The 144179-nt window shown below is 39.3% G+C and overlaps 3 protein-coding genes across 3 annotated transcripts; 1 reads left to right on the top strand and 2 right to left on the bottom strand.

Moving 5' to 3' along the window:
* Positions 1–60847: 60847 nt before the first annotated feature.
* On the bottom strand, positions 60848–63061 carry LOC126252682 (nuclear transcription factor Y subunit gamma-like). The gene is made up of 2 exons (XM_049953586.1): positions 62209–63061; positions 60848–61368 (listed from the first exon to the last, which is right to left on the bottom strand). The coding sequence occupies exons 1-2, from the start codon at positions 63059–63061 to the stop codon at positions 60848–60850; spliced, it is 1374 nt and encodes a 457-aa protein (XP_049809543.1).
* Positions 63062–67217: 4156 nt separating this feature from the next.
* LOC126252681 (zinc finger protein 235-like) lies at positions 67218–117684 on the top strand. The gene is made up of 4 exons (XM_049953585.1): positions 67218–67259; positions 101427–101502; positions 111268–111544; positions 117407–117684. The coding sequence occupies exons 2-4, from the start codon at positions 101448–101450 to the stop codon at positions 117663–117665; spliced, it is 591 nt and encodes a 196-aa protein (XP_049809542.1). The 5' UTR covers positions 67218–67259; positions 101427–101447; the 3' UTR covers positions 117666–117684.
* Positions 117685–139410: 21726 nt separating this feature from the next.
* Positions 139411–139860, bottom strand: LOC126252680 (uncharacterized). The gene has a single exon (XM_049953584.1). It carries the CDS (start codon positions 139858–139860, stop codon positions 139411–139413), a length of 450 nt encoding a protein of 149 aa, XP_049809541.1.
* Positions 139861–144179: the final 4319 nt, after the last annotated feature.

Raw genomic sequence — 144179 nt, 5'->3', positions numbered from 1 at the left:
CTCCCTTTTTTAAATTGTTGTATGTGTTTATTGGTATTACTTGGAATTTTGTCATTTGAAGGTAAGTGCTCGTCAGCTATTTTGTGCCCTAGTAATTTTATAATTAATTAGACAGTCATTGAAAGATAGAAAAAGTCTGCTGCCCACTGCATATATCAGAGCAGACACACATCAAACAAACACTGATAAGTAACAATATTATGAAAAGGAAAGTTGCTACCCACCATATAGCAGAGATGCTGAGTCGCAGCCACATTTGCCTGAGACTGCAGTCATGTGTGTGTGAGATGTGTTTGCGCACGCGTGCATGTGTTTGTGTGTGTGTGTGTGTGTGTGTGTGTGTGTGTCTGTCTGTCTGTCTGTCGTCTATTTTTGATGAAGGCCTTATTGGACGAAAGCTTTATTTGTGACAGTCTTTTTGTTTTGCCTATCTGCATCTCAGCATCTTTGCTGTATGGTGAATAGCAACTTTCCTTTTCATAATATTGTTACATTTCATCATGGATTTTCCATTGTTTGAAGAAATGATAAGTAGACTACATTTTGGAGTGTGAGTTTCCTTCATGTGCCAGAAGAAGGGAAATGATTGAAGGAAATGAGATGAATGGAGAGAGACGAAGTCATACTGTTAATACTCACTATCCCCTCACAGAATACGTACTTCTACAATGCCTAAGACTTTGGTACAGGTTCACAAGCTGTGTGATTAAAACCTGGAATTTCACAATTTGTCTTACAGTCTGCTATTGATTCCTGGTACCAATCTGTCTTCATCCTAGTCTATTCTCTCCTATTTCTGTATGCAACCTTCAAGGCATTATTCATTCTCTTTCATTTCTGCCACCATATTCACCATCACAAATATTTACTTACAAAACATGTCCATAAAATAAGGTCTCCAATTTTTTCATGTAGAAAACGTGTTTATTGGTAATGATTGTTACATTGATGGAAAGTGTGGACATTCAGCTATTTTTTAGTGCAATCACTGTTGCAATCAATGCACATATGCATAGTCTGTGGCTTTTTTCTCATACCCTTCTGATAGAACTCTACCACCACATTGTACAGGTAGTATTCAACCTCATTCTTCAACTCGTCTTCAGTCTGGAAAAACATTCCACCCAGATGTGACTTCAACTTGGAAAACAGATGAAAATCACTAGGTGCCAAGTCTGGGCTGTAGGAGGAGGGGTAAGGATGTCCCATCCCAAACTGGGCCAGGAGATTGGGTGTTGTATGGGCAGTATGGGGACAGGTACTGTCATGATGAAAACACACTCCCTTCCACAGCATTCTCCTCTTCCAATTTTGAATCATAAAATGCAGTTGTTTTAATGTTTTGCATTAGTTAGCAGCATTTACTATTGTGTCACTAGACATAAACTTGCACAACAATACAGCTTTTCTGTCCCAGAACAAATGGGCAATCACTTAGCCTCCAGACATTTGTTTGAACTTTCACAGCTTTGGCGAATTTGAATGCTGCCACTGATGAGGCTTTTCCTTAGTTACAGGTGTCATGTAGTGTACCAGGTTTTGTCACCAGTTATAACTGAATACAGAAATTTCTCATCCTGTTTTGCATAGCACTCCAGGAATCCAAAGGCTGCTTCATCTCATTGTTGTTTATGGTGTTCGTGTAGCATTCTGGGGATCCACCTCACACACACTTTGCAATAATGCAAATGTTCTGTGAAAATCTTGTCATTCCTACTCTTACTGACTTCAGGGATCCATTCACACAGCTTGAAAACTGTCACACAGCTATCCTCAAGCATTTGTGTCTCACTTTTTCAATTGTTTTGGCCAAAACTCAATGCCGACCAGAACGGTGTCCATCATGGAGATCTTTATGCCCATCCTTGAACTCTCTGATCCACTTTCACACATTTTTGACATCCATTCATTGTGGCCCATAGACTTCATGTAACTGATGATGAATGCCAATTGGGATAGTGCCCTCGGCACTCTAAAAACAGACCACTGTACACAGTTCACACCTAGTGGCAGAAGTGAGGGGAGCTCCATTGTGAAGAGCTGCCAAATCAAGACTGAGCATCACACCAGGCTTGGGTTGGTGGGGATTTGAAAGGGGGAGCCAAGCTACATGCCAGTGTTGCCGGATCTAATGTAAAAGCATTCATTGTGGCTCCAGCACCTTGATGACCTCATTTCAAGGCAAGCCTCATATTTTTCATTTACAAATTACCTATACATTTTACAGGCGTGCTCATACTCTTTGATTTCTTTTCTTATTTCTCTCTCACCATTTAAATCTTTTTACCTTTTTCTGTGTTGTGATTAATCTTTATGTTATTGATGCCTTATTTAGAGTTTGTATTTCCATTGTGTCTGACTTCTTGACAAATCTTCTACTTTGACATACACAGTCTAAACTTGACATTTCTTTGTTTATTCCCCTCTATATCTGTCCTGCTGTTAACTTTGTGGCTTCCAATTAATATAAGTTTTCTTACTTATTTAATTTTTGTTGAAGCGGACATGTGTCATTGACACAGAGTCATGGAATAGTTAGTTCATTTGTTAGTTTCATGTTCCATGGATCATTTGTACAATTAATAATAATGATGTGGAATGAGTCATTTTCCAGTCATAGTACAGATCTGTATGTAAATATGGCTACATGCTGACCATTTACAAGACTGATTAGTTGCTTTAAAAATATAAAAGTGAGTTAGTAATTTCTACCCATCAACTTTTACACATTATAAAAAATATGAATTCTTCTGTGGAATAGAAAGATTTATCAAGGAGAAACTTTTGCAGTTTGTTTTCAAATTTATTTGCTTATGGCTTGTTTAAATTCATCAGTTGCTTTTATAAGAGTAGTCATCGTGCTGCAATTTTTCTCGAAACCAGACTGTTATTCATCTAAAATTATTTGATGTTAAGTAATTCTAAGCTGATCCTGAACTATGTATTCTAAAACCTTAGACAAAGCTGGTAGGATGCAAATGTGCCTGAGTCAAAGGTTCTTTGGATGATTGCTTTTTGGGCAATGGTTTTAAGAGTCAAGAAAAATACTATGTGTCAGAAGTAAGCTCAAACATATTCAAGTACTCAAATATTACACCTTGAGCAGATAGGCCAGGTGCAGAGATCTGATCAATGTGAATTACTCTATTGGGAGACTTGGTTGCAAATACATTGATAGAGGTATGAGTGTCTGCTGTATGATGATTTGGCTCAAGTACGAGCAAAGAAAGATTTGAGTAGGGAAGTATACACATAAATTTTGACCAAGAAGGACTGTTGTTAAGAAAATTTATGTTCATATCTTCTGCTATAATTATGTGCTCATACAAATATTCAAGATCTGAGAGTGTGGATTCAAAGCTAGATAGCTGTCTGACAGCTATGTGCCAGCTGTCCTTGTATAACACAGAAAAGTCACCTTCTGTTGAGAGTTATGCTAGGTTAGTATTTAAGCAACACGAGAGGTGTTGAGTTTCCACTTTGGCTCACATAGTTTCATTTCATGCTATTCAATTCTGCGTGTTTGTAACTGCCTTCTTCCCAACTGTGGTCTCAATAATTATTTTGCGATCCAGAATCCACACATTCTACAGGCTGAAATGGAATATTGCATTATTTAAAATCTTTAGCTGTTCCCTTGCAAGATCTTCTCTTATTGTAAATCCTGACTTTGCTAGTTTTTTCTTATAGCTACAGATTTCCACACTTTTTTAGTAAGAGTTAAACTTCACAGTTACTGGATGAGGTTTCATACCAACTGATAGTCTTTGTCCTGCCCAGTGGTTCCTGTCAGTGTCAGCCTTACTATAACGCTTACTTTTCACATGCAGGTTGTCTGTGTCTTCTGCCTCATCTTCTGCTATGCCAAACAGCTGCAGTCTGTTTCATACTGTCCTAACTCATCCATTACAACAGACAGTTTTTCTTCCAAATCTAGTGTATTTCTCTTGTACTCAGACACAAACTTTTTGAAAGCAGTAATTTCAGCAGTATTGATTTCAACAGTTTCACAAATTTTGGTTAAGACTGCTGCAGTTACTGCATCTGATATAGTGCCAGCAAACAGATTCAGCTTATCTTTATTGTGAAGTTCAGCACTAGCCTCCAAGCAGACCAGTTCTTCATTACTTGGAAATTGCACATCACCTACCACCATAAGGCAGGCTGCCACACCCACTACTTCCCCATTGCTGGAGCGGTGTTGTTCTGTTTCCTGTTTACCATTTTTCAGTGTGGGTATGGAGCACAGAAAATATAGCACTATTGTGATCAACACTGCTGTTTATGAGAGTCCCACTTGTTCTGAACAACAACACTCACAAGAACACCTTCAATTCTGCCTAAAATTTGTGTCATACCTAACACATGAACACTTCAGGTGCCATCTTGAATATACAACATCTTGTCTGGTATATGGTGGAGGGTATTTTGTGTATCACTGCCATTTCCTCCTTTTCCTGTTCCAGATGGAATGGTTCACAGAAAGAATGACTGCTGGTGAGCCTCCATGTAAGCTTGAATCTCTAATTTTTACCTTCACAACCTTTCCACAAGTTATACATTGGGTGGAAAAAAATATAGAAACACCACGGGAAATTCAGATACTAGTGAATCCCGTAGGTCGCACTGCTCTATTTGACCTTGAATGGCACTTGTACATTGTTCCCAGTAATGGCATGTGTCAGTTGTAATCATAACAGTGTTCTGCGTAGTTGTGAGTGCATTATGCTGGAGCTCTGTGCACTGAAGCATGGGCAAATCACTGAGTGAGGTGGCACAGTGGTTAGCACGCTGGACTCACATTCGAGAGGATGACAGTTCAAACCCATGTCCGGAAATCCTGATTTAGGTTTTCCGTGATTCCCTAAATCACTTCAGGCAAATACTGGGATAGTTCCTTTGAAAGGGCATGGCCGATTTCCTTCCCCAGCCTTCCCTAATCTTATGTATATTAGGTGTTTTAAGGCATTCAGCCTGACTGAGTTGCCTCCAAACACGTCTCCGACAATTGTCTGGTTGACGGCATATGCGACACTCATTGGTGAACAGAACATGATGCCAATCCTGAGCAGTCCATTCGGCATGTTGTTGGGCCCATCTGTACTGTGCTGCATGGTGTTGTGGTTGCAAAGATGGACCTCGTCATGGACATTGGGAGTGAAGTTGTGCTTCATGCAGCCTATTGCGCACAGTTTGAGTCATAACATGACGTCCTGTGGCTGCACAAAAAGCATTATTCAACATGGTGGCATTGTTGTCAGGGTTCCTCCAAGCCATAATCCATAGTTAGCGGTCATCCATTGCAGTAGCAACCCTTGGGCGGCCTGAGCGTGGTATGTCATCGATAGTTCCTGTCTCTCTATATCTCCTCTATGTCCGAACAACATCGCTTTGGTTAACTCCGAGACACCTGGACATTTCCCTTGTTGAGAGCGCTTCCTGGCACAAAGTAACAATGCAGATGCAATCAATGTGCAGTATTGACTGTCAAGACATGGGTGAACTACAGAAAACATAAGCCATGTAACTCCTTCCTGGTGGAATGACGGGAACTGATGGGCTGTTGGACCCCCTCCATCTAATAGGTGCTGCTCATGCATGGTTTTTTACATCTTTGGGTGGGTTTAGTGATGTCTCTGAACAGTCAAAGGGACAGTGTGTGTGATGCAATATCCATAGTCAACTTCTATCTTCAGGAGTTCTGGGAACTCAGGTGAAGCAAAACTTTTTTTGATGTGTCTATTGAAAATGCATAGTCACATATTTTCAGGAGGCATGGAGAAATTCTTGTGTTCTTTTTAGTCTGATTTAAAAATGTGACATATTAAAAATTAATTTTTATTTAAATAATTGTTGAGTCTGCTGTAGCAATTATGTACATCATTGTCCCTTTTGAACTGTAGCGGATTATTTACAACAAAGCTCACGAGGGAGTAAATATGCTGTTTCCAATTTAAAATCTGTTTTTTTCTCACAACACATAATTGTATATGTATAGGCAATATCAACAATGTACGATATGCAGTTTTATTTTGTGTGCACTATTTATTTTATATGAAATTTACTGCTATACTTATTTCTAGGACAGGCTTGTTGCTTACATTATTATTCACGTTAAATCCAAATTATACAGGCATTTATGAATAACCCACCACATAAGTTACTTTTTAAATGACTCACATGTCAACATCTGTAGATCATTTGGCAGAAAATTATGAAAAATAGCTCCTTTGACTTATGGGCTTTCTACTGTTAATCTTCTGTTAACCATATGAAAGTATGTTTATGCCTTATATCATAATTGTTAACTGGCATGTTCCTATTTGTGACCTTAGTGTCTTCTTTCACTAGCGTAATAGTTTCTAGCATATTATAATATAACCTGTGAGAACATTAAAAATAGTAAAGCTGTGAAGAGGGAAAAGGGGGGGGGGGGGGCGGGCGGCCCCTGCTGGCTCTCTGGTGTGGGCTGTGGGCTCACTTGCCCTGCAATACTACTCCATAAGACAATAAAGGGTAGATTAATCCAAAATACACAGCCCTCAGTGTTCCAGGATTAAGGTATCATGTAAATGAGTGTGCAGAGTTGTGCTTGCTGGCCACTGGAGCCACATAGTCTGGTCGAACAGCTACCATGCCTCTCTATTAAAGACACACTATGCACCCTTTTGGCCAGTGTCGTTCAAACAGTGAAGAAAACATCATGAGTGTAACAGTCAAGCGTGTGAACACAAAAAAGGCAAGACCAAATTATTCCATTCCACAACAAGAATTTATTTACAATACATATGTGCATACAGAGTCCACTCATATTGTCCACAAATTGTTTGAACAGAAGTTTTCAAGTGTTAAAATTCCGAGTTGTGATGTAATAAACAAATTAGTGAATAAATTTTGTGAAACAGGAAGTGTTAATGACAAGAAGCATAAATGATGACAGACAGTGCTCAGAGAAGCTCATGTCGATGACATTGCATAATGCCTTGAAAATTTCCTTACAAATTTCGTGCACACCTGTACAAAAAGCTTATAAGTTACTTGAGCTAAGGCTCTATAAAGTAACAGTTGTGAAACAACTTAAACCTGGTGATCCTTCACACAGGGTTAGGTTTTGCGAATGAGTTTTGAAACAAGTGCGTGATGGTGAAATGGATCTGTACCTCATTCTATTTTCAGATGAGGCTTGGTTCCATTTACACTGGTATGTTAATTACCAAATCTGTCAACAATGGAGTGCCAAAAGACACATTCTGCTTCATGAGGAACCCCTTCATGATCAGAAAATAGGAGTGTGATGTGCAGTTAGTGGTGATGGAATAATAGTCCCTATGCTTTTAATGAAACTGTTGACAGTGAAAGAACTGTTTTTTAATGAAGTGAGTGAAAGAGAATGAAGCTCTACATTTTTCAGCAGGGTTTGACAATGGCTCATATAGCCAATGTTGCTTTGCAGGCAATTCATTATGTGTTCCATGACAATAATATCCAACTCACCCAAAGTCCTGAATCAACCCCATGCAATTTCTGTTTGTGGGGAGTGCTAAAGGATAAAGTGTACATAGCAAATCAGCATGCATTACAAGAACCCAAGCATAATATCTGTGAACCAATTAATTCAATTTGTCAAAGAGGATTACATTGTGTATTGTCTAATTTCTTGAACAGATATCAGAAATGCATGGTAAACAATGACAGGCAACTCCAGTATCTCCTTGCATGACATGGATGAGTACAAATTTTTGTTCACACATATTTTAAATTTGGTACTGCAGTGACAAAGCATCTGATTCACTGGACAACAGAGCACATGTTGGGCACCTTCTACTGTGCCGTGCGTCAGGTCATCAGATAAATGAGACACCCTGTATACACCCAAGTATTACATTCTGAACAGCTTTTCGACAAAATCTTATCATTCACAATATTTTGTCTGGTTGTACCACTCAATTTGAAGTGGATAATGGTTGTGTTTTCTGGATTGTTTCTTTCAAAATGAGATCTTGCCTCTTATAAGTTCTGAATCTCTTCAATAAAGCTGAACTCACTGTATGCACAACAGACGACATATGTGTCATCAGCATACACAGTGACCAGATGCTTATTATCTAGGGAATCTGGCAAGTCATTTACATAACATATGAACAGGAATAGAGCTAAAATGGAGCCCTGAGGAACATCAAAATGTACATATTTCATTTTTTTTTAAATTCTTGATTGTCTACTCTCCAATATATCTCCATTCTCAACTATAATTTCTGTACACTGTACTCTACCTTTCACATATGTTTCTAGCAATTGCATGAAAGGAAGGAAGTAATGAAGATTAGAATTTAATGTCCCATTGATAGCGAACTCATTAGAGATCGAGTACAAACTCAGATTACTGAAGGATGGGGAAGGAAATTTCCTATGCCCCTTCAAAGGAGTCAGCCTGGCACTTCCATGGGGACAATTTAGGGAAATCACAGAAAACCTAAATCTGGATGGCCAGACAGGGATTTGAACCATCATCCTTCCAAATGTGAATCAAGTATGTTAACCACTGTGCTACCTTGCTCGGTAGGTTTTGGCACTCCAGTCTGACCTGCTGGAGATGGCAGTCATGTGTGAGTGAGGTATTCTTGCGTGTATGAATGTGTGTTTGTTTTCATTTTTGAAGAAAGCTTTGCTCAAAACCTCATTGTGTAATGGTCTTTTTGTTGTGCCTGTCTACAAGTAAACCTGTCATCTTTGTAGTGAGTAAAAATCGATGCTTTTCCTAATATTGGTTATTTTCCAACCTGGAGCTCACATTGTTTACACTATGCTGTTTCCTGATAGTATCCTCTTGTGCTCATACATTTTCCTTGATTTGATTCTGGTACTTCAGTTTAGCACTAGTGTGTGATCTAAATGATCTGAGACACGACCATTTATGATGTGTGCTGAGATGATGTGGTCATAATTTGTTATAACATGATCTATTGAACTACTATCTGTGTTAACTATTCTAGTGGGTCTTACTCCAAGTAGATGTTTAGCCCCAGAAGATATCTACATCTGCATCTGTACTCTGCAGACCACTGTGAGGTGCACGGCACAGGATTGATTCCGTTGTACCAGTTATTAGGGTTTCTTCCTGTTGCATTCACATATGAAGCATGGGAAGAATAATTGTTTGAATGGCCCTGTGTGCGCAGAAATTATTCCAATTATTTATGAGCCATAGGTGAGCAATACATGGGGGGTTGTAGTATATTCTTAGAGAAATCATTTAAGGCTGGTTTTTAAAACTTTCTTAATAGACTTTCTTGCAATAGTTTATATCCATCTTAAAGAGTCTTCCAGATCAGTTCCTTAGTATCTCTGTGACACTCTCCTTCTTGTTAAACAGACCTGTGATCATATCTCTGTATACGCTCAATATCCCCAGTTAGTCCTATCTGGTACGGGTTCCACAAACTTGAGCAATATTCTAGAACCAGTCACATGAGTGATATGCAAGCAATGTTCTTTGTATATAATAGGGAAACATTCCACATGGGAAAAATATATTTAAAGACAAAGATGATGTGACTTACCTTACGAAAGCGCTGGCAGGTCGATAGAAACACAAACAAACACATTCATACACACAAAATTCTAGCTTTTGCAACCAATGGTTGCTTCGTCAGGAAAGAGGGAAGGAGAGGGAAAGACGAAAGGATGTGGGTTTTAAGGGAGAGGGTAAGGAGTCATTCCAATCCCGGGAGTGGAAAGACTTACCTTAGGGGGAAAAAAGGACAGGTATACACTCGCACACACACACATATCCATCCGCACATACACAGACACAAGCAGACATTTGTTTCAGCTCAGAATATGTTCTATGATTCTACAACAAATCAATGTCAAGGACATTGGACGGTGATTTTGTGGATCACTCCTACCACCCTTCTTGTGAGCGGATGTGACCTGCATCTTTTTCCAAGAACTTTGCATGGTTTTTTGTTTGAGGGATCTACAAAAGATTATTGTTAGAAGGTGGTCTAACTCAGTCACAAATTCAGTATAGAATCTGACAGGGATTCCATTGTGCCCTGCAGCTTTGTTCAATTTTAACAATTTCAGCCGTTTCTCAACACCACTGACATGAATACTTACTTCATCAGTTTTGTCAGTGGTATGAGTATTAACTTGGGGCAATTCTCCTGTGTTTTCTTTTGTAAAGGAACATTTGAAAACAGAGTTCAGCATTTCAGCTTAATCTTTGCTTCCCTTGGTTTCACTTCTTGTCTCATTCACTAGGGACTGGAACTAACTTTGGTGCCACTAGCAGCCTATACATATGACCAGAATTTCTTTAGGTTCTGTGATAGTTCACTTGACAATATTCTGCCATGGTAGTCATTGAAGGCACCATGCATTTCTCTCTTGATAGCCAAATGCAATCTATTCAGCATCTCTCTATCTATAGCCCTAAACTTTGTTTTACACCTATCATGCAGTAATCTCTGTTTCTTTAGAAGTTTATTTACAGTGACTGTACACCATGAACTGTTCTACTGGGTATATATCTATACAGCACATAGTCAACCATTCTTTTAAACTTGAGCCAGGGACCCTCTAAATGCTCTTACCCTGTGTTGAATATTTCAAGTTATTCACAGGTATATGACACTGCTGATATTTATAAGTATCACTCCTGAAAGAAAGGATATTGCAGAGACATGGCTTAGCCACAGCCTGGGGGATGACTCCAGAATGAGATTTTCACTCTGCAGTGTAGTGTGTGCTAATATGAAACTTCCTGGCAAATTAAAACTGTGTGCCGGACCAAGACTCAAACTCGGGACCTTTGCCTTTCACGGGCAAGTGCTCTACCAACTGAGCTACCCAAGAACAACTCACACCCCGTCCTCACAACTTTACTTCTGTCAATACCTCATCTCCTACCTTCCAAACTTTACAGAAGCTCTGCTGCAAACCTTGCAGAACTAGCACTCCTGAAAGAAAGGATATTGTGGAGACATGGCTTTGCCACAGCCTGGGGGATGACTACAGAATGAGATTTTCACTCTGCAGCGGAGTGGGCACTGATATGAAACTTCCTGGCAGTTTAAAACTGTGTGCCAGACTGAGACTCAAACTTGGGACCTTTGCCTTTTGCGGGCAAGTGCTCTACCAACTGAGCTACCCAAGCACGACTCACGCCCTGTCCTCACAGCTTTACTTCTGTCAGTATCTCGTCTCCTACCTTCCAAACTTTACAGATGCTCTCCTGCGAACCTTGGAGAAGTAGCACTCCTAAAAGAAAGGATATTGCGGAGACATGGCTTAGCCACAGACTGGGGGATGATTCCAGAATGAGATTTTCACTCTGCAGTGTAGAGTGCGCTAATATGAAACTTCCTGGCAGATTAAAACTCTGTGCCGGACCGAGACTCGAACTTGGAAACTTTACCTTTCACGGGCAAGTGCTCTACCAACTGAGCTAGCCAAGCATGACTCACGTCCCATCCTCACAGCTTTACTTCTGTCAGTTACTCATCTCCTACCTTCCAAACTTTACAGAAGCTCTCCTGTGAGGATGGGGTGTGATTGGTGCTTGGGTAGCTCAGTTGGTAGAGCACTTGCCTGTGAAAGGCAAAGGTCCCGAGTTTGAGTCTCGGTCCGGCACACGGTTTTAATCTGCCAGGAAGTTTCATATCAGCGCACACTCCGCTGCAGAGTGAAAATCTCATTCTGGAAACTGTTATCAATTTCAGGTTTGACCCAGTTTTCTGATACCTAGTATTATGAGAGCTTCACTGCTTTTCATTAGCACATCAAACTGTGGTACTTTGTTGTAAATGTTTTGGCAGTTTACTATTAGGATTTTAATGCTCTTGCCAGTGGAGGCACTTCTTTCAATCTTGCACTCATACTTCTGAGTTTCCTACAGCTATTATTATCTGGTTTGAATGAAGAGTCACCTAATCTAAAAAATCCCTGTGGGCTCCTCACATGCAGTCAGCTACCTGAGTAGCAGCCTGTCACGTTTTGGGATCCCTACAGTTCTCAACCCTATAGCACAAGTCCAGGAAGCCCCAGCATAGCTTGTCACAGAACTTTTGAAGTCTCTGGTTCAGTCCTTCCAGTTGACTCAGAAGCAAAGGGCCACAATCAGTTCTGGGGACAATGCTGCAAATTGAGAGCTTCTTTGAAACTCCATGCATAAGCCTAGTCTTCTTAACCTTCTCTGCCAGTCTCTGGAATGGTCCAAGAATGACCTCAGAGCCGAGACGACAGGCATCATTTGTTTCAACATGCGCCACAATCTGTGGTTGGTTGCTCCCTGTTCCATCAGTTGCTGCTGGAATAGCCTCTTCAACATGGTGAATGAGGCCCTGAGGCATACAAACTGAGTACATCTGTTGTCCTTTCTCATTCCTTGCTGCCATTTTATTAAGGGGTACCATCATTCTCCACACTTGTGAACTGCTGATGATGAATAGTCTCCTATCCTTTGGTGTTTGCCTCCTCCTGTCACCAGACAAAGCAAGTTTCCCCAGAACAGGTGAAGTGAGTCTCAATGGCTCACTTTCAGTTTCAGTGAAAGACAGCACCTCAGACTTGTTGGTTAGGGGGATAGGTATAACACACTGAGTCCTCTCTAGTCCTCTCTGTACAAGATGTCTAGATCTACCATTGACATGCCACTTGCAGTCGAGTGGATGAGTAATGACATATACTGTACTTTTGCAGAGGAAACAGGATCCAGTGGGGCAGATAGTACTTGAGGTTTCTGTGGTACAGGTGTCAGGGGTACATGAGTCTCAAGATAGGATACAGTATGTAAAACCTTAAGTTAAGATGAACATTCGAGATCTCAACTGTTCATTTTAACTTAAATATAGCATCAAGTCCCTGCTCCCCGTAGGCTATGTTGTCAAAATTTATGAACATGTAAAATGTTTGCTTTGCAAACAGACACATGAAGTGTTTATATTCAGATTTCCAAGTATCATGAGATTTTACACTTCTATGCCCTGACATTAATTTACTTAAAACTTCATCAAGCGATTTCAAATAAGTATCAAAATCTCCTGAGAGAGATCTACATATACCTACAATAAAGAAAGGAATGGTCTCAAATACAAATTTCAGAATTGCAATTTTGAACTCTTTGTCAGTGTAAAGCTTCTTCACCCACAGCACTTTTTCTGCGGTGGTCATAAGCTTATTTTTCTCGAGCAAATGGCAGCATAGTTAAATGGCAACATTGTCAAATTTATTATGTTCTCTACAGTAACACATTGAAAGGTTATAGACTTTGAAATAATGAATGTTATCTACTCATTTCTAGTATTCTTAACAACTACTAATGTGGAGCTAATCTTGTGATAATTAATTCAAAAGCATGTATTTTGTTTCCTAAGCATTGTACATTATAATGCAAAACTTACGGATTACTTTTGTGTGAATTAAAGTCTGTGCAAGGCATATAAAAATCACATACTGGTGTTATCTAGTTGGCACTGGTGGGGAGAATGCTTCTTCTTTTTTTTTAAAAAAAAAAAAAAAAAAAAAAAAAAAAAGAATGTAAATGTATTGCTTCACTGATATTGCATGATTTATTCTTATTATTACTAAGTACATCTTTCTTCATTCTGTGCTTTACATATGACTTTATCCATTAACCCTTTCAAGACGGATTTTTTAAATTTTATATAGAAACTTCTTCTTTTGACCACATAGTGTTTTATTAGTCTTGATAATATTAGGAATACATTTTTATCAATTCTGAACTCACTTCCTGCAATTAGTCCCTGGGACACTGGTGTCCCACTAGGCTTACTGAGTGGGACAAACGTTGTCCCACCAGTACCCAATAGGAGTTACTAAAATTATATAGAAAACAAGATGTATACAATCAGTTTTTTATTACACTAGTTAGTAACAATTTGTAGAACACATTTACTATCAAAGAATTACACATGTCTGATTTATTATAATCACATATGATATGTTCCAAAGCACTTTTTGCATTATGGATGCTGGCACATTTTGCAGGTAGTTTTTGTTCTTGTTTCCTTGTTGTTGCTGGAACACAAAACACACCATCTTCTTGCAGGTCCTTCTTCAGGGAGGTGTAGCCCTACATTCTGCATACCTCTTGCTCTCTTAGAAGGATGCCCAGTTGAGTATTTCCGCTGTACCTTGGCAGTCTTTTGTCCCTTGGCAATCATCTGCTCTGCTAGGTTGACTAGAAAATGTTTTAGTGGCACTGTCTTGTGTTGAATTTCCTTTTGTAAAATCCAGGCATTTACAACAGTAGTTAGCAACAGTTTGTAGAACACTTTCTTCCACCATTTATCAGATTTTCTATCTAAATCATACAGTGTACTCATCTGATCAGCCAAGTCCACGCCACCCCTATACTCGTTATAAGTTTTCAGTGCTACTAGACATTCTACAACCAATTTAGATCCATCTTTTGCTTTTCTGTTCACTGTACATGCATCATTAGAATGACAGTTACTGACCAACATTATGTCTATGGTGTCCTGCCATTTACACCACAATGTACCAGACAAATTGCAAAGGAACTGACATTCCCCCCGAGCAAGTTTCTTGTAGACTTTTGCACATTTTTCCTGTTAGCCATACATGTACCAACAGCTGCAAATGGCAAGGTATCCATCAAACGAATTGATGTAAAAAATCTATCAAATGACAACATTACATTAGTGTCTCTAATTGTTTTTGAGAGCTGCAGAACTACATGCTCACCCAATGTGCCATCCAAATTATTTGCATCCTTTCCACAATATATGTTGAAGTCATATGTGTAGCCTGTTACAGAATCACTCCTCATCCATATCTTTATCCCATGCTTCACTGGCTCCATAGGAAGGTATTGTTTCAAGGCTGACCTTGCTTTGAACTTTACCATAGACCTGTCAATGCTTTGTGCTGTACTTTCCGACTTCGCTTTCTGAAAAGTGTTTCTCAGACAAGCGACTATTGACTCTAGGTAGTAAAGCATACCAGCTGTGTCTGGTTTCTCAGGGAAATTGAAGTACAGTTTAGAAAGTAACACTTTGCACCTATCTCTGGAAATTGCTCTTTTTATAGCAACATTTCCCATTGAAGTATTGTGTGACCAATACTCCGAAAATGAGGACACATTACAAGCATAACACCAAGAACCAACCTAATTTCTCCAGGGTCTGTGCTCTGAATTGTGGTTTTCTTTATCATTTGTAGTCTCTGATTCGTACTCTGAGAGATAAATATAAAAAGACTGGGAGGAAATATTTTCTCATAGACGTCTAGTTCTGAAGCACTCCTATCCAATTTTGCTAATACAGCTGGAATTACCGTGTTTGGCATAGCCTTTCGAGGTCTGAACATTGCATCTACCGTTGATGACAACACTACATTGTTAGTTGAACCTCCGACGTATGAAACCTCATTGTTGTCTTGGTCACTCATGTTAGAAGCACTGCTATTATGTGATTTAGAACTGCAAGAGAAGTCAGGATCATCAACACAGTCATCATTGTCGTCATCAAGCCACTGCAAGACACGTTTATCCATATCAGAAGCCATCCTTGATTCAGTCCTGCATCAGTGTTTCTGAAATAATAAAGAATATAAAACTATTAGAGCGTGTTTCCTTTATATTGAGAACTGGTGGGACAATGATGTCCCAAGAAAAAGAACTACTGGGACATATACAACACAAGTTGCAAAAACACTATTTCTGTTCTTTTTTTTTTTCATACAATAAACTTTCACAATCATGTGAATTATAAATCAATACAACATAAAAGGATGTAGATAATAATTATATATGACACTCACATTTTCTTAGCTCTATTTCAATTATTTTCTTCAAGAAATGATGCAAATATCACTGCAAACATGTGATTTATTCACAACTATGCCGCCATGACAGTTTCACAAGTGCTGCCAACAGTCCAGACACAAGGAGGGAAGTTTAAAAGACTGTAATGTGCAAATTCATTGTTAAATTGGGATGCCTTTATCCCAAAAGTCTACTTGGAACTTCTTGTGGGACATATATGTCCCGTTAGTTTCGAAAGGGTTAATTGGCTATACCATTAGTTCCATAAAACTTAGGTTATTCTAGGAGATTATTGTGATTCACACCATCAGATGCCTTGGGTAGGTCACAGAAAATATCTATAGTTGCTATTTTGTTAATTAATGCTTGTAAAATTTAGTGAGTGAATGTGTAAAGTGCATTCTCAGCTGAGAAACTCTTATGTCATAATAATAAAAAAAACTTATTAAAATAAAATGTAGCATAATAAGAAATCATGGGATTATGTAATGCCAGAATGAAAATGACACTGTATACAATAATAATTATTGTAATTTCAACAGGCCTACAATAAGAAGAATTAAAATACTGGAAGGAATACAGCTAAGGTGTTGAGTAGTCAGTATGCACTTAAACAAAACTGAAACATTTTCTACACTTGTGGAGGACATCCTTCTTCAGAGCTAAATGATAAAGAACAAAATACACACTCATGTGCATTCAGCTACATTTTGCGGTGGCCCGGTGTAATGTTAAGCGTTCTCGTGGACTTACTTGTTGAAGAATGCTGGTTCTGCTTTCTTGCAGCGCCGATGTCTTCTTCTAGCAGCGGACACTTCTCCGAAGATTTCACTGCTAGGAAGGGGAAATTTTCACTCTCTCACTCTCTCTCTTCTTATGTAAAAAATACGCTACTCTTGGAATATCATTCAATGCACCCGAACATATTTATTTACACTTTGTACACAAAAACAACTAAACTTTATGACGTAAGCCCACACATTACCGGGCACCCAAGATCAGTTAATTACACATTTTTGAACACAATTAATACATAAGCTTTTATTGTGGCTGACTATCCACGTCCAGTCCACGTACTCTCAACAGCAGTTCAACGTCTACTAAACAGTCAGTCACTATCTCGAGTCACTCCATTTGTTTTTCAACAATACAAAGCTACATTACCCTTTGCAGCCGGCCACGGTGCTTCCAGGCCATAGTTTATTATTCTTGGCAGGTCACGCCAGCGCCGACGAATTATCTCCCTTCAAGTTTCACCTGCACAAACAATAAATGGGTGCAGTATCCCATGCTCATCCTTACACCCTGCTTTAAAATAACATGTGTTTGAAATGGCTGGAACATAAGTGTCTCCAGACTTTCGTAAAATTCTGGGGGCACTACAATTTTCCCAGCTGACTACATTGACCCAACACAGATGAGCTGCAATTGAAACTGCAGGGGGAAATTATTTAGGTATATCATGTATTCTCTTCTACACATCTAACAGTGACATGACTGGTTTTAGTTACATATTCCATTGTTTAAATTTAAAAAATAAATTGGAAGATAATATCATTGTGTGGGGATCAGAGGAACGTAACTCAATTTTAGCTACTTTACAGGAGGTTAAAAAAAAAACGATATTTTAAGAAGTAAATTTCGTTTTTCAGTGACTAATACAAACTTTATTGAAAAATTTCTACACTACACATAAATACACTTAAAAATCTGTCAGATGATAATATATTTATAAAAATTGTTCTTACTGGACTACCACTATTAATTTTTAATATGGTGCTAAGGAGATACGTCTTTATGATCCTAAGTGAATAAATCTACATAGAGGTTTTACACTTTGGAGATACGCGTTTGGTTTGCCAAAATATAACTTACAAAAGTAATTTACTGATTAAAAACAGATAGGGTACAGTAAAAGTAAAAACATATGAGTGGAATTTGTACCTACATCACCAATGAATGTTCACTTCCTAGCTAACTTCATCACAACCTTTGCCACCACAGTATGAATCTCCAGCTATTTCTTCTTGAAGACTCTTGTAAAATGTGTGGTACTGTTCCCTGATAATGCCACTGCGGCATAGATCCAGGAGGTCTTTTACCTTCTCTTCCTGAAGTTTCAGTGCTCCATGGTATTTCAGTTCCAACTGGAAGATTGTATCGGAATTTCAGGATTTTCTGGAAACTGGCAAACTTCTGAATTGTTGATTATGGAAATGCTTGAAAAAGATGTGCTTAACATCACTTCTGCGATATTGAAGTTGCGTCACTTTAAGCCATTGTACTTGATTTCCTTCACTGTCAGTTTTAGCATTCTTAAACTTTTCCTTCTGCATAGCACCAAACTCCAAAAAGTCCTTCAGGTCCATTTCAATAACTTCATACAGTCTTTGTTTGGTAGCAGTTTGAACAACAGTATACCACCCCGAAGGGTCATAAATATTAACATTATTTGCAGCCCTCTCTATACGGGCATGGACTGAATCACACTCCATTAAAGAGTGGCCAGGCTCAAAGAAGCGCTGCTGTATCACCGGGATGTTCAATGTTTGGACAGCATGAAGGAACATGGTACTCATGTTGACATTTTGATTCTGTCCACCACCCACAAGTGTCGGAGAACAAAACAACTGGACGGCCATCTGCAATCTTCTGGAGTTCTTCAAATACACATGATGCTATTTCAATTGAGCCGCGTTTAGCCACATCTTCATGTCACATGTAATTTCTAGCTTTCCCGGTAACAGTGTTGTATACTGTGAGGTTGTATACCGCCAGTCTTCTTTTGTAAAAAATGGCTTTAGCTGCTATGTGTGAACAGTATCTCACAGCTTCTAGGTCAAACTCCAGTAAATGACATTCTCCTGCTTTGGCCTGCTCCGTCAATTCATTTTTCAGTATCCTAGCAGCCTCCTTTCTCTTTAGGTGTTCTGAATGCTGGTCTTTCTCTGTCTCTTGATTTTCTCAGAGAGATTTTGAAAGCGATAGCAGATGTCACATACATCTTTTCTTGGTATATGAAAGCCTAAGTTAAACTCTGTATTGAATATTTCTCTGTAAAGCCAATATTTTTCAGCAGTAACTTGTTCCTCTTCACAATGTTTCTTATATAGTTCGTGTGTTATTTGTATATTCACACAGTGCTCTGTCGGCAGTAATGCGATGGAATGGTAGTAAATGATTTTATATGGTTCCTTATTCTCTCCCTTGCCTCATTGGATCTCCTTATACCTGGATGATGATGACCCCTCTTGTCAGCAGACAGAATCATGTTGCTGCTGCCCCTTTCCTTCTGTATATATTGCACAAATGTTTCTGATATATTAAAAATGCTAAGGAAAAACCCTAGACACACTTGAACTTCACTACCATTTTTCAGGAGAATGTACTTCTTTGTGACATTTCTTTGAGACTGCGCACCTGCAGAACGTGACCTTGCTTTAGGTACCACCTTAATAAGTGGAGCTAAATACTGTTGCTGCTTTTCTAAATCTTTCATCATCCAGAATCCTTGGTGTTGTGTCGATTCCCTAAGGTCTCGACACAATGAGTGGCTAGGTGCACGCGAAACTAACGCAGACGGGCGTAAATTCTGAAACAGGAGACTGGATGAAAACTATAAAGAAAAGAAGAGAGATTTTAATATACTTAACTTTAATGTAGTCTTGTTCTTGTTGAAATACATCTCTTGCATAGTAGTAAGCAATTAGCAATGATACACATGGCGCCTTGCTAGGTAGTAGCGATGGACTAGCTGAAGGCTATTTAATCTGTCTCTCGGCAATTGAGAGTAAGACTTGATACGTCTTGTCGCAAGCTATGTCGTCCGTACAACTGGGGCGAGGTCAAGTCCGTGTCTTGTGACCTGCCATGTGGTGGCGCTAGGATTGCGAGTACACAGTGGCGACACGCGGGTCCGACATGTACTACAGGACCGCGGCCGATTTAAGTTACTACCTAGCAAGTGTGGTGTCTAGCGGTGACACCACACTTGGAACATCTGTCTCGGACATTTGGAACAATCCTTGTACTTAAATGTTCTGTCTGGTACTTCTTTATTAGCACTTGATTTGTACGCCTTTCCTGACTGCCTATTCATTTTTATTATGTTCTTTTCCACTTGTCAGTGTTCTTACTTCTTTTTCTTGTTTTATTTTCCTTACCAACTTGATTTCCTCTAGCAGATTGCCCATGTTCTTGATCATTAGACTCAATGGTCACTGGATTAACTTCTTCCTGTTGCATGTTCATTAACATCGCAAAACCTTTGTCCATACAAATTGAAGAATCAGGACTGAATAGCTGATTTGTCAGTGAACGTGGATTTCCATATTGTATCTCCTTTGTGACATTGCCTGGAAAGGAGAAAATTATGTTACTGACGTTAGTGCCTTATCTAGCATAATATACCACATTAATCAACTATGAATCTTACAGTCCCATTGTATTTTAAAAATTATGGCGTGTGATAATTACGACAAAATGTACCACTTCACACAAAGATAATAAATGTGGCCCTAGCTCTATTGAAATGCACATGTGTTATTATTTTAGTAACATTGCAGTTAGGGGAAGAAATAAATCAGAATGTAATTCAGGACCACTAAAAAAATGCCATACACACAACCATATTCAAACGATAGTCCCAGTATATCTATTTTGTTTGTCAAATAATTTGTGACTAAGAAATTAGTATTTGAAATGTTAAACAAGACCCACAGATTATCATTTTGCTTACCAAGGTTTTCTAAAGATAATTGCAGTGTCTGTTGAACTGCAGCTCTCCTTTCCTTTGGCCTCGGAGATGGTGATGGTGATGATGATAATGAAGAATCCATGCTGTTTTCGGGTATGTAATCATCTGATGAACCCGAACTAAGCACTTTGAAATCATTACAATCTTCTTCAGTTAACTCTTGCAGTCGTTTCACTTCGGAACAGTTTTGTATTGGAGACGAGGTTTCACCATTCTTTTCTTCTGCTTCTGTAATTTCTACAATGCGGTATACATACAATGAACGGGAATCAGGTCACTCAAACTAATGATCTGTATCTCACGGGATGATTATCTCATACCTAAAATTAATAGTAATTCATCTTACCTTCATCGGATGTAGAATTACTTTCACTGCAGTAATTTTGCATCACTAGCTCAACCATTCTCCTTCCTCGTGAAGTAATTTTTTATCTAACAGAGAGTGCACACTCACAACAACCTCTTCACAGTGAATGCCACACGAAACTAAACAAAATTTGACGTGACAATGACAGCAACGTGACTGTGTTGATAATGCTTACAAAGGGCACTCATTGTTTAGCGTTTCTCCACTTACTGATTCTTGCAAGGGAAATACAATGGCTTGAAACCTCGAACGTAAAGTGTTTCGAGAACTGATGAACAGACAGGTGATTCAGCAGGGAGGCATGATGCGAGTTTTCTACTTGGAGTCGCAAGCTTCGTTATTATCTGCTAGACAACACATAATACTCTTTCACCACACAGGAAAATAGTGCACAAATGCAGAAAAATTGTATTATACAAAACAAGCAGATAATGGTATCTGCTGAATAAAAACATGTTTCCAAAGTGTGGTTTGTCTCTAAAGGAGATCGCATATAGGATGCCAGTGCAAACTAGTCTTGAGTACTGCTTAAGTGTTTGGGATCCATATGAGATCAGAGTAAAGGAAGACACTGAAGCAATTCAGAGGCAACATAAGTTGTGCATAAAGACCATGAAGATAATATAACGAGAAATTAGGGCTCATACAGAGGCATAAAGACAGTCGTTTTTCCCTTGATCTATTTGTGAGTGGAGCAAGAAAGAAGATGACTGGTAATGGTACAGGGTATCCTCCACCACATGCCATAAGGTGGATAGTGGAGTATCAGTGTAGATGTAGACCTGCACAGTAATCATGTAGATGTGGGTGAAACCATGTCAGATGTAGTGATCATGGTCAAGATCCTCAGAAGCCTTCCAATGAAGTTCTGTGCCCTAGTCAAAGCCTGGGAAAGTGTGCCCAGTATTCAACAAACAGTTGTGGAACTCCAAGAGTGGCTCACCTCTGAAGAATGACATGGAGGAGTTGGATCTGAAGCCCTAGAAAATGGTCTTGGTTGGATATCAGGGAGAATCTTGCAATTACAGACTTCTAAATTCAGAAAAGAAGAAAAGTGTTGAATCTCAGGAAGTGAATTTCAGTGAAGGAATTCTGATCACCAAGTGGTCTGAGGCACCTTGCCACGGTTCACGTGGCTGTTCCCGTCATAGGTTCAAGTCCTTCCCCGGTCATGGGTGTGTATGTTGTCCTTAGCATAAGTTAGTTTAAGTTAGATTAAGTAGTATGTAAGCCTAGGGACTGATGACCTCAGCATTTTGGTCCCATAGGAACTTACTACAAAGTTTCAAAATTCTGACCATTCATAAACCAATTTTGGAGCAGGATTGTGTCCATTCACATCATTTGTTCCCTATTTCAGACTCCAGGACTGAAGAATCTGAACATGAAGGTGGAGAACATGATATCAAGCCACCAGCTGAAGATGAGAGAAAAGTGCAACGAGAGGGGAATCGAGATCCAAAACAACCACTCGAATTGGCAGCAGTTGTACAGATTATATGACAGAAGCCAGATTTGACCCCTAGCCAGATATGATATGAATTATGTATTGAACTGAACACTTTTTCAAGCGCAATCTCGAGTCCAGACAAATAAAAATGGAAATGAGCAACTGAAGAGGAAATCGAAGTGCCTCAAACAGGTGAAACTGTGGTCTTCATGCCAAAAGTGACCCAAAGGACAACAGATTTAAAGTGTATTTTCAAAATCCAAGCATCAAAAACCAAAATGGCCCTTGATATAAAGCTTGCCTTTTGGCTTGATGCTTTAATCAACATTCTGGACTCAACTTAATGAAACTTCCCTGCCAATAGTGAGATATGACTCACTACACACTTTGCTCATGACATTAGGTGGAAAAGGTTTTGAAATTTTGCAATTTGATGTAAAAACTGCATTTTTATATGGAACACTAAATGAGAAAATTTATATGTTAATGCCACAAGGTGTGATGCTGGATGAGAGTGAATATGTATACAGGCTTAAAAAGCCAATGTAGAGTTCAAAGCAGGATTCCTATTGTTGGACTCAAACATTTTGTAAATCCTCGAAGTTCTATTTTAAAGAGAGTGATGCAGCTAAATATATTTTCATTGGAACAGCTGGAAGATGCAGGTAAATGTATTTTCATTGCGAAAGCTGGAAATGATCTGGTTTCTTGGCTTTGTTAGTAGACAGTGGATTGTTGATTGGAGAAAGAACTCCTCAAGATCATTGTAGAAGAAATGGTCAAAACGTTTGTAATGACTGTTTCCAAAGTGAAAGTCTGGAATTGAGAGAAATAGACAAGAAAAAACATTGTTTGTGCACCAAACAGTGTATGCAAAATGAACCCTGAAACATTTTGACTTAGAAAATTAATATCCTGTACCTGTTGCGGCAGATCCAAGTGTTAAATTGTGACAGAGACATTGTCATGCCATTGTACAAATTTTGAAGTATATGCAAGACAAGGAAGGCCTCAGTATATTGTAGAGAAAGAGCAAAGACAGGATGATTCTGTATGGGTATAGTAACTTGGGTTATGTAGGAGATATAGAAACAAGGCAGTCAACTTCTGGTTTTTGTTTCTTCTGTTACCAAGTAGACCAATAATGTAGTCCTCCTAGTGTCGAAGGATGGTGACCTTGAGCACCACAGAAGCAGAATTTGTGATAGCCAGCATGGCATTAAAAGACATAATATGGTTGTGAAAACAATAAGTGATATTGGAAAGCAATGTAATCAAGCAGCAAAACTGTATATGAATAATCAGAGTGCAATAAGGCTCACAAAATATCCCAAAATTTATAAAAAAAAATCAGAATACATGGCTGTCCAATATCATTTCATACAAGAGAAGTACGACAAGGGAGTAATCATTATCATGTATGCCCGAAGTGGAAATCAGTATGCTGACATTTTCACCAAACTGTTGAGCGATGATAGGTTTGTGATGCTGTGCACAACCTTCAATGCTCTTAGAAATCAATTTTAAGATGCTCAGACAGTGGGAGTGTTAAAATGGAAATGTTACTTTCACTTTTAAAATCTCCCCATCTAAGTGACTGATGGCACCAAAGTTGAATTTATTTTGATGTTTTGTTTATTCATTGTGTGTCCACTGTTCAGTACACTTTGCTTTGTATTATGATGTAATAAATGTTGTTCCTTTGTACTCCTGTGTCTGAATTTGAAATCCACAAACCTTAATAGATCTGCTTGGACACATATTTGACAGAATCTTGTGAGAAGCATCTGATGATATGTAAGTCCATTTAACCTAATTTGATGAAATATAAACTCCACTTCAATTGTTAGGCAAGCCAGTCAATGGCAGCGACCTTTATACATGATTTTTATAAATTTTGCCCAAGAGTTCAATTATATTTATATTACGTGGCACAATTTATCTATTGGAGAGAAAACATGGAATACAGTACAAAAATTATGTTTAAATTATGAGTTGAGAATAACAGGCTGTGATTATGAAAATGTTGCTACAGCAATTATCTCAGAAATGGTGATTAACAAACAGCAACAAAGGTGCAATCAAACTACCTTTGAAGCAGATATATCAGAAATGTCTCATTATAAAAGGAACAAAGAGAGAAAATGCTTTTCGTGTGTTTTGCCACATGAAAAGCATTTACTTGCTTTGTTCCTCTTATAATGAGACATTTCTGATATATCTGCTTCAAAGGTAGTTTGATTACAACTTTGTTGCTGTTTGTTAATCACCAGGTCATTTATCAAAACAATGTAATACAGGTTTTGTTTGTTTTACATTTAAGGAAAAAAGCAATCGATGAAAGGAAGGATGGGCTTTGTTGTCAAATTGTGTAACACTGGTGGAAAGTTCAAGAAATTGTAGCTACACAGATAATTCATAAATTGAGCAGCAAGTTTTAGTTGTGAGAAGCAACATGTTTTCTGTACATATAAATAAACTGGACTATGACAAGTGGTACACTGCGAGTGGTGTGACACATCATGTAACATGTCATTGTGATTGGTACACGATGTATGAGCCATTTGAAACTCCAAGAAAGATGGAGAGTTCCAAAAATGTTGTAGAAATAGGAGTATTTGCTATATGTCTAATTGGTTGTACCACTATTTAATGGAAAGAAATGGATGGAGTTATATTTTTAATATGTTTATATTGTGAATTCTGTTTTATTCATCTCATGATGTACATTTGCAATCTATTTGGTTTGCGTACAGGAGACACATCAAAAATTTATAATACAGTTACAATGATTTTTACATTAATAAATTATAGCACTACAATAAATAATAACACTATAAGGACATTTCTTGGAATATTTAACACATTGTATCCAACTCAAATTTCCAGTTTGTCCTGCATGAATTCGCCCACTGAGTAATAAAACTTCAGTGTCAGTACCTCATATAGCTTTTTATTAAGTGGACTTAAATTCATCTGTATCAACTTGTTCCCTTTTAATTTATTACAAATTTTCATTTCCATGTATTGAGGTCCTTGGGCATGCAGTCAGAGATGTTGGGTGGGAAGCATATAATTTTCTTTGTTTATAGTATCATGTGAATGGACAAAATGTTTTCCCTCAAATAATTTATGTCTGGTGCACAAAAATATAATAATCTCGTATGTGTATAAGAATGGCAGAGTTAATGTTTCAAGTTTTCTAAATAATGGTCGACATTGTTCTTTGTGATTTGCAGTGCACATATTTCAAACGATTTTTTTCTGTATTTTTAGTATCCGCACTATGTTTGTCGAGTTACTCCAAAACACAGTACTGTACCTAAGAATGGATTCGAAGTAGCTTGTATATGCTATTTTTCATGTGTCCATGTCAGTTGCAGTTGATAATATTTGCATTGAAAATGCAAAGCTGCTCAGTTTGTTTTCCACATATTCAATGTGTGCCTGCCAGCTCAAAATTTTGTCTACATTTAAACCTAAGAATTTGACTGAGTCAACTTCTTCCATATCTGGGTTGTTGTGTCAAATCTTAACTGCTCACATTTTGATGTTTGGTTTTGAACTGCATCACATGAGTCTTAGATATGTTTAGATTCAACCCATTTAACTGAAAGCAAGTTTCTAAGGTACTGAGGGTACTGATCACAGATTTGGAATTTTTTCCAAATCCTGATCTTCAATTAAGACGGAAGTATCATCTGCAAACAGAACTGATGGGAGCTGATATTTAATGGTAAGTCATTAACTTAGAAGAGAAATAGGTCTGGGCCTAATATGGAGCCTTGTGGAACACCCTGAGATTATTTTTTTTTTTTTTCCAGTCAGAAAATTAATATGCACCATTTGAAGAGGTGCTAACTCTTTGCTTTCTGTTGGATAAGTAGGATTTAAGCCATTGTAGGGCACTGCCACTAATGCCATACTTTTCAAGTTTGTAATCAAGCAATGCATGGTTTACAGAATCAAACGCCTTTGTGTGGTCACAGAAAATTCCTGGCACCTTATTTCTCTTGTCTAATGATGTACTTATTTTCTCATTGAATCTGTTTACTGCATCTATGGTTTTCCCCCTGCTGAAAACCAAATTAATTGTTTAGAATAACAGAGTATTTTGCAATGAAGTTTATGATTTGTGCAACAGCAAGTTTTTCAGATATTTTTTATATGACTGGTTGAATTGATATAAGATGATAATTTCCCATTATCTCTCTTGATCTCTTCTTGAAAAGTCGTTTGACTTCAGCATATTTCAGTACCTCTGGAAAACAGCCCTCTTCAAAACATTGATTTACTATTTGTCCGGATGGGTGCTATAAATTCTTTTCTTAAGAAATCTGCACAAAAAGAATTAGATCAAATAATTTAAAATGATGGTAAGTCATGTTTTTTTTTTCTTTCAAAAACAATATTGCAGTTTCTGTTGAGCATCCAGTGGTGAAAATGTTCTTATCATTTGACTGTTTTGGTTTTGGGTCAACTCTGACATGTCTAAAATGATTAGACAAATCTCAGTAAAAAACATTTGGAGTTTGCCTGGGTGCAATGCAGCCCATCAACTAATGCTCTTTTAGCTGAGGCAAGTGAGCACCCCCTACATCTGTGGCAAGAATATCTGAATGGGAAATTTTTACTGAAACCATCACAGTTCACACAAGACCAGACATTACAAGAACTTGCAATAGAAGTCTTCCTCCACTTTTTGCTGCCTACTTGGATACATTCCCATTTTTCAAATGAAGCATGTCTGCACAAGATTATTGTGCCATGAAGCAGGTTACTGTGTCAGTGTATTGGAACCACAAATTATCTTTGACCTGAACTCTGGCTGTGGTTATTCAAATAATTGTGTTTTGACAGAGTACCTTGTCAAATGTAACAGTGTGTGGCGTTGATTGGTTATATCAAACATAGACAACATTAATCATTGAGACTCAGGTCGCTCATCCAAGCTGCCATGTTAATTCAGTCTGTTCTTACACCTTGTACTGTGTGCACGTGTATGATAATTGTCAGAGGGAAACATTACACGTGGGAAAAATATATCTAAAAACAAAGATGATGTGACTTACCAAACGAAAGTGCTGGCAGGTCGATAGACACACAAACAAACACAAACATACACAGAATTGAAGCTTTCGCAACAAACTGTTGCCTCATCAGGAAAGAGGGAAGGAGAGGGAAAGACGAAAGGATGTGGGTTTTAAGGGAGAGGGTAAGGAGTCATCCCAATCCCGGGAGCGGAAAGACTTACCTTAGGGGGAAAAAAGGACGGGTATACAATCGCACACACACACATATCCATCCACACATATACAGACACAAGCAGACATATTTCCTTTCGTCTTTCCCTCTCCTTCCCTCTTTCCTGATGAGGCAACAGTTTGTTGCGAAAGCTTGAATTTTGTGTGTATGTTTGTGTGTCTATTGACCTGCCAGCGCTTTCATTTGGTAAGTCACATCATTAAAAAACAAAGATGATGTGACTTACCAAATGAAAGTGCTGACAGGTCGACAGACACATAAACAAACACAAACATACACACAAAATTCAAGCTTTCGCAACAAACTGTTGCCTCATCAGGAAAGAGGCAAGGAGAGGGAAAGATGAAAGGATGTGGGTTTTAAGGGAGAGGGTAAGGGGTCATTCCCATCCCGGGAGCGGAAAGACTTACCTTAGGGGGAAAAAAGGACGGATATACACTCGCACACACACACACATATCCATCCACACATATACAGACACAAGCAGACATATTTAAAGACAAAGAGTTTGGGCACAGATGTCAGTCGAGGCAGAAGTGCAGAGGCGAAGATGTTGTTGAATGACAGGTGAGGTATGAGTGGCGGCAACTTGAAATTAGCGGAGATTGAGGCCTGGTGGATAACGGGAAGAGAGGATATATTGAAGAGCAAGTTCCCATCTCTGGAGTTCGGATAGCTTGGTGTTAGTGGGAAGTATCCAGATAACCCGGACGGTGTAACACTGTGCCAAGATGTGCTGGCCGTGCACCAAGGCATGTTTAGCCACAGGGTGATCCTCATTACCAACAAACACTGTCTGCCTGTGTCCATTCATGCGAATGGACAGTTTGTTGCTGGCCATTCCCACATAGAATGCATCACAGTGTAGGCAGGTCAGTTGGTAGATCATGTGGGTGCTTTCACACGTGGCTCTGCCTTTGATCGTGTACACCTTCCGGGTTACAGGACTGGAGTAGGTGGTGGTGGCAAGGTGCATGAGACAGGTTTTACACCGGGGGCGGTTACAAGGGTAGGAGCCAGAGGGTAGGGAAGGTGGTTTGGGGATTTCATAGGGATGAACTAAGAGGTTACGAAGGTTAGGTGGACGGTGGAAAGACACTCTTGGTGGAGTGGGGAGGATTTCATGAAGGATGGGTCTCATTTCAGGGCAGGATTTGAGGATGTCGTATCCCTGCTGGAGAGCCACATTCAGAGTCTGGTCCAGTCCCGGAAAGTATCCTGTCACAAGTGGGGCACTTTTGTGGTTCTTCTGTGGGGGATTCTGGGTTCGAGGGGATGAGGAAGTGGCTCTGGTTATTTGCTTCTGTACCAGGTCGGGAGGGTAGTTGCGAGATGCGAAAGCTGTTGTCAGGTTGTTGGCGTAATGGTTCAGGGATTCCGGACTGGAGCAGATTCGTTTGCCACGAAGACCTAGGCTGTAGGGAAGGGACCGTTTGATGTGGAATGGGTGGCAGCTGTCATAATCGAGGTACTGTTGCTTGTTGGTGGGTTTGATGTGGACGGACATGTGAAGCTGGCCATTGGACAGGTGGAGGTCAACGTCAAGGAAAGTGGCATGGGATTTGGAGTAGGACCAGGTGAATCTGATGGAACCAAAGGAGTTGAGGTTGGAGAGGAAATTCTGAAGTTCTTCTTCACTGTGAGTCCAGATCATGAAGATGTCATCAATAAATCTGTACCAAACTATGGGTTGGCAGGCCTGGGTAACCAAGAAGGCTTCCTCTAAGCGACCCATGAATAGGTTGGCATACGAGTACGAGAGGGCCATCCTGGTACCCACGGCTGTTCCCTTTAATTGTTGGTATGTCTGGCCTTCAAAAGTGAAGAAGTTGTGGGTCAGGATGAAGCTGGCTAAGGTGATGAGATATATATATATATATGCAGATATTAGTGGGCACAGTTTATTCCATATACCACTATTTGTATCCTGTTCCCATACTGGTGACCCCAAAGTTTCTACATCTTCCACGACTTCCGCGTCAGGTATTGTAAATTAACAGGTTATGTGCACGCCACCATGGCTACCTCACCCAATGCTTTGTTCGAAGATTTGGAAGCCCAACTGTGACCACTGGGCCCCATCAATCCTTTGCCAATGGCCGGCTCTCCATTACTCCATAGTGAATCATGATCTCCAACCACTTTGACCTCAAACTTTGTTTTTCTACAACAGTCGAGTGCTACACCATTAACTCAAACAATGGACTCGTGTTTCATGTCGCCAGACTATGCTCACCAACATGTGATGTTTGAAGTGGATAATATTCAGAACTGTGTACCTACCAATCAATCATATAATGTTCAAAGTGATCTACATTCACACACATACTTTGACTCTCAACGGGCCGCAACAACAGTTACTGTCATGCCGTATGCAATACCGTCATTTATGCAAAATGCTCCCGGCCACTATCAGTCATGACCTGTTCCAGTTTTGCCTCATTTGCAGACTAATGATGGACATTTACATGTGAAAAATTCTCCTTGCTCACCCCCCAGACCTGTTGCTCAACTTTTCGACCACGTGGGTTCGAGTACATCTTTCGGCATTTCGCCTTCCAGGGACGTCTTACCACACTGCAGTGATCTTCTGCAAGTTCCACCAGTAATTTATAGTCTGACCCCATGGAGCATGTTTTCAACTTGCGCGGAGAACTCACACTTTTGTCACATGAGTTACCATACCCCCCCCCTCCTCTTCCCCCCCCTCCCCCACACTTGCAGGGGGCCCTGGTTCCAACCGCTCAGCCACTTGCCTCTCCCACAGCTCTACGTGTGTCGGCTGCACTGGCCTTCCGCGTTACTTCCGAGGTGGGCAAATTCAAATCTGTACCTGTAACCTACGGTCCAGTTTATGGGAACCCTACACATATCACGCAACTGCTTGTTCCTACGGTACCAAACATGCCAGCCGCATTGTGTTTTCGCAACACATCAAGGACAATGCAACCTGCCATTGCTGCAGACATTCTTGCCGGTAACACACCCATGCCTACTGTGCCGGACTGCTATATGGCCTCTCCTGCCACGGACCAGCTGGTTTTCCAAGGGACACCGAAGCTGCCTTCATCTGCCGAAGCTGCCACCTTTATAGGAAGACAACCGTGTAGCATGGTTTGCGCTTGTCAAGCATCTTTTCAAGTTGCATCACGTGTCTGACGACAACTCTAAATTCCTGTGTTTCATCATGCACTTCCATGATGACTCAGACTTAATTTGCAATCTACTCCTCTCGCCACCACGTCCTCCAAAGTATGAGTTCACAAAGAAAACAATCATGGAATGACTCACCTGCTCGCCACAAGAATTAATTATCAGAATCTTGTACGAGGAACACCTGGGGCACTAAATTCCATCACAACTCTGGTGCCGCCTTCAGTTACTTGTGAGTAAGCATACCATGCCCGACGTCACTCTGTAGGATGTGTGGTCTGCCAAATTGCCTACCGACCTACAGATCCACCTGCTACTGCACTCCTTCGAGTCAATCAGATCTCATCTCTGCATCACAGACGAACTGTGTTCATTGATACGACAACACCAACCAGCTCACCACTCACCGCTAGTTGGCACAACTGCTCCTGCTTACCAGCCGTCTGTTGGCAGAGGCAGGGCTCGCTCTGCCTCCACGCCTTCTACATCACCTGGCAGTATTTGCTCGCTCTCTCCACCATACAAACACACCAGGATCGCCCACACACCATATGTGCTGCTATACATGCTGGAACATATCAATGAGGACAAGCCTCCTCCGCTGCCACAGTCACCACCACCACCGTATCCAGCTCATCTGTTCTGCTGGTACCACAAGATTTTTAGGAATAGTGCCAAGAAGTGCTGATTACCTTGCCAGCACCAAAATGCCGACCACAGGACCTAAAAGATGCCGAGTCCTGCGAGGAATCTCACAGGCATCCTCATACATTGCACTCCGTCCACTCGTCCGCCTGGCCAAGCGGTCGTTTGTACGTGACTGACATTTCATCATGGCTCGTTTTCCTACTTGACACTGGTGCTGAAGTGTCTATCATACCTCCATCAATGGCTCCCCCTGTCTTTTCACCAATGAAGTCACTTCTACGAGCTGTCAATGCATCAACGTTACAAACCTCAGGCTATGTCAAAGTTACGGTGCACATATCTCCTTCTCTGTGTTTTCCGTGGACTTTCTACATTGACGGCATCAATGAACCAATTCTCAGTATAGATTTTTTGTCCCTTTACAAACTCTCTCTGAATGTAGTTCAGGGCTCAGTGCTACACCATCCCACTAGCACTCAGATACTGTGCTCGCGCACTTATGTTCCACGTTCTGTTTCTCTCATGACATGTGAGTCGGCACCCAAGTGCTCTGCCCTCGTGGGCGATATTGTGACCAGCTTCACTAACCTACTGTCAGAATACAAATCGGCGGCTCAACTCTGCCATGAAAATGACGAGATGAAACAACGAATAGCACACATTTACCTCACACAAGTACCTCGCTGCTGAAACTGCAGTCCACAGTCCCACCACCTAATCTTGTTTCTCCAGCAGACACCTGCTCAGATACTCATCAGGTTAGTCCAAAAACATTAATTGCACGTGATAATTCACATCAAGTATACTCCGCGTCCTCGACGCACTTGCCATGTTCACTGCCTTATGTGTCAGACAGTGCTTCTAATAACAGTCGCGCACGTGATACGTCCATGCCCACGTTAAGGGCAGCGACCCCACGTGTTGATAAACATTCCCCCTCTCTCACGCACCAGCCTCATGACTCGGCAGCCATCACTGTTCCACGCATGATGCCAATGCCACTCTTAACTGTGCCAGGTACCAAGTGCAAGTTTGACAGCAGACAGTCGCCGCGCATTCCGACCCGCTCCTTGCTGCATGTGCAGCTGTCCTCTCCAAAAAGTGCACACTGCGCTTACATACTAGACATGTGACTTTCATGCTGCCTTTTCCCACTCGCACTAACTCCCACACCTCGTTGTGCCCTACCTGTCCAAGAACTTTACGTCAGGACATTTATCAGTCTCGTGTACAATTCTCAGTTTCTTCCATCATTGACAGAATGACACATAAGATAGTTACCACTGCCGGCCCTCCTATTAGGCACAAGGTTAGACGCCTCAACTCTACTAAGTTGCGTGCAGCCTGGCAGCAAATTAATGAACTTTTGGAGGCAGGTATCCTTCAACCGTCAGACAGCAACTGGTCTTCACTGATCCACCTCATCCTCAAACATAATAGTTCTTTCTGAATGTGAAGTGACTACTGACGTTTAAATGCTTGTCCTGTCATAGACAATTACCTCATGCACAACATAAATGATTTCACTCATATGTTATTGGGTGCTACAATCTTCAGTGTTATTGACTGTAAACATGCCTACCATCGGATTCCCGTAGCGCCAGATTACATCCCTACAACTGCTATTATCAACCACTTCTTTTGGTCCAATACAATTCATGCCATTCAGCCTAAAAAACATGGCGCAAATGTGGCAATGTTTCATTGACTCCATCTTATGACAGTTCGAGTTTTGCTTCGCATATCTGGATGACAAACTCATTTTCAGCAAGTCAGTTGAGGAACATGAAAATCATTTATCCATGGTCCTCCAGACCTTGAAATCCGACATCAAGGTCAACAAAGAAAAATTCCAGTTGCATCAGCCTTCCGTCACTTTCTTGGGTTATACTGTCTCCACCAATGGAATATAGCCTCCCAAACCTCGTGTGCACACCATCATTTCACTGCCACCCCCAGCTACTTACAAAGATCTCCAATGTTTCCTGGGCACAATAAATTACTACCTTCATCACTTGCCTTCTGCCGCCGCCGTGCAGGCCCCACTGACAGACTCACTGTTGGGTAAACAGACTTCAGGACTCAAACCTGTTCGCTGAACTGCACCTATGCTGGAGGTTTTCAATGCAATCAAGACTTCTTTAGCTCATGCTGTGACACTCACCCAAAAAAACTATCAACAGCTCAGAAGAAATACTCCGCTTTCGATAGAGAACTCCTGGGGGGCTACGAGGCCATCAAACACTTCTGCCCCGACATGGAGGGTTGCTTGTTCTTCATCCTCACAGCTCATAAACCACTCACAGACACTGTTTCAGTCACTTTGGTCTAGTCTCACAATTCACTACTGACATTTGCTCCATCAAAGGCACGGACAACATCGCCGCAGATTTTTTTTTTTTTTTCATGGATCAATACTATTTCATGCATCATTGACTTATCCAACCTGGCCGACCTACAAGCCTCCAATGAGGAATCTCAAGCTCTCCTCATGGACCCTCAAACATCCCTTGTGTTTACTAAAGCTAAATATCCTGGCCTAGTGGACAAGGTGTGGTGCGACTCTTCTACTGGTACCTTAGGCCTGTTACTCCCATCCCCCCTGTGCCGGCAGGCCTTCGATGCTCTGCATAACCTTGCTCACCCTGGTGGCATCTGCACCACTAATGGCTCGTCATCAAGTGTTTCATTTGGAAAAATACAAAAGGGAACTGTCAGACCTGGGCATGCAGCTGTGTCCCCTGCCAACGCAACAAAATCGGCCGCCACACCACCCCACCACTGGGAAATTTCAACATCCCTCCAGGACGATTTCGTCATGTACATATCGATCTTATCGGTCCTCTTCCACCGTCAGAACACCACTGATACATTCTATCCACAACTGGCCACACGTCCCACTGGGTAGAGGCAGTACCCTTACCGAACATCACTGCTGAGACCGTGGCCAAGGGTTTTATCTCCTCACGGATTGCTAGGTTCGGTTGCCCGACCACCTTCACCACCGACCAGGGTCAGCAGTTTGAGTCTACTCTGTTCACCTTTTTATGTAACGTCTGTGACATAAAGAAAATTCACACCACAGCCTATCACCCACAAAGCAACGGGTTAGTGGAACAGTGGCACCGCACTCTGAAAACGGTGCTCAGGTACCACAACTCAGGTACCACGTCCTAACAGGGGAACTCATTCAGCCTCAAGTACCTGAAGTCTTCCCTCCCCCCCCCCTCCCCCTCCCCAGATTTCATAAGTCGCGTGCCCTCCCATATAATGCTGAGAGATGATTCGGTCTGATAACCTCTGCAACCACGTTATCTCAGCCCCTTTAAAGTCCTCCAGCGGGGTGATACTACTTTTGACATCATCATCAAAGAGAGTCCGCAAACTGTTTCGTTACACCGACTCGAACCAGCATTTGTGGACCCCGACATCCCTCTGTTGGCTCAGTCTCCCTCCCGCCGTGTAGTCTGACAATATTTTTCCTCAGGCCACCATGCCTTTTTGTTCACTTGACACCTTCCCCGTCATCTTTCGCGGGTTTCTCAGACATGTCATCCTCCACCCCGTGTGCGGGTTTCCCTGCCAGCTCATCAACTATGGAGACACCCTCTCCCATAGTCATCCTGCTCTGCAACATACCCCCACACCACATGGACAACATTTCAGTTGTCACTCTCAACTACCAAGTTCTCATTCTACTCACAGACACCGTGGCCCCGCCACCCAACGTCCAGTTAAATGTCAGTGTGGTGCATAGCCTCACCCTCCCTTGTGAGTGCGACCCGATGACAATTCGCGCCTTCATCTCACCAGACAAATCAATTAGTATCCAGGCTTGCCACACCTACACCCCGCCATCAACCGTTCTATCCGCCGCCACATCGGCCGTCCTCGCTGGCTCAACGACTTCGAGGCAGACCTGCCTCCCATCGCTCCGCCTCTGCACCCTGCCCTGGTCGGGGTGGAGATCCCGGTCGTACATCTAGCAGCTCGTACAACCACCAACAGCATCGATGCCCACATGGTCTTCCCTCAAGACTCACATGCGGTACTCTGTACTGGGCTGGAGGAGGGGGGCTGTGTGGCATCGATAGGTCATATTGACCGTAGACGACATTAATATTTGGAACTCAGGTCACTCATCTGAGCCACCATGTTAATTCAGTCTGTTCTTGTACCTTGTACTGTGTGCACATGTATGATAATTGTCGAAATATCTGTATGTGCAGTTATTAGTGGGGGCAGATTATTCCATATACCGCTTTTCGGATCCTGTTCCCATGAGTATAAAGTTTGTCTACACCAATGCTATAAGCTGCCCCTCCTTTTGCTTAAAGAAATGTTTGAGTTGTTTGTCTGTCAGAATTTCTAGGCATTAGACTTATCAATTATGCCAATGTAGGAGGCAAGCTTACACCCAAGGTACATGTGCCAGTTTATAAAAGTTCCTAACCGAACACCTACTGACATGTGTTCTACGATGGCAGCTTCCATTACTTCTGTCATAAATTCACAACAGAATAATAAAATATGATGAATAGGTTGGAATAAAGTTAAAACTATTTAAATGAACACTTATTTTATATTTCTTTAGGCCAAGCAATATGTTCCTGCTTGGCCTGATCACATGTATTCCACAGTCACATTGCTACTCACTTACCAAAATTCCAAATGAGTTTGCCATTGCTGTTCAGTACTTTACAACTGACTATTAATTATGTATGTTTACATCAGTTACAAAATTAAATCAATTCTTCAAATTATGTAATTTTATTCATGATCTCACATAGCTTACACACCTGTGACTGGCTTTTTATGGTGCTTTAGGTTGAACTGATTAAAAATATCATGCTGAAACCACACCCTGCATGTAGAATGGGGAATCCCACATCATCAGTGCTAATACACAGATCTAAGATGAGTTAGGACAGATTTGATCTGTATGGTAGAGGGTCAATATCTGTACCCTTATATTATGCTACCAATTGTTTTCAAACTCTGTGAGAAATGTGGATTCTAGTAGGAAATAAAAGAGAAATCCTGAAAATCTTTCAAAAATAGACAAAATAGTTCCAAAAAATCTAATGAAAGTGCCCCAGAATGGTACTCTCCTCATTTACATTAATAGTAATCTGAAGGCATCAATATTTTGAAGTAAACTCATCCCATTCATCCATCAATAGTAATCGGAATTTTTACAAAAACTATTTTTTCATGACATAAATTGTTCAAGAAAAATGATGAAATCTCAAAAATTTACCATCTTATTTCATTGTAGTCCGTTTACACAATTCTTGAAACGTCAAATCACAGATGAAAGAAAATCATGCATTACCACATTACCAAATATTCAAGAAACTGGACTCCAATGAAATCAATGAACTTTACAAAATGTCCACATTAGTTATATATTATAATAAGAGAAGAGTGTTTTTGGATTCTGATCTAAGACATGAGTCTGTTCCTTCAAAGGCAGCCTTATTTAGTGTAACAGTTTGGAAATTGAGTAAACACATGTGACAAATATTGACAATACAAATATTAGAAAATTCAGTCTGCTGAAAACAAGTAGCAAAATACACAAAATGATTTCATGCATTCTATGAGAATGTCTTTACACTGAGAAGACTACATGCACAAGGAGGAACCAGTGTGCAGCTAATGGGGCTGCACACACACAAACACATAACCACTGTGATGTGCTCTCCAGCTCACCCACATGGTTGTGTTGTGTTACATAATTGCAACAACTAGGTGAACCACTGGTAGCTGATCCATGCCTCATGATGTAACAAAATGTTTTAAAGGAAACCTCAGTTTGCTAGTATGTAAGTTCCCCAATCATGCAGTAATCATCAGTGGAGACTTAATCATCCAATAATCAATTAGGATAATTACAATTTTGTTACTATTGGTTGTGAGAAGACATCCTGTGAAACATTACTAAATGCCTTCTCTGATAACTACTGAGAATAGATAGTTCAGAATCCCAATCATAATGGAAATATATTGGGTCTAATAGAAACAAATAGACCTGACCTAATGTCGCCATCAAAACTGGTATCAGTGACCATGATGCAGTTGTGGTAATAAGTATTACCCAAGTACAAAGTAGAAAGATTTATATGTTCTGTAAACTAGATAGAAAAGCAGTAATGTCATATATCAGTGAGGAACTTGAAACTTTTTGCATAGGACAAGGGCATGTAGAGGAAATGTGATTCAAGTTTAAAGAAGTAATTGACCATTCACTGGATGGTTATACCCAGTACAACAGTTCATGATGGAAGGGACCCTCCATGGTATACAGTCACTGTAAGAAAACTTCTCAAGAAACAGAGACAACTTCATGATAAATGTGAAATAAAGGACTGATCTACAGATAGAGAGCTGCAGAATGAAACGTGTTTAGCTGTCAAGAGGACAATGCATGAAGCCTTCAATTACTACTGCAGCAGAATATTATCAAATGATCTTTCACAAAACCTGAAGAAATTCTGGTTGTATGTAAAGGTTGTTAGTGGCACCAAAATTAGTGTCTAGTCATTCACGGATGAGACAGGAACTGAAATTGTGGGTAGCAGAGAAAAAGCAGAAATGCTTAACTCAATTTGAAATGTTTCTTTACAATGGAAAACCCAGGAGAATTGCCCCAATTTGATCATTATAACACTGAAAATATGAGTGAAATAAGTGTTAGTGTCCATGGTGTTGAGAAACGGCAGAAATCTTTAAACTTCAACAAAGTTACAACGCTCAGTGGAATCCCTATCAGGTTCTACACTAACTTTTCAGCTGAGTTAGCTCCTCCTTAAACTACTGTCTACTGTAGATGCTCCAGACAAAAAATGATGCCCAGTAGTTGGAAGAAATCAATGCTCACATATATCTACAAGAAGGGAAGTAGAAGTGATCCACAAAACTACTGTCCAGTATCATTGACAACAATTTCTTGTTGAATCTTGAACAGAATGGCCTCCTCCATGTCAACCAGCATGGATTCCAATAACATTAATCATGTGAAACCCAACTCATACTGTCTCATATGACATTCTGAAAGCTTCGGATCAAGGCAGTCTGGTAGATGCACTATTTTTGCAAGGTATTTTACTCAGTATCACACCTATGTCTGTTATCAAAAGTATGGTCGTATGGGGTATCCAGTGGAATTTGTGACTAGATTAAGGATTTTCTTGTAATGTGGGTGCAGCAGATCATCTTGGATGGAGAGTCATTGACAGATATAGAAGTAACTTTAGTTATGCCCCAGGGAAGTGTGTTGGACACTTGCTGTTCATGTCATATATTAATGACCTTGCAGATGATATTAATAGTAACCACTGACTTTCCGCACATGGTGGAGTTATCGATAATAAGTACTGTCGGAGAGAAGCTGCATAAATATTCACACTGATCTTACTAAGATTTTAACGTAGTGCAAAGAATGGCAACTTGCTTTAAAGGTAAAATTATGCACTTCGCAAAATGAAAAAAAATGTGGTGCCTTTTTTATGTAATATCAATGAGTCACAGCTGGAATCAGCCAACTCATACAAATACCTGGGTGTCACACTTTTTAAGGATATAAAATGGAATGATCATACAGGCTCAGTCACGAGTAAACCAGGTGGTAAACTTTGGTTTTTTGTTAGAACGCTAGGAAAATGCATTCAGTCTACAAAGGACAATACTTACAAATCAGTTCTACAACCCAGCCTAAAACATTGATCAAGGGGGTGGGAACTGTACCAAATAGAACTAACAGAGGATATTGAATGCATACAGAGAAAGGCAGCACAAATGGTCACAGGTATGTTTGATCCTCGGAAAAGCACCTCAAGATATGTTGAAAAAACTGAATTGACAGACTCTTGAAGATAAACGTAAACCATCTTAAGAAAGCCTAATTATAACATTTCAATAACTGGCTTTAAATGAAAGCTGAAAGGATATGCTACAACTTCATACATATCATTCCCATAGGGATCATGAGGACACAGTTACATTTATTACAGCACACATGGAGCCATTTAAACAGTTATTCTTCTCACACTCCAAACATGAATGGAATGGGAAAACCTGTAACTGGTACAATGGGGTGTACCCTCTGCTTTGCACTTTACAGTGGTTTGCGGACTACAGTTGTAGATGTAGATGTAGACAGAACTTTCATTTCCTTGAACAGTAATTAAAACTCTGCTTTTATTATGAGTCACTGGACTAATAATAAATTCACTGAAAATGTAATCTTAGTGATGCAGAAAACTAGTATGAGAAATGAAGATATTTCTAAAATTGTACTTGAAAAATTGATGCTGATGTTATGGTGTTATTATATGTATAATTGTGATAACATTTAATGAGCCAATAATGAGAATCTTGAATTCATTCCTTTGTGATCTGACAAACAAGAAAATATTATTTGTGAACAACATGTGTGGTTTATGCAAAATGACATTGCAATATGTTTTCTCTCTGTATTAACGTCCATATATAATGACAATAAGTACACATAATGAAAGATATTTGTTTTTTTTTTCAGATTTCAGTAAGAGGTTCATACCAAAGGAGACACTAATGAATATGAAACTTGAGGATAATGTCTACATATGCCAAAAATGTGGCAAGCAATACAACTGGCCCCAAAGCTTGCGAAAACATGAGCAATTCGAATGTGGCAAAGACCCACAGTGCTTCTGCAGACTGTGCCCATATCGATGCAAGCAGAAAGCGAATTTGAAAAGACACGTCATTTTAGTTCATCGAACTGTGATACCTGACTAGATTTAGGAGCAGCACAGACTGCTGTGCAAAATGTTTAACATGAGTTGTGTATAGTTTTGACATACAGCCGAGAAATTATTGCAAAATAAGTTATTATTGTGCAAAAATAGTTTTCAAATAAACAGTATGAGTTATTTCCTGTTAGAGAGTCATCTGCATATTTTTTGGATAAAAGTTTCTTGTAAAAACCATAGCTGAGCATTATCTGAAAGCCACCAGAGTAATATCCCATAACACTACCATGTCTTTTCAAATCATGGCAACTGATGACAACTAGCAAAGCTGTGTTGAGCGACAGGTTTGTCTTGCAGAAATTTGGGTACATTGTGTTCTGATACCTTACTTTCCAAGCAACTGAAATTCTAGGAGCTGTATTTCTATCTCATCATCTTGTGCTGTGCAAACAATGATAGTGTAAATGTTTAGCACAATACAATGTATATGAAAGTAATATAAATAATTAAAATCACACATCAGTTCCTCTTTTTTATTATTCTTTCATAAAAGTGGTAACACAAATATAACAGTGGTACTAGTAGTAGTAGTAGTAGTAGTAGTAGTACTGGTAGTAAGTGGTAACAGTAGTATCAGTTGTTTTATTCATCTGTAGACCATGTTTACAAGAATATTGGACATGTCTCGGTGTTATTTATTTATTTATTATTTTATTTATTTATTTGTCTGTGGATCATTTCTTATAAAGATACTGGACACTTCATTTTTACATAAATCTTGCATATACATAGCTAGTTACAAAAAGGTAGTACACATACATATATTTTGTAGAATATTCAGAAAAAATGTCATTAAAGTACATTACAAAAAATGTTTACATACACACTATTTAATTTTTTATTTCAAGATATTCTTTTACACTGTAGGGGCAGATATTGATCAGATGTCTTTTTAATTTTCTTTTAAAAAGAGACATACCTTCTACCATCTTTATACATTGTGGTAAACTGTTGTACAGTATGCACCCAGCATTCACAGGTTCTTTGACTGTTAATTTTAGCCTGCTTCCTTCTATATGATAGTCATTTTTTATTCTTGTATTATGTTCGTGATATTCACCGTTTAGCAATGCAGTGCAGCTAGTTTTTAAGTAGATAATTGTTTCATATATAAAAACAAACATGATGTGACTTACCATACAAAAGCGCTGGCAGGTCGATAGACACACAAACAAACACAATCATACACACAAAATTGTAGCTTTCGCAACCAACGGTTGCTTCGTCAGGAAAGAGGGAAGGAGAGGGAAAGACGAAAGGATGTGGGTTTTAAGGGAGAGGGTAAGGAGTCATTCCAATCCCGGGAGCGGAAAGACTTACCTTAGGGGGAAAAAAGGACAGGTATACACTCGCACACACACACACATATCCATCCACACAGATATATATATAACAGAAGGAAACATTCCACGTGGGAAAAATATATCTAAAAACAAAGATGATGTGACTTACCAAACGAAGGCGCTGGCAGGTCGATAGACACACAAACAAACACAAACATACACACAAAATTCTAGCTTTCACAACCAACGGTTGCTTCCTCAGGAAAGAGGGAAGGAGAGGGAAAGACGAAAGGATGTGGGTTTTAAGGGAGAGGGTAAGGAGTCATTCCAATGCCGGGAGCGGAAAGACTTACCTTAGGGGGAAAAAGGACGCGTATACACTCGCACACACACACATATCCATCCACACATATACAGACACAAGCAGACGTATTTTGTCTTTGAATATGCAAGCACACTCTATTCCTTGACAGTGTAATGACCATATTGTTGTGAGCAAATGAATTATGTATTGAACTAAAGACACTTACATTTGACTTTTGGGTGTTGGTCTTGCTAGAAGCAAGAACTGGTTTTATAGTGGTTATTAAACCAAACACATTATAATTGTATCTGTTAGTTTGTAGTGTTCCAATATGGAGTAGACTCATAAGAGTTGTATGCTAGTGTGAACTTTGTGAAGTTGTTTTATTGTGGAGATGAAAATATAACAGAGTTGAATGAAAGTATCCTGAGAGTACAGAATCATTTCAAGAGTAGAAAAGAAGTCTATTTTGAAACTCCCTTAACCAGCTAGTGTCTTCAGAGAAGAAGAGTTTGTGAAGATCGACGCAGCCGTCTGACCCGAGAAGAAGACTGGCTGCACACAATATGTGAGTCAACTGTGAGAGACGTGTGAGTCTTGCATCCCAGTACCACACTGTCTCTCTTGTCATCTGAAGACCGTTGGAATCTGTGTTACCATTCACTGTCCGCTCAGTATCATTTTTTTGACAATTCAAGATAAACTACATTTCTATCAACATCAGCAAGTTGTTTAGGTACTGCTGCTCTTTAAACAATGTTAGGTACTGGTACTGCTGCCAGCTGAATGGTGCCCATAGTATTGTTATCAGTCACATTGCCCTTTCTGATGTTGATTCCACAGTTGCATTTTGAATTTTTGATGACCTGCATATCACTAGCCTTCACAATTGACCTTAGTGAAGTTATATCAGTTAGACAGTATTCTTTAGAATCTTCACAGTATAAAACAAAAATAAGATCTTTGGATCTGTCTTATAACATTTGTTCAGTTCTCTTTTGGTACATGTACGTATGTTCAACATCCAAAGATTTGTAAGTAATTCAGATTTTTTCAGTCACTGCTCCATGATTCTTCATTAGTATAATTTTGAACAGCTTTTGCCAGTGATCAATTTTTCAGGAAAATTGCTGTGTTAATGGCTTCAGCCCAAAACTGTTAGCTTAGTCCTTCTGATGTGATCATCCAATTATAAGTTTAACTTTCAAGTTTTTTAAGCAGTTAAAAACTGTTATTTTTCACTGATGTGATCGCAACAAGCCAATGTATATAACAGAGAGTTAATATGTCAATGAAAATAATCAATTTTTGGAAATGTAATATGATTGGATAGATAAAAGAAGTCCACTCACCAAGTGGTGGCAGGAGAAAACACATATAGAGCTTAAATAAATGTGCAAGCTTCCAGTGCCAGCGCCTCCCTCTTGTGGCAGAAGGGTTAAAGGGGAAATGAGAGGGATGAAGGAAAAAGACTGATGAGGTTTCCTCCTCATCCTGTCTGGAAAGTCTCCCAGAGTTCTTGGGCAACATTTCCAAACTCTTCCCATATCCTAAATCTTGCCAGTCCTTTTCCTCCACATCTCTTCCTTCCCCTTCAACCCTTCTGCCAGAAGAAGGTCCCAATGGCTCTGAAAGCTTGCACATTTCTTTAACCTTTGTATGTGTTTTCTCCTGCCACCAGTAGGTGAGTAGATTTTTTTATCTATTCAAAGTGTTAAGAGCATTGGATGGAAATGTATAATTCAAATTGATATTTTAATGAAATTTCCTTTTCATCATGTGTTAAACTGCGTGGATACAATCTTCATTAATAATAACTTAATTCCATATTCCATTTAACTTTTCATTTATTCGTCCAAATAAATGCAATATCTTGATAACAAACTCAAATTACACACTTTGTAGTTGATATGGTCCTACTTAAGTCTGGATTTATTGGTAAGTAGGAGTGGGATGGGAAGGCTAGGCCAAGTTCCAGGGGATAGAGCAGTACAGGCTCCGACAGAGATAGTGAGTGGCGTTCCTCAGAATAGGCAACTCTCTCAACCCAAATACGTGCCCAAGGAACAGGGTACAGGATCACGGTTGGGTGCAGAACATCGGAAACCAATATCATCCCTGGAATAATCATAAATACAGACGTTTCTTGGCTTCCCAAACCTTAAGTCAGAAGAATGTATATAAAATGATATACCAAAATTATGGTCACTACGCAATCAAACCACAACAAGCCCAGAACATCACAGCTAATGGCCATAAGCTACTAGGTAAACCTGCTGCGGGTAAGACTATTAAAAACCCAGAATTATTTTACCTTTCAAATATTAACAGACATAGATAAAGGACTGTGAGTAAGTAAAACTATGTAATCAACCAAGTTACAAGCCCAGAGTACAACTGCTAGTGGCTGTAAAACATTTGGTGATAACATTATTTTCAACTGTACTCTGATTGAGCACTCAATGGCACTCTGTCGAAAGGCTCTTCTTGTGGCTTGCCATTAAACAAATTTTGATTCAATGGTGCACGTTAATAACAACAGGAAATATCAATGGTGCTCTGTGTAAAGGTAGTAATCTTGCCAAGTTATTAATAATCACAGAGCAACAACGTATTTGGTTATAGCAGTAATTTCAACTGTACGCTCATTGAATACTCAATGGTGTTCTGTCGAAAGGCTCTTTTTGTTGCTTGCCATTAAACAAATAGTCATTCAAAGTGCACGTTAACAACAACAGGAATATCAATGGCACTCTGTCAAAAGGTAGTAATCTTGCCAACAGTATTTAATAATCATAGAGCAATGACATGTTTGGTTATAACAGTAATTTCAACTGTACACTCATTGAACACTCAACGTTGCTCTGTTGAAAGGCTCCTCTTGTTGCTTGCCTTTAAACAAATTGTCATTCAAAGTGCATGTTAACAGCAACAGGAAAATTCGGGGAACACTACAAGTAATGACACAAATCCGCAAGCTGCAAACTTGCAGATCAAGTTGACAATCTACCATTTAACGGTGAACACACACAGGCAGATTTAAACTGTCAAACAGTAAGTGTCGCTTTGCCAGGAGGCAATCTCGCTGGTGCAGCCTTATGGGCAGCAAAATAAATAGCAAACAATCAGCACATACTAGCAACCAAGAGTCTAGTCTGTGTGAGTCAGCTTCGAATACCAATGGCCACAGTTTCACAGACCAACAGCCACAGTTTAAACCACCAGGTCCTCCTTAAGGGTGGGTGCAATGCATAAAGAAAGAGGAATTTTACCACAAGAAACCAGGAACTCAATAATACAAATGGCAGAACATCATGCCTCCAACCACATTGCCTCACCACCCTTCTGGATGAGTCCCAACACAAACCATGATGAGGCGTGTCTTCTCACATAAAAAACAGCTCACCATACCATACAATCACACTTGCGAAATGTGGCCATCCACTGGGCCACCTACCAAAAACTGCCCATAAGCTAGTACGTCCTCTCTCTCTGAAAGCCACCATCAATCGCAGGCTAAGCATTGTGACCCCCTCTGGCGATGCACCAGAGGAAGGAGAGCACGGCTCAACCTCCTCCTCCAAAGATGAAGTCCTGGTGGGGCTGGGGGTCAGGGAATATCAAAGGATGGCAGCATGACAGCTTAGGCTTTAATTTGACCAACATACACCTGAATGAACCTTTTGTTAGCAAGGTCTTTAACCAGAAAGTTGACTGGACCCAGTCGCTACTAGGTGCTTCCCTGGTCACATGGGCATTAAAGTTACATACAAAAACTGGATCCCCTACCTTTATTCGAACTGGGACCCTACCATGGTTATAATGCTGAGGTTGCTGGAGGTGTGCTCGCTTAATATTGTGTCTAGCGTTCTCCCAATTGTGCTTAATACCTCTCCTCTCAAGGCACTATCTACAAACAAATCCAGGGCATGGCAATGGGCACCTGCATAGCACTCTCCTACACCAACCTACTCAAAGGCCCTCTAGAGGAATCCTTCTTAAACACCCAGAATCCGAAACCCCTCACCTGGTTCACATTCACTGATGACATCTTCATGATCTGGATTGAGGCTGAGGACACACTATCCACATTCCTCCACAACCTAAACACCTTCTCCCCCATTCGCTTCACATGCTCTTACTCAACCCAACAAACCACCTTCCTCGATGTTGATCTCCACCTCAAAGATGGCTACATCAGTACCTCTGTCCATATCAAATCTACCAACCACCAGCAATACCTCCACTTCAACAGCTGCCACCTGATTAGAAACATCGACTATCTCATCAAGGGCTGGGCTACCTATAAAACCAGCCATATAATCTACAAGCTAAGCTGCAACCACTCTGCTGCATTCTATGTGGGCATGACAACTAACAAGATGTCTGTTTGCGTGAATGGCCACTGACAAACCTTGGCCACCCTGCTGCTGAGCATGCCACTCAACACGATGTCCTTCATTTCAATGACTTCTTCATAGTCTGTGCCATCTGGAGCCTTTGCACCGAGACCTGCATTTCTGAATTGCACAGGTGGGAACTCTCCATGCATTATGTCCTACATTCCCCCAACTCTCCTGGTCTCAACCTTCATTAGTCATTGACCATATCTATCTGGCCACTTCCCTGTTCCCATTCCAGCACTACACAGCCTTCTGTTCGACTAATGCACCCTCATTCTTTCTACTTCTCTCCCTTTCTGCTACCCCCCTCCCTCCCCCCGTCATGCACTGTCTAACCTCCTGACTGCACATAACTGCCCTATCCTATTGCCACCTCGTCCCTCTATGCTCCCACAAGCAGCACTTTACCTTCCGCCCCCCCTCCCCCCCCCCCACCTTGCTACCCTTCCTCCCTACCTGCCTCAGCTTCCTCCTTACCTCCACCACCCGCCTGCCTGTCCCGTCATGTGCTGCTGCTTGCAGTCTGGCTACAGTGGCTAGAGTCTGTGGTCCTACGTGTGTCAGTTGTGTTTTTGTGTGTGTCTCTCTCTCTCTCTCTCTCTCTCTGTGTGTGTGTGTGTGTGTGTGTGTGTGTGTGTGTGTGTGTGTGTGTGTTTCTGGCTTCTGCCAAGGCTTTGTTGGCAAAAAGCTCACTTCCCAACAGACTTTTTGTTGTGCCTGTCTGCGACTCGGCATCTCCACTGTGTAATAAAATGTGGCAAAAATGATTTTGTGGGTGAAGTTTGGGATGTGTATCATTGTTTAACACAAGAGAAACGATGTTCAATATACCGTATCTTATTACGCATATTTTCCACCAAAAAAATAATACATATCTTGTGTAATCTGGGGTGCCGCTTCTTGATGCATCCTTAGGTTCATGTTACTGCATCACCACATGGGATTTATGCAATTGATTCAATAAGTTTCAGTGCTTCATGTCCATCATATATTTTATTTCACAGACTAGATGTTTGGTAGCAAACTTACAAAGTCTGACTACATACTGTTGGTACAAAATTCAGTCCAAGACTGACTTATGGTGGCATACAAATTGCCTCTATTTATATGATTTTAAAGAATTACTGTCATTGTTACATACTGAATTTTCCATATTAACAATTAAAATTTTTACATACATGTTCCCAAATTTCATAGAAAATTATGTGAATAACAGTGAATAATTTCATACAAAGACAGGAAAGAATCTGTTTCTCTTAAGACTATAAATTACATGTTTTGTTATTGCAACAATATTGTTCATTAATTTGCGTATATTGTTTTACTAACTTAAAATCAAAATCATCCTATCATTTTCAGGTGAACAGAACGATTACTTTTATTGAATGATAGGCCTAGATTCAATTAATTAAATTTTGGAGGAGTAAAATTTTACACTTCTATATGGTCATAATTACAGTTCTATTAACTAACACCAATTAGAATATGAGCATGTTTGATTCTGACTGAAAAATCATTGTGTCATATTTCTGTTAGGAGAACAAACAATTTCTGCCTTAAAAAACATAAAAATAGCTGTCTCTCGATGACTTGAAATATTGTAACTTTAATCGTTAATTACTCCATAATTAAAATAGCAATTTTATTCCTACCATGTGCCTGAAGTTTGCATTGTATGTAAATTATGTTGGTACATTAGTTTTTAATCCAATATGTTTCCTTCATTTTATATACTGATGAGGCCCAACGTAAACCATGTCAAAGCAACAGTTTAAAGTAGCATATATTACTTAGTTGCTGCACGAAGAATCTTCAGGTATCACAATAGTTAAATCCAGATAACCAGAAACATGTCTCCTTCATTCTATATACTTTTCAGACACAATGTAGGCAATGTCAAAGCAACAGTTAAAATTGGTGTAAATTGCTAATTATACATATATGCTCTCTTCGGGAGAGGGAGATGATTTATTTATTCCATGTGATCTGATGGTACGCAGTGTGTTGCAGTAGTCGGAAAATATCAGTTAACATTGTTAACATACAGTATCCTTATGTATTATATTGCTCAATGTTTTCAGTTTAACACAAATAGCAAGATTACTGTTCTAAGTATTCATTTATAGAGTAAAAACAGTGACACAACAAATATGACTTCACAGCTTTGCTAAATTTTATGTTGGCTTTGATGGACTTAGTACTAGTGGGAAGATAGTTGAACAGTTGGAGGCCCACGTGGAAAGCTCCCTTTTTACATAGTTGAGTGTTTGTACGTAAAAGATGAAGATTTTGAGTTTTTCCTGGTGTTGTGTTTATGTATTTCATTATTTTTTACGACTATGGAGTCAGTTGGCACTGTGTGGTTTCTGAAAAATTTTAGAGTCTCGAGAATGTATAGGCAAGGCAGTGTAAGGATTTCCAACTTTCTGAAGATGGGTTTGCAGTAGTCTCTGGGTTTGCTCCCAGTAATAATCCCCATTGCTCTCTTCTGGATTTTGAATGTGCTCAGGGCAGTTGGAGAATTTTCCCAGAATATCACAAGATATTTTAGGTGGGCTTGTATGTAAACATAGTATGTGCTGGTTAATGTTTTCAGGCTAGCACATGATTTCAGTACTCTCAATGAATAATAGCCAGTACTAATTCTGGCATTTACCTTTCCTGTATGTGTATTCCATTTCAGGTTATCTTGAACCCACAGACCCAGGAATTTGAAAGCAGTGTCAGTATCTATTGGCTGGTTATTTACAGTGACAAGTGGCTGAGAGGAATTTGCATTTTGTGTTGTGTGAAAGTTCATGAAGCTGTATTTTTGGTGTTGATAGTTAATCTGTTGATTTTAGCCCAGTTGCTGAGTTGTTCAGTGGCCAAGCTCACAACTTTTTGCACAGCCTCTGTATTCTCCCCTTTGAGGAGTACAGTTGTGTCATCAGCAAATATTATTGTTTTGTGTGCATCTATATTCAGGCTCAAGTCATTAATACACGGGAGGAAAATTAGGGGTCCCAATACTGAGCCCTGTGGTACATCTTGCTTTAGTTTTATTACTTGATAGGATTTCGGTTATTGAGTTGGTTTGTCTATTAGTGTATTTCATGCTGACTCTCTGCATCTGATTGGTTAGGAATGCAGCAATCCAATTGTTTGCAATTCCTCTGATACCATAGTGTTCTATTTTTTCCAGCAATATTTTGTGATCAACAGTGTCAAAAGCCTTTGACAGATCCAGAAATATGCCTGTTATCAGTTGTTTTCTATCTAACAGATCTAATAGCATATTTATGCAATCATATACTGCAGTTTCAGTAGATTTGTTGCTTCTGAACCCATTTTGAGCTAAACTTAGTAAATCTTTTTTTTTTTTTTTCTTCCAATGAAGTCCATCAGCTTTTGTAAATTAATTTTTTCAAAACCTTTAGAAAAGCAGGATGAGATTGCGATAGGCTTGTAGTTATTCATATCTTTATTATCACCTTTTTTTGAAGACAGGAATTACCTTAGAACGTTTCAGAGCTTCAGGGAAATTACCTGCCTGGAAAGAACAGTCACAGAGGTGAGTTAATGGTTCAGCAATTGTGTGTGCACAATTTTTGATTACAGCTACTAGAATACAATCAATTCCAGCTGAATATGAATTTTTTAACTCTCTGAGGGCTTTTGCAACATCATTTTCAGTGACTTTGGTAATGAAAATGGACTCTGCACAAGTGTGATATTTTTGGTTTGCTGGTTGCTAGTTTGTGTTAGGATTATATTTGGCCAATTTTTCTGCTATGCTCATAAAGAAATTGTTGAAATAATTCCCCACAACTTTGGAATTAGATATAGATTCATTGTAGAGTTTGATTTCTATGTTTGTGTGTGTAGCTTTCGTTTCCACTCTTTCCCTTTTTATGATATTCCACATTGCTTTTACTTTATTGCTGGATTTGTCAATGTACTCATCATTTTGCATCCTTTTTGCTTGTCTTATCACTCTTCTTAGGATACATGTGTAGATTTTATAGTATTCTGTTAGCTGGGGGGAGTCACTACTTTGTTTACATAACATGTGGAGTATTCTTTTATGTTTGCAAGAGATTTTTATACCTGGTGTAATCCAAGTCTTGTTTTCTTATTATTATCATTTATTCTTACTGGTTTTTGCAGAAAAGCCTCTTCAAAGTGTTGGATCATTTTGTCAAGAAATGTGTTGAATTTCATGTTGACATCATTGGCTGTGTACATCTCTGTCCACTTTTCTTTACTAAGGAGGGCATTTAGCTTGTTCAAGTTATCTTGAGTGAAAAACCTTTATAAAGTTTTGGGTGGGACTGGGTTTGAGGTATCTTTGCTAACATCGACCTTTAGAATGACAGCTTGGTGGTCGCTGAATCCTGCATTGTATACTTCTAGGGTTTAGTTTATTTCTTTTTGCAAAAATTTGATCTAGAGCTGTCTTGGATGTGGGTGTTATTCTAGTGGGCTCGTTTACAAGGCCATGCAGATTATATGTTATTGCAATGTTAATCAATGTCTCCCTGTTTCTGTTGTGGGTGAGAAAGTCTATATTAAAGTCACCACATATAATCACATCCTGTTTCCACTGACTTATTTTGGATAGAAACAACTCCATTTATAACAGAAAATCATTAATACTACTGGAGGGGGGACGGTAAATTGTAGCTACAATTAGATTTAGATCTGTAAGCTTTATGACTGCACATTCAAAGATCTTGTCTGTTCCTATTTCCTTTAGGGTAGGAAGTGGGCTATATTCAATGTGTTGTTTTATGAAGATGGCAACCCCACCATGTCCATCATTTGATCTGGAGTAGTGTTCACACAATTTGAAATTTGGTAGTGAGATTAACTTAACTACATCAGTGCAGAGCCAGTGCTCTGCTAGGCATACTATTGAGATATCACTGAGTTCACTGGTCAGCAAAATGCTTAAGTCATAGGTTTTGTTGCTCAAGGATTGGATATTGTGATAATAGATTTTCAGGTCTGAGCGGGGTTTACTCAGGGGGCTCGAAGTCATATCTACTGTGTCACTGACCTTTAGTTTAAATTGTGCTGTATTCCAGGTATGTTGACTTCCAAGCAGTTGTGCTGGTTCTGTTGGTCATCCTTGGCAGCCGACTCATCTTCCAGGTGGTCCTGAAAAGTATCCACATGCACTTCACACTGCTGAGGCATCACATTGTCGTTTTGGAGGGCTGTCTCAATAACGTTTACTATCACTTTATTGATCCTTTCAAGTTCCTGACCTTTTTGAGGGGTCAGGGGTTTTGTGTTTTGTCTCTGTGACTTCATGACCCATTTGTCTAGGCTAGTTTTCACAGTATTGTCATTATTACTCATTTTATTTCCCATGCTGTTTGTCTTGATCCAATTGCTTATAAGCATCTGTTTATGGTTTCTGACTTTTGGTTTCTTATTGTCCCCCATAGTTGTCAGGAAGGCCAGTCTATTGCAGATAATCTCCTTGTCACATTTGTTTATGTGGAAACCATGTGTTGTGAAGTGGTTTCTGGCTAGTGTCTCTATTTCAAAGTTCACAGCAGTTCTTTTTTTGTATACATGTTTTGCTGAATTCAGCACTTGTATCAGGTAGAGATTTGCAGTATTAATTTTACTATTTGAATTATGAACATCATATCTCCTGGGTATAGGATGATAATGATATTCATTTTGTGACTTAGAGTGAGTGTTGGTTCCAATGGTTCTACCACATGTTTCGTCATTAGATCAAGAGGTTTGTCTATGTTGTTAGAACCCCCCATTACAATCAAAGTATAACGTGTACTGAAGCTTCTTGTCAAATTTTCTGCATTTTTTATCACCTCTTTTAGTGGGGCACCAGGTTTTACTACGCTTTTTACCTGGTATGAGGGCCCTAGTTTATCTTGCAGTATTTGAGCATGGTCTCTTCTATGGCTGTCACTTAATATTAGTACTTTCATTTTTTCCAAGATTTTCTTGCTATGTAACATTCTGGAAACACGATTGGAATAGGACACAGGATCCCAAAAGGGGTTGTGGTACTACAGCTGTGTGGTGAGGGGCAACTATCCATTTAATAATATTGAAAAGGAAAGACTGCTGGTCACCATGTGGCAGAGATGTTGGGTCACTGATGGGCACAAGGGCCAACAGTCCCTGGTCTGGCAGCTGGAGACAGTGGTTATGTATGTGTGAGCTGTGTTTGCATGAATGTGTATGTGTATGATGTCTATTTTGGCTAAAGGTCTTCTGGCCAAAAGCCTAATTTCCAACAGTCTTTTTGTTGTGTCTATCTGCCACTCAGCACCTCTGCTATATGGTGAGTAGCAACTATCTTTTTCACAATATTGTTAGTTTAAACATAGTCACATTAACAAAAAATTCATTCTCAAAACCAAACAACTTAACTACTACTATGTTCTGAACTCTCAGTGCTAACATCACTTGGTCTCATACTTTAACTTCAGAGTCTCATCGTTCCTATTGGTATTTCCCCTTGGTTTTTATTTCCCCAATTGGGGTGTGAGGAACAGGCCATTAAAACAGTCCAATAATTGATCTGTAACTTCTGTATCTTGCTAGGCTTCTCACTCCTCTTACTTTTTCTTGTTGTCACCATACTACAGCAATGCTGCAAGGGTCCTGCTACTCAGGATGGTTCCAAGATGGCCGCCGAGTAAGTGACGCCAGAAACCATTTCCAGAAAGATAAGTGATTTAGACAGTAATATAATTTAGTTTAACGCCGACAACAAATTAAATACGTGCATTAGTGTATCGTTTAGTCTTACCATTAAAGGTTTCACTTTTCTTTGCGTATTTTTTCAGAAAACACAAAAAGATCGTAACTTCGCGAAGTCGCGCTTAGGCTTAAATTTTGTAAACGTGTTTGTTTCTTGTTTCACGGTAATTTAACTAGTTTCTCGGTAACAAATAAGTAAACTACCGCAAATAGCGTATAACTTCATTGTTTTAATACAGATTTCAGAAAAACAGCGTAACTTTATATCAGAAACTTGCCTATATACATTTGTTTATAGGCCTAATTCTCGTAACGTTTTTGGAGAATCAAAGTTAAAGTATCTCGTTTAATTGTCCTTTTTTTCATTCCATCGAGTGAAATATATAATAAATAGCGTATACCTTCATTGTTTTAATTCAGATCTCAGAAAAACAGCGGAATTTTAAATCAGAAACTTGCTTATATACATTTGTGAATAGGCTTAATTCTTGTAACGTCTTTTTTGATTTTCGGTAATTTAATTGATTTATTCTAGCTAAAGTATTATTTTTGCCATGAGTGAGAAGTGCCTGACTTGCCGTAGAATTGTTAGTTCCGGGGTTTGGTGTGATGGATGTAGTAGTTTTTTTCACTGGGGGGACTGCAGTGGCGTGGGTGTTGGGAAAGTGGATCAGGCTCATCAGTGGTTATGTAGGATTTGCAGCAGAGATAGGAAGATAGTGGAACAGGAGGGGAAAATTGCTGCCCTTCAGGCTGAGCTAGATCAGGCTAGGGAAGATCTGGACAGGTTAAGGAGGGAGAAGGGCAAAGAGAGGTGGGAAGTGGCAACAGGTAGCAGAAGGAACAGGCCTAGAACTAAGTCTGACAGTTTTGTGGTGAATGTCAAAAATAAGTTTGACCTGTTGCTTCAGTTAGAAACTGATGAGCCTCAAGCAGAGGTACGTGTAGACAGGACACAACAAACTTTCAATAGGAAATTGAAAAAGAATGTAGGAAAGTTATCGAAAAGGAAGAAAGTTTTGTTGTTAGGCAGTTCTCATGCCAGAGGTGTAGGCCAACTTCTGCAGGAGGAATTAGGACCAGAATACCAGGTCACAAATTTTTTCAAACCAAGTGCTAGTCTGGATCAGGTGACAGAGGATTTAGGTTCACTCTGTAAAGGATTTACCAGGGAAGACACCGTGGTTATTGTGGGAGGGCCAGGGAACAGCATCGACAGAGATCCTGGGTACAGTATAGAGTGTGACCTGGTAAAGATTGCGTCGGCATCGAGACACACCAATGTTGAATTTGTATCTGTCCTGAGACGTCATGACCGGCCTCATTTGGACTCTTCTGTTGGGAGAGTTAATTTGGAGTTGGAACGGCTGCTTGGGTCGGGTGCGGGGGCTCATATTGGTGTGGTTCCTGTTGATTATCTCAGTAGGTGGGACTATACCAGGTACGGCCTACATCTCAACAGGAAAGGGAAGGGGAAACTGGCTGGGGTAATAGCAGGAAATTTAAGGGGGGGAGGCACTGCCATGAATGGTAAAATACCAGTGGTTACAGGTGTTGGAGCAGCACCTTTTTTAGGATAGGTAAGACAGAAAGATGTCAAGTTCTACGAGAGGTCAGGATTGAAACAAATCTTCAGTTTAGGAAAGAAATTAAACAGCACAATTCTAGCACATTGGATCACCAATCACAGCTATCAATTATAAATTTTCACCAATCACCAGAAATTTTATTTCCACCAAGTTGTAGCTCAGTCCTAGGTAATTGCATTGATGAATTAAAGTCACCCAACCCAGTTGACATAATCTGCCTCTCTGAACACCGTGTGACCACTGGTATAGGAACTAGGCCTAAGCACAATGAGAAACTCAGACAGGAGAGTACTGCAAATGTTAGAATAAGGAAAGGTTCTCATAAAGGTATAATTAAAAATAATGTAAGTATATTTCATCAAAATATTGGGAGTTTAAAGAATAAAGTAGATGAGCTTCTGGTTTGTTTAGAAGATTTAGAAGCTGAGAATGAAATAGATATACTATGCCTGTCTGAGCATCACATTGTTACTGATATGGATAAGGTAAATGTAAGTGGATATAAGCTCTCTGCACATGTAATGAGAGAAAATATGGAGAAAGGAGGAGTTGCCATATATGTCAAAAGTTATCATTGTGCAAAAAGTATAGAAACAAAAAAGTTTTGTGTAGAGAAACATATAGAAGCATGTGCCTGTGAGCTTAAATTAAATAAAGGCACATTTATAATTGTAACTGTATATAGGTCCCCATCAGGAAATTTTCATCTATTTCTGAAAAATTTGGACTCCTTGTTGTGCTATCTGTCAGACAGGGGGAAGCAAATTATTATTTGTGGGGACTTCAATGTAGATTCTCTGAAAGAGGGTAATAGGAAAAATGACCTTGAAGTATTACTCGGTTCTTTCAATTTGACACCCGTTATTGATTTTCCTACTCGGGTGGTAAAGGATAGCAGCTCACTGATAGATAACTTCTTTATAGACCAAGATAAGTTTAACCAGATAAATGCTCAGCCAGTTGAGAATGGTCTTTCTGATCATGGTGCACAGCTAGTTACAATATATGACATAGCTCCATTCAGCAATACTAAACAGTCCTCCAAAGTGGCACGTTCAGTCAACGATTTAACAATTGCAAATTTCAGGGAAAGCCTACAGCAGTTAGACTGGGATGAGGTGTACCGTGAACCTGATGCCAATTTAAAATATAATTTATTTCATGACATTTTTGTAAATGCATTTGAAAACTGCTTCCCCAAGAAAATAGTTAAATATACTCGTAAGAAACCTTGTAACAAGCCATGGCTTACTAAGGGTATAAAAATATCCTGTAACCGCAAAAGGGAAATGTATCTGACAGCAAGAAAGAGTAGTGACCCAGAAACTATCAAAAATTATAAAAACTACTCTGTTATATTAAGAAAAGTTATTAAAAAATCCAGGAGTATGTGTATCATGTCTGAAATCAGCAACTCTGATAATAAAATTAAAACAATTTGGAATATTATTAAAAGAGAAACAGGTCAACCAAGAGCAGAGGAAGACAGTATTACCATCAAATTGAATGAAAACTTTACGAACAAAAAGTCAGAAGTGGAAAATATTTTTAATAATCATTTTCTAAATGTTGTGGATATAGTAGGATCCAGGTGTTGATTAGAAGATGCTAGGCTGTTAATGGAAGAGGCCATACCTATGCAATTTGATACAATTGAAATCTCACCCACTTCTCCCTTTGAAATTAGGAAAATAATAAACTTGCTTAAAAGCAAAAACTCACATGGAATTGATGGCATTTCCAGCAAAATACTAAAAGCTTGTTCTCAACAGATAAGTAAGATTCTCAGCCACCTGTGTAATAGCTCTCTGGAACAGGGCATTTTCCCTGATAAGCTGAAATATGCTATTGTTATACCTTTGCATAAAAAGGGGGATAGATCTGATGTCAACAATTACCGTCCAATCTCCCTTCTAACAGCTTTATCCAAAATTTTTGAGAAAGTAATGTATTCAAGAGTAGCTTCACATATCTGTAAAAATGAAGTACTAACAAAATGTCAGTTTGGTTTTCAGAAAGGTTTTTCAACAGAAAATGCCATATATGCTTTCACCAGTCAAATTTTGAATGATCTGAATAACCGAACACCACCCATTGGGATTTTTTGTGATCTCTCAAAGGCTTTTGATTGTGTAAATCATGAAATTCTGCTAGACAAGCTCAAGTATTGTGGCATGAGTGGGACAGTGCACAAATGGTTTAATTCGTACCTAACTGGAAGAGTGCAGAAAGTTGAAATAAGTAGTTCTCGTAACATGCAAAGATCAGCACATTCCTCAAACTGGGGAACTATCAAGAATGGGGTTCCACAAGGGTCAGTCTTGGGTCCTTTGTTGTTCTTATTATATATTAATGACTTGCCATTCTATATTCATGAAGAGGCAAAGTTAGTTCTCTTTGCTGATGATACAAGTATAGTAATCACGCCTGACAAACAAGAATTAACTGATGAAATTGTCAATACTGTCTTTCAGAAAATTACTAAGTGGTTCCTTGTAAACGGACTCTCACTGAATTTTGATAAGACACAGTACATACAGTTCCGTACAGTGAATGGTATGACGCCATTAATAAATATAGACCTTAATCAGAAGCATATAGCTAAGGTAGAATATTCCAAATTTTTAGGTGTGTCCATTGATGAGAGATTAAATTGGAAGAAACACATTGATGATCTGCTGAAACGTTTGAGTTCAGCTACTTATGCAATAAGGGTCATTGCAAATTTTGGTGATAAACATCTTAGTAAATTAGCTTACTACGCCTATTTTCACTCATTGCTTTCATATGGCATCATATTTTGGGGTAATTCATCACTGAGGAATAAAGTATTTATTGCACAAAAGCGTGTAATCAGAATAATAGCTGGAGTCCACCCAAGATCATCCTGCAGACATTTATTTAAGGATCTAGGGATATTCACAGTAGCTTCTCAGTATATATACTCTCTTATGAAATTTGTTATTAACAACCAAACCCAATTCAAAAGTAATAGCAGTGTGCATAACTACAATACTAGGAGAAAGGATGATCTTCACTATTCAAGATTAAATCTAACTTTGGCACAGAAAGGGGTGAATTATACTGGCACTAAAGTCTTTGGTCACTTACCAAATAGTATCAAAAGTCTGACAGATAACCAACAAGTATTTAAGAAGAAATTAAAAGAATTTCTGAATGACAACTCCTTCTACTCCATAGAGGAATTTTTAGATATAAATTAAGAAAAAAAATAAAAAAATATTAAAAAAATAAAAATAAAAAATAAAGAAAAACAAAAAACACAAAAAAATAAAGTTGTTATATTAACTTAAGTATGTTGTTAAATTAACCTAATTATGTCATGTATTGGAAATTTCGACTCGTTCCACATCATTACGAAATATCGTATTCATGATCCATGGAACTAGTATTAATCTAATCTAATCTAATCTAATCAGTACCCTTGAACCTTGATGCAGCTTCTCTGCTATGGGTTTCCATCTGCTGTGTTAAGGATGCTGAAAGAGACTTTTCTTGTTCCAGCGGAATAACTCACTCAGAGAAGTCAAACTCAATGCATTTCCTATAATGTACAAACGTAATTTATCTTAATCAATCGACTACACATGCATTACATTCCAGCTAGATGCTATCATGTGTCTGTTGTAGTTGTTAATGAAAAAAAATAAGAAGAGAAGAAAAGGTTGAAAATATGGAAGAAATCGTGAATAAAAATGGTTTTTTCAAAATCGTTAATGACCGTGAAAAAGGGGAAAAATGAAAAGCAAATCGGACTTCGTTATTCGGAAAAGCTATTGTTGGGGTGGTCCTTGTGGCGTTTTTGAGCAAAAGTTAAACCAATTTTCACTACAAAAGTTATTGAAAAGAAACAGAGAATAACAGAATGTAACTGACAGGGGGAAGTGGCGTAGACGAGAGATCATCCTTTACCAGATTAACTTATCTTCTTTAGGGCGGCGTCCACGTCTTCAAAAATCTCCTTCATTTCAGCGTGAAAAAAATCTGCTCCGAAATCTTGCAATAGTCCAGGGATCACTAATTTATACCAATCAAAATCATCTTGATACTGTATGCAATTTAATTCACTTTGCTACTTCCATCCACCGAATTTCTTAATAACTTCCACAATGTCTACACATTACAATCCGATCAAGATTAGCCATTAAGTTTTTACGTCAGCATCAAATCACGTCTGCCTTCAGCTTCGGCTAACAAGAGACAATTGAAACGGATAGAAAACAAAAAAAGTTACAATTTTGATATTTTCTCTGCCGACGAGCGCTCATACCGCTGCGACGGGATATTTTTTATCTGAGGGAACGAGTGTAGCGCGGCGAAATTCAAAGCCCCGCTACATCGCCCCCTCGACTGTCACGCTAAAACATTTAGCGTGGCAGGCTAGCAAACAATAGAATAGATATACCTAAATGTCTATTATACATATTTTCCCAGGAAACGCCACGTGCATACTTAGAGGATTATCTTTGTCAATACTTGGTTTCTAAATCTATATACTACATACACTTGTTACAGTTTTGATCCTTTTTAGACAATTAATATATATATATGTTTACATAGTGTGTGTTTGAGCAAGCTGCTCACCAGCGCAGTTAATGTTGTGCGCTTCCAGCGTTGGTTTCCCAATGCATCTCTGGCAGTACGTAGTCTTTGCGCATGCGCATGTACTTACCTGGCATAGCCTGAAAAGTCAAATGTCTTCAACGTAGATGTAATTTTGTCATCTGTTCGCTTAAGTGGAGGTGTTGTACGAATCGCAAAACGGCCTTAATAACTCTATCTTTTGCTTCCTCAGGGTTTTCTGTCTTGCGTAAAAAAAAATTTTTCTATACAAATGTATTCACATGAGGGCTGTGTAAAAACTATATTTCAACTTAAGTTCCTTAAAATATCATTCTCCTGTCTGAACACAAACTATAAATGTTTTCTTCCACACAGTGGCTTAACAAAACTTAACAAAAGGTTACCAAGTTACACTTCTGCCATAAATTAAAGCTAATGTGTTTCCAAGCTACGTTCTTATCACACTTATCTCCACAGCTGTAATCATCATTATGTTCACTCTGCTTTTCTTGCATTCATTCATTTTCAAGGGCACTGTAAATAGATTCACCTTTAACACCTTGTACTCACGTGTTCTAACTCATCACAAATGTTTTCTTACAAACTGAAATTCTTTTGTAATCTTAAAGATGTAGACTGTTTACTCACTTCTCTATGTAGCACAATATTACCAAAACATTCTCACTCATTCCTTACTCACATATTCATCATAATATATATATCCTTATACATTAAACATATTCGTCGTCAAACATTAATATATCACATACGTGGGCCATCTGGCACTTCCATTCTCATAAAACTCCAATATCATCTTCCTCAAATAATCTCTTGTCTCCATCAACTACTTCACAGTAACTTACCTTCTTATATTAACTTAAATATTAACTCATTCATACTGATCACTCATTCTTACGTCCTCATTCATTCTGCTACATACCTATGTCATTACTGATCTCAATAGCTATTATCTCCTGTCATTAGAGTGCCTTGAAATAACTAATTGTTGGTTCACCTTATAATTTACAATTAACAACAAATGTAATCTGTGTAGATCTCATTCCCATATGAATATCTTTTCTCATTCAGTAAGTGTACTCACCTGGGTTTACGTTCTCTTCATAACTATGTGTACAAGTGTAACTGCAGTATATAATTTCCATAAATGAATGTTTGTGTTCTTAGGCTGTATAACTTAATGTTCGTGTATTCAATACAAATATCTATGATCTCGTTTTCACAGCAACTTGCTCATGTTCAACTTAGTTATTATTATATTATGTTGTTTTAGTGCACAAAGGATTTCAAATGTCTGTGGGGATGCAGCCCCCTCGGCTTGTGAGATAACGGGTATTCTAGGAAGTAACAACCTGTGTGAGGTATGCTTGCTATTCTGAAAGGACCTGAATATAATAGCTGCCATTTTCTGTTTAGTTGTTTTAATTTTGTAGACTTGGGATGTGAACGCAAAAGAACAAGGTCATCAACTTGATAGGTTTGTTAATTCCTGTTCTACTGTCATTTTGTCGTCGTACCTGAGGAAACAAACCGTCTCAGCCGTTGCGCTCACGACCGAAGCACGAGCGCTTAGCTCGGTCGTCGACTGTTTTCCGTCGTCTGCTGTGTTTGGCCGGGTTCATTGACCAGCTCCACTATGTTTACATTCTGGCCGGTTAGCCCCCACGCGTCAGCTGATAACGCGTTTTAATTGTTATTGCTACTTCGTGGCGGGGAGTGCATAGCTGTACCGGGGGACGGCGGTGGATTCCGTGGAGGGTTATGATTTGTCATGCGTGAATTTTGTGTGTTCCACATATTCTGTCGGTGATTGTTGGGACTGTTATTGTTTTGGTGGTAATTATGTCTGTTATATGTCATGTTTCTGTCAAAGTAGCCCGGGTTGAACCTGTTATTCTCACGTCTCCTACTGCTGTTGTTGTACTGTCTGTGATTTTCATTTTGCATGTAGTTACCATTTTGATATGGATGATAATTATTGTTGTTATTATTATTATTCCACGAATTTCTGCGGTTGTTCCTATTGTCATACACGTTTCCATTTGAATATGTTTCGCGCGCAGGCATCGTATTGTGTCGTGGCGCGGACGGATGGTTCCACCAACCACCGTCACTACGGTTCCTTTGGGGTGGGTGCTGATTTTGTTTACTAATATGCGTAAAATTTGAATGGCGTGAATCGCCTCTGTAAACTACGTCCATTTGATCTAAGAAGTTTAAGAAAGTCTTAACGTCATTCTCCGGTACTCCTATTAATCTGTCTCGGTATGGAAAGGGTAAGTGGCTCTTTAAAGTGTCAATTATCGCTGGCAAGTCGGCTGGTTTGGACCAGTACAGTGTCTTGTCTAGGTACCTCTCAAAGTATTGTCTTAACGTCTCTTTTTTAGGGTCATAGGTCTCGGGGTTGCACACTTTTCTCCTTAGACTCTGTTGCTCATTCTCGGACCAGAATTCGTCCAAGAAGGCTTGTTCGAACTGTTCAAACGTAAGGCACCGCCGTTTCATAGCGGTACCCCACTTAGCTGCTCGTCCTCTCATGAGATTAGTGACGTATCTGATTTTATCGACTTCTGACCAACTACGTGGAAAAACACCGTCAAAAGATCTAATAAACACAATAGGGTGGACTTTGTGCTTGTCCTCACTGGAAAATGTCTGGAAATACCCATGTCTTACAAACGTGTCATCGGCCATGCCGGTTGGCGTAACTGTATTGACGTAGTTTGTGTCACTTGCTACTCTAGGTGTCGTACCGTAATATTGCTCGTTTGGTGGAAAAGAAAGCGGCACATTGTAATTTTGATTGGAAATAGATGATTCCACAATAGGTGTTCTGTCTGTGTCATTAGCCATGGTTTTAGCTGTTTTGTTGTTCCCTGACGATGCATTTGCACCAATCGCCAAACACGGCACAACATTGTCTCGTAATTTTGTCACTTCGTCTTCTATGTGTTTTGTCTCGTCTTTAACATGTGTCTTTGTTTTTGAAAGTATGTCTTGTGTAATTGTTTCAAGTTTTTTGTCCAGATAGTCGTAACACAATTTACAATCGTGTACAATTCTTTCGGCCATGTTGGTGTCGTTGTTTAGTGACGCGAGGTCCGCTCGATCTTCTAATTTTTCTATCTTTTCTTTGAGGTGGGTTTGTTCAAGAACTACCATTGTGAGCTGTTGGGTAATATTTCCCACTTCTTCAGTCAGCTTTTCTTGGGTGGAGCTAGCTGAAGTGTGGGCCTGAGCTAACTCTTCCACACGAGTGTTCACTTCCTGCTGCACATTAACTATTTGAGTTAACTGATTCTCACATCGGGTGATATTGTTTTTTGTTTCATGTGTGAATGCAACCAAAGTTTCTTCCTGTTTAGTGACTCGGTCGGACAATGTCTCAAATCGCTGGCTGAGCTGTTGAGTGGTGTTATTTAATTCTGTCATCTGTTTTGTCGTTCGTTCAAAATTTTCGGTCATAGTACGGTTTAATACGTCAAATTTTTCGTCGCTTTTATCTAGCCTTTGTTTAAAGTCCTGACCAAGTGCGTCCAGTTTTGCGTCAATTTTCTGACTAACGTCTCGTTTCATGTCTGCAAATAACTCTAATAGTCGGTCCAGTTTGTCAGTTTCCTGTGTCCGATTTGTGTCACATTGCTGAATTTGTCTCATATTCGGTTCTGACATTGATGTTAACAATGGCGCTGACGGTCTAGTCTCGCGTCCATTCCACATTTCGTCATTTAAAGTCGCCATCTGTGTATTATCACAAATGTTGCGAGTTTGAGGCAAAACCATTGCATTGATCTGTGAACTGGTCCATGGAGGGAAACGCGGACTTTCGTGTTGGTTGAACGATGAATCTACGTCACTTAACTCATCTGCCGAAACTATCTCTACCTTACCGCGTTCCATTGTAATAGAATGTATAATCGTAAGTCAAAAAGGGAATAATATAAGTATGATTAATAAAGATTTGACTCAAATTTAGGTTGAAATATTTTCTCGTCAGTGTAAATGATTGCTCTATTGCAAACGATGGTTGAGAAAGATGCAGCAGGGCGAACAAAATTTGTCGTAACAAATGACTGTTTGGCGGTCAAATTCACGATCATCATATGCAGCTACAACAATACTATAATTACCACAAACTACAATAGAGATAGATAATTTTGGAAAAAAACAAGAAGAAAACTACAGGATGTGTGGAAATGGAAAAATGGATTCTGCAGTTGGCTATTGAATGCTTGAATGAAACATGGAAATACAGAAGCGTCCGATCTTACCCGTCGGCTTTGACCCATGACGTCACAAATACCGCGGAAACGACCATAAACAACAATTCCAATATGGCGGATATAAAAACATCGAATACGTATTGTAAACACTGAAATACACAAGTTTCACAAAAAGCCTAATGACTGTAACGGGACAAGCGTGGGAAATTGGGGGGTTTTGGGTGGGGAGAAACTAAATATGTCGTTATGCGGTGGGGGGAGTCTGCAGTGCCCCCCCATCCCCCCACAGGCTTCATTAGTGTCAAATCAATATTTTCGAATCATAGGCGGCCGCTGCCGCGGCCGCATTCCAAAAAAAAAACTCCCAACCTAACCTCAAGTGGGCTACGCTACAGATCAATATGTTCATCAAATTGCTTCATATTACGTATACATGTTCTTTAAACAAGAGTACATCAAACCATGTATTAGGTTTTCCGCGCCGTAATGACGTCACACACCACAACACGCTTACGTCACGGGTCAAAGCCGACGAGTAAGATCGGACCTTTCTGTTGACCCAATATATGCCATGAAAAGAAAACAGATTGAATTAGTTACAAAAATTCTTTACAATATTGTGGTATCATTTGCTTACGTACAATAAAGTTGGTGTTTTCGTTACCCTTTAAACTTCAGGATTTTTGGTTATTCTCTGTTGGGAAAAAATACAAATTAATGTTTCAAATTTGCTCAAAAACGACACGTCCGAAAATTGCGTCCTGTCGCGGGAGCCAGTTGTAGTTGTTAATGAAAAAAAATAAGAAGAGAAGAAAAGGTTGAAAATATGGAAGAAATCGTGAATAAAAATGGTTTTTTCAAAATCGTTAATGACCGTGAAAAAGGGGAAAAATGAAAAGCAAATCGGACTTCGTTATTCGGAAAAGCTATTGTTGGGGTGGTCCTTGTGGCGTTTTTGAGCAAAAGTTAAACCAATTTTCACTACAAAAGTTATTGAAAAGAAACAGAGAATAACAGAATGTAACTGACAGGGGGAAGTGGCGTAGACGAGAGATCATCCTTTACCAGATTAACTTATCTTCTTTAGGGCGGCGTCCACGTCTTCAAAAATCTCCTTCATTTCAGCGTGAAAAAAATCTGCTCCGAAATCTTGCAATAGTCCAGGGATCACTAATTTATACCAATTAAAATCATCTTGATACTGTATGCAATTTAATTCACTTTGCTACTTCCATCCACCGAATTTCTTAATAACTTCCACAATGTCTACACATTACAATCCGATCAAGATTAGCCATTAAGTTTTTACGTCAGCATCAGATCACGTCTGCCTTCAGCTTCGGCTAACAAGAGACAATTGAAACGGATAGAAAACAAAAAAAAGTTACAATTTTGGTATTTTCTCCGCTGACGAGCGCTCATACCGCTGCGACGGGATATTTTTTATCTGAGGGAACGAGTGTAGCGCGGCGAAATTCAAAGCCCCGCTACATTGTGTCATACCAAACTCAGAACAATAGTACAATAAAATCTGAATGTCAATTCCATGATGATTTCTTTGGCATCATGGAGGTCACTTACTCTCCTTGTCTTTCCCTTGTGGCTCCATGGAGCAAATGACTCCACCCAGCAGGTAGAAATGGCAGTCCATGTCTCGCATCACCTATAGCAGAAGATTGGTATAGTTCCTATCTACACTAACCATAAAAAAAGCCCTCCTGAATGTAGGGTGCTTCCTACTCACTAACTACCTTAATCCCAGAATATTTTTGGTTGACCAATAGATATCAAGGAAATGGAACATCTCACTCTATGAATGCAGTTACACCTTATATTCACCCACTGAGAAAAAACATGTCATGCTCATAAACTTAATTCTAAAATTTTAAGGCATTTACAATAAATGTCAATTTTCAAACAAATGTGTAATTTTACAACTTTACAAAATATTAAGGTTGTTTGTGTTCATTACTATCTGGGACTTCACATAATGTTTCATTCAAATCAGCTCATATTTCATCAATTACTTCCCATCATAACTTTACCCGACATCAAGTTATATTCAGACCTGGTCCATATGGGACTCACATATAATTTACTTTTTCATTGCAGTCTTTGTTTATCATAGCATAATTTCACCTCTGCTCTACCACTTGGCCATTTTAATTTTGTGATTATGCTTCAGATTTCTCCCTTTGTCCTTGTTACCTGACCTATATGATCTCTACTTTGCTTAGTTAAGGGTGTTCTGACCTGCACAAATGTTTCTGTAGGTTTCCTGAGATATTACACTTAACTAATTATCTTACTATCTTCACTATATGTAGATGACACTAGTTTATTATCATGTTCTCTCTATTCCAGGTCTTGGTAGAGCTATTTATATTATGTTCATTAGCCATTTCAAATTACTTCATTTACTTCATTCATTCACCCGAAGAGTTACTTTCTGGATTGGAATCAGCAATGTGCTTAGCTATTCCTAACCTCAGATACTTGGTTCCTTAAATTGTGGTAGAAACCTACTCACATTTATGAAGTTTAATCAACCATGTCCATACCACACTACACAAGTCTGGAGAATGCTTCTATAATGTCAACATCCTTTCTGTGCACATTTACACGTCATTCTATGGACAGATACTTCTCAGTTATCTTTCCATTTGAGATGCCAGTCTCCCTTTACAGCTCTCCCTTCATAAAAGCAGCAAGGATCATTTCTTTTGCAGATCCACCTGTCCCTAAGACATAAGTCATTATTTCCATAGGTCCATTTACCGTTTATGCTCCCAACATGTTGCCTTTGGGCACACTGCACCATCACTTTTGAATTCCTGTACAAAGTAACCAACTCAGCTTATACTCGCATAAGTAGATGACATTATTCCTTCTGTGTTTGACTCTAGCAATCATTACCATGTGTACATTCCCACCTTCCTCAGGTCTTATCTTACATTAACGCTTACACCTTTTAATTGTTGTATGCTGATATTTTACCTTAATTCTGAACTATTTATCCTTGTCACATGCTTCTCCTCATGTTATACTTCCCACCAGTAACTCTGTTCTACCTGCTTATTTTGGTCTATGGTCACCATATTTGAACTTCTTTTTCATACTTTCCCTATTTTTAACCTAACATGTTACAGGTGCTTATCTGGATGAGTTCTAACCAGTACTGATACACATAAGTGTCACCTCTTCTAAGTGTATCTTCCTCTTTATAATACTTATGTTACAAAAAATTTACTTGATTACCCATCAACTTCCAAGTGTCTTATTATTTTAAACCTTAACCTTTAATAAATTTCATCCCATCTTCCATGTTAAGCCTAATTTTTCACATTAGAACTCCCCTTTACACCATGAGAATTATTTTGCAATTGTTCCATCTCTCCATTGTTACCATAAATGATGTGCGATGTGTGTGCATTTGTCCATCACCTGTCCCATTGATTTGCTATATGCACTCTTTTCCCCATAACATATTGCCTAACTAACATGACACACAATTATCAGTCATAAAATTTTGTCCAAGTATCATCATCGTATTGTCTCATGTGTCATTTTCCTTGGCTATCCTGTGAAGACAGGTTATGCTATGAAGGTCTGTAAGAATAAAGAGTTTCAGTGATAGAAACTTGTGAATATGAAATAGTGAGAAAGACAGAGCTAATACTCCTATTGGAGGAATAAGAAAGGAAAAAGAGACAGGCTCATTAAGATCGAAGAAAGAAAGAAGACAACCCTGAAAGATTGTGTCCCATACCACCCCCACCCCAAGGAAATCCCTTCTGCTATAGTCCTTCATTATGATGCTGGCTAGAGGTTGGCAGCCCTGCAGCCAGGCGACTAGCGCGAGTTTTGTTGTTCTCGTAAAGATAAGTCATTTTAGATTATAAGACATATAGATTAGTACTGATTACGTGGTAAATAAGTGTATTAGTGTGCCGTTTAAGTCTACCATTAAAGGTTTCATTTTTCTTTACGTAATTTAGCAGAAAACGCGAAAAGACCGTACAGTCGTATTTTCTGTTTACGTTCTGCTGAAGCAAATCTATAGAATTTCGTTTAGTTGTTCCTTGCTCTCTCCAGCAATTTAACTTAGCGTACCTCTTCATTATTTAACTAGCATTTCCGGAAAGTAGCGTAAAGTTTAAGTTGTTGTTTCAGAAACTATGCACTTTTGTTTTTGTTTACACACAGTTGCGTATAGGCCAAATTTGTGTAACCATATTTTCGTGTTTATCTGTAATTTAACTGACTTATTCTTAATAAACTATTACGATTATCATGAGTGAAAAGTGCGTGACTTGCCGTAGAATTGTTAGGTCGGGGCTTTGGTGTGATGGGTGCTGTAGTTTTTTTCCATGTGGGTGACTGTAGTGGCGTGGGAATAGGGGAAGTAAATGAGACTCATCAGTGGTTTCGTAGGATTTGTAGTAGAGATAGGAAGATACTAGAACAGGAGGGGAAAATTGCCGCCCTTCAGGCTGAGTTAGACAAGGCCAGGGGAGATCTTGACAGGTTAAGGAGGGAGAAGGGTAAAGATAGGTGGGAAGTGGCAACAGGAGGAACAGGCCTAGAACTTTGTCTGACAGCTTTATGGTGAATGTGGAAAATAGATTTGACCTGTTGCTTCAGTTAGAATCTGGTGAGCCTCAAGCAGTTGCAGGTGTAGACAGGGCACAACAAACTTTCAGTAGCAAATTGAAAAGTAAGAATGTAGGGAAATCAGTAAAGAGAAAGAAAGTGTTGTTGTTAGGTAGTTCCCATGGAAGAGGTGTTGGCCAACTTTTTCAGGATGAACTAGGATCAGAATACCAGGTCACCAATTTTTTTAAACCTAGTGCTGGTCTGGAGCAGGTGACAGAGGATTTAGGATCACTTTGCAAAGATTTCACTAAGGAAGACACCGTGGTTATAGTGGGTGGGGCAGGTAACAGTATTGACAGAGATCCTGGGTACAGTATAGTGTGTGACCTGGCGAAGATTGCATCAGCATCGAAGCATACTAGTGTTGAGTTTGTATCTGTTCTTGGGCGCCATGACCGACCTCATTTGAACTCTTCTCTCAAGAGAGTTAATTTGGAGCTGGAACGGCTGCTCATGTCGGGTGTGGGGTCACACATTGGTGTGGTTCATGTTGATTCTCCCTGTAGGTGGGATTATACTAAGCATGGCCTTCACCTCAACAGGAAGGGGAAGGGTAAATTGGCTGGGGAAATAGCTGGAAAGTTAAAGGGGGGAGGCACTGTCATGAGTGGTAAAAGGATTCAGAAAAGACCCTTTTTTAGGGTAGGGAGGACAGAAAGAAAGCAAATTTTAAGAGAGGTTAGAACTGAGACAAACCTTCAATTTGAGAAAGAAATCAAAAAACATAATTCCAGCTTATTACATCAGCATAAACAGCCATTGGTTAAGAATTTTCAACTGTCAGCAGATATTTTAACTCCACCCAATTTTAACTCAGCCAATGAGAAATGTCAGCTATCTTTATTGCATCAAAATATTCGAGGACTGAGAAATAAAATTAATGAATTAACTATCTGCATAGATGAATTAGAGTCTTCAAACCCAGCTGACATAATCTGCCTCTCTGAACATCATGTGACCACTGGTATAGAACTTTTAAGTGTTACAGGGTTTAGGTTAGCATCTCACTTTTGTAGATCAGAAATGGAGAAAGGAGGAGTTGCCACATTCATCAGGAACTGTCATAAATTTAAGAACATAGACATTCATAAATTTTGCGTAGAACAGCATATGGAAGCATGTGCAACAGAATTAGAATTTCACAAAAAATCCTTCATAATATTAAGTGTATATCGAGCACCTGCAGGTAACTTTAATTTGTTTGTCAACCACCTTGAAGCTGTATTGGCCCATTTAACAACCAAAAACAAAGAAATAGTGGTTGCTGGTGATTTCAATGTAGATTTCCTTAAAGACTCTCCCAATAAGAACTTATTTGAGTTAGTAACACTATCATTCAACTTAATTCCCACTGTAAAGTTCCCCACTAGGATAGCCACTTGCTCACAAACAGCGATTGATAATATCTTTATAGAAAAGTCCAATGAACAAAATTATATTACAAAACCAATAGTCAATGGCCTCTCAGACCATGACATGCAGTTCCTTCTGTTAAATGTTAATACTGAACAGGATATAAAATATGTTAAATCTGAGCTCAAGAGGGTAATCAGTAAGCCAAAAATTGATTATTTTAGGACACTCCTCAGAGACATTCACTGGACTGATGTTTACAGTGCTCATGGCATGAATGAAAAATATAACATTTTTGCTAATAAAGTGCTTACCTTATTCGAACACTGCTTTCCCCCAAAACTTACCAAGGTTAGAGCAAAGTCTACAAAGAAGCCATGGATTACTCGAGGAATAGGGGTATCTTGTAAAACAAAAAGAAAACTGTATGTGTCAATCTGAAACATTTCCAATGTTGATGCTATAGCACATTATAAGAAATACTGCAAAATATTAAAGACTGTAATACGGATGTCAAAGCAAATATATTACAAGGAAAAGATAGTCATATCAGATAACAAAATAAAGACAATATGGGATATAGTGAAGGAGGAGACCGGTAGAACCAGACATGAAGAGGAACAAATAGCATTAAGAGTAACTGATACATTGGTGACAGATGTGTATAGTGTTGCAGAACTTTTTAACAAACATTTTATAACTGTTACTGAAAAGATGGGGTTGTCAGGTTTGGTAGATGCTGCTATGGATTACTTTAGACCAGACATTTCAAGTAACTTCCATAATATGAATTTGACCCTCACTACCCCAACAGAAACAATGTCCATCATAAAATCTTTAAAATCAAAAACATCTAGTGGGTATGATGAAATATCAACAAAGTTAATTAAAGAATGTGATTCTGAGCTCAGTAACATATTAAGCTATCTGTGTAACCAGTCGTTTATTAGTGGAATATTTCCTGAATGGCTGAAATATGCTGAAGTTAAGCCACTGTTTAAGAAGGGAGATAAAGAAATAGCATCAAATTACCGTCCAATTTCACTGTTGCCAACATTCTCAAAAATTTTTGAAAAAGTAATGTACAGTCGTCTTTATAACCATCTTATCTCGAATAACATACTGTCAAAGTCACAGTTTGGATTTCTAAAAGGTTCTGATATTGAGAAGGCTATCTACACTTACAGTGAAAATGTGCTTAATTCATTTGACAAAAAATTGCAGGCAACTGGTATATTTTGTGATCTGTCAAAGGCATTTGACTGTGTAAATCACAATATCCTTTTAAGTAAACTAGAATATCATAGTATAACAGGAAATGCTGCAAAATGGTTCAAATCTTATATCTCTGGCAGGAAACAAAGGGTGTTATTAGGAAAGAGACATGTATCAAGCTATCAGGCATCATCCAACTGGGAACTAATTACATGTGGGGTCCCACAGGGTTCCATTTTGGGGCCCTTATTTTTTCTTCTGTATATCAATGACCTTTCATCAGTAACATTACCAGATACCAAGTTTGTTTTGTTTGGCAATGATACAAACATTGCAATAAATAGCAACTCAAGTGTAGTCTTAGGAAGCTCAACCAATAAAATATTTGTGGACATTAATCACTGGTTCCTAGCCAATTCTTTGTCACTAAACTTTGAAAAAACACACTACATGCAGTTCAGAACTTGTAAGGGGTGTCCCAAGAGTATATGTCTAACATACGATGACAAGAAGATAGAAGAAGTGGACAGTGTTAAATTCTTGGGATTACAGCTTGATAATAAATTCAACTGGGAGGAGCACACCACAGAACTGCTGAAGCGTCTTAACAAATCTCTGTTTGCAATGCGAATTTTGTCAGACATAGGGGATATAAAAATGAAAAAGCTGGCATACTATGCTTACTTTCATTCCATAATGTCATATGGGCTTATTTTTTGGGGTAATTCATCAAGCCAAGCTAAAGTTTTCCGGGCACAAAAACGTGCAGTGAGAGTTATATGTGGTGTGAACTCAAGAACATCCTGCAGAAGCCTGTTTAGGGAACTAGGTATACTAACTACTGCTTCCAAATATATTTATTCCTTAATGAAATTTGTCATTAAAATATATCACTTTTTCAAACCAACAGCTCAATTCATGGAATCAGTACTAGAACTACGAATAACCTTCACAAGGATTTAAAGTCACTTAGTCTTGTACAAAAAGGTGTGCATTATTCAGGAACACACATTTTCAATAACTTGCCAGCAGCCATAAAAAGTTTAACAACCAATGAAATTCAGTTTAAGAGAAGCCTAAAGGATTTATTGGTGGCCAACACCTTCTACTCCATTGATGAATTTCTTAGTAAAACCAACTGATTTGTATATAAGTACAACATAACTTCTGCACAATTTCAAGTACAACATAACTTCTGCACAATTTCAGTGCAGTAATGTGTTCATTGAAAATTTGTGTGACTCTGTGTGTGTGTGTGTGTGTGTGTGTGTGTGTGTGTGTGTGTTAGTACAATCTAACTTCTGCACCATTTTAGTGCAGTAATGTGTTCATTGTAAATAAGTATTACAGTAGTTGTAATACCTTATAAATAAATAAAAAACTTTTTTATTTTAAATGCAGTGCATTAGTATTTGTAAAATGACTCTTAGTGTTCATTAAAAAATGATGATCATTCCACTTGGGACCTGTGGAATGGTACATTATCTTATTTGTTTTAGTTGTAAATATTTGTCATGTATTGTTGTTTTTCTGACATGTTCCACATCCTGGAGGACCTCCTCACTACGGATCAATTGGAATGAAAGTAAATCTAATCTAATCTAATCTAATCTAATAGAGAAGTTGGTCAGCATTCCCTATAGAATGGTCTTGTCACAACTTCACCATCACAGACATCAAGTGACCCCAACAAGCCCCCATGGCAAGCAAGTAAAGAAAGAATGAACACCATGGTGGAAAGAAAAAGTATATCATGAGCCATCAACATACTGTATCCATCTGTCTACTGTCTGACTTACAATACTACTGTACTGATATCTCCCTCAGAAAATCTTCAAAAACCCAACCACTGTTTATTAGATTTTATTAGCAATTGATAATGAAAAATCTTCTATACAACATCTTAAAAAGAAATTCACCATTAATGCTTATTCATGTGCCTATATTGCCCTTTTTGTTTTTACTTCCTGCAATCACTCATATTCATCCAATGCATTACCAAAACACTGACAGTGATATTCTGTAATGTTAGTAAACTGAAAAGCTGATTGGTAGCAACTGGAGGTGCTTAGCACACTACTTGTCATACATTTCACATTATATAGTGTACCTTCTGATTATACTTAAGTTATTGCATGTAAAAAATAAAATAAAATGATGGGTTACAGCATTTGTACAAAATACAGAGGGACAAAAGTCATGAGACAGTGATATGCTCGTATATAGTTGGTGGTAATATTGCGTACACAAAATATAAAAGGCTGGTGCATTGGCAGAACTGTTATCTTCAGTCAGGTGATTCATGTGAAAAGATTTCTGACGATGAGAATTAACAGACTTTAATCACAGAATGGTAATTGGAACTAGACGCCTGGGACATTTCATTTCAGAAATCATTAGGGAATTCAGTATTTTGAGATCCACAGTGTCAAGAGTGTGCTGAGAATACCAGATTTCAGGCATCACCTCTCACCACAGACAACACAGTGGCTAACGGACTCCCCTAACAGCACATCACTTGCAGTGCCTCTCCTGGGCTCGTGACCATATCGGTTGGACTCTAGATGACTTGAAAACCATGACCTGGTCAGTGAATCCTGATTTCAGTTGGTAAGAGCTGATAGTAGATTTTGAGTCAACGAGGCACTGTGGAAGCTGGTGGACACTCCATAATGGTGTGGTTCATGTTCACATGGAATGGACTGAACTCTCTAGTCCAGTTGAACTGATCATTGACTGGAAATGATTATGTTCAGCTACTTGGAGACCATTTGTATCCATTTTGGATGTCATGTTCCCAAACAAAGATGGAATTTTTATGGATGACAGTGTGCCATGTGGCTGGTTTGAAGAACATTCTGGACAACTCAAGCTAATTATTTGGCCACCCAGATCGTCCAACATGAATCCAGTTGTACATTTATGGGATATAGTTGAGAGATCAGTTCATCCACAAAATCCTGCACCAGCAACACATTTGCAATTACGGACAGCTATAGAGGCAGTGTGGCTCAATATTCCTGCAGGGGACTTCCAATGATTTGTTCAGTCCATGCCATGTTGAGTTGCTGCACTACACCAGGCAAAAGGATGTCGACACTATATTAGGTGATATCCCTTGACTTCTGTCACTTCAACAGATATAAAATATAGATTTGAAATAACTCATATATATATATATATATATATATATAACTTGTGAGTTATTTCAAATCTATATTTTATATCTGCTGAGGTGACAGAAGTCAAGGGATATCACCTAATATAGTGTCGACATCCTTTTTCCTGGTGTAGTATATATATATATATATATATATATATATATATATATATATATAAGCTATAATTTTAGAGTGATTATGTGTACCCTCATACATAATCTGGTTTGAATTAGGTGTTTCATATATCTAATTATAGGATAATATTATGAAAAGGCTCCACTTGCATGGTAGGAGGTGATTACTGCAACCTTGTGTGTGTGTGTCTAGGATAGGATAGTCAGAGATAATATGTTTCAAAAGATTATAAGATAGAAAAAGAGTGAAAAAATTGTTGTATAAAAACCAAAAATGTAAATAATAGAACAGTAAATTGCAGGCCTGACAGACGTCATCCTGCCAGATATGCTTAGAATGCAGATTCCCCTGACAACTTAAACTCTTTTGTTATATCACTATTTTGTAGACCTTTATCTTGGCTTGTTGTGGGATCTACAAGATCTCTGGTATGATATCTCACAATCTTGCATGGTCCACAATACTTTGGGAAACATTTTCTAATTTCTTTCTTTATATGGGAACTGTGGTGATGATGAACAAGCACTAACACATCAGAATTGATGATTAGAATCTTTGTTTCCATATTAAAATTGTGTTTCAATTTTAAACTTGTGTACCCTCATATCTGGATAACTTTGTAATTGCTGTTCTCCTGTTCTTTGTATGTCTTCCAAATTTTCTGTGGGTGGAGATGGCCACTTAAACATTTTAATAATGGTTCTCCCACAAAGGTTCTAGTCATCATTTCTACTGGAGATCTACATCTACGTGGATACTCTGCAAATCACATTTAAGGGCCTGGCAGAGGGTTCATCAAACCACCTTTACAATTCTCTATTATTCCAATCTCGTATAGCACGCGGAAAGAATGAACACCTATATCTTTCTGTACGAGCTCTGATTTCACTTATTTTATCTTGGTGATCATTCCTCCCTATGTAGGTCAGTGTCAACAAAATATTTTCACATTCAGAGAAGGAAGTTGGTGATTGTAATTTCATGAGAAGATTCCGTCGCAACAAAAAACGCCTTTCTTTTAATGATGTCCAGCCCAAATCCTGTATCATTTCTGTGACACTCTCTCCCATATTTCACAGTAATACAAAATATGCTGCCTTTCTTTGAACTTTTTTGATGTACTCCGTCAGTCCTATCTGGTAAGGATCCCACACTGCGCAGCAGTATTCTAAAAGAGGACGGACAAGTGTAGTGTAGGCAGTCTCCTTAGTAGATCTGTTACATTTTCTAAGTGTACTGCCAATAAAACGCATTCTTTCGTTAGCCTTCCCCATAACATTTTCTGTGTGTTCCTGCCAATTTAAGTTGTTCGTAATTGTAATACCTAGGTATTTAGTTGAATTTACAGCTTTTACATTAGACTGATTTATCGTGTAACCAAAGTTTAATGAGTTCCTTTTTGCAGTCATGTGGATGACCTCACACTTTTCGTTATTTAGGGTCAACTGCCACTTTTCGCACCATTCAGATATCTTTTATAAACCATTTTGCAGTTTGTTGTGGTCTTCTGATGACTTTATTAGTTGATAAACGACAGCACCATCTGCAAACAGCTGAAGATGGCTGCTCAGATTGTCTCCAAAATCGTTAATATAGATAAGGAACAGCAAAAATGAAATGACCGTATGGCATTGTTGGCCGGGAGGCCCCTTGCGGGGAAGTTCGGCCGCTGTATTGCAAGTCCTTTTTAGTTGACGCCACTTCGGCGACTTGCACGTCAATGATGAGGAAATGATGATGATGAACACACAACACCCAGTCATCACGAGGTAGAGAAAATCTCTGACCCCGCCGGGACTCGAACCCGGGACCCCATGCGCAGGAAGCGAGAACGCTACCGCAAGACCACGAGCGGTGGACATAAGGAACAGCAAAGAGCCTATAACACTACCTTGGAGAATGCCAGAAATCACTTCTGGTTTATTCGATGACTTTCCATCAATTACTACGAACTGTGACCTCTCTGACAAGAAATCACCAATCCAGTCACATAACTGAGACGATATTCCATAAGCACGCAATTTTACTACGAGCCGCTTGTGTGGTACAGTGTCAAAAGCCTTCCGGGAATCCATAAATGCGAAATCAATATGAAATTCCTTGTCAATAGCACTCAACATTTCATGTAAATAAAGAGATAGTTGTGTTTCACAGGAACGATGTTTTCTAAACCCATGTTGACAGTGTGTCAATAGACCATTTTCTGCAAGGTAATTCATAAAGTTTGAACACAATATATGTTCTAAAATCCTGCTGCGTATCGACATTAATGATATGGGCTTGTAATTTAGTGGATTACTCCTACTACCTTTCTTGAATATTGGTGTGACCTGTCCAACTTTCCAATCTTTGGGTACGGATCTTTCGTTGAGTGAATGATTGTATATGATTGTTAAGTATGGAGCTAATGCATCAGCGTACACTGAAAGAAACCTAATTGGTGTACAGTCTGGACCAGAAGACTTGCTTTTATTAAGTGATTTAAGTTGCTTCACTACTCCAAGGATATTTACTTCTACGTACTCATGTTGGCAGCTGTTCGCGATTCGAATTCTGGAATATTTACGTTGTCTTCTTTTGTGAAGGCATTTTGGAAGGCTGTGTTTAGTAACTCTGCTTTGGCAGCACTGTCCTCGATAGTATCTCCTTTGCTATCATGCAGAGAAGGCATTGATTGTTTCTTGCCACTAACATACTTCATAAACAACCAGAATCTCTTTGGATTTTCTGCCAGGTTTCAAGACAAAGTTTCGTTGTGGAAACTGTTATAGGCATCCCGCATTAAAGTCCATGCTAAATTTTGAGTTTCTGTAAAAGATCACCAATCTTGGGGATTTTGCGTCTGTTTAAATTTGGCATGTTTGTTTCTTTGTTTCTGCAACAGTGTTCTAACCCATTCTGTGTACCAAGGAGGATCAGCTCCATCATTAGTTAATTTATTTGGTGTAAATCTCTCAATTGCAGCCGATACTATTTCTTTGAATTTAAGCCACATCTGGTCTACACTTACATTATTAATTTGGAATGAGTGGAGATTGTCTCTCAGGAAGGCATCAATTGAATTTTTATATACTTTTTTGAATAGGTATATTTTTCTCTTATTTTTCGAGGATTTGGGGATTACAGTATTCAATCTCACTACAACAACCCTATTTTCACTAATACCTGAATCGGTTTTGATGCTTGTTATTAACTCAGGATTATTTGTTGCTAAGAAGTCAAGTGTGTTTTCACAACCGTTTACTATTTGCGTGGGCTCATGAACTAACTGCTCAAAATAAATTTCACAGAATGCATTTAGCACAATTTCGGATGATATTTTATGCATACCTCCAGAATTAAACATGTATTTTTGCCAACATATCGAGGGTAAATTAAAGTCACCACCAGCTATTATCGTATGAGTCGGGTACGTGTTTGAAATCAGATTCAAGTTTTCTTTGAACCTTTCTGCAGCTGTATCATCTGAAGTGGGAGGTCAGTAAAAGGATGCAATTATTATTTTATTCTGGTTGCCAACAATGACCTCTGCCCATACTAACTCACAGGAAGTATCTACTTTAATTTCGTGCCAAGATAAACTACTACTGAAAGCAACAAACACGCCACCGCCAACCATGTTTCGCCTCTCCTTTCAGAACACCATTAGGTTCTTCGCAAAAATTTTGGCTGAGCCCATATCTGGCTTTAGCCAGCTTTCAATGCCTATAACGATTTGAGCATCAGTGCTTTCTATTAGCACTTGGAGCTCTGGTACTTTCCCAACACAGCTACGACAATTTACAACTGTTATACCAATGGTTCCTGTATCTACGTTTTTCCTGTGTTCAGCCTGCACCCTTTGTGACTGAAGCCCTTCTTGTGTTTTCCCGAGACCCTCTAACCTAAAAAACCACCCAGTCCATGCCACACAGCCCCTGCTACCAATGTAGCCACCTCCTGCATATAGTGGACACCTGACCTATTCAGGAAGCCGAAACCCAACCACCCTTTGGTGCAAGTCGAGGAATCTGCAGCCTACACGGTCACAGAACTATCTGAGCCTCTGATTCAGACCCTCCACTCAGCTCTGTACCAGAGGTCCGCAATCGGTCCTGTTGACTATGCTGCAAATGGTCAGCCCTGCTTTCATCTTGCAAGCAAGAATGGCAGCCTTTACCACTTCTGTTAGCTGCTCGAAACCAGAGAGAATCTCTTCTGATCCAGAGTGACACACAACATTGGTACCAACATGAGCCACCACCTGCAGTTGGCTGCACCCTGTGCTCTTCATGGCATCTGGAAGGACCCTTCCTACATCTGGAATGACTCCACCCGGAATGCACACAGAGTGCACATTAGATTTCTTACCCTCCTTGTCGGCCAAGTCCCTAAGGGGCCCCATTTTGTGCCTAATGTTGGAGCTCCCAACTACCAATAGTTCCACCCTCTGCGACTGCCCAGATCTTGCAGGTTGAGTGGTTTCATCTGAAACAGGACAGGCAACAGCATCTGGCTCAGTGACAGTATCAGCCACAGACAGCACCTGGAACCTGTTCGTCAGACAAACCGGGGAGTCCTTATGTGTGGCCACCTAGGAAGTCTTTTGCCACCTGCTTTGCCCCAGGGCAATCTCCCACTCAACCACAGGTGACTCTGTCATGTTGAACGCCTGTTGGATCCCCACAGCCGGCCCGCAACAGTGGCGCCCATCCACTGCAGCCTCAAGCTGTGTAACCCATTCAATGTATTTCTTATAGCCTCTCCATGAATCATTGTAATGCTTGGTGTCGAACAATTGTAATGTCAACTCCTCCTGTTAACTGATAAACTAATACTTGCTTTTGACCTGTTATTTAAAGTTCCCCATTCTGCCGCTTCCCTGACTAAATAACTGACTGCAAAATCTGTTTTTCTTTGGTCTTCCTGTTTCTTAGGTAAACTCCTCAAAAAGACACATGATAAATATGTGAAATTTACTTCTCTATCTGGTTTAAACTTTGTAAATTGTTTTGCCAAGTCCGTACTCATCCCTAATTGATGTTCTTCTAACCATTCTTTCAGATTTCCAGTACTATTGTGACATACTGTACTCTTTTTCTGTAGCTCATTGTGTGTTTTTTCTAACTCCTCCCAGATTTTCTGCAAATCTTGTTGTTTAGAATTAAACTTGCCAATATAGGTAGCTGTAAAAGAGAAAACAGTTCTTTCCCATACCTTTCTTTTTACACACACTTTCAGTTATGTAACCAGGGCAGGTAACATGGTATAAGGGCTCAAAATTTCATTCAATGCCCTACCTTGCTCAAGCATCTCTACACTTTTTTAGTATTAGAGATTTCTTTGTGTTCTGTTCTCAAATTTTTATGACTGTCTTTAAAATGTTTATCAACTTCATTGCAAACTAAATCACACTGATCATTTATTTCCTTCCATAATTCCTGGGTTAAATTATTGATTACATTTTCCAAGGTAGAGATTCTATTTCCATTTCTTGATATTTTACCTAGTATTTCTTCTTATTTCATATTTATCCTAAGCCCTTGAGCCCAAAGAGCTTCCTCCTGTTTAGCATTAATTCTATTCACAGAGGCTTGAAGAGCTTCTTCTAGTTTGGTATCAATATTAGCTAGTTCTGCTTTAAGGGTTTCCCATTGAACCCATGTAAAAGACATGTCTGGTGGAACTCATAATGTGACAAAATTCATGATGAAAGACATAATACATGGCTAAAATTTCAAACACACAAAACAGAAGAGAATGCAACCAACCTCAAAAATATCAGGAAAAAGTTCACACAAATTGTCAGGCAAACCAATAGACAATTACAGAAAGATCTAACTGACTCAATAGAAGAAAATTACCATAAAACAAATTCCAGAGACTTTTACAAAATGTTTGGAAGACAATTACAAAAATTTGCCCCTCCCACATTAATACTGAAAATGGGAGATGGAAAAATGGCATATAATGACAAGGAAAATGCCGAAATCATGACAAAAGCATTTAGTAAACTTTTGAATTGTGAAGAACCCCAGGAACATTTAGCAATTAATCCAGACACACCCATCAAGACTCCATCTGATCTCATAAATCCTCCAACAATCCAAGAGGTGGAAATGGCACTCAGAGAGATGAAAAACTATAAGGCACATGGAGAAGACCAAGTTTTTGCAGAAATGTGGAAATATGCCAGTGATACAGTTCGAAAATCCTTAAACATAGCCCTAAGAAAAATCTGGAAACAGAAAAGTTTCCTGAATGTTGGACCACAGCTGTAATCCACCCACTCCACAAAAAAGGAGATAAAAGCAACCCGGATAATTACAGAGCTATCTCTCTCTTAGACTGCACATACAAGATTTTCTCCAGAATTCTATGCAAGAGGATCAAAGAGCAACTAGAAGACGACTTAGGTGAATACCAAGGAGGCTTCAGGCCTTTGAGAATCTGTGCAGAACAGATCATCACTTTAAAATTAGCCATAGTACATTACAAGAAATGAAATAAACCTCTTGTAATAACCTTTGTGGACTTTAAAAAAGCATATGACTGTATCCATAGACCTTCAGTGTTAGAAATCTTAAGAAATTTTGAGGACTCCATACAAAATTAATCAAATTGATAGAACTCACCTTAACCAACACTGTAGCAAAAGTCAAGTTCAGGGGAGAACTGCCATACAGTACCAATGCTGCAAGGGTCTATAATTTACAGCTCTGACCTCTCTTAATGAGTCAACTACCCATGTATTATATTCCAGCTAGATGTCATCATGCACTCACCTCCCATGAAACAATAGAACAATAGTATAATATAATCTTAACATCAATGCCATGATGTTACAACAGTCGTAAAGCGCATGCTGGAAAAGTCTCGCTGTCAGAGTGTAAATTAATATAGTTTGTGTGGAAGTGTGTAGTGATACAACAACTAGACATCAAAATGGAAGCAGACAGATGGACAATAACCGAAAAAAGCCGCCTATACTGTCGCAAGCCAGCACCCAGCATTATGTTAGCAATAATGAACCATCTGAAGATGAACCTGAAAAGGTTCGTAAACCGGTTCATGAAATAAAACATAATTATTCAAAAAACTGACTGGTTGCAGTTTTGTATAACTTATTTACATTATTCAATACATTTTGAGCAAGCAGTAAACTAAACTGAACCAAGGAGAATTTTTGAAAGGGAATTACATTACATTATATTTTTATTACATTATTAAAGTGCACATAAAAGTAATAAAATGCTTGAAGTTTGCAAATCAAATCATAATTCTGTTAGAGATGGCAAAAGGACTTGGAAGATCTGTTGAATGGAATGAGTAGTGTCTTGAAAATATGTTTTAAAAAGAATATCAAGAAAACAAAAATAAGGTTAACAGAATTTAGTCATATCAATTCAGAAGATACTGAGGGAGTTATATTAGAAATTAGTTGAATTCTTGGGTGTCTTCCAGGGTTCCGTCTTGTAGGTTCTCCGTGATATTTTGGCAAACAGACTCATTACCAACTATAGGTGGTTCCTGATGGCAGCTGCTCTGCTGTTGTCAGTGCTATTCCCTCCATCACTCTGCTCCTATTGCTGTCTGAGTGGTGACTGTAATAGGGGTGGTAACGCCTACCTGCAAACTGTAGTCTCCAGTGTCAATGTTATTGTCACAGTCTGATATTCATTTTTTACCCTAATTTAAATAGCCACTTTAGTCATGTAATCTCAGAAGGAGGGAGATTGCCTGACTATCTTGTTTTTGTTGTCATCTGTAGTATGTCCAGTTTTTATGCTGTGGCATCTATTTCTACCATGAATACAGTTTACCCAACATATGGATACTTCACCACATTTATAAGGGATTGGGTAGATACATGGTTTGGGGGACTAGATCATTCTTTACTGAGCATAGTAATGTCAATGTCTTGCAGGTGGTGGGATACATTTTTAACTTTGAGATGTTCTAAGGTTCTTCCAACTTTTCTTGAGATGTTGCCAACAAATGGGATGCTTGATAGTGATTTGTGTCCTCTCTTTCTTCTTGCTGTTGTCTAGATACAACCTGCCTAAACTCACATCTTATATGATTGCTACTGTACCCAATTTTTTGGAATATTGTCTGCAAGTATTTCAGCTCAGTTGGAAGACTATCTTTGTACAGATCCCTGTTTACAAGTTTGCATAAAATGACTTCATGATAGACATTGTAGTGACTACTGGAATCATGTAGATACAGATTAGTGTGTATAAGCTTTCTGTGCACACTGTGTCTCAGCTTTCCATTTGGTTCCATTTCACCAGTTTGCTAAGAAATGGGAGGGTGCCATCCTGTTCCAGCTCAATGGTAAAGCAAGTAATTCAACACCAACCTGACAAGACTCTTTGAGTTTGTGCTCACCTCAATTTATCTTCTGTTTGATGGAAATTATTATTATAAAATGGATGTGTCACCATGTATTATGATGTGGATGACACATTTGTCATTTGGCACTGTGGATGGGACAGATCAGGTGAATTTCTCCATCACTTTGCAACATTCCCTTGCCTGTACAGCCCTTGATACCACATGTCTTAAAGTCTCATATCTCAGTTTTATGAAATAATATACTATAAAGTGACTTTAGGAAGGATGGTCCAAATGATGTACAACATGCTATTGTCAAAATTAATTGAGTCTTTTACACTTTATTTGCATGTTTTGATAACCAGATCCAGTTGTACAGTACACAGTTTATACAGGGAAAGAGTACCATATCTCTCCTTCCATGATCTTGTCCATAATGTAATAACTAAGGTATAAAACAGTGACACACTGTTCATTGGGGAATTACAGTGGCATATTATGCAGCATCAGAAATATAACATTAACAGTACATATGCTATAATTTTCAGCAAAGTCACCAAAATAGTTCACAACATTTGGAGAGTAATATTTGTGTAATATTATCACTTAGTGGTTGCATTTCTATCAGTTGAATGTGAACTGTTTGCATATTTTTATTCAAATTGGAATGGAGATGTTCACATCATGTGATACTGATCGACATAGTTATTGCATGTACAGACTTTTACCAGTAAGTGATACCAAGATGATGTGCAGTTGCTGTCTGAGCCCAGACTTTTAACTTGAATTGACATAGATGTGGTGACTGAGCACGACAGACTTCCACAATTAAGTTGCATGTTGTAAAGAGATATCCTTCTCTTGCATTACTTTTCCTCAACATTAGTAGTTGATACTGTACAGGATGGGCGTATGGGGGCAGGCGGTGGGCGTTGTGGAATAATAGGGTAATTTTTAGAGAAAGGCCATTTATTGGCTAAAGCATGTTGAATGGGGCTACATAGGCCTAGGGAGGTGAGGGTGAGCCAGAGCTTATAATTTGGTGAACATTGTTCGTGAAGCTACCGAAAGTGGTTGTCTGCCAAAACTAAGTCCACAGTGCCGCAGCACCGGGAGAAGCGGGAGATGTTCAATGCTACAGGGCGCGCATCCGACTCGCGGGTGAGCAAGAATGCAAGAGGGAGGGCCCAGCGACGGGCGGCCGGGTATATTCGACGCACCATGCGGCTTCCTCCACCCTGATTGGTCAGGACCGAGCAAACCGTGCGGGCGGCATGGAACTTTCCAGAGCGTTGCCTGCTAAGCGACGCCTGGGGCGGCGTTACCTCATAAGCACATGAGAGAGGCACGTGATCAAGGTGCCCTTCGTCGGTGCTGAATTCCTGTTACTAGAATGTGGGACGAAAGAATTTACAGGCAGCTAACACTGCCGGCCGTGGCTTGGCCGTAATGGAAAAATGAAGTTACCGGTTTGAGGCTCATATAATAAAGTAAAATCCCTTATTGTCTGGCTCATCCTTTACATTCCTCCCCCTTCCGTGGGAGCGGAGAACGTACGTGAATTCGCTCAATGTAATTATTATTTGAATGTAAACAAATGTATCTTGCAAAAGAAAGTGAACATCACATGATTAAGAATGGCCCTCACGGAAGACGGCAGGGGTCTTAATCTATGGGAGGGTATAGAGACTCTAAAGACCTCATAGGGGTTGCAAGGGGACTTACACATGTCAACAATATTGTGTGTATAAGAATCATCATAAAACATCGAAACATCGTAAAAAATCAGAACATCATAAAATATCATAGAATATCAAAACAAAATTAGAACAAAACATAACAGTGTGAATTAGGTAAACATGCTAAGTGTTCTTGTTGCTAAGATGAGGTAAAAATGTCTTTTTTTTGCTTTTGTTTGAATAAGTTGAAAATGTAAACATATCACCACAGATGAGTCAATGCGGGGGCGAGTGGCGCGAGGCGGCGTGGTGTGTTGTCCTCAGCGGGCAGCGCGCAGGCTGCCGGCGGGAAGGGGGCGTGGCCGTGGCCAGGTCCGCACACTGGAACTCAGCGCAGGGAGGGCATGAGGGGAGATTCAGACGTTTCAAACACTTTAAAAAGGGGAGTTATCACTAAGGAAACACTTCACTATACTACACTAGTTTTTCCACATTAGGTGATATTAGAATTGCACTCTTAAAACTAAGGGAGGGCACATGCCTGATAGGTTCTTGTTTTCTATTTTTTGTTTAGTTCATGGCTGTTTGCCATTAATTTAAGTGTGCCAACAGGCGAACGTAAGAAATTTGTCCTTTTTTCATTTTTTAGCAAGTCATCAATTGACGATAGTAGGTGATCATTTGATATGTTAGGCAAAGGTGGCAAGTTAGCTGACAAGGGAATCATGAAAAAGCTCCCAGGTATAAGAAACATAAGTGGCGCGAATACTATGTGAGTAAGCCGTGGAGGCATAAAAGGTTATAAGTGGTGTTCCAACAGGAACCATTTGCAGAAGATCTGCGCGGAGCCTACGTCAGAGTGGCAGCTGACTGCAAGGCCGAATCTCATGCTGCGTCAGAAAGGCGCGCGGCAGATAACTTCCAAGGGCAGCGCCGCGTCAGAGCTGCACGCGGCAGCTGAGAAGCGAAGACGAGGCGGCTACGTGCGCACGTGCGCGGCGCAGGAAGCATGCGTCAGATGTAAGAGCGAGAGAGAGCGATGAACCCTACCGACGCTGTTCACTGCGCTGTCTGTATTTTACGCTCTCTCCACATGTTCTTGGGCTCCTGCGCCAGATGAGCGTATTTATGTGCTTCAGAGTGACGTACATTAATGTCACAAAGTGGAATAGATGTACCTCATCGACATGGTTTTTTTTTCAACGATGACCAACAAAATAGAAGTGGGATTACTCGTGACATCACGCTAGATGAGTTGTTACAGAGGGTTCTGTTTAAAATTACGTTATGCATCAGTAAATTGGTTCATAACATGAAAATATAAAAATGAGTTACACAAATATTATGAATTGCTGCATATGCTATATCAATACGCAAACAAAGAAAGTTAAGTGCCTCTTTGGGCTGACCCTAACGTGTAATGACGTTCACATTATGAGAAGTTTCTCATGCACCAATGTATTTGCTGAACATATCAAGTGAAATTGACAAAGAAAAGTGACACCAGTTTGGTGCAGGTGGGGTGCAGATTGTGTCGTTGGATGTAAAGGCTGTTGCTAACAAGAGGAGAAAAACAAAACTCGACAATAATCTAGAGATTTCCATAGTGGGAACAGAAAGTGTAAGGAATTGAATTAGAGAAGACTGAACTGAGCGTAATTTCTGAAGGACTTTTCCTTTATGAAGGTATAGTGCACGGCGCATCGTTGACACGACATTATCGCCTACTTAACTGTGTAAATGACAATTCTGCGACTCCAAGATAGCTGCTGCTTACTTCTTCCTAAAACACGACTTCTCTCACTTAAAACAAAACTTTACTGCGCGACAAAATTCACCGCCTTTATCCTCTCAACATCTTGCGACTAACTTTACTTTACAACCAAATTCGCCGTCTTTATCCTCTGAACATCTTGCGACTAACTTTACTTTGCGACCAAATTCGCCGTCTTCATCCTCTCAACATTTTGCGACTAAACTCGCCATCTCTATAACTCCATGGTGCTGGCCTCACTGGGCCCAGCTGGTTGCTTAAAACTCCGTCTATCATTGGTTATCTCGCAGTGTCCTGGGACATGTCATACAGTTAAATGCTAATACTTCAGTAGTCGGTATTCCTTCGGAAAATACAATGGGAAACAGTGTCAAAGAAGGCTCAAGGTTTGAACAGAGATTTCCGCTACTGGTGTTTAGCTGCGGGCTAGACGCGGTTCGCGTCTGATGGTGCCTGATCAGCTGTCGTCAGAGAGCACGGAACACTGTTCTCGTGAACTCTTCTTCGACATGGAAGATCAAAGTCTGGGCTGAATAGTTTTGTGTCTGTTGAAATTTGACAGATGAAAGTGGGTAGGATGGACTATGCCGCGAAACGGAAAAGTGAAGGAACGACACAGACAGCTAAGGGACCGCGCGGGTGCCAGCCGCGTCACGTAAGATACGTGCCCTCGCAGGTGGTTCTCTTGTTCATCCAACAGACTAGGTATATGGCCAAAACTTGCTCGTTCTGTGGGTGTGATTCACTCTGTTTACGTTATCTATCACGGGGGTAGGCATGTGGTATGTCCCTCCAGATAAACATTCAAATACAAATCAAAATAAAGCATGGTTACATCCTAAACTACTCTTCCAAAACAATTTATCACCCAAGACATCATTATTATTAAACAAATAATTGGCAGTACTCGGGAACTTACTCTAGCATACTTGAAATCCTACAAAATGATTATCCTCATCAATATAGTAACACAGCGACACATGGAAACACTAGGTTGATACAAATACTAAATTACTGGTGCTGGCAAAACTTTAGCAAAATTCTCTAAATAGGTAGTAATAAAACAGTCAAAATGAACACCAATAAGATAATACATGGACTTAAGTAATTGGACACAAGGAATTAGTCATAAGCAAAAGTGTAAAATATTATTTCTTTCAAACAAAACTTCCTTATCCTCCAGTTACATTTCGTAGCAAAATGAGTGTAAGTATCCCTTGGTATTCCCTTATGCTCTCATTTTCATCTCCATACCAACTGATCTTTGGTACTTCTACCCACAAGAAAACTGTCATTGAGTAATGGCAATGTTGTGTGTAATGCTGTGGAATAGTGTGATGTCACATTAATGCTTCCTTTAACAAGACTCTGATGAAATGTGGTTTTGTGTCGCCTCCAATAAACAGACCAATAACTATTAAACATGTGATATGCTGTTTGCTGTGTTGATTTGTTTTTGCAAATATTTGTGATTATCAGTCACCCAGTCAATCATTCAAGGATGTGATTGTTGTTCCTTTTGTTAATTCTCTCACTTACCTGCTTCCATATAATCAATATTGGCGGCTCGACGAAGCTAGTTGCATCTCGGAAGATGTCGATATGACTTACCTGTCGGTGCTTTGGTTTATAATAAAATTAGAGTCCATTTGTCATATAAAAAGTGTGTAGGGAGCAAAGTAAGTTCCTCACTATTGAAAATGTGCATAAAGTTATTCAAAGGGTTTGTTATATAATGGTTAAGAATTTCTGTGTTGAGATTTAGTGCAGCTTGAGGTGCTAAGGTGCGACAAGCGTCGCGCTCGTGAGATTGTAAGTTGCTGACAGCACAGCTGACAGTACGGCTGCGTCCGGTTTCACTGGCTCGGCGGCAGAACTGGTGTTCACGCTGGGTCCGTCCTCTGCTACGCATGGAATTAATCTCTTGGTACAGTCACAAAATTTCCTTCCAGAGTTATCCTATGTTGTTCACGACAGTTATGCATGGAGGGTGATCTTTTGTAAGGGACTCTAATAACTTCTATCGCTAGAGGTCCCAAAACTATCGGGTTCCAATTATTTTACATAAACACTCTGTTCTTCTAAAATTTAGGTAACTGGCAGGTGTTAGGCTTCTATAGAAACTGTATTTTGCGATGGCATTCCAAACCCAACTCCTTAGCAAACGCGTTTCCCACACAGCGGTCGTTTACAGGACAGATATAGCGACAAGTGCTGGCTTCCTTGATGCCATATAGATCTGTTTATTAACCGTGGTGGTCATACAACATAGCCGGAGATCGATCTGAAATTCCAATGTTTTCTAATCCTGATGGCTTAGACAATGCGTACCAGGAAAAAGTTCTCTGTCACGATTTTGTTCCTTACTGAAAACACGGATAGACAACACAAATAGATTCTGTAGGGCAATATTAAGCTGGTGATTTTATTTCTATAACTATCCCTTTAGGTTTGCTGTTTAAACTGCAACGTACGAATGTGTAGAGTGGCTGACGCACGTGGCGTGCAGGGCGAAGGGAGGGTGGTGAGGAGGGGCGAGGGGAGAGCTGCAGATGCTGTATGCGCCAAAGACAGAGGCGGTGGGCGGGGAAGTGGGAACTGCAATGGCCGCTCTCTCGGCAGGCCGGTGAGAGGGAAGGGAAGGGGGCCGCGTCGCCAGCTGACAGGGAGGGGCGGGACTCGCCGCATGTGAACAGCTGTAGACAACAGCGGTGGTATTTACGCAACTCCTTCTGTGGCATTTAAAATACAGAAATACGTGGTACCAAGAAAACTTACCTTGTTGTCTGTTCACATCGCATCATGAAAACAATAAAATAGCACTTGCGGAAGACTCCTTTTACTTTAGAGTAACCTATTTGTTGTTTAACTTGGACATACTTATTCTTGTTATTATCGTTGTGTGATCATTTAGCAAAACATACATGTAATTGGGCATATTTCAAAGGACAGGTAGACGGCAGCATGTAGTCACTGATCTACTGGCAGTTACGAAGGCGTGTTACTATCATGTTTTTATGGTAAAGCTTTAGTAGCTGTGTTCGTGCACTATTTACTAAATTAACAGGTGAAAAGTGAATCCCTTTGATATATTCTAGATTAACTGATTCTTTCTCTAAGTGTTCTGTTGACAAGGACAACTTTCCCCTTAATTCCATGATTAAAGAATGTTTGTGTTTTTAATTCTCGACTGCTACGATAACATTACTGGAGACGTTAAATGACAAAATGATTACATAACTTCAATCACTTCCATTAACATGTGACGTCATAAATTCTATTACCAGTTACCAATGGTTGCCAATTCTTATGTCTACTTAGAACTAACATGCACAACTTAATTAAAGGTATAGTAACGACAGTGTTTTCCGTCAATTGATTCTCTTACTTCATGCAGGACTTTTTCAACTGTTTACATACCATTTCAGACCTACTTTCTGGAACGCAAATCATAGGGGTTTGACCTTAGAGCATATCTACATTGCTGTCTAGGCGGTTGTATTACCTTCTTTCTTGCTTTTTTGGGTGGAACTACTGGCATAATAGGCCGAGCTTCTCCAGTCGGAATTCCGTGCTGAACCAAATTCGTAGCCTGTAGAAACTGCCTCTCTTCAAACAACCATGAAAATTCCTCTAATACTGGCTGCAACATCCTTTTCTCCTCACCGTTTAAATGACCTAACTTCTCTGCTGACTGACTCCTTAACGTCGACGCGACATATCGCACTTCTCTAACTGAACATTTCTTTCTTCTCCTTCCTTTCTCATCTTTATCTCGCTGCTTCTCAGCTCCTCTTATTTCCTCAAAAATTTCCTGTCCACTGGCAACAATAGTACCCTTCGGTATCACAACATCTTTTACACCAAAATTATCTATACTTACTGGTATCGCAAAATACTTCTGTCTCCTCTCCGGTAGGCAGATACTTCTCTTTATATGTACTGACTGACGATCTAAAACATCATTCTGGGTGAGTGGGTCAACCAGAATGTCTGTCTTAGGCTGTTCTTGATTTTTGACATCTATCCAGAGAATCTTTCCACTTCCGCCTTTTATCCTCTCAGGGTCAGTGGTTTTTATCGCTCACATCTGTGGTTTTATGGGAGACTGCGAACGGCGCCTTTCGCAGTTCCCTTACGTCTGACTGGGGTGCGCACTGCCAAATCGGTGAATTGCTTCGCCGAACTGCACAGTTAGCGTTCGATAATCCACTATCCCCTGATAACGGTGCAGGAAGTCATTCCCTAGTATGATGTCAAATTCACCCTTCTTTAGCCTTACTACCTCCATCCTCTGACTGTATTTACCCTCATCGATTTGCAGATTCACTACACGCGAACCTGCCGGGACAATTACTTCCTCTCCAAGGCCACTGATATGGTACCAGGGTGGCTGTAACACCCTTCGATCATTTTTCTCCACAAACAATACACTAACTTGAGCACCAGTATCAACTAAAATTCTAACTAGTTTGTTCCCAAGTACACCAAATAGACTAACGTGTTCCACCTCTTTATACTTTTTGGTCCTAACAGGGCGTATTATTTTTGTCGGGGGTGCGGGTGGGTGGCGGAACCTGCCCCCTAAGCATTTCACTGATTCGACCCCGCGTTGCGGTGGTGGCCGCGCATCTGATTAGAGAATGGTGACTTTGTGGGGCAAACATTATTAGCATGACCTACTGTCTGGCAAATAGTGCAATGCGGTGCACGACAGTGCATTGCCATATGGTTGGGCTTCCCACAACGCTGACAAAATACTTCTTTTGCTGGGACCGGTACTGGGTCTGATGGGCACGGAGCGGCAGCGCAAAAACGCAACACCTCTTCGCATAGCATTGCCAAATGAACAGCTTCAAACAGAGAAGTGGGGGAGGCTGCTTTGACTTCTCCTCCGATGCGGGGGTCAATACCACGAACAATACTGATAATATTTTTCAAATTTTGGACACGTCAGTATTATCTCAGGTGTTTTTCTGAAAAATTTCATATAATTTTATGCACAATATGTTATATTTTAAGCTTAAAATTTGTTTAATTTCAAGCTAAAATTTCTGAAAAGGAATTATTTTGTTTTTGTTGTTAAATTGATATGTATAGCTCTGAATGTACTTTTTTTATTTAGAAACATTTGAAAATTATGAATTATTTGGCACACTTAAAATTTCTATTACTAATTATGCAATCTAGTACTGTTTATTATGTTTAGTTCTGGATTTCTGGAGTCATCTATAAAATAATACTCTAAACTAATAGAAATTCATATGTCAAGAAAAACTGTAAGAACTTTGGCATATTGTTATTACCGCAGAGTGAAGGGTGTAGGTATGCCTCTGATGTGATTGGACATATTTTTGTATTTTGGGTGAACAATGTAATTTTGGCTTTGTTAATGTGAAAATTCTTCCCATCCTCCACCGTGTCCACATCTCAAAAACCTCCAGCCTCAGCCTTTCTCTGTCTTCCTTCCAGCACCATACAGAACACTCCATACAAGATTTTTTATGAGTCTTTTCCTCAATTCTCTGTCCATACTGCTTTTGCCATTGCTATCCTTGTTTTAATTTCTGTGTTACACTTCCAGTTGGTGTCAATCCTGATTCCAGGATACTTAAAATTTTGCATCTGTTCTAATATTTCTCCATTCAGCATAATTTTTATTTCCTTACCTCCTCCTAGTGCCAATACTGTTTTTTTTTGTGTTGATTTTCATTACACAACTTTTTCCGTCAGCGTAAATGGTGTCCACTAAATCGTGTAATTCTTTTTTCTGTATGGCTGGAAGCACCATGTCATCAGCAAACCTCAAACACCCTACTCCTCTTCCTCCAATTTCTACTCCTTTGTCATCCAATGAGCATTGGTCAACCATATTTTCCAAATAGGGGTTGAAAAGGGTAGGTGACAGGCAGCATCCTTGTCTTACTCCTTTTCCTAGTCCAATCCAGTTTCTCCTCTCACTTTAACTGAGGCTTTTTGATTCAGATATAAAGAGTTCACAAATCTTCTGGTTTTCCAGTCCTCTCTCTTTCCCTCATTATAGTTGCCAGCTTGTCCCAAGCCACAATGTCAAATGCCTTTTCTAGGTCAATGAAGCACATATAGAGGTCTTTAAATTCAGTGCATTAGTATTTGTAAAGTGACTCTTTCATATAGTGTTCATTAAAAAATGATGATCATTCCACTTGGGACCTGTGGAATGGTACATTAGCTTATTTGTTTTAGTTTTAAATATTTGTCATGTAGTGTCGTTTTTCTGACATGTTCTACATCCTGGAGGACCTCCTCACTATGGATCATTTGGAATGAAAGTAAATCTAATCTTATCTAATCTAAATCATTACTGTTGTCAGAAAGTCCTCAGGCCATTCACCACTGTCATATATTTTATTACGTAACCTCAATATTTCTCTTATTCCATCTTGGTTGAAGCATTTTAATAATTCTCCTGGTATCGTATCTGTACGTACTGCTTTGCCATTTTTCATTGCAGCTATGGCATACTTTACTTCTTCCATTAAAATGGTTGGTCCTTTCTCGTCATCACTTACACTGTTGAGTGATTCAAATTCCAGAGTTTCTGGTTTGTGATCTGTGTCATATAGCTCTTTTAGATGTTCTTCCCATCTCTGAAGGACATTGTCACAATCTTTGTACACTACCTCCTCATCTTTACTCAAAATTTACGTAGTAGAACTTCCTGCTCTGTTTCGATCCCATGTCATAGTCTTTACTCTGTTGTATAGTAAGTTGTATCTTCCAGATGTACTAAATAATAAATCTATTTCTCTATAGTCCACCAATGAAAAGGAAATACTTGCTATAGTCAAAGAGCTGACACCCAGATTCTCTGTTGGCACTGACAATATTGACAATATTCCTGACTACATCTTAAAGAATTGTGCTCCCCACATAACCAGGCCACTTGTTGTCATCTGTAACTGTTTTCTGTCAGAAGGGGTGTTCCCAGAGAAATTGAAGACCACAAAAGTAAAACGTCTGTTCAAGAAAGGGATAAAAACAGAAGTATCAAAGTACAGGCCTATTTTGCTACTGTTTGGTTTTTCAAAAATAATTGAAAAACTCTATCATAAAAGACTAATCAATTTCATAGAAAAAAATAATTACTTCTCAAATACACAACACAGATTCCGAAAATCTAAATCTATTGAGACTACTATTTTTGCATTCCTAAATAAAGCCTTAAATGCTATAGACAGCAAAGAGCGTATCTCAGCCATATTTCTAGACCTCTCTAAAGCATTCAATGTCACCAGCCAAAATGTCTTCCTTAAGGAACTTGAATCTGTAGCTATTAGGGGTTCAGCATATGAATGGATCAAATCATATCTCCAAAATAGAGAGCAAGTAGTTGAGTTAGCTATCCGAGAAGGAAACAAGATAAAGCCCTACTGCTCAGAAAAGCAGAACATTAACCCTTTATCTGCTCTGGACGTGTTAACACGCGTGCCTTTGTACCCCTCCCTGTGTGCTCTGAATGTGTTTACGTGCACCACCAGTCCTTCTACCTGGTACTCTGAACCAGTCTATGCTGGTGGTGCACGTAAACACGTTCAGAGCACAAAGGGACAGGTACAAATACGCATGCGTTAACACATCCAGAGCACTTAAAGGATTAAGTACTGTGTACCACAAGGCTCCATTCTAAGACCATTATGTTTCTACTCTTTGTAAATGACTTGGAACTGACCAGTCCATGCTATAGTTGCATAAAATTCACAGATGACACAAAAGTGATAGTAAAAAGGAAGGACCAGAGAAGAATTATTGCATGAGATTAAAAAACATACCACCCATATTACAGGATGGTTTTCTGGAAACAGTTTAGTAATAAACACAGAAAATCCAATTACAGTTCACTTACACACAGTGCAAAATAAATGCCCATTAACACCAGACATAGAGTTATTTACCAGAACCCTTGAAAGTGTAAGATCTACAAAATTTTTGGAATGTGGATCCAGGAAGATCTAAGATGGATCCATCATGTAAAATACATTACAAATAAATTGAATACCATTTGTTATACTATCAAAGTTCTTTCTGGTTGCACATTGAAAGAGACACTAAAAATGTGTACTTCACCCAAGTAGAATCTTTATTGTGATATGGCATAATCTTTTGGGGAAATGCATCTGCCAGCAAAAGTTGTTTTATATGCCAAAAGAGAATTGTAAGAGCCATAGAAAATGCTACCATAAGAAGCTCATGTAAGCCCTTATTTAAGAAACTTGACAGCTTTCCACTATCAATTCTTTATATCTTACAAATAATAATATTTGTTAGGAAAATCTTAGAAAATAGCGACACTCTTGTATTGACTAACCAGAGTATCCATCCATATAACACAAGAAGAACACATGATATACATGTTTAATATGTGTACACAACACTCAAACAGAATGGACTACTGCAAACAGGAAACAGACTGTACAATAAGCTACCTAATAACATTAAAACAATAAAAGGCACTTCAAAATTTAAAACTGCTCTCCATAACTATTTATTGCAAAACTGTTGCTATAGTATAGATGAACAATTTGAAACATAAAAATATGTTCTGTCCATGTTCTGTACTTTGTATGTAAACCTGAACACCTTGATACAGAAGTGTGCCATCACCTTTACTGTTTTACTTTAGAAATAGATATTTAAATGTATATTGTACTTTTGAATTTCCATGTTATTTGTTTATATGCTTCTTTCCCTTAATAATGTGAACTTATTTAGAACTACTGTACAATTCTGAATTTTTCACAAGATATGCATCTATACATTTTTTTGTTTCTTGGCATTACACATATATTATATGGACATTTGCATCATTATAATATCACTGTCATAATCATTTTAACCATGTATCATCTCATCTCCATTTTTGACTTGTCCTGTATCATCATGTTCTTCTCTGCACACAATGTATGGTCTACAGGATAAATAAAATTACAAATTACATTAGATAAAGTAGTCCAAAATTGGTCTAGCGCAGTATTGGTTTTACTGATATATTTTAACAGGCCTGTAAAACACAAAAGAATACCCATCACTCCAGCAGTGACAAAGCAACGCTGCTGCCTGGAGCTAGTAGCCAGAACCAACCAGAGTGGTGCTATCATTGCTGGAGTACTGGTTATTCTTTGTGTTTTCTATCCTATTACTACATACCAGTAAAACAAATCTCATACTAGGCTAATTTGAGACCGCTCTATCTAATAGGCATGTAAAATTCCACTTTAAAAATAATTTTGTTTGTACAGTATTTTTAGGCTGACTCCAAATATGCACTGCAAAAATGAAATTACAAATAAATATATATAAATACCATATGAAAGGAGCCCTCTCTCTGAGAAGCTGAAGTGTTGAGTTGTTGACAGACACATACAAAAAAGGAAGAAAACTTGCCAGTTTTCAGAATGAATTCTTTCTCAAGCTAGAGTATGCACACGTGTGTGTGCTCTAACTTGAGGAAGGATTCATTCTGAAAGCTAGCAAGTTTTCTTTCTTTTTTGTGTGTTGATAGCTCAGCCCTTCTCGTTTTCAGTGAGTTGTCTCCTTTATTTACTTTATACCAGAATTTTCCTACTATAATTAATTATATAAAGCTTCTGTTGTGTTCTTCAGTCTGAAGACTGCTTAAATGCAGCACTCCGCAATAATTCTGTTCTGATGAATTCTAATAGGGTTACACTGAGCATGTTACAGACATTCCATCTACAGGATGAAAGTGGCATCTGCTCAAGATTATCGATGGCTATTCCTTATTGTTTTCAAAACATATTTTTCTAGGAAAGGTAACCATTAAAAGAAGTGGATGGATGTGGAGATCCTTGTCAAAGTTTGTACACCACATTGAAACCAGTGGATGAAAGTGTATAACCTTGTCAAAAAATATATACTTTCATTTACTTATTGTAATCTACATCTAGTTCAAAATCAAACAATGGAAATTCCTGGTTGGTATATCCACAATATAAGGAAAAGGATAGATTGCTACTCATCATTAGGCATAATGGAAAAGCTGTTCCACATTAGCTTTCCATGCTCTGCAAACTACTGTGAAGTGCACAGCAGAGGGTACATCCCATTGTACCAGTTACTGGGCTTTCTCCCATTCCATTCACATGTGGAGAGTAAGAAGAATGAGTGCTGAAACACTTCTGAGCACACTGCAATTAGTGCAATCCTGTCTTTGCAATCTCTTTTGGAGGTATACATACAGGGTTGTAGTGAAGTCCTAGATTTGTCACTGTAAGTTTGCTCTATAAACATTAAAAGTAGGCGCTCTCAAGATAGTTTACATTTATCTTCAATCTTCCAATTCAGTTCTTTCAGCATCTATTGACACTGTCCCAAGGGTGATATCACTATGTGACCATTTGTGCTGCCATTCTTTGTATCCACTCAGTATCTGCTGTTAGTTGCTTCATTATAGATAATTGCAAAAAATCTGAGATTACTATTAATTTTGTCTGCAAGGTCATTAATGTACAACATGAACAGCAGAAGTCCCAACACTCTTTTCTGGGCACACCTGAAGTCATTTCTACATCTGTCAATAACTGACCATCCGAGATAACGTGCTATGGTCTGCTCCACCACAAATTTCTTAATCCTGTAGCAAATCTTAATGGAGACCCCAAATCAATATACTGTACTTCTGATAATAAGTATATGTGTGTTATGTGGTTTAAATGTCTTTTGGCAGACAAGAAATGCTGCATTTATATGACTGCCTTAATCCATGGCCTTTAGGTTGTCAGGTGAGAAAAGCCTGAGGTGACTTTCACATGACTGATGTTTTCAGAAACTGTACTGGTTGGCATGGAGGAAGTTTACTGTTTGAGACTCCTCATTAAGTTTGAGGACAGAAAATGTTCTAAGATTTTGCAACAAATGGATGTCAAGGATAATGGACAGTAGTTTTGAAGACCACTTCTACTTCTCTTTGTAGATGGGTGTAACCTGTACTTTCTTCCAACTACTGGGGATGGTTTTTTTGTTTGTGGGATCTAAACAGATTATAGTTAAAAGAGGGGCTAAGTCAGCTGCAAAGTTAGAAAATATTCTGATAAGGATTTCTTTTGATCCTAAAGCTTTATTCAAAGATTTCAGCTGTTTCTCAATTACATGGACACAAATACTCATTTCACGTACACAAATACTCATTTCACTTATGAGTGTTATGATAATTAAATTGGGACAATTCTCCTGGATTTTCCTTCATAAAGAAACATTTGAAAATGGAGTGAAGTATTTCTGCTATTGCTTTGCTACCCTCAGTTCCAATTACTGTCTCATCCATGAGTTACTTAATACTACCATCAGTGCCACTAGCAGCCTTTACATATGACCAGACTCCTTCAGACTTTGAGAAAGATCTTTTGATAATATTCTGCTGCAGTAGTCAGTGAAGGCTTCACACATTGCCCGCTTGACAGCTAAATATATTTCATTCAGCATCACTGTATCTGCAGCCCTATGCTTTGTTTTACATCTTTCATGCAGTATTCTCTGTTACTTTTGAAGTTTCTTCACAGTGCCTGTATATTTACTTTTACTAGAAAAATACATTTTTAAAACAATAGTTTTACTATTACCAACATAGTATGTACATTTTATTATGATAATTATCAGGTTATCACTGGCAAGAATGGTGATGAAGTACAGCCGGTGACACATAAATCAAGACAGTATAGATTTAAAATAACAATATCAGAGAAGGAAATTTGCTACTCACCGTCTCACCGTATAGCGGAGATGCTGAGTCACAATAGGCACAACAAAAAGATTCATACAATTATAGCTTTCGGCCATTAAGGCCTTTGTCAGCAGTAGACACACACACACACACACACACACACACACACACACACACACACACACACTCATGCAAATGCAACTTGCACACACATCTGCAGTCTCAGAGAGCTGAAACCACACCGCCATTGTGGTTTCAGCTCTCTGAGACTGCAGACGTGTGTGCAAGTTGCATTTGCATGTGTGTGTGTGTGTGTGTGTGTGTGTGTGTGTGTGTGTGTGTGTACTGCTGACAAAGGCCTTAATGGCCGAAAGCTATAATTGTGTGAATCTTTTTGTTGTGCCTATCATGACTCAGCATCTCCGCTATATGGTGAGTAGCAACTTTCCTTCTCTGATATTGTTACATTCCATCCTGGATTTTCCATTGTTAGATTTAAGGTAAGCTACTCAGTACAAGCATCAATACATAAATTAAGAGAATATACATTTTAAAAAATCTACTCGCCAAGTGGTGGCTGAAGAAAAGACATATAAAAAGATAGAAATTCACAAGCATTTGGAGCCAGTGTCTCCTTCTTCTGGCAAAAGAGTTGGAGGGAGAGGAAGAGAGATGAAGGAAAAGGATTTGTGAGTTTTAGGAAATGGGGAGAGATATGGAAAAGGTACCCAAAACAACAGGTCAGGGGAGACTTACTGGAGGGGTTGAGAAAGAAATACTGGTTGTATATATAGCTGGTGATTTTGGCAGTACTTCACAATTGCTAAATATGTATCAGAATTGACTGATGACCATAGCTGTTAAGTCCCATAGTGCTCAGAGCCATTTTGTCTGAGAATTCGATATACATTCAAAACCTCTTCCCCTCTCTCTCTCTACCCATCTCCTCATCCTCTTTCTCTTTGTTGATTTCCTCCTCCTCCCCTCCCTCTCTCTGTGCATCACCTCCCTCCTCTCTCTGTCCATCTCTCCCTGCCTCCTCTCTGTGTCCACTGTACCGTTCCCCTTCCCACCCCCTCTGTTCTCTTATCCCTCTCTCAGACATTGAGGCTTGTTTATTGTTGTTGGTAATAAAACCTTCACTAGGAACTGAAGTCACTTAAAATGAATGGGTAAATCAGTTGGATCATTGGTAAAGTGGTATAAGAGAGACCTCTCCAGGTGTTGGATCTGTGAGGATAGTAACTTCAATGAAAGTATTCCACACTCTTTTAATCTGCAAATGGGTGGGGTTACAGAGTTTCAGATGATCTAGATTTGCAGTAGCATTCTAATTATAAGCCAACAAGCCATAAATCCATCTTTCTTGTTTTCTGTAAAACCAATGCCAAGGAAGAAAACAAAACAGCACATTGTTGTTTAGACAATTTGTTGTTGGAATTATATGTAAGGAGAAAGGATACATATGTGAGAAATAATTTGGCTAATGGTTTACATGCCGTGCTATCGTATTTGAAACTGACTGTGAGAAAGAGCATGAAACAACAATTTTCACAGCACAGTGGAGAATTTTCTTTCTTGCAGTTGGTTTTAATACAAAACCTGAATACTGTTGTTTAAAAAAATATATAGCCTATCTTTGTCAAAATGTTCATTAAAGTATCATCTTAAAATTTGAAGTGGATCAGTCAGAACATTTTGAGATTTTTGATAACAATATTTCCCTTTGATATTTTACACATATATTTATGCATTATATATATTAACACATAGAGTTTGATCAGCTGAGTGATCAGTAGGGAATCATGTAACAAGTTGAAGGAAATTGGTCAAGAACTTTCCAAGATTTCTGATCATAATTTTTCCCCTCTATGTATTAAATATAAATTTATATGCTACATCATCTACATCTACATGGCTACTCTGCAAATCAGACTTAACTGCTTGACATAGGGTTTATTGAACCACTTTCATGATAATTCTCTGTTAGTCCACTCTCAAACAGCACATGGAAAAACAAATACCTATATCTTTCTATGTGAGCTCTGATTTTCCTTATTTTGTTATGTTGATCATTTCTAACTATGTAGGTTGATGTCAACAAAATATTTTCGCATTTGGAAAGGAAAATTGATGATTGAAATTTTATGAGGAGATCCAGCTGCAATGAGAAATGCCTTTGTTTTAATGATGTCCACCCCAAACCCTATATGATGTCTGTGACAGTCTCTCCCCTGTTTCTCAATAATACAAAACATGCTGCTCTTCTTTGAACTTTCTTGATGTACTCCGTTAAGAAATTTTTGAAATTTTTGGTAAAAACCTTTCCACTTTATGTCAAACAATGGAAAATCCAGGATGGAATGTAACAATACTATGAAAAAGATAGTTACTATTCACCATACAGTGGAGATGCTGAGTCACAGATAGGCGCAACAAAAAGACTGTCATAAAGTGAGCCTTTGGTCAACAAGGCCTTCATCAAAAATAGACAACATACACACATGCACTCCCTCTATACTTGATGTAAGCCTTGTTGGCTGAAAGCTCACTTTATGTCAGTCTTTGTGTTTTGCCTATCTGTGGCTCAACATTTTCAATTTATATATTACAAACAGTGCTATTTTTCTGTGGGAATGCTGGGGGATGCGTACCCCTAAACTTTTTCATCGACAAAGTAATTTTTTTTACGATTTTGAGAACTTGGAAGAGTGCCAAAGATTTATATCATGGACGTAAATTTCTTATTTCATTTTTTCATGTTAGTAATTGCAATACGAATGATACCATTGCAGTTTGTCGTGGGAAAAGCAATGTCATTGACTGTTTCAAGCATTTTGAAGCTGCAGCAACCATTCTCGACAACTGAATTGCTGGCAGCCAATTCGACAAGCATGTAGTGCCCTCACCCGCTAATAGTGGGTGATGGTAGTGCTAAACGGATATGCGTATGCTCAAATGCCGAGCTACCGATAGATTTCTCTATGGTCCTGCTGCCATGATCCTTCGCTATTCATTTCCATCTTTGTTTTTTTGTTCTTTATTCATTTGTGTTTGCTGTTCCATTCTTGTCAGTTGTGGAAAGTTTTACAGTGTGTCCTGCTTTCATTGCAACTTGTACGTTAAGTTGCAGGTGAGAGATGAGCAGAAAACGAAAAAACTATTTTACTTCTCGTCCTGCATCTAAAAAACAAAAAACTGTCAATAATTCGTGTGCGAGTGAAAAGCCTAGAAGTTCAACATCAGTGGATGATGAAAGTGAAACTGTAAACCTGAGCACTGATTGATTGGACTCACCTGTTTCATTTGACGTGTATTATAGGTCAATTGAAGTGTATGATACCATTTTCTTTTATTGTTCAGGGGTTGATGGGAATCGCATGCTTCATTTGAGGTGATGTAAGCTGAAGTGTTCAATACCACATTCTCTTGTATGTTTGGGTGTTTCTCGGTATCGCCTGCTGCTTCATTTGAGCTGTAGTAGAGTCAACTGAAGAGTCCAATACCATTTGTTTTGTAATTCGACATGTTGATGACATCATGGCTAAAAGCAGATGGATGGTATCCCATGCTTCAGTTATAAGCAATTTTCGCTGCATTATATCCAATGTGGGAGCATCCTCAAACTTTTTTTAGAAAAAAAGCACTGATTACAAATATATTTATACATTACATGCATTTAAAAATAAATAGCCTATGTCCGTCCATATGTACATTTGATTATCATGTAAACATCTGAAGTTAATTGGTCTAGAACTTTTTGAGATTTTTGCTAATAAAATTAAACAACAACTTGTCTTTATAAGTAATATAGATACATTACATTTTCAAACATTGATTATTTTTGTTGATATAATTTAAGCTAAGTTTCTGTTAAATATGGAATGATCATCTTAAGAAGTAAGATTCAAGGAATGTAACTGTAGAAAGAAAAACTATTATGTGGAGGCAATTTTTTGAAAAAATGAGTTAATTTAAATATCTAGGTGATCAGGTTAAGCATGAAAATTACAAAACAACCTACATTTCAGGAATGACAAAAACTGAAATAAATGGTTCAGAGGAAAACTCTGTGTTACCCCACTGTTATTGTGGCATCAATGCAAGGTATGTACTCTAATGTTTGACAAACTAAGATGCTAAGATGTTATAGATACTCTGAACTGAGATATTTTCATTATTGAGTACAACACCCACATCTCAATCAGAAGAAACATACTGACATCAACAAAAATTTAAGGTTGCATAATTAAAAATAATTCTGGAGCACAGCCCCAAAGGAGATCAGAATGTACAATTGCATAAATACTGTGCATGTCACTTTATGGTGCATGGCGGAAGGTACCCTGCACCATTACTAGTCTTTTCTTTCATGTTCTACTCTCAAATAGAGTGAGGGAAAAAAACTGCCTATACTCCTCCATATGAGCCCTGATTTCTTGTATCTTATCTTCATGATCTTATGCAAAATAAATTTTGGTGGCAGTAAAATCATTCTGTAGTCAGCTTGAAATGCCAGTTCTCTAAATTTTCTCAATAATGTTCCTTGAAAAGAACTCACCTTTACTTCAGGAATTCTCGTTTGAGTTCTCAAAGTGTCTCTGTAATACTGTCATATTGTTCAAATCTAATGGTAACAAATCTAGTAGCCCACTTCTGAATTGCCTCAATGTCTTCTCTTAATTTGACCTGGTGCGAATCCCAAACACATGAGCATAACTCAAGAATAGTTTGTACTAGTGTCCTATATGTGGTCTCCTTCAAGATGAACCACACTTCCCCAAAATTCTCCCAATATACCAAACCTGACCATTTGCCTTCCCTACCACAATCCTCACATGTTCGTTCCATTTTATATTGCTTTGCAATGCTATACCAGATATTTAAGTGAGGTGACTGTGTCTAGCAGAACACTAATAATGCTTTATCTGAAATTACAGGTTTGTTTTTCCTACAAATCCACATTAACTTATGTTTTTCTTCTTTTAGAGCTGGCTACCATTCATCACACCAACTAGAAATTTTTTCTAAGTGATCTTGTATCTTCCTACAGTCACTCAACTTTGACACCTTCCCAGAGACCACAGCATCATCAGCAAACAACCAGAGGTTGCTGCTCACCCTGCCTGCCAGATCATTTATGTATATACAAAATAACAGCTGCCCTGCTACACTTCCCTGGGGCATTCCTGATGATATCCATACCTCTGGTCAACATTCTTCCTTGAGGGCAACATACTCAGATCTATTATTTAAGGAGGGTTTGAGCTAGTTATGTACCTTGGAACCTGTTCCATGTGCTCATCATATCTTCATTAACAGTCTGCAGCCAGGTACTATGCCAAAGACTTTTTGGAAGTCCAGAAATATGTAATCTGCCTCTTGCCCTTCTTCCATAGTTCACAGTATATCGTGAGAAAAGGGCCAGCTGAGTTTTGCATGAGTGATGCTTTCAAAAGCCATGCTGATTCACGGACATAATCTTGTTGGTCACAAGGAAATTTATCATATACAACCTGAAGATATGTTCAAGAGTTCTGCAGCGAACCAATGTTAAGTGTATTGGTCTGTAATTTTGTTGGTTTGTTCTTTTTTCCATCTTATATACAGGAGTCACCTGTGCTTTCTTCCATTTGCTGGGACTTTGCACTGGGTGAGAGATTCGCAATAAATGCAAGATAAGTAAGGGGCCATTGCTGTAGAGTACTCTGCTGTAGAGTACTCTTTGCAAAGCCAAACAGGGATTCCTTCTGGGCCTGGTGACTTACTGTACTTGGGTTCAACTCCTTATGTTGTTTCTCTATGCCAGGGATACCTGGTACTATGTAATCTATATGGAAGTCTGTTCGATGGTGAAATGATGGTATGTTTGTATGATTCTCCTGCATAAAATTTAAAACTTCTGCTTTCATTTTGCTGTCTTCAGCTGCCACACCTGACTGATCAATGGGTGTCTGGATGGACACTTTAGAATCCCTTAGCAATTTTGCATAGGACCAGAATTTTCTCATGTTTTGGCCAGGTCTTTTGTTAAGGTATGATGGTGGTAGCTGTTGTACGTATGCTTTGTGCATAGATCTTTTCACTGATTCATGAATCTGTACTAACCTTTACCTGCTGTGATTTGTGCATTATCTTTTGAATCGAGAGTGCAACAGCCTTTGCTTCTTCAGCATTTTCTGAATTTTATTGTTATACCATGGTGGATGTTTTCTCTCCTTAATCCACTTACTAGGCACATAGTTCTTCAGATCATGATTTACAATCTGTTTAAACTTCACCCATAATTCCTCTATGTCCATATTACTGGAATTAAGTGATGTCTGTTCATTCACTACATGAGATGCTAACAACTGCTTATCTGCTCTTTCCAGAGGAAACACTCTCCTAGCCTTCTTGACTGATTTATTAACTTCTGTCATGATCACTGATCCCCATCTATTTACTGATGCCTTCAATAAGGTCTGGTCTGTTTGTGACTACAAAGTCTAAGGTATTTCCATTGCATGTGGGCTGCTAAACTGGCTGGTCAAGACAGTTTTCAGTAAATTTGTTCAAAAGTGTTTCACAAGACTGTCTGCATGTATGCCCTAGAATGAACCCACAGACATCCCACTCTGTAGTCGTTCATAACTAGGATGTCATATGAAAAATGATAACCAAAATTTTAAGGCAGTAGAGGCCAATAAGTCTAATCCTTGGAGATTATGATGATGTATTTCTATAGCCTGAATAAAGTACTTAAAGATCAACAGTGATGAGGGGCACTATTTCCTGCTGTTACACAGCATGTGGTGTTCTCATGCAATTAACAGTTGAACACGTGCATGTTAGTGAAAAACACCCCCGCCCCTCCCTCTGCCCCCCCCCAAAAAAGAAACACACACACTGTTGTGTCTATTTCCTACAGCATAGACACAATGAGGTAGCTAGGTGCACGCTAAACTAACGCAGACGGGCTTGAAGTTCTGGAACATGAGACTTATTAATGAATAAGAGGAAAAGTACGTAGATGCGTTTAATACTTATCTTTATTCTCTTGTTGGAATACATCTCTCTTGAATATTAGTACGCTATTAGCACTGATACAAATGGCGCCTTGCTAGGTAGTAGCTATAGAGTAAGCTGAAGGCTATTCTATCTGTCTCTCGGCAAATGAGAGGAAAGCTTCGTACGTCTGGTCGCAAGCTATGTCTTCCGTACAACTGGGGCGAGGTCTAGTCCATGTCTTGTGACATGCCATGTGGTGGCGCTAGGGTTGCGATTACACAGTGGCGACACGCGGGTCCGACATGTACTACAGGACCGCGGCCGATTTAAGTTACCACCTAGCAAGTGTGGTGTCTAGCGGTGACACCACATTCCTCCCCCGCAAATCGGCGAACGGTCGTGAGATAAGGCTTCCGCCCGCCGTGGGGAGGACCCCATGTTGACGTATGCGATGAGGTGGGGAGCCTAACAACAGGCGAGGCTGTGCCACCCGCACCCGGCCATTCGGTCCGAGGGGAGCTAGGAAACGCCTGCAAACCTAGTCCAGGGTGCACGTCAACATGAGGTGTATGCGCATGTAATGAGACAAGAGGGGCCGAAGGGTCGACCTCCATGTGGTCGGAGCACCCGACGGGCGAAGACGACATCTGGTCCGGAGCGGGCAAAAGGTCCATGGCGGAGGACGGCATGTCACGGGAAGCGAGCGGCGGCGCGGGACCCAGGGAGGCGCGTAGCGGCTGCAGCGAAGCGTCCACTGCGGGCGGCGCCGGCGGCAGCTGCGGCGGCGGCGCGACGCCATGAGGCAAAATGGAAGGCAGCGTCGGTAACACCTGGGGATGAGGCGAGCCAGTAGATGGGTCCCCAAGGCGCTGACCTGACGGCACCGTCGCTGAAAGCAGACGGGGAGCGGCAGAACCCAGGCGACGACAGAGGCGCTGCTGATTGAGATGCCGACGCACCTCACCAGAGGCCCCCAATACCAAATACATCGCGCGGCCGAGGCAGCGAAGAATGCGCCCTGCGAGCCAACGCCGTGAACCGCGATAGTTGCGATAATAGACAACGTCGCCAGGAGCAAAAACCGGAGTCAGCCGCTGCACAGGAACCTGATGCGGCGGATGCAGCAAAGACATCAGGGTGCGATGAGATCGACCATGGAGCAATTCAGCCGGCGAGCGGCCATCGCAGGGCTAAGAGCGATACGAAGACAAAAAGAGCAACAAAGCGTCCTCCCGAGAATGCGACTCTTTCAATTTCAACATCTGGGACTTGAAAGTCCGGACCAATCGTTCAGCGGCACCGTTTGACTGAGACGAAAACGGCGCGGACGTCAGATGTTGAATACCATTGGCCCTGCAGAATGACTGAAATTCTGCGGACATGAATTGTGGGCCATTGTCGGAAACAATAGTCTGCGGAAGACCCTCAATGCAAAAGATAGCAGACAAGGCTTGGATTGTGGCAGAAGACGTCGTGGAAGACATCCGGACAACAAAAATGAATTGTGGGCCATTGTGTAGCAACAAAACGCAAAACAGTAGCAAGGACAGGATCAGCAGCTGTGGCTGTAGCTACACGACGAAAATCAATCGGAAACGATTCGACCACGTCATCGGTTTCTGAATCAATGAACATGCAAGCAAGTTCGGAAGAATCGAATGCTTTATCCTCAGCAACAGGCAAACGGGACAACGCATCAGCGTTTCCGTGCTGAGCAGTGGACCGATACAAGATATCGTAGCGGTACTGCGAGAGAAAAAGTGACCAGCGAATGAATTTCTGCGCTGTACGTGGAGGTACAGGCTTGTTCGGATGAAAAAGCGATGTCAAAGGTTTGTGGTCCGTGATGATGGTAAAGTGACGACCATACAAGAAGTCATGGAACTTGGTAACACCAAACACGAGAGCTAAAGCTTCTTTCTCTATCTGGGAATAATTTCTTTGCTTAGATGAGAGCAATTTGGACGCAAAGGCAATAGGGCGATCATGCGAGCCATCCTTGTGCGCAAGCACAGCACCGATCCCGAAATCCGATGCATCTACCATCAACAAAAGGCGTTTCTGGGGATCGAATGGCGTAAGGCAAGTATTTGAAAGTAACGCCGATTTCAACTGGCGAAAGGCGCATTCGCATTCCGTCGTCCAGACGAACGGAACACCTTTACGGCGTAAACGATGAAGCGGAGCTGAAATGGAAGAAGCATTGCGCACAAACCGTGCATAATAATTAATTTTACCCAGCACACTCTGTAGCTGTTTCAAATCTTGCGGAGTAGGTAAGTCCTGTATGGCACGGAGGTGCTCTGGACTCGGATGTATACCTTGGGCATTTATGACATGCCCCAGGTAGGGTAAGTCCCGAGCAAAAAACACACATTTGTCCTTCTTCAAGCGAAGACCATTTTGACGCAAGACCTGAAATAATGTTCGGAGATTTTGCAAATGTTCGGCTTCTGTCTTTCCTGAGATCACAATATCGTCCAGATAGTTCGCAGCAGTAGGGACCGACGCACAAACAGTTTGTAAATATTGCTGAAACAAAGCAGGGGCGGATGCACACCCGAATGGCAGTCTTTTGAAGCGATCCAAGCCAAGATGCGTGTTTACCACCAAGACGCGCTGGGATTCTTCGTCCACAGGTATCTGCAAGTACGCATCTGCTAGGTCCAATTTGGAAAAATATTTTCCCGGGCACAGTTTGTCAAAAAGATCTTCCGGGCGGGGCAAAGGAAAAGTAGCAGTCACAAGTTGTGGATTCACAGTGGCCTTGAAGTCCACACAAAGTCTCAGTTTTCCGGAAGGTTTTGGCAAAATTACTAAGGGTGAGGCCCAGAGAGAAGCCTGCACACGTTCAATTACACCTTGAGATTCTAAATCGTGCAATGTTCTTGCGACCTCATCACGCAATGCGTGGGGAACATTGCGCGCTCTGAAAAATTTTGGTTGCGCGTTGTCTTTCAGTTCCAAATGTGCAGCATAGTTCTTAGCGCAACCAAGGCCCGGTGCAAAAATGTCTGCAAATTCTTCACAAAGACTAGAAACACTGGCGGAAGGCACAGTCTGATTCACTGATAGGACCTGATTTACTATAGACAAATTAAACAATTGAAACAAATCTAAACCAAATAAGTTCACTGCACTAGAAGAACGAAGAACGTAAAATGACACAAGTTTCGTTTGTCCCTTGTATGTGGCAAGAAGGCTGCACTGTCCTAACACAGGTATATGCTGTCCTGAGTAACTAGTTAACTTAACCTTTGCGGCACGCAATGGCGGTTTGCCCAGTTGTTTGTACGTGTCGTGATTGAGCAATGAAACTGCAGCTCCGGTATCGAGCTGGAATGGTATCACTGTGCCTTCAAAGTCTAAGTCCACAAAAAGTTTATTGTCCTGCTGACGACAAGAGCGACTGCCACGTGCAAGTTGAACTGATACAGGTACAGAAGCACTTGCGACTTGACGGGATTTCCGGCGACGTCGACGCACACTTTTGGTGGGACGAACACAGTCACTGTTAGCTAAAGTGTCACTGGACGGGTGGGAATGAACTACATGAATGTCCATGGGCGAAGGTCCACGAGCCCGATTGTCCTGGGTGCGATTCCGGCGCGAAGCAAAAGGCCTGGAATTTGTGTGATTGTCTGATCTAAGCTTTTTCTGGCAAACACTTTGAACATGTCCTTTCTTTCGACAGTAAAAACAAATAGCTTGGCGTGACGGGCAATTTTCACGCGAATGTCTAGTTGCACACCGCGGGCATGATTTCACTGCATTTGCTTGCTTACGCGGCGCACGTGTTTGCAATCTAGGCTGCCGCTGCGAAGACGGGCGCGAGGGCCGCTTAGCGTCCCGTGCAGCGGGCCCGGCGGGCCGGTGAATGTGACACACTGCTGGCGAAGTTTCAAATGAGTCCTGAGCAAAGTCAAGTGTGTCTTGCCTATCCAATATGTCTATCACTTGTTGAAGGGAGGGATTAACTAGTTTCAAAATCTGTTCCCTTATGCGAACATCAGAAACGTTCTGTGCTATTGCATCACGCACCATTGTATCTGAATAAGGAAGTCCACAGTCACATTCAAATGCACACTCCCTAGTAAGTCCTTGCAAAGTTGCTACCCACTCCCTATTAGTCTGACCGGCCGTACGTTTTGTACGAAAGAACGTATACCGTCGTGCAACTACATTAACTGTTTCTTTGAAATAGGCATCTAAAGCAGACAAAATTTCTTCGTAGGACAGAGTTGCTACGTCGCGTCGGGGAAACAATTTCACTATCACACGGTAGGTAGACACACCGACACAAGAAAGCAAAAATGGCTGCCGCTCTTTACCTTGAATTCTGTATGCTGCTAGGTGAAAGTTGAACTGGCGAGACCACTCTTGCCAGGTCTCTTCGGCCGCCACGTATGGCCGAAAGGGAGGTGCAGCAGCGTTTTGTGGCAGCGGTAGCGAAGAAGCGGCGGCTGCCGCATCGTTTTGCAGCGCACGTTGACCCTGGACGAGCTGTCCAAGGGCTTCCAGTAACGACTGCGTCTGCTGATTCTGCAAGCGAAAAAATTCGGACAGTACATCTGGAGATTGTGGCGAAGCCATGACACAAGCAAATCAGAGCAAAGTACAATCAATTTATGCAACGTGGGCGCGGCACCACTCCTCGGCGCCAAATAATGTTGTGTCTATTTCCTACAGCATAGACACAATGAGGTAGCTAGGTGCACGCTAAACTAACGCAGACGGGCTTGAAGTTCTGGAACATGAGACTTATTAATGAATAAGAGGAAAAGTACGTAGATGCGTTTAATACTTATCTTTATTCTCTTGTTGGAATACATCTCTCTTGAATATTAGTACGCTATTAGCACTGATACAAATGGCGCCTTGCTAGGTAGTAGCTATAGAGTAAGCTGAAGGCTATTCTATCTGTCTCTCGGCAAATGAGAGGAAAGCTTCGTACGTCTGGTCGCAAGCTATGTCTTCCGTACAACTGGGGCGAGGTCTAGTCCGTGTCTTGTGACCTGCCATGTGGTGGCGCTAGGGTTGCGATTACACAGTGGCGACACGCGGGTCCGACATGTACTACAGGACCGCGGCCGATTTAAGTTACCACCTAGCAAGTGTGGTGTCTAGCGGTGACACCACACACACAAAGTGGTTATGCACTCATAGTAAATGTCACAAAGTAAGAAATTACTTAATTAAGCAGAAAGAAATTGTAAGGGTTGAAAAAAAGAGTAGCACAGTGATACAGGAACTGTGTGCAATTTTTCAGAAATATAGGAGAGAAGTTCTAAGTGTGAAGCAGAGATGACCTGGAAAAGTACTGCTTCATACCAATAACACTATATGAAAACAATGTGGATCACTCAATATATTTTTTAAAAAAAATTGATAACTGTTATCGACCTGTTGATCAAATCATCTTCAGAGTCAAAGAGAATCATCTTGCTCAGGTTGGAAGCTCTTCTTGGGGTTTTTTCATGTTTGTGATTAAAATTTTTTATTCACTCAGACATGTTTTGACACCTATGTGTCATCTTCATTGAGTCCAGTTTATTTCAATAAAATATAACACAAAGTTTATAATTATTTATTGATAAATGATTATACTTTGTATTATACTTTACAAAAATAAATGTGACCCACAGAAGATGACACATAGGTGCTGAAACATGTGTGAGTGAAAAAAAAGGAATAGTATTTTACACAATGCAGATCTTAAAAAAATGCTGAATTTCAGATTCAAAATTAGTGCTGTGTAGTGCAGTTTGTTGAACAAGGTGTGAGTGCAACAATGAGTTTCTTAATTTCATTGACAAGCTGAGAGATTGTGGGATATAAAAGAATCATGTTTTAATTGAATAGTTTCTTTTTAATTGCTTTCTAAAATGTATGAAGTAAACGTGTGTGCACGTGTGTGTGTGTGTACGCAGTTGTGTATGTTTCAGGAATAGTGTGATACATGTCATATCCACAGAGTTTCTGCTTAATAACCCAGAGAGGTGAGGTAATTTTTGCCATGCTTTACAGGCTTAATGTCTGCATCAGTGCCATATATATAGTGCCTGAATGCTAGATCTCATTTCATACCCTAGTTGTATGCTATGAAAAAAATTAAAAGAGAAGTCCCTAATTGCCACAGTCAGAATTGTCTTCAAAAGCAATCGTCCACTAGCTACAGGATGCTCCTTAGTCCAATAGTGTGCATACACACAGAAAACCACCAAAGATAAATTAGAAGAACACTGTTATAAGTGAAGTGCAATCTGTAGGTCAAAGGATAAGCCAACAAATTAATTTGGTTTTGGTGGATGATACTGGGGATACCACAAGCATGCTGCTATGTTCCACATGTAGGATGAAGGTACTATCTGCTTCAGGTGAGCCAAGTATACCCTTATCTCATTCTGACCTGGATACAAGGTCCCACATGCAACTTCTCAATAATTTTTCTGTGTGTTGATGCCATTTTAAGTCATTATCCAGTTGAATCCCAACAAATATTACACAATATTTCATTTAGTGTTATGACCATCATGTCTACTCATGTGCCTGTAATATATCACTTGCCTCCTTCTACATCTCGAATATTTCTCTGTGTAATGATGAATGAATGAATGAATAGGCTATCACGAAATAGAAAAAAGCCGTAACTAGTTGAATAATTCAGAAATAGAAGAATGTGATACTGACCAGGAAACTTAGTGACTACATAATGTGGAGAATAAAAGCTAAGATTCACCATTTTTACAGGTTTTTAATACATCTCAATCATACCACTTTTTATTTAATAAGTATTTCATTTTCAAATCTATCTACATAATAACATTTTGCATCAATATGACAATATGAAATCATAACTAAAAATATGTATTTTATTTTCAGAATTTAGTGGTGGATGTGCACAGCAGGTTGTAGAAACAGCTGTTGGAGATGACTGTAATGGCTTCAGGTGTAAAATATGTGGCAAGCAGTACAAATGGTCTCAGAGTCTGAGAAGACATCAGCAGTTAGAATGTGGCAAGGAGCCACAGTATTCGTGTGGGTTGTGTTCATACCGCAGCAAGCAGAAGGCACATCTGAAAAGACATCTCCAGTTGATCCATCGAGCTGCAGTTATTTTAAACAGGAGAGAAAATTATTTAAGTGATTTAATAATTTAGTGGTAGTTGTTAACAATTTTGTCCTCATTACATCACTCCTTTAAGACACAATACACTAATAAGTATTTAGGCACTCAAATCCTTTTTAACTCTTGTTTTTCTTGGATTAAGGCCTCTAACAAGAATTTTTAAAGGATAAGGAGTCAATCAATACTTATGTCTGTTGTTCTAGACATTTAGTGTGACTCCACGAATGGTGTAAATCATGATTAATTGCAATAATGGAAAATACTGAGAGGAACACAGCCAATGGAGTGAGTGAAGACAATAACTTGCCTTACAGAGGAGACATAGTTAATTAAAGGTTTTCTCAAAACTGGATCTTTTGTTGCACTATGTGTATTGTAGGTTAAGTTGGTATTCAGTCAATCCAACCACTTATAATTTGAACACCTATGTTGCCTTGTATAAAATGAAATATGCAAATACAATTTTGTACAATTAGTTTTTAGGCTAAGGAGTCATCATAATATTATTTCTGTTGAACAAACAACTGCGTACTCCATAAATTCATCATAGAAAGTAATACCCAAGTGTACTGCTGTATACAAGAGCTACAGTTTAACCTCAAGAACTCATGTTGTGAATTTCCTTATGCTCTGAAAGTGATACGAACAAATTTGTACTGATTTAAATTGATAATCTTCATTTGTGAGAACAATTACATCACCAAAAAGTTTGTTGTGTTGTCATCTAATAGAAATGAAAATGATTTTGTGTGATTAATGTAATATTTCAGTCAGTAGCATCTAAATTATTTTTTAAAATGTTTAAGACTGTATTCTCCTCATTCTACATCTACATTTATACTCTGAAAGCCATCCAACGGTGTGTGGCGGTGGGCACTTTACGTGCCACTGTCATTACCTCCCTTTCTTGTTCACTTAAATAGGACTTTTGAGTTGAAACTGATGTTTAAAAGAATATTTGGATTTGAAACTTCCTGGCATATAAAACTGTTTTCAGATCCATGACTCCAACATGGAACCTTTGCCTTTTGTGGACAAGTGCTCTATCAACTGAACTATCCAAGCATGACTTACAAGCCGCCTCACAGCTTTAGTTCCACTAATACATTTTGTCCTACCTTCCAAACATCACAGAAATTCTTCTGCATACCTTGTGTACTTGCTCTCCTGGAAGAAAGGATACTGAAAATAAATGGCTTAGCTGCAGTCCAGAGAATTGTTTCCAGTATGAATTTTCACTCTACTATGGAGTGTGTGCTGCTAGTCCTGCAAGGTATGGAGGAGAACTTTGCAGTGTAGTTTGGAAGGTAGGAGAAGAGGTACAGGCACAAGTAAATCTGTGAGAGTGTCCTGTGGGTCATACTTGGATAGCTTAGTCTGTAGAGCACTTGTCTGCAAAAGGCAAAGACCCCAGATTCAAGTCCCAGACTGGCACCCTGTTTCAGTTAGCCAGGAAGCCTCAAATCAGCACACATTCCACTATAGAGTGAAAATTAATTCTGATCACAGACAGCTTTCTGAGTAATTACCACATTTTCAGTTTATAAAAAATAATTGTTAGTGTAAATATGATTTGAAAAGCAGCCTGTGACCACTGAAAGAGAGTTTCACAGGTTGCACAAAATAGCTGTATGTACAAAGTTTACATGTCTTATTAATGTAAACAAATGCACCAGATGATGGACATATAATCCTCTAAAATATATAATTGGAAGATATGTATTTCAATTGATATTGAACATCATGTGCCTAACATAAAATGCTTGAATTTAAAGAAAGAAGAGATGGAGAGGAAAAAGGTGTGTGCAAAAGAGAGGAGGGACAGATGAAATAAAAACAGATTAATAAATAGTTGAGTATAGCAAACAGGGAGGCTAATGGTAATGGAAGTTAAGTCCAGGAGAGTAGTATGATGGAAAGATATTTTGAAATGATGGTTCCCATCTCAGGAGTTCAGGAAAACTTGTGCTGAGTGGGATCTCAAATGGCCTCTGTGGCATAGTAGATATTCAGATCACTTGAGTCATGTTGTGGAGATTGCTCAGCAACTGGGTACTTGGTATCCCCGAATTGGGTAGGTCTTCTGTATATTTATGAACACTCTTGAAATTTAACACTGGTCATCGTTATGTAGTTATTTATTTTTTTCATTTAATCTGCAAAGATTAGGGTCATGAAGCCTTCTCTTATACTGTATGTAACCAGACATGATACAAGTTTTACATTACATTTATTAAGATAAGCATATTGTAAGTTACATCTGATACACAACATTTAAAAATTACTATAGCGCATAAATAAACAAAAACATGGTCCACATTTATTTATGTGAGGTTCAACAATATACAAGTTACAGAAAGGTTGATTTAAACTGTGAACACTAGCGGAAGTGGACTTGAGAGGAATGGTGGTAGAGAGAGAGCAAGAGAAATGTTATAAAACACAAATAATAAAGACAGGGGACAAGATAGTCACATGGATAACTGAGAAATGAAAAGAGAAAGAAGCATGTCTTGGAGAAGATGGGAGCATTTGCTTTGCTGATTGACAGATTGAAAAACTGACAATATATTATACTTTCTGGGGAAATATGAGAGTGATGGAAGGAAGTGCTTCAGCGTCTTCTTGAAAGTAACATGATATTTAACTGCAGTGTGCTTCATAGCTTGTTCCAGAGGTAGACAAGAGCGAAGAGAAGGAGTTCGTGATTGCTTCTGTTTGATGGATAGGCACAGCTAGGGTATATGACAAGTGAAGGCCTGTGCCTTAATTATGACAAGATGATAGGCACTTAATCTGTAATATGAGGTGCTGGGGTGCTTGCAAACTGAGGAGTTATTGGAGTAGACATAACATATGATAGACAAGCAATTGGTCTGGCAGCAACCAACCTAATTGGGTGTATGGAGTGTTTATATAGTCACACAGACATATGGTGCAGATGTAGCTCACACAAGCTTTCACAATCAGTTCTAACCATCCAGTGTTGTCATTGTTTGAGCTATGTTGGATTACATTATAGTATTAAAGGTTTGGCTAAACAAATTATTGCACAAGTTTACATTTCAAATCCTATAGAAGTATGTTCCAAAACTTTTTAAAGGTATAGAGGAAAAAAGTCTTCCTGTATGTAGTGACAGTATTTTATGGCCAGTTGAACTGCTCATCCAAAGTTAGACTCAGGTTCTTCACTATTTCTGGGTAAGGCATTGGAATACCATTCAGGAGAACAGGAAGCAATTGTACACAGCATTCAGAACTTATTAATTTCTGATTGGGTATTAAATTTATGTGGGGCTTTTTTTAAATTTAGCTTAATTCCCCAAGTTTTGCAACCATTTTACCAGTGAAGAAAGATCATTCGTCTGAGTGATCACTGTTTTGATATCTTCGGGTCAGGTACTTAGGTCAAGCATGAGGTAATTGGTATAGAAATGGTATTTGCAAGAGGACAATACTGATGAGATATCAGGCATGTCTTTGCTGGTCATCAGGGCTCAGTTTGAAGTGGGACTCATCATTGAAGACAATTATGCTCCAGTCAATGAGATTCCAGGCTGAAGACATGTCTGGAGATGCCCTGGACAGCAGTAGAATACAAATCTGACTGTCGCCTACCATAAGGCCTGACAACCAGGTGTTGGGGTGCCATTTCATTTCATAGCATGACCGCATTGGTTGTATCCATAGTTCCCTTACAACACAGTGGTAAGTTGCCAATATTCTGTGTACCATTTTGTTGCCATTCATGGCAAGCTATCCTGGGCTTACATTTCAGCAAGATAATGCTGACCCACATATGGCGAGAGTTTCTACTGCTTGTCTTCGTGTTTGCCAAACCCTGCCTTAGTCAGAAAGGTCACTCGATCTCTCCCATATTGAGAATGTTTGGAAGATTATTGGTAGGGCCCTCCAACCATCTTGAGATTGTGATGATCTAACATGCCAAATCAACAGAATTTGGCATGATGTTGCGCAGGAGGATGTCCAACAACTGTATCAATCTATACCAAGCTGAATAACTGCTTGCATAAGAGACAGAGGTGGAGCAGTTTGTTATAGACTTGCTCAATTTGTGAAGCTCTTTCTCTTGAATAAATTTTATCTGTGTATGTGCATCACTTCTACCAATTTCAGTCCCATTCCTTTGTGGTGCTTTCTTTTTCTTTTTTTTAAGTGTAATACCTTATTACGGCAAGTTGTTTAGTGCTAATATGTTACTGAGTTCATTACATAAAACATGTTTTATAGAATGAATGGCTTTTGTTGTAGGAAACTGTTATGCTTTAATACTGGAAATGTTTACATATCAACAATAGCAAGAATATTTTACAATCAGATAATTACATAATTATACTGACTGTGTGATTGAAGGCTATTTAAATCTGAGAAATGAAATTAATTATAGTAGATACAGTAATAAATAGAAGAATAAACAGAGTTAATTGGTGTGCACATTGAGTAAGACATTGGTATCATAACCTGCAGTTGACGTGGCATAGTATGGTACTAATGTCTCATCCCACTCTGCCATATCACATCTCAATAGCACCATTTAGTGGTCATTTTTGAAAATTAAAGAAGTATTTGGGCATCATGCTGTTTATGGGAGATTATGTTATTTCTTTTGAGCAAGAGTTGTTTTGTAACTGTCCTGCAGTTGAAGAGGATGTGAAACTTTATGGAACATTGTCAAAAAATTATTCCCAATCTTTCTTCTGTCATTCACTCACACAGCTCTTACTGGGATGCAGAAAAGGACTAGCTTGACACTGAAGCAGAATCTGGTACCAATTTCCAGGACACTCCATTCCTTGCCCCTCTGCCAAACCCCCCCTGCCCCCCCTCCCTCCCCACCGCCCCCCCCCCCCCCCGCCACCCAATGGTAAGTGATTAAGTGATTGTGGATGTAATATACATGGTTCACATCCTCTCTCAAATACAAGAAGGGCAACATTTCCAGCTTCTGTATAAGTTAACCAGAACAGTAGTTTATCTTCTGTCTGTGGCCAAACAAGAACTGTAATGGCATGCAGAGATGACATGTACTTTTCGATATCAACAAAAATAATCAGTTTTTGAAAACATAATGTACCTTAACATAATTTAATATTTTATTTAATAATATCTATCACTCTAGTTTTAATATTTTATTTAATATTTCACTTTTATGTGACAGTGGAACTGTAGCATACCCAAAAGAGAAAAAAGTGAAATTTCGAGGTCAAGAAAATAGCACATTCTCCATATCTGTGAGGTGCAATACAGTGTTACATGTTGTTGTAGATTTATGAATTTTGGAGCACCATTAGTATGACTGCATAAGAAGGTGTCAGTATGAAGAAGCAAAGACAGATATGGTCTGCTACATCAGTAGTTGCTAATGTATTACTGATCTATTCCACATCATAATGTTTTTTGCACATGTGCATGACTGTCACTTGAAACCACAAGTTACAGAGTAAACATGAGATAGAGATCAAGACCAAACACTGTCAGTCATCCTCACTGTAACTCCAACCCTCTCCTCCTGGAGCCTGAGTGAGTTGCCCTTCCTTTTTAATCTCTCCTTCTTAAGGAAGTGACTATTAGTTCTGAAAGCTAGAGCAGTGTGTGTACTTTTATATATGTCTGTCAGCATTACTGATATTTTGTGTCCTGAAGATAAGTACTGGCTGGCGATTCAGTCTCATAATTAGTTTTCTCATGTTAGTTTTCCTTTTCATACTGTCAGTGGCGTATAACAATCATGATCAGATTCTGAAATGCAGAAACTCCTTTTGGTGAATTTCTATTGCTAATCAATACTTCTATTTTGTCTGATACAGTCTTTTCACTTTGCATGAATATGAAAACATTTTCATAAAATTAAATATAGTGATTAATGTTTACTGTATTTTCAGACTTCACTATAAAGCAAGTGCAACATGAACTGGTAATGGCAGTGGATGTGCAGCGCAGTGGCTACAGATGTGATGTATGTGGTAAGCGATATAACTGGCCAGAAAGTCTGAGGCGACATCAAAAGTTTGAATGTGGTAAGGAACCCCAATATTTCTGTTCACTGTGTCCATATCGATGCAAACAGAAAGGAAATTTGAAAAGACACATTTTAAGCATTCATACAAGTGCCAGCTTTCCTAGCTACTAGGGAAGAAGCAAGCCTGTGGTAGTGGTTTTGTAATTCATAAAGTTTGTTTTTACAATTGTTATACAGACTGTATTTGAATTGTCATATAGATTTGGCCAAATAAATATTTCCAACCCAATTTCACATCATTCAAAGATCATACATAACCCAGAGTCAACTAAAAGTATGTCAAGCTTCTCCTGAAGAAAATAGGGCAAGTCTACTACTGGTCTCTCCCATACCAAATATAATGACAAGACACTGATTAGGAATATTCAGAGGACAACACTGGGCCTCCTCAAGAACAGTTCATTTCCAGTTACCCTAATTAAGGGTTTGTGCCAGCATGTTTCTGTTCCACCAAGACTTTATGGTCTACCAAAAATCCGTAAGGATGGAATCCCCCTTTGACTTATTGTAAGTAATGTAGGAATGCATATTTTGTAGCTAAATATCTTACATCAGTTCTGGATCCACTTGTAAGCAAATGCAACCGTCACATCCGGAACTCAGAGGACTTCGTAGGTTGTCTGAAAATGCTCAGACTACAACTGTCAGATATCTTATCTAGTTCAAACATTGTCTCTTTATTTATGGAAGGTCATTTGCAGAATCCTCTGCATTTAATAGGCAGCAAGCTGGAGGAGAACATAGTGGCACACTTTCAACAAGTGAAACTTCCTGGCAGATTAAAACTGTGTGCCGGACTGAGACTCAAACTTGGGACCTTTGCCTTTCATGGGCAAGTGCTCTTGAGCTATCCAAGCAATATGTGGATGATATGTGTGTGGTGCTGCCTCGTGGAACCAAAATATTACCCATATTCCATCAACACATAAGTTCGTTCCACCTGAACATTCTGTTTGTGATTGAGTGAGAGAAAGATAGCACATTACATTTCTTGGACATTATGGTACAAAGGAAAGCTGACGGAATGCTGGGACATAGCATGTATTGCAAGTCTACTTGCACCAAATTATATTTTCAAGCTACATGTTACCAGTACCTGCTCAATGCCACAATATACATTCTGCACGCTCTGATTCACACAGCATGCATCGTGTCTTATTGTGATAGCCTGCCACGTGGGCTTCAACATCTTAAGGCATCTTTTTGACAGAACCACTATTCTGAATGACAGATTAATCACATATTCCACCAAACATGAGTCCAGCTGAGATAAAGAATGAAAAATTTGAAACACCTTCTGTCACAATTTTCCTGCTGTACTTTGGCAGTATTACATCAAGTATCAGATGAGTCTTCAACAGACAGCATGAGAGGTGTCTTTTGCCTCCCCAATGAAACTGGGGAATAATGTGATTAACATCATTGCCATACATATTAGGGCTGACTGGATGAATCTGCAATAGCAGGCCATTGCCTTTGTACAGTATACCACATGATGTAGGAAAATATGAAGATTGAATCCTCAGTTTTCTCTTCTGTTATGGAGAGGGTCATGCTTATTCATGTGGCAGACAACCCCACCATTAGATAGAAAGAAAAATGAATATTTTCAATGACGTTTATACCCCAGAATAGTGGTTGTTCCATCTATCTACCAACTTTGTTTTTGCTGCCAGTGATAGCACTGGTTACAGGACACATGCACAAAAGGCAGCAGCTTGGCTCCTGGTAGGGCACTCTGGATGCCCTACCACCATCTACCTGAAAGCAACTTGATCATAAATGTGAGACTTTCAAACAGTGCCTCCATACAGGCCATCACATTGCAGACACCACAAGTTACTATTTACCAACAGTAGCAAATATGTCAAGCAGTTGTCTTGAGGAAATGTGGGCTACACAAAAGTGATTCAGCAGCATGTCCAAGACTCATACACTGAACATAACTGCCAGAAAAGCCTGAAGGATCAAAATGTGAATGTTACTGGCCATGGGTTATTAATTTAAGAGATAATCCAAGAACTGTACATTGTTGATGTGCTATAGCAACAGATACAATGATATAAGCTGACAGTAATTGGAAAACATTTCAAATATTACTTGGCTTGAGCACTCTATGAGGGAAATGGAATAACATTTGTTAAACACATTACTCATGTGTAGGTGATTTTCTTCAGACGGTTCAATCCATATACATTTACAAAATTATAATCTTCCTACACAGCACATAACAATATTATGATAAGGGAAGTTGCTACTCACCACATAGTGGAGATGCTTAGTCGCAGATAGGCACAACAAAAAGAGTTTTACACTTAAAGCTTTCGGCCAATGGCCTTTGTCAACAATAGGCACACATACACGCACACACACTCATGCTAACACAGCTCACACACATGACTGCAGTCTCAGGCAACTGAAACTACACAGCAAAGTGGTTTCAGTTGCCTACGACTGCAGTCGCGTGTGTGAGTTGCGTTTTTGTAGTGTGTGTGATTTCAGTTACCTGGGACTGCGTGTGAGTTGTGTTTCCATGAGTGTGTGTGTGTACATGTATCTATTGTTGACAAAGGCCATTGGCTGAAAACTTTAAGTGTGAAAATCTTTTTGTTGTGCCTATCTGCGACTCAGCATCTCCACTATATGGTGAGTAGCAGCTTTCCTTCTCATAATATTGTTTCATTCCATCCTGGATTTTACACAGCAGATAAAAATTATTTAAGGAAATCATTTTCACCACTCACACAACATGAGACACACAGAGAATTTTGTGCTGTTCACACACCAATTGAAATTATACACACAGAGTTCACAGTATGTGAGGATGAAAATATGCACTGCTGGCCATGCAAAATGCAATGACAAAAAGGATTGGAGGTGTCTCAGCCAAAGTGATTAGGGAAATAACACATTGTACAAAGATCACATCACATGATTGAAAATACAACCCCAGGTGATGGGAGGAAGATGATAAAATCAGTACGGAGTAATGCCACCATTGCTGTTGTTTGCGTACAGCAGTCCATGCTGCATCCACATATTGCTAAAGCTCATCTGGTGTATCGCAGGCCAGTCATTCTGCAATCATCAACCAGACATTTTCGATAGGGGAGAGATTGGGAGAATGAGGAGGCCAAGGCAGCAATGCAACTTGATAAGTGACAAAGAAGTCTTGAACATTGTATGCCACGTGTGGCTGTCAACAAGCTCTGGAAATATTGGAGGACAACAGGATCCAACACATCAGAGATGTAACACTGGCTGATTAGTGTACCAGCAATGCATACTACAGGGGTGTGGGAGTGGAATCCAGTGTCACCCCAGACCATAATACTGGGTGCAGGACCAGTATGGCAATGTGTAAGGCAACAGTCTCTCACCATGGGATCTCCAGACTCTAATCCAACCATTGTGGTGGTGCAGCCAGAACCGAGATTTGTTGCAGTCCACTCTGCTGCAAACGGTGTGGAATGGTATGTGCAGACCGTGCGTGTTGCACAACAGACCAAATTTTTTGTGATGTGGTTTGACATGGCATAGTGGTCCATCACTGCCATGCACACAATATGCCTGTAATCCTGTGTAGTGATTCAGTGAGGTGGGTTCAATCAGTCCTGTTGGTCTGTCACTCCCTGCTGCATCCAGCAATTATAGATCTTCATCACAGTTGCTTGGTTTTGTCCAACACGATCACGAATTGCTCTGGAGGATGATCCACAATCCCTATAGGCAACTATTCTTTCTTGGTCAAACTCCAAAATGTGCTCAAAAGATGCTCACTATCTCCTATGAAGCATACTGAAGCTGTTTACACAAAACAAACACAAGAAGGAACAATTCCAGTACATTCACATGGCCATTTGTTCCTGCTTTATAAAGCACTTGCAGGTGGCACTACTGGTGCCCATGATGTGTACCTACACCGAGGTGCTAATCATATGTGTCTCTCATCACCATGAACGCATGTTGCAAATTTCAGCTGATTTGGCTGCTTCCTTCAGGGTGTTACATTTATGGTAGCCAGCAGTGTACAATAAATGAATGGGAAAAACATATTTTATATTGATCCAGAGACTCTAAAAATAAGGCTATAGCAAATTCTCTGGAAGATAAGCTACTATTTGGATAAAGAACTCATGAAAATTTACCATAATGTCTTCTGTATTACACCTGAATTAAATTATTTGCAGTACATTATGTGCCTAATAAATTATAATTCATAGCAGTACAATTCACAAATGAACAAACTACTAAATATGACAAATAATTTTGAAGGTTAGTTCTGGTAGAATGAAAATACCTTTTGCAGTTGTGTGTCTAATTAGTGCCCTGTAGGGGCAAAGGCATATGTATGCATACATACAGTATATATTTCTCTCTCTCTCTCTCTCTCTCTCTGTCTGTGTGTGTGTGTGTGTGTGTGTGTGTGTGTGTGTGTGTGTGTGTGTTTTGTACCCTAGCTTGAGAAAGGATTATTCCAATGAGTCACTGTAACAAGTGGAGTTATAGTAACTTAATGACTCTAGGGAGAAACCCATGGTGGAACTGAACATAACAAGTACTTAATGTTTATGAGCAGCCAAGGGTGTGACTACAATAGAGGATGGTAACTTAACAAGTCTTGTGACAATCCTGAGATTGCAGTGAAACATAACAAATAGGTAAGTGTGTTTTGAGTCTGACAAAAACAGTAAACTAGACATTTGGAAATGGTTTTTTCTGCTAAGCAGGTGTGGAGAGGGACGATGGACAATGTCAAGATTAGCATGAGCAAGTGAATAGGTTTTACCAGCAGGGTGATTACAGGTGACCACAGGACAGCCACAACGGACTGCAAGTAATTGTACCCTGTAGTATAAGGCTGGCTAACAGCAGACGCAGTACACACCTTAATAAAATGAAATGAGGCTAGGAAGACTGGTACAGTAAATGCAAGAGCATTGAATTAATCAACAGAGTGCAATTCATCATTTAAAAGTTGACAACTGCCATCATAATCATATTTACGATTAAACCACTCATTCCACCCTAAACATTTACACTTACTGAATGATAAATAATTTTATGAAACATAAAACCGTATGGCCAGTGATGACTCTGCACAGTAGCTATCACCGAGACAAACAATGAATATTACATTGCTTTTATTAAATATTCTATAATATTAAGTTTATATGTCCAAGGGTGTTGAACCAGATCATTCTTCACAGTTACACTGGTGAAATAAAGCAGTATGTAGTTTTAAGCGAATCAGTTTATTAATCTGTGATAAATGCTGATTACACTAGAAGCACAGGTAGGTTAATGTTAGTAACACACTGCGGCGTAACTGTATTTGCCTGTGCTGCTGTGCTTCTGTTGAATCTGGTTGAAAAGCGATTGTCTACATTACCGGTAGGCTTTGTAAATAATATGGTCTATACCAGATTTCCAGTTCAGACACTTTAATTGCATTTTGATATGCAATAAACTATAGTTTATTGCCAGATCAAGTTACATTTATTATAATTTATGCACAGATAAATGTGTAGTCACATACTACGGTCAGCTGATTTCCTATAATATGATTGATTGAGTGCAGTAACCTGACATATTTCTTGTGTGGCAAACAAACTCATAACACAGTCACAGAGCTATACTCTTAAATCACTGTCTTAGACTCTAATAACAAACTTGGTATGAAAACTGTGTGCACAGCAAGTAACTATTGGGAGTAGCGCTGTTCATATTCTGATGCTATTGTCGCAGTTAGTAGATGGCATTATTGAAGAATGACAGTCGATGATACCAATTACACATTGTATTTCAATTAATAATTCACAGCAGTCACTGAATTGTTAAATAAACTTCTGGATAAAATGTAAAATGTGATACATTTTCCAATTTGTAACTTGCACTAATTCATCTGCGGTACATTTTTTGGTCACAAACCTGACTCATTTCATAAACTACCACAGACTGACTTAAAATGGCTTTTGGAGAGCCTCTTTTATAAGACCACAATATGTAGAACTACCTTTATATGTTCTTGCTCACTGTCTTTACAAATAACAATTAAAGATTTACATTTATGAGAAACTGAATAGGAGAGCAAGATTCCTGTAAATGTGAACTTCCCAATGGTACCGCATCATTCTCAGCTGATAGGCATCACTGGATGCGGGTATGGAGAGGCAGGTGGCCAGCACACCACTCTTCCAGCCAACATCAGTTCTCATGACCAGAACCTCAACTTCTCACTCATACAGCTCTTTAAGTGACCTCACAAGAGCTGAGTGCACTCTGTTTGCCAACAGTGCTCAGTAGACCTGGACCGTTGAGCATCCAAGTACTAGCCCAGCCTGACAGCACATAACTTGCTGATCTGACAGGAACCTGTGTTACCACTATGGCAAGCCTATTGCCACAGTAGATAGGTATAGTACAAGAATATATAATTTAAAGCAGACATAACAGCAATAGGTGAAGGATGTTTATAAAGAGAGCAAAACATGAAGTAATATAACAATCAACTTAGTTCCTTGCAGACATCACTCTACCAAATTCACAAAGACTGTGAGTCCTGTGAGAACACATGGCACACAATTACAATCACTCTGTACCAGTGGCATCCCAAAATGTTTCTGGATACTGCACCAGTCGACTTATGTACCTTAGTTTGCTAAATGTAAATGTTAAAAAGTAAAACACATTCCCCTTCAAATGTACTTTTTCATTCCTTTCTTATTTCTCTTAAACATTCAAATTCTTTATTGTTAATTATGTAAATTTTTGCTTTAAACCAAAGCTTGACTCTGCCCAAACAGGCCTCAGAAGTTCCAATGGTACTGACCAACCACTATATCATCCTCTGCCAACTGGCATCATCAGATGTGTATGTGGAGGGGTGAGGGGTCAGCACACAAATCTAGACTCTGCCCAAACAGGCGTCAGAAGTTCCAATGGTACTGACCAACCACTATATCATCCTCTGCCAACTGGCATCATCAGATGTGTATGTGGAGGGGTGAGGGGTCAGCACACAAATCTAGACTCTGCCCAAACAGGCGTCAGAAGTTCCAATGGTACCGACCAACCACTGTATCATCCTCTGCCAACTGACATCATCAGATGCATATGTGTAGGAGTGAGGGGTCAGCACACAAGTTTCCTGGCCATTATCAGTTTTCATGATTTAGAGACACTACAACTTGGTCAGTCAGCTCCTGAATTAGCATCAGCTCTCCAGTAGGTCAACAGTGCACTGCTGTCAGGACAGTCACCCATCCAAGTACCAACCATACCTCAGAGTGCTTAACTTCCCACCACAGCATGGCCACTTTAAACATGTGCAGTTTCCAATAATCTTATGCTATGAACACAAACAAAGTACAATGCTGGACACTATGTGTTTTTGGCATGGACCTTAGTGTCAGTTACATTTCTCATGGCCAGCTTGTAGCGAAACAAGTGCTGTATCATTTGTGACATACAGAGGCGAGAGAGTTTGCTGGGACTTACCCCAGTTCACTGCTAGTAGCACCACATCACCATAATGCATCTGTGCATAGCACACAAGTATTGCACCATAACTGAGAATAAAATTAAAAGTTAAAATTTCTTTTTCACACTTCGTCAACATATACTTTAATGTAATAATGTTTGAAATGTCAAGTGTTAGAATGATTAGATCAATAGTTTTCCTAAATACATTCTTTTAAGAAAAAATAAGTGGCACTAAATAATAAAGCTAGAAAGCCAGAAACTGGTCACAATGTATAGATGTATGTCAAAATTAACTAGTGTGTGTCTCATCTTGACCAAATAAAAATTGTAACCAGAATCCACATTTTTAAGAAAAATTTGAGGCACTAAATATTAGACTTAGAAATGTGCAAATTTGTATGATGCCTCTAAAAATAATAACTATGTGACCACACTAAGCTCTGTCTAATAGTTTTTGAATAATTTAATGAAAACTAAATTTGGAACTAAAACATCGTTATTTGTAGTAGATCAAGTATCTGTAATTTTAATGCTAAAAAATTTTGGTTACAGCACATGATAAAACCTATTAAATAATAGAGCTGTAACAATTTTTAGGACTGTAATGTTGAGAACAATTAATATAAGGTCTCTTAAAGTTATAGTTAAGAGGTAATGATCTACTGTCAGTTCTATTCTAAAAATTCTAGAAAGCGTATTTTTTATGCAAGTGAGCTGAAACTTTTTCTGCGATTTCAACCAACTTACCTACATTCATGCAAAAATTAAGAAGATTATAAATTAATTCATAACTTTGTTATTAAATATAGTGTGTATGAGAAAGCGGCTGTTTAGAGACTGCTGTCATGTGTATAAGGCGGATGACAGCAGGTGTTTCCTTGGCCGTCCACTGCACCACATACATAAATACAACCCAGAGACAAGATTAGGCTTCCCTTCTCACCCAGCCACTGTAAGATCCACATCTGTCAAACATCAGAGAGCATGCTGCCTCAGATGACATCAGAGACAGGCTGTTTCAAAACGCTGATTTTCAGTATAGTGAACTCGAGGTCTGTACACAGTCCTGGATTGCTTAGACTTTGCAACAGTCCATGTGGCAAGTGGTGACAATTATTTTCCACTTTTTTGGCAAGCATTTATTTTGAGTATCAGTAGTCAGGGTGAAAGACAATTTGGTAGGAACTTATGTAGAGGTCCCTCTGAACTGCTTATTGTGCTGTTTTGGATAGAGAGATTTACTGTCAGTGTGAACAGAATAAATACTTCATGTTGTGCATGTGAAACTTTACTAAATATATGTATCAATTAGAACTCTAAATCTTCGTTTATAATCATAGTCCAGATCCCACTAAGCAAATACAGAATAGAAACATTTCTTTCAGTGGGCTGGACAAGAATGTGGACTTGCAGACTGGAAACTATGGTCAGTATGTTCTCCATTACTTTCTGGCTAACCACAAAAATAGTTGCCCGGCTCTCATCAAAAAGACAGCAAATTACCACACTAATTTTACCCGCCACCCCATGAGCTCTCTGTGGCTCTCTCCCATGTTAGTGAAGCAACCAAGTTCTTCAATCATGTCCCCAGCCATTCTGCTTCAAACTTTGTATACAAAGAAGCTTCATAAGTCAAAAATAAATTTAACATGAACATAGTCTTACATACAGCTACAAATAAATATCCAGTCAACACTGGATTTTTAAGCTAGTTACAACATAAGATAATGTAAACATCAAATAAACAGACATAAAATCTTGTGGATAATGATGACTGAAGCAATCATTTCTTTATTGCCAATAAAATCTGTCACATATGTGTACCACCCATTCAACTGAAGCTGAGCATTGAAATAAAATAACCTTTCCCTAATAGATCAATTGCAGATGTCATCTGACAAAAGAGGTGTGTCAACAGATAATACAATATTTTGCAGAACCCCCTTTCAGATAAAACATTACTGACACTCCTCCAAGGTTGTAAATGTGGGACATGAATGATTTGTCTCACTTAATCTGCAACCTGTTTTGCAATATCAAAACTGATGCTCACATCCAAAGTTAGTGTCGATTTAGTAACTGGCTCAACAGAATATGCATTTAATGTACTCATAATGAAGTCAGACCGTTCAGTTATGGCATAAGGTAACTCCCTTTTGTATTTACATTAGTGGACTTTAATTCTGGTATTTTATTTTTTATTTTTATGATTCCTTTATGGGGATATGTTCATCTAATTTCTGGTTAGTTGCTTGTAATTCAACTATTAAGTCATCACCTTCAGTTTTATAATCTACACCTCAGAGGCTGCTACTCATGCAGCTGATTGTGTGTGGGGTGCACACAGGAGTTTTTTAGAATAGGCAACTCTCCATCCAATCCACATAAGGAAACCCAGAAGTATCAGTGTAAGATTGAAAGAAAAGCCTCCCACAGGTGAGAGTATTAAAATCCTAATGGATAACTGTTGATGCACTCACAACAACGTGCTAGAGTCTTAAGTACTCCTGAAAAGCAGTGAAGCTCACATAACACTAGGTACAGAAAGCTGGTTGAAACCTGAAATTGACAGCAGTGAGATTTTTGGGGGAAATTTAAGTGTATATCAAAAGGATAGGGAAATGGCAAATGGAGGTGATGTATTTGCCACAGTAAACAAGAAACTTAAATCCACTAAGGCAGAAATTGAAGCTGCATGTGAGACTGTTTGGGCAAGACTATGTATTGGATGTGAGCATTAAATGATAATTTGATTCTTCTATTGCCCGACAGATTCATCTTCTGATGTAATCAAAAAATTTAGGCAAAACCTCAGTTCCCCAATCATACTGTAATCATTGGTGGAGACTTCAATGACCCCACAATTAACTGGAAAAATTGCAGTTTTGTTAGTGGTAGGTCTGATAAGACATCCTGTGGAACTTTAATAAATGCCTTCTCTGAAAACTACCAAGAACAGATAGTTAGGAGCCCCACTCAAGATTGGATCTAATGGCAACAAATTGACCTAACATCTTTGAGGATGTCCACATTGAAATTGGTGTCAGTGACCATTATGTGGTAGTGGCAACAATGATTACCAACATACAAAGGACAACTAAAACAAGCAGGAGGAAATATATGTTCAGTAAACTATACGAAAAATCAGTAACATCATATCTGAATGAGGAACTTGGAATTTTCAGCACAGTGCAGGAGCATGTAGAGGAACTCTAGCCCAAGTTTGGAAAAATAGATGACCATGCACTTGATAAATATGTACCCAGTAGTACAACTGCCATGGTATACACTTACTGTAGAGAAAATTCTAAAGAAACAGAGATTATTGCATAATATGTATAAACAAAACATAGGGCTATAGATAGAGAGGTGCTGAATGAAACACATTTTGCTGTCAAGAGAGCAGTGCCTGATGCCTTCAATGAACACCATAGCAGAATATTGTCAAGTGAGCCCTCACAGAACCCAAAGAAATTCTGGTTGTATGTATAGGCTGTTGGTGGCACCAAAGTTAGTGCCCAGTCCCTACCTAATGACACAGGAACTGAATCTGAGGGTAGCAAAGGAAAAGCTGAAATGCTTAACTCCATTTTCAAATGTTTTTTTGCAAAGGAAAATGTAGGGGAATTGGCCCAATTTAATCCTTGTAGCACTGAAGAGATGAAGGAAATAAGAATTAGTGTCAGTAGTGATGAGAAACAGCTGAAGTCATTGCAACTGAACAAAGCTCCGTGCCCTGATGGAATCCCTGTCAAATTCTACATTGAATTTGGGGCTGAGTTAGCCCATCTTCTAACAGGAAGTTCCTTTGAACTAAAAGTCATGCCCAGTTCTTGGAAAAAGGCATGGATAACATCTGTCTACAGGAAGGGTAGTAGAAGTGATCCACAAAACTACCATCTAATATCCATGACATCAATTTGTTGTAGAATCTTAGAACATATTCTGAGCTCATTCTTGAACACATTGACTTCCTCAATGCTAAAGGCATGGATTTTGAAAACAGTGCTCATGTGAAACCCAACTCACATTTTTCTCATGACATACTGAAAGCTTTGGATCAAGCAACCAGGTAGATGCAGTATTTTTTGTTTTCCGAAAAACATTTGACTCAGTACCGCACCTAAGCTTATTATCAAAAGTACAATCATATGGAGTGTCAAGTGAAATTTATGACTGGATTGATGACTTTTTGGTAGGGAGGACACTGTATATTATCTTGGATGGAGAGTCATTGTCAGATGTAAAAGCAACTTTGGGTGTGCCCCAGGGAAGTGTGTTGGGACCCTTTGTGTTCATCTTGTATATTAATGACCTTGCAGACAATATTAATAGTAAAATCAAGTTTTTTGCAGATAATGCAGTTATCTATAATGAATTACTATCTGAAAGAGGGTACATAAATATTCAGTCAGATCTTGATAATATTTCAATATGGTGTAGAGATTGGCAACTTGCTCTAAATGTTCATAAATGTAAAATTTTGCACTTGGCAAAATGAAAAAAACATAGTATCCTGTGACTATAATATCAATGAGTCACTGTTGGAATCAACAATGCATACAAATACCTGGGTGTAACACTCTGTAGGGATATGAAATGGAATGATCACATAGGTTCAGTTGTGGGTAAAGTATGTTGCAGACTTCAGTTTATTGGTAGAATACTGGGTAAGTGAAATCAGTGTACAAAGGGTAGTGCTTACAAATCATTCAAGCAACTGGTTCTAGAATATTGTTCAAGTGTGTGGTACCCATACCAGATAGGACTAACTGGGGATATTGAACGAACACAGAAAAAGTCAGCATGAATGGTCACATGTATGTTTAATCCACAGGAGAGTGTCACAGAGATACAGAAGGAACTCACCTGCTTGACTCTTGATGAGAGACATAAACTACCCTGAGAAAGTCTATTAACAAAATTTCAAGAACTGGCTTTAAATGGTGACCTTGGGAATATATTACAACCCCCTACATATTGCTCACTTAGGGATCATGAGGATAAGATTAGAATAATGCACAGAAACATTCAAACAATCATTCTTCCTATGCTCCACATGTTGAATGGAACAGGAAGAAACCCTAATAACTGGTACAATGGGACATGCCCTTTGCCTTGCACGTGTTGGTGGTTTGCAGTGTATAGATGAGCTCATCACCTTTAGACTTTAACTCCCGCCTCTAGCCTGGTATTTAAGTTAGCATTGTCTTGTACTAACTGTCCCATCCAAGCATCTATCTCAGATATGGCTTTAAACATTCCCTCTATTTTCCAGGTTGTTACTGGCATGCAGCAAAAATAATATTCAGTTTAAAACTAATCTTTCCCTACTAATAACTGCTATGGCAAAGGAGGTAACTCCATAAAAAAAAAGAATCTCCTGAACACAAATGCACTACAATTACCCCAAAACACACATCATCACAAAAAAGTTTAATTTGGCTTCAACATAGATCACCTGAGTTGTTTGCATATCTTATAACATTGCAATGCTGACAGGAAAGTCTTATTGTACTTGGTGAACAAGGACTGCCTTTGAGTAGTGATCAGCTGGCATTGTTGTGATCTTCAGTCCTGAGACTGGTTTGATGCAGCTCTCCATGCTACTCTATCCTGTGCAAGCGTCTTCATTTCCCAGTACCTACTGCAGCCTACATCCTTCTGAATCTGCTTAGTGTATTCATCCCTTGGTCTCCCTCTACGATTTTTACCCTCCATGCTGCCCTCCAATACTAAATTGGTGATCCCTCGATGTCTCAGAACGTGTCCTACCAACCGATCCCTTCTTCTAGTCAAGTTGTGCCACAAGCTCCTCTTCTCCCCAATTCTATTCAATACCTCCTCATTAGTTATGTGATCTACCCATCTAATCTTCAGCATTCTTCTGTGGCACCACATTTCAAAAGCTTCTATTCTCTTCTTGTCCAAACTATTTATTGTCCATGTTTCACTTCCATACATGGCTACACTCCATACAAATACTTTCAGAAATGACTTCCTGACATTTAAATCCATACTCGATGTTAAAAAATTTTTTTTTTACTTCAGAAACACTTTCCTTGCCATTGCCAGTCTACATTTTATATCCTCTCTACTTCGACCATCATCAGTTATTTTGCTCCCCAAATAGCAAAACTCATTTACTACTTTAAGTGTCTCATTTCCTCATCTAATTCCCTCAGCATCACCCGATTTAATTTGACTACATTCCATTATCCTCATTTAGCTTTTGTTGATGTCCATCTTATATCTTCCTTTCAAGATACTGTCCATTCCGTTCAACTGCTCTTCCAAATCCTTTGCTGTCTCTCACAGAATTACAATGTCATCGGCGAACCTCAAAGTTTTTATTTCTTCTCCATGGATTTTAATACCTACTCCAAACTTTTCTTTTGTTTCCTTTATTGCTTGTTCCCTGTATTTTACCCCTGCCACCTTCAGAATTTGAAAGAGAGTATTCCAATCAACACTGTCAAAAGCTTTCTCTAAGTCTACAAATGCTAGAAACGTAGATTTGCCTTTTCTTAATCTTTCTTCTAAGATAAGTTGTAGGCTCAGTATTGCCTCACGTGTTCCCACATTTCCAAACTGATCTTCCCCGAGGTCAGCTTCAACCAGTTCTTTCATTTGTCTGTAACGAATTCGCGTTAGTATTTTGCAGCTGTGACTTATTAAAGTGATACTTCCATTATTTTCACATCTGTCAACACCTGCTTTCTTTGAGATTGGATTTCGCCTGTCTCGTACATCTTGCTCACCAGATGGTAGAGTTTTGTCAGGGCTGGCTCTCCCAAGGCCATCAGTAGTTCTAATGGAATGTTGTCTACTCCCGGGGCCTCGTTTCTACTCAGGTCTTTCAGTGCTCTGTCAAACTCTTCACACAGTATCGTATCTCCCATGTAATCTACGTCTACATCCTCTTCCATTTCCATAATATTGTCCTCAAGTCCATCGCTCTTGTATAGACCCTCTATATGCTCCTTCCACCTTTCTGCTTTCCCTTCTTTGCTTAGAACTGGGTTTCCATCTGAGCTCTTGATATTCATACAAGTGGTTCTCATTTCTCCAAAGGTCTCTTTAATTTTCCTGTAGGCAGTATCTATCTTACCCCTATTGAGTTTGCATCGTTACATTTGTGCTCTAGCCATCCCTGCTTAGCCATTTTTCACTTCCTGTCGATCTCATTTCTGAGACGTTTGTATTCCTTTTTGCCTGCTTCATTTACTGCATTTTTATATTTTCTCCTTTCATCAATTAAATTCAACATTTCTTCTGTTACCCAAGGGCTTCTACTAGCCCTCATCTTTTTACCTATTTGATCCTCTGCTGCCTTCACTATTTCATCCCTCAAAGCTACCCATTCTTCTTCTACTGTATTTCTTTCCCCCATTCCTGTCAATTGTTCCCTTATGCTCTCCCTGCAACTCTGTACAACCTCTGGTTCTTTCAGTTTATCCAGGTCCCATCTCCTTAAATTTCCTCCTTTTTGCAGTTTATTCAGTTTTAGTCTACAGTTCATAACCAATAGATTGTGGTCAGAGTCCACATCTGCTGCTGGAAATGTCTTACAATTTAAAACCTGGTTCCTAAACCTCTGTCTTGCCATTATATGATCTGTCTGATACCTTTCAGTATCTCCAGGGTTTTTCCATGTATACAACCTTCTTTCATGATTCTTAAACCAAGTGTTAGCTATGATTAAGTTATGCTCTGCGCAAAATTCTACCAGGCGGCTTCCTCTTTCATTTATTAGCCCCAATCCATATTCCTTCTCTCCCTTTTCCTACTCTTGAATTCCAGTCACCCATGACTATTAAATTTTCGTCTCCCTTCACGAACTGAATAATTTCTTTTATCTGATCATACATTTCTTCAATTTCTTCGTCATCTGCAGAGCTAGTTGGCATATAAACTTGCACTACTGTAGTAGGCATGGGCTTTGTGTCTATCTTGGCCACAATAATGCGTTCACTATGCTGTTTGTAGTAGCCTACCAGCACCCCTATTTTTTTATTCATTATTAAACCTACTCCTGCATTACCCCTATTTGATTTTGTATTTATAACCCTGTATTCACCTGACGAAAAGTCTTGTTCCTCCTGCCACCGAACTTCACTAATTCCCGCTATATCTAACTTTAACCTATCCATTTCCCTTTTTAAATTTTCTAATCTACCTGCCCGATTAAGGGATCTGACATTCCACACTCCGATCCGTAGAACGCCACCTTTCTTTCTCCTGATAACAACGTCCTCCTGAGTAGTCCCCTCCCGGAGATCCGAATGGGGGACTATTTTACCTCCAGAATATTTTACCCAAGAGGACACCATCATCATTTAGTCATACAGTAAATCTGCATGCCCTCGGGAAAAATTTACGGCTGTTGTTTCCCCTTGCTTTCAGCCGTTCGCAGTACCAGAACAGCAAGGCCATTTTGGTTAATGTTACAAGGCCCTGCAACTACTGGAAAGGCTGCTGCCCCTGTTCAGGAACCACACGTTTGTCTGGCCTCTCAACAGATACCCCTCCGTTGTGGTTGCACCTACGGTACGGCTATCTGTATCGTTGAGGCACGCAAGCCTTTCCACCAACGGTAAGGTCCATGGTTCGTGGAGGGTGGGGTGGGGGGGGAGGGGGGCAGCTGGCATAGACACCACTAATTAATATGGTAGAATTCGGACCTTATGACTCCAGTTGTAGCCTATTGTTTTCTTACACAGATTTTCACATTATGGTTTAGAAATTATTCTAAAGACTAACTTTTGCAGCTTATGTTTCAGTTGCCCCAGCTCCATGTTGTAAACTTTGTGGCAGAGATATTTTTCATGTCTGGTGCAAAGTGATATCAAAAGCATGTGAGAGTTTTTTTCTGGTCATGTGTGGTTTTTTTTATCTTTGCCGTAAGACTATAGAGTCTCCTAGTTTTTGTTACTTCTCTGTTGTTTTTTAGTTTCTTCTCATTGTGAGTTTTTGTGAATACATATTTTTTCGTTAACACATTATACCGGATGGCTATGCAATTATTTGTTGTAGGCAAGCTGCCTACTTAATTGGTGACCTCCGATTAAGGAACTTTAAACCTTTCGTTAGCTACGTCGAACATTAACTGCAAAAGCAATGAACGACAACGGCAAACGATACGGTTCGATAACGGAAGAAATTCATAGGCTTCAGAATGAGATAGAAACTTTATAGTTGCATATTTCGAAAGATATGAACTTCCAGCATATACCAGACCAAAGGAATGGCTTTGGTTCAACAACCATGGCACACACCAGCAAGGCAACATCATCGGAAACTGGGACTACTGCAGCACAACCACAGCAAGTAACAGCAATGGAACTACCCGCTGGTTTCAACGCTTCACCAACTCAACGGTTGCAATTACGAGCGCCCCCATTCATGCCTTCTCAGCCACACACATGGTTCGTGGTAATGGAAAATATATTTCTACAACCAAGAATAGTCAGTGATCACGAGAAGTTCACCTTGGTGATAAGTAATTTGGACCATCAGACCTCGGCTTTGATATCTGACATTATAGTGAACCCGCCTACAGAAGGAGCATACTGTAGACTGAAAGAAGAATTAATTTCTGGGTGTGTGAAGTCAGTCAACATCAGAGTCAAACAAGTACTGCACCAAGAGAAACGGGGAGATAGGACCCCGTCAGAATACTGGCATCATTTACGCAGCCTGGTAGATATTCAACTGTCTCTGATAGTGTTACTCCACGTATGGCAACAACAGCTACCAACGCAAGTAAGAACTACACTAGCTAGATACAGTGAAAGATCAGTTGACAAACTGCTGATCGCTGCAGACAGAATCTACGAGACGCACAAGCCTACTGCAACAGTCGCAATGACGTCAACAGATGCCACATACGATAACTACCATTACCAGCAAGACCAAACTGACGATATAACAGTAAACTGTGCTGCGGTTGCAACGCGACAAACAACAAAACGTTCAAATGAAATTAGTGATTTAAAATTTGCAGTAGAGGATTTGGAAATGGAGCTATGCATGCTACAGCGACCACAAGTTATCTTTAAGCACAAGAGAGACCGGGCTGGGTGTGAAACACGAAGTCAACAAGAGGACGAGCCTAAGGTGTGTTGGTATCATAAACGTTTTGGGAGAGATGCTACAAGATGTATATCACCATGCGCCTACTCAGACAACCAGGGTATGTACAGAAACAGTGCAGTGTTTTCATGTCAGCGACAGCAATCATCAATACATATGCCTCCTGCTTCGAAAAGATTGTATGTATCAGGCGTACTTACGGGTACAAGGTTCTTGGTGGATACCGGGTCAGACATTAGTTCGCTTCATGTCAGCCATGCGCCACACAACAAAAAAGACATACAGCCACGTTTGAAGGCAGTGAATAACTCGGTGATTAACACGTATGGATGTAAAGTGTGCAAGATTGATGTGGGTTTTTCCAAACAGTTTACCTGGTCTTTTGTGATAGCTGGTATATCAGAACCTATTTTGGGCCCAGATTTTCTGGCACATTTCGAGTTGGCGGTCGACTTACAAGGAAAACGTTTGTTAAATCTGACAGACAACAGTGCAATATCAAGTACTAAAGGGCACACAACTTGTGAGAAGCTACAGGCGATTGGCAACTCTGTAGCCAAAAAGCTACATGATGAAGAGAAGAATCGGAGATGTTCTGACAGACAGACAAAAGAAGTTAAACATAGTACGGTTCACTATATTTATACCACGCCAGGACAATCAGTTTCACAACGAGCACATAGAATCGCACCAGAGAGATTGACAGAAACAAAGGTGATATTCGAGGAAATGTTACAGTCGGGAATAATTCGCCGGTCAGACAGTCCGTGGTCTTCACCCCTACACTTAGTATGTAAGAAAGATGGATCATGGAGACTGTGTGGGGATTACCGAGCATTAAACTCAAGAACCATTCCAGATAGATATCCAGTATCTAATGACCAGGACTTCACATGTGCTTTGGCTGGCGCGAAAATTTTTAGCGCCCTCGATTGCAAGAAAGCATACAACCAGATACCGGTGCCTCCAAGAGCTGTTCAGAAGACAGCAGTGATTACACCATTTGGATTATTTGAGTTTTTATTTATGCCTTTTGGCTTTAAGAACACAGCACAGACTTGGCAGCGTTTTATCGACGAAGTGATAAAGGGATTAACATTTTGCTTTGCTTATCTTGATGACATCTTGGTTTTCTCTCCGGATAGTCAAACACATGAACAGCATCTGTGTCAACTTTGTAAGCATCTATCTGACTACAGAGTCGTTTTAAACGAAAATAAATGCATCATGCACAACAACCAAGTCACTTTCCTTGGCCATACTGTGTCATCAGAAGGTATATTGCCTCTGCCAGAGAAGATCGCGGTGATACAGGCCCTTCCGAAACCGACAAACTACCAAGAGCTACGATGATACATGGGAGTAATAAATTTTTATAGACATCATCTGCCAGCAATGGCTACGGTGCAAGCACCACTCATTGATGCACTCAAGAGACATGACGCCAAAGGTCGACGAATAATTAAGTGGACATAAGAAATGGACAAAGCATTTAATGATCTTCAAGCAAGCCTCAGCAAAGCAGTGTTGCTCCCTCACCCAGTTCACTATGCATAGCTAGCTATTGTTGTAGACGCGAGCCAGTCAGCAATAGGGGCGGCACTGCACCATCGTGTAGAAGGGCAATGGCGACCACTATGGTTTTTCTCTAAAAAGTTACAGACTTCACAACAGAAGTGGAGCGCATATGATAGAGAATTGTTTGCAATCTATGAAGCAATTCGATACTTCCACCCACAAATAGAGGCTAGACCAGTGACTGTGTTTACAGACCACAAACCCATAACATCGGCTTTTAAAAACACCAGTGATAAGTGCTCACCAAGACAGTTCCGTTATACTGAGTTCATAAGTCAGTTCATAACAGATATATGCCATTTAAGAGAAGCAGAAAATTTATTGACTGACTATTTTTCATGTATTTGCGGGATTTCAGAAATTATAGACTATGGTAAACTTGCAGTGGAACAGACCAAAGATGCAGAGCTATGACAGCTGTTAAACGACCCGTCTACAGGTCTGAAGTTCCAGCAAATTCTGATGCCTAACTCCAAGCTGAAGCTGTGGTGCGACTTTTCTCAAGGCAGACCAAGATCATTCATTTCAGAAATATTGCACAAGATGGCATTCGACAGTGTCCACACACTATCACACCCAGGAGCCAATGCTACAATCAAGCTGCTGACAGACCGCTATGTGTGGCCTTCTATGAAAAGAGACACGTGCCTTTGGGTACGTTCCTGCATTCCTTGTCAACAAAGTAAAGTAGGACGACATGTGCGTGCTGATATTGGAGATTTTCAAGGTACCTCTGCTAGATTCGCACACATTCATGTGGACCTGGTTGGACCTCTCCCACAGTCAGAGGTGTTACAGGTATTTGTTTACGGCCATAGATAGGTGCACAAGATGAGCAGAAGCAACTCCAATAGTTGATATTTCAGCCGAAACTACTGCAAAGACGTTTCTGGTACGTGGGTTGCCCGTTTTGGATGCCCCCTTCATGTCACAACTGACCAAGGACGTCAGTTCGAATCTACATTGTTCCTCGAGCTATCCAAAATGTGTGGTTTCCAACGCCACCACATGACTACCTATCACCCTGCCAGTAATGGTATGGTCGAACAATGGCGCAGAACACTCAAAGCAGCATTGATGTGTCATCAAGAGAGATGGATTAAAGCATTACCATTAGTGTTGTTAGGTCTGCGGACTGCTCACAAACCCAATATTGGTGCATCAGTTGCCAGAAGGTTTACTGCGAGCCGCTACAGATTCCTGCAGATTATTTAGTACCAACCTCACTACCTGGATCAGAGGGCCTCACACACTGAGTGCAGCAGCTAAAACATCACTGCACAAATATACATTGCCCGCCACCTTCTTGCCATGGCAACCGTAAGGTGTTTGTACGCAAAGACTTATACGATTGCTCTCACATAATGTTGCAAACAGACTCAGTCAAATTGCCTTTACAACCACCACATGCGGGCTCATTTCAGGTGCTGAGTAGAAATAAGCATACCGTGGACATAATGTACAATGGTGTTCCGACAAAGGTATCGATTGAACGTGTCAAGCCAGCATGGGTTTTACCCTCACTGACCTCTGACACCACACCTGTGCATCAACACATGATGGATGCAGAGCATACCAAAACACCACTCAGTACATCGTCCGAGACAGGTGAATCACCACCACAAACAACAACGTCACCGCCCCCGAGACACCTGACGCACAGCAGAGCTGGACGTCGAATAAAATTCAAGTATCAAGATATCCCTGGGGCTCCGCACTTTAGGGGGGGGGGAGGGGGGGGGGCTGTGTGGCAGTGATATTTTTCATGTCTGGTGCAAAGTGATATCATAAGTGTGCGAGAGTTTTTTTCTGGTCATGTGTGGTTTTTTTATCTTTGCTGTAAGACTATAAAGTCTCCTAGTTTTTGTTACTTCTCTGGCTTTTTTAGTTTCTTCTCATTGTGAGTTTTTGCGAATAAATATTTTTTTGTTAACACATTATACCGGACGGCTATGCAATTTTTTGTTGTAGGCAAGCCGCCTAGAACTTGCTTCTTTTTTAAAATGTTCTAAATTTTCTTGCCCATTAATTCTGAGATTTGTGCATATATCTTTAATCTGTGAGTGGGGCACATGAAATACCCCATTTTCCTGGTGCTGTATTGATGTTTAAAATTATTGTCTATGAATACTTTAGGGTTATTGCATACAAAACTAATCAGTTCATAAATATACAAACAGGATGCATTTATTGTTAAATTTCTTAACAAAGGATGACAGCATTCTTCTGGTTTTGCATTACACACATTTCTAACAATCGATATGCATTATACTAATTTTTCTTGTGTTACCCCAAAAAATATACCATATTTTTTAAATGACTCAAAATAGCAGAATAAATTTTGTCTAGGTTCATTCCTAAAAATTTAACACAGCCTACTTATTGCTGTTCTTGGTTTCTATGATTAATGTGGGTTTTATTTAATTTAGAGTTTTTAGTTTTTAACTGCAGTAAATGAATTTTTCCAATATTCAGTTTCAATCTATTAAGCTGGAGCCAGTTTTCTAAACTGTCTAGTAGATTTGCCACAGTTGAGAGAATTTGTTCTGATTCGTTGCCTTCAACAAGGGAGGAAGTGTCATTGGCGAATAACACCGAGTGTGAATTTATGTTTAGAGGTAAGTCATTTAAATAAAGTAGAAATAAAACTGGACCCACTATTGAACATTGCAGAATGCCTTGTGAAATAATTGTTCATTCAGAGGAGCAATTTCTCTTGCTTGATGATATAACCAACCTGTTTTCTGTTTCTGAGATATGTCCTAAACCACTCTAAAGCACAACCTCCAATTCCATATCTTTCCATTTTATACAGGAGCAAGTGATAGATTACACAATCAAATGCTTTTATGAGATTGCAGAATGATAATGCAACTTTTCTAAACTTGTATAATGCAGAAATTTTCACAAACTCAATAATGGTCTCTGTTGTGCAATTTCCTTTTTGAAAGCCATATTGATTATCTGAAACTTTTTTTAAAATTTGCATTACCACCACTTTTCCAAATATTTTTGAAAAAATTTGAAGAATATAGTTTGGGCAGTAGTTTCCCATATCTTTTCTTGAGCCTTTATTTAACAAAGGTTTTTTCTCCATGTGCTTTAAGGCATCTGAAAAGTGGCCTTTTAAACGTAACACCTGTGACATTACTTTTTCTTTAAAGTTTGTTACCAGCAGCTTCTTACTCACATAATGAATTGAAAATTTAATAACATGTCAACAACATGGTCATGAACTACACTTATACAATGTATTCATTAAACCTCAAGTAGACACTGTAACTGGTAGGAATATTTAAAACAATTCTATTTTACTCGTATTGCTAAAATTCTGTTATCATTATTGTTGATAACATAACTAAAATGGACATGATTTGAAAATAATTGCAATCAGCAAAATTCAGTTATAAACATTACACAGAGTAACACTGATTCTGCAGCATAGGATTTGTTAACCAAGTTCAGGTAGGTCTGCTAAATACAATAATAATAATATTTTTGTTGTACTAACTCTACATTTTGAGATAAAGGCAATCCATTTATACTGGAAATTAAATTATAAAAAAGGGAATATTTTTTGAAATGTTTATTTTAAAGTTATCACATGATTTCAAACAAACAAAGTGCTATAAATGATACAAAAAATAATAAAATTAATCAGAAAATGTTTATTTTAAAGTTGTCAGATGATTTCAAAAAAAAGTACCATAAACTATTCAAAAAATAATGAAATTAACCATAACAACTAAAACATATGAATATGAATTAACAAAAATATTTTGTATGTTATTTTCTTTCGTTTTTTTGGTCTGGAGAGTCTATCTGAAAGTTCCAGCAGTAGTCTGTCATCATATGGCAATCCCAACATCCTTGATATCTTTTGTCCATAATCTTGATGTCCTAGTGGAGGTGTTCCCCTTATTCTTCACTGTAAACACACAAGTTGTCAGGAAATTTATTTAAATGAAGAAAATTCAATTTGCCGCTAACATTAACTCCTTGTTTTTGGAAATTCTAGAGTATTTTATCTACACTCACGCTCATAAATTAAGGATAATTGCAGAATTTGGTGCCACACAATGTGGCACTACACAAAACTGGCACTAATATCATAGTCACATAGGGAACACACATGACACAGATCTGTAAGTCCATGGTATTGCTGATAAGTTGAGAAAACCATCCCGAAACACATGTGCTACAAAACGCCACTGTTTCCTGCACATGTACCCCAACATCAATACGGGATATGATCACCATGCACAGGCCGCACAATGGGTTGGCATACTCTGGATCAGGTGGTCAAGCATCTGCTGGAATATAGCCTCCCATTCTTGCATCAGTGTCTGTTGGAGCTCCTGAAGTGTCCTAAGGGTTTGAAGATGTGCAGCGACACGTTGACTGAGAGGATCCCAGACATGCTCGGTGGGGTTTAGGTCTGGAGAACAGGCAGGCCACTCCATTCGCCTGATATCTTCTGTGTCAAGGTACTGCTCCACGATGGCAGCTTGGTGGGGCTGTGTGTTATCATCCATAAGGTGGAAGGTGGGACCCACTGCACTCCTGAAAAGGTGGACATACTGGTGCAAAACGACATCCCGATACACCTGACCTGTTACAGTTCCTCTGTCAAAGACATACAGGGGTGTATGTGCACCAATAATAATCCCACCCCACACCATCAAACCATGACCAACATGCAGGTCCCTCTCAAGGACATTAAGAGGTTGGTATCTGGTTGCTGGTTCGTGCTGGATGAAAATCTGGCAAGAATCACTGTTCAGGCTATACCTGGACTTGTCCGTGAACATAACTGGTTACCACTGTTCCAAAGTCCATGTACTGCGTTCTTGACATGAGGCTTAACAGGCTCTCCTGTGATCAGGGGTCAGTGGAATGCACCTTGCAGGTCTCCAGGCAAATAAAACATGTCTGTGGAGTCATCTGTAGACTGTGTGTCTGGAGACAACTGTTCCAGTGGCTGTGGTAAGGTCCCGAGCAAGGCTACCTGCAGTAACCCGCGGCCGTCTGCGGGCACTGATGGTGAGATATCATTCTTCTTGTGGTGTTGTACACTGTTGACATCCCATACTGTAGTGCCTAGACACGTTTCTTGCCTGCTGGAATCATTGCCATAATCTTGAGATCACACTTTGTGGCACACAGAGGGCCCATGCTCTGACCTGCTGTGTTTGACCAGCCTCCACTTGCCCTAGTATTCTACCCCTCATAACGTAATCAATATGTGTTCTTTGAGCCATTTTCAACACACAGTCACCATTAGCATGTCTGAAAACATCTGCACACTTTCTTGCTGCACTGTACTCTGACATGCACCAACACAGCTCTGTGGACTGCTGCCAGCGCCACCATGTGACGACCACAGGTCAACCAAGGTGACTTAAATCAGCAAACCACCCACCAGAACGTTGTTTCACCATGTGTCAGCATTATCCTCAACTTATGAGCATGAGTGTACTATATCAAAATAGTCTTCAGATTTGCGATTCCCCAAAAATTTTTTGACAACTGATACATAGCTTGTCATGTTTATATTCAACTTTAGTCATGTAGTTTGTGAATGATCATTGTTTATAAGACTATGGATATGTGGTCCATCAAAAATTCCTGCTTTTAACTTTTCTATATGGAGATGAGGAAATTATTGACAAATATATTTGAAACAATTGCCACTCCTATCTAAAGCTTTAACAAACTGTTTTATAAGCCCAAGTTTAATATGTAGTGATGGAAGAAGGATTTTTTCCTGACTGGCCAACAGTTCATGAATGACATTATTTTTTCCAATGTCAGGTTCATTCTCACTGTCCAGTCTTTCCTGCTCCAATGTTCATTTTCCACACTACTGTTTCACAGACAAAGAAAACAGGGATATTTAGCATATACACTTTGCCGACCCAATAAAAAATTCACCATTTTTAAATCTATACACACTGACCATTGGTGTCAATGAAATGAAATTGTCTCTATTGATATTCTTCCTTAAGAGTAGTTAAGTGAGCTTCCGTGATCAAAGCTAACTTATTTCTGTTATGCAGTAACATACATTTAAAGCTTTTCTTGAGCTATCTAGGAAATGTTGTCAGTCTTTTGGATGGTATTTTGGAAGCCCCATTAAATTTAAAAGCCCAGAAATATCACTACACAATACAATATCATTCGTCACATTAAAATAGGGAACAATGTTGCACTCTCTAGTTCAATAGGATGTTATTGAAATGCTAAGCTGAAGGCAATGTTTTTCTTTTAGTCATGACACAATAACCTCATCAGATTTCTTAGATAAATTTAAATCTCTCATTAACTCATTTAGTTTGACCTCAGAAAAGCCTTGCAGTGTAGGACTGCATTCTTCAAATTCACTTTCACTATTTCTTTTACTCTGACAGTCTAACATTTCAACATCATCACAGTAATAATCTGATAAGGAAGTGAATACCAGTATTGACAAACCTTCACTATGCAAGATTAGTGGCTTAGCAGTTTGTATGTTTTGGTAAATCCAAGAGCACTTTTTGTCTCAGTTCATACCTTTTACATTCACAGCACAAAAGTAGCAACCATAAAGGTGTTTTCTGTCCCTCCTGCTACCAAGAGCACTTCCATTGCCAACATCAACCAATATCATCATGCTTCAGCCAATAAGAGCTCAAGAAACTCCCCATCAAGTTACACAATACAACACTTCATCATATATGAAAATGAACCACCTCCCTACATTAATTATTCTATAGCTAAAACTCACATTTTAATTGACAGGTTATGTCAAGATGTCTGCTTACACCAATTCTGATCATTTTTAATTATATATCTCATTAATGTTCACATAGATGCACTACTAGCATACCCTCATTTACATCATAATCAGCGCTGATCATAGATTAATAAATTGATTCACTAATAACTATATACTGTTTTATTTTATCAGTGTAAGTGTGGAGAACTGTCTGGTTTGATACCCTTAGATATATAAACTTAATATTATAGAACATTTAATAACAATGTAATACTCACTGTTTGTCATGATGATGGCTACTGTGCAATGCTATTACAGGACATAAAGCTTACTGTGTGTCTTGTAACATTTATCACTCAGTAAGAGTAAATATTTGCTGCAGAATGAATGGTCCAATGGTAGATATGTTTATGATTTTAGTTGGTAATTTTTTTAGGTAATGTATTGCAAACTGTAGATTGACTTATTGCTCTTGCATTAACCTTTAACTAAAATTGTGTAGTCCCTGGGACTGCACTGCTTTTCATCTCCCCCCCCCCCCCCCCCCCTGTTTCTAGGAATGCTATTGACCTTGAAGAGCTAAGCTGCACAGTAGCTTCCATATTCTAAGTCTGCTGCTTGTTGCCATGGTGGTCATTGTTGACAGCGCTCTGACTGATTTTGTTCTGTCAAAATGACATCCAGGGACAGCATGACTTGGTTATCGTGAG

The sequence above is a fragment of the Schistocerca nitens genome, chromosome 4 (assembly GCF_023898315.1).
Source record: "Schistocerca nitens isolate TAMUIC-IGC-003100 chromosome 4, iqSchNite1.1, whole genome shotgun sequence".
Classification (NCBI taxonomy): domain Eukaryota; kingdom Metazoa; phylum Arthropoda; class Insecta; order Orthoptera; family Acrididae; genus Schistocerca; species Schistocerca nitens.
This window is presented reverse-complemented; position numbering and strand designations above follow the sequence as displayed.

Excerpts from the sequence above, each read along its gene's own strand:
- LOC126252680 (XM_049953584.1), bottom strand. The coding sequence starts at position 139,860 with ATGTCACAGGTGTTACGTTTAAAAGGCCACTTTTCAGATGCCTTAAAG.
- LOC126252681 (XM_049953585.1), top strand. The coding sequence starts at position 101,448 with ATGGTTCAGAGGAAAACTCTGTGTTACCCCACTGTTATTGTGGCATCA. Across the intron at positions 101,503-111,267 it reads TATTGTGGCATCAATGCAAG|AATTTAGTGGTGGATGTGCA; the intron begins GTATGTACTCTA and ends TTTTATTTTCAG. Across the intron at positions 111,545-117,406 it reads TTAAGTGATTTAATAATTTA|TGTATTTTCAGACTTCACTA; the intron begins GTGGTAGTTGTT and ends ATTAATGTTTAC.
- LOC126252682 (XM_049953586.1), bottom strand. The coding sequence starts at position 63,061 with ATGGAACGCGGTAAGGTAGAGATAGTTTCGGCAGATGAGTTAAGTGAC. Across the intron at positions 61,369-62,208 it reads CGAAAGAATTGTACACGATT|ATCAAATGGACGTAGTTTAC; the intron begins GTAAATTGTGTT and ends TAAACTTCTTAG.